A 144,179-nucleotide genomic window follows, 5' to 3' on the forward strand; every position below is an offset into this window, starting at 1 on the left:
AGACATTCAGGAAATGTTGGCAGGTGCAGGGCAGACAAATGAAAGTCCTTCTTCATGTGGCACATAGTTAAACTGTGAAACTCACTCTTGCAGGAGGAAGGGATGCTTTCTGCATTCTCGTGGAGGAGAGGGCTGTTGATGGCTCCTAGTCACAATGGTTATGTTCTGCTTCCATGGTCAGAGGCAGTAATGCTTCTGAATACCTGATACTGGAAGTTGCTAGTGACAGACAGTGCGGCGTAATGGTTAGCATATGACCTGGGAGACCAGGATTTGAGTAGTTTCCACTCAACCATGAAGCTCGCTGGTTGATCTTGGGCCAGTCACCATCTCTCTAGTCTATCCTACCTCATAGGCTTGTTGTGGGGATTAAATGGGGAGGAGGCCAACCATGTACACCACTTCGAGTGCCTTGTAAGGAAAGACGGTATATAGATATAACAAATAATAACAAACTGAAGGACAGGAGAGTGCTGTTGTGGGTTTTCCCCAGGCATCTAGGCAAGCACTGTGAGTATTGGATGCTGAACTAGATGGGAAAATAAGGAAGTCCCATTCCATAATAGCAACAGCAGCAACAATTTCATTATTTATACCCCACCCATCTGACTGGGTTGCCCCAGTCACTCTGGGCGGCTTCCAAAAGATATAAAAAACATAATAAAACATTAAACATTTAAAAAAAAACAACCTTCCCCATACAGGGCTACCTTCAGATGTCTTTTAAAGGTTGTATAGTTATTTATCTCCTTGGCTCAGGGTGCGCATAACTCCATGTCCTCCAACATTTCTTTGACGAAAATAAGGATATCCTAAGGAAAAGCAGGACATTCCAAGACCAAATCAGAAACCGGGATGGCTTCTGTAAATCTGGGGCTGTCCCAGGAAAACAGGGACACTTAGAGGGTCTATGATAAGTCACTGGTCTGATGCAGCAAACTTCTTCTTGCATTCTCATGAAGGGGAAGTTATGTTGCATAAGCAGAAGGAGAACTTCATTGGATCCAAACTTCTGTTGTTTTTTTCTTTTCTTTTTTTGCGGGGATAAAAGTGGGGAGTGGGAAACTACAATGTTGTGTAACCTCTGTGCAAATTTTATGGCAACAAATCAGGACAGTTGTTCAATGTGTGCTTTCTCTGGCAGCAACCACTGTCTTCCCCTAGGGCATAATTTGAGAACCTTTCTTTTGTTCGAGACAAAATAGCTATTATTAAGCACTGCCCTCATCTCGACAACAAAAGTTGTATTCAATTCAGCTGTTTCTAGAGCCCTGGCAACGCATTCCCAAGGGATACTCACCTTGTCACTTTCACTCAGTTGACAGGAAGAAACGTTCCTGGTTCCTTGGGATTTTCAGAACTGCCAATTTTAGCCCTTTTAAACATTAAGTGTATATGCATATTTAAAATAAAAAATAAACTACACTACTGTCTATTTGAATGTACCACTGCTGTCTTATTTTACTGTGTTGGTGTGACAATATTATTTGGAGGGTTTTTTCCCCTTGTCCCTCTCTCAGATCTTACCACTTCATTAGCCACCCTGGGAACATACTTTCCTTTTCTTTTTTTCTTTTTCTGTACAAAGTGACAGGTAGAAATTAGGTAAACAAACCATTTATTGGAATCTTTCCTTTAGTGCCCATCAGAACTCTGTGTTCTCAGCTGCCTTCTGTAGTACAGAAAGAGGTGGAAAAGTGCACCAGAAACTACATTCAGAGATGAAACGATGAGTGCCCTTTTCAAATATCTAAAGGGCTATCAAACAAATGATGGAATAAATGCGTTGCTCCAGATGGTAGGGTACGAGGCAATTGCTTCTATTCTTTTGGTGGGGGAGAGAGAGATTTAGTAAAACATTTTGGCAAACTTCCTAACAGCATGAGCAGAGTCTGGAAGGCCACTGCAATGGACGGTCCTTGAGTCAGTCTTAGAAACCAATCAGAGCTCCATGGAGTATCATCCAATCAGGAGACAGAATGGAGACTAGAAAGTCAAAATTTGGAACTTTGACATTGTTGGATAGGGATCAGTTTAGAGCCTGATTGGGGCTGAATTAGGAGTTAGCTGGACAGGGCAATGCAGATCCCCCCCCCCCCTTTAAGGAGAAAGTGTATAAAAGAATCATGGAATTGTAAAGCTGGATGGAATCCCAAAGGTCATGTAGACCAACCCTTTGCCATGCAGAAATCACAACTAAAGAATCTCTTACAGATGGGCCCCCCAACCTCAGTGGTGAAGCTGCATGCTCTGCTACTGGGGGCAGAGAGCAGACAGGGGCATGGCTGGTGCCCCCGGGGTGCATGGCAAGTGCCCGGGGGTGTGGCACGCATTCCAAGGGCATGGTATGTCACATGCGAGGGTGTGGCACGCCGGCCGCAGGGGCGTGGTGCACGTTCTGGGGGTGTGATGCACCACCTGTGGGGGCGTGGCGCCTGGGGGCACAGGGGTGTGCAACACGTGTCTGGGGGGCCGCCGCGCTGGCACCCTACCAGAATAGTGGTGCAAGGGGGGGCCGTCCGCTCCTTCCGTTCCCCTGTTCCTCTGCCAGTACCCAACCTCTGTCTTAAAACCTCAGATGGAAGAGTCCAATTCACTGTCCAAAGCTGTCCGCTCCTTTCTTGATATTTAAATCAATTTGTTCAGGCCCTACTACCCTATGGAGAAAACAAGCTTGCTCCATCTTCTGTGTGATAGCCTTTCACCAGGTTAAACATACCCAACTCCCTCCCATTTGATGGCTCCAATTGGTTTTCAGACCCACATGGAGGATTTAAAAAGTGTTTGTGGGCAGGGAGTAGTTGGTTTGCTTTATTATGTCTTTTGTGTTCTCATTCTATATTTTTATGTTGTGAAAGCACCCAAATCCCATCCATCTCCTCATTCCAATTGTTACCGAGGGAGGTTGTCACAGTCACCTATGACTGATGTCATAGCAGCGGGTATCTGGCGACAAGATGGAGTTGGGCTAGATTATATCTGGGGTCCCTTGCAACTCTGTTATTGTATGATTCTCTTAGCCCAGCTGGAAATAGGGATAGGGGAGAAATTTAATTCCTCTGGTGAATTGGAGTCAGTTAAAGCCAAATCTATCAAACTCGCACATTCTGAAACAACACACCAACAGAAACACACAAAATTTGCACTGGCCTGAATTTTGCAATGCAGCTCTCCAGCTAGTGAATGTATATCAGGAAAGTGTTCATAAAAAGGAACTATATTAGTGAAAACTGCATATAATATAATGCATAGCATGCAGGAAGCCGTTAGAGAACAAATATTAGGGAAAACGTCTTGCAAAATGAGTACATTAGTTGAAACACTCCCCTTAAAGAGCTACAGTTCCCTGAACAATTAAACCAGGTAACTCTGGGAGTGGTATATTTCTGAGAGGAACTGGGGTGGTGGTCCTACTAACAACTATCAGCACCCTTAACAAACCACAACTCCTAGATTTGGGGTGGAAAGCCATGATTGTGTATGGTAGGCACTTTCAATGTATGGTGTGAATGTGGCCTTCGAAACACTCGCCGGATACCTCAAAAGTAATGTATGCACAACAGAGAAAAACAAATCCCTGCCTCTGAACCATGAGAATTTCACCAAAGTTTTATCTCTCTAATTTTCAAATGCAATTCCTTTTTGCATTAATTGATGGAGAACAATTACAAAAAAGTAGGGAAATTTGGGAACAGAAAGGGATCGTCTCCAGACCCTTACACTCTCTCCCTCAGCCCCCTGCAAGATGACTTTCCCCCCTCCTCATAGCTCATCTGAACCGCTGAATCTTTGGACATGGACCAACTGAGACTCTAGGATTGCTTCACTACTCTCCCTTTTTACATCAGTGCAGCTGGTTGGAAATCAGAAAGCTTTTTCTTTTTTTTTCTTTTTTTGAATGGCTCTGATTGTGCAAATACTGGCAATGCTCCCCTTTCTGGTGCAATCTAAATTTAGGAGTTCCTTTTTGTGTGTGTAAAATTAGAAAATGCCTGTCGGGTAGCTTTTCCTTTTGGCAAGACTCTTGCGCCAAGCCAGGTATTTGTGGCGAGAGCAGCTGGACCCAAATCAAGACATCAAGTTTGGATGGTTTGCAACTCAGGTTCCCAAAGTGAGTTACACAAATTGGCAACTAAGGGCTTTGTCTGAAAGTACAGAGGAGCTGAACAACCAATCCAATCTCATTTTAGACTAGCTGGCACTCAATCATAGGTCTGTTCCATTTTGGGGGTGGGGGGGTTGCTTGGTTTTAAAGAACTCATTTGCATTGGATGCATTTTTACACACGCTCGATGTAAAATGGGCACTTCTAAAATGGAAAATGTGCACTTTGCAATGCTTTTTAAAACTTTCATCTGTAAAATATGCATCTCTTCCTATACACATAAAAATGTAATGCTGTCGTCATGCAGCCTCCTTTGGAGGTTTTGTAGGGCTGCATCACGATGGATATGCATGAAGAAATAGGGTTGGGAAGGTGAAAAATGAGCTAAGTAGTTACATGGGGTTGTAAGGGGAAGTCCTAGGGTGTTAATGTGGGAATAGTGGTTGGTTGGTTTGCTGGTTGGTTGGTGAATGTAGCAAGAAGGGGTGCAGCCCCTAGTTGCAGTGCTTTTTTTCCTGAGTGGATGCAGGGGTATGCATACCTCTAAACATTTTGTTAATCTTTGTACTTTTGTCCATTCGCTGTATTTATTTTTCCTGATTTGAACTATAAAATGGTGATTTTCTTGAGTCAAAATGAGAATACCCCTAAACTTTATTGATTGATTGATTGATTGATTGATTGGGGGGGCACTGCCTAGTTGTATGCATAATTGTGTAAAGCAGTATTTCTGCATACACATTTTGCATTCACCTTTGCCAAATTGGGAGAGCTGCATAATCTGACTGCCGGTTGCATTATAAAATGCACAGAATTTGGAAGGGGATGTCAAATTGGGTCAGTCTTCTGTAAGAAGGAGACCAAATGAATCCCTCTTCTAATTGCATCAGTTAGCTGGAAGCCTGTTTTTCATAGGCCACAACAGAAGATCAGATTCAAGTGGGACTGCCCTGACATCTAGAAGCTGGGGGCAGGGGATGTGTTTGGAGCAATTTCAAGAATAACAAAACTAAATGTTTCAGCATTTCCATGACTCGCTTTATTGAATTTATTCAATGTTCTGAAAAAATCCAACAGACATTAATTTCCCTTCTCTTCTTAGCAGCTCAAACAACTGCAGCAAAGTTTTGGAATGATTCTAATTTTTCAGACTGGTTCTGAAAGGTCTGGCTTTATTTGAAAAAACCGAACCATAAGTTAAGGGTACAAACTGATCAGAGAAAAAGAGAACCATATGCGGCAATTTGGCACTCACTTATTTAATACGTTAACTCAAAAGAACACAAAAGAACAGTTCAGGCCCAACACAAATCTGTCTGGTTATTTTAGATATTTCTTGTGCACTTGTGTTTGCTTGTTTGTTTTCATTTCCCCCTCTAATTTCTTTCATGCTCTTTAATGAAACCACATATAACCACAGAGTTTGGAATATGTTTGTCTTGTCTTCTCTTGCTTTGCAAAATGGGTCTGCAGTTTCTGCCTGCATCAGTCTCAGGAAGTGGCAGTGGAGTGGTTAAATGCAGCAGTGGCAGCAGTAAGGGAGGAGAAGTATTGTCCCTGCTGCAGTCATTCACCCTACTGCCACTTCCAGATCCCGATGCAAGCTGATCCAATCCAACCTTTAACTACTGTCTGCACCCATCTCTGTTTGCTTCCTTCTTCCTCTGTTCTGCCTTTGTCTCCTCCCCACTGCCACTTCCCCATGGATCGTGGCAGCTGAGGGACCTGGTTTGTTGCTCTGTATGTTCTCCCTAGACAGCATCTTAAAAAGCAGAGACATCACCTTGCCAACAAAGGTCCGTATAGTTAAAGCTATGGTTTTCCCAGTAGTAATGTATGGAAGTGAGAGCTGGACCATAAAGAAGACTGATTGCCAAAGAATTGATGGTTTTGAATTAAGGTGCTGGAGGAGACTCTTGAGAGTCCCATGGACTGCAAAAAGATCAAACGTATCCATCCTTAAAGAAATCAGCCCTGAGTGCTCACTGGAAGGACAGATCCTGAAGTTGAGGCTCCTGTACTTTGGCCACCTCATGAGAAGAGAAGACTCCCTAGAAAAGACCCTGATGTTGGGAAAGATGGAGGGCACAAGGAGAAGGGGACCACAGAGGATGAGATGGTTGGACAGTGTTTTCAAAGCGACTAGCATGAGTTTGGACAAACTGCGGGAGGCAATGAAAGATAGGCGTGCCTGGCGTGCTCTGGTCCATGGGGTCACGAAGAGTCGGACACGACTGAACGACTGAACAACAACAACAACAACAATGTTCTCCCTTCTCACCACGATCTCCAGGCTTGCCAACATTATGCACTACAAAGTTGTCTGCAAACATGACATGAGTGCTGGCAACATTAACCGCATGGAATGGGAATCCTTTGCAGATGAATGTCGTGCCTGGAGGCAATTTTTTTTAAAAAAATAAATCCTTCCAGTAAAACCTTAGAGACCAACTAAGTTTGTCATTGATATGAGCTTTCATGTGTATGCACACTTCAGTCAGCTTGTGTATCTGAGGTATTGGGGGGATTTGGGGGTCTGAAAGAGCCCCCTTTGAAGGAGACCAGGGGTACTCTTAAAAATCTCTTGGCTCACACAAGCTCCGTTTTGAGACATAAGAGACACAGAAGAGGCTCCTTTGCAGAGACACCTGGGTTCAGAGAAGATGAGAATGGCATTTGGGAGTGTACTTCTGAAGAGTAAATTTGTGGGAGTCTGGCCAACCCAGCTTACCACAAGGACAACTCACCCTTATGTAGGCTTGTTATCTATGTAAACATAAATCTCAGACTACAATTCTACCTTTTAGTATGTAGGCTTGTATCTATGTAGTGAGGGGCCCTCGAAGGGATGCCATGTCAAGGTGCAAATTGGACTTCACAGGGAATTGTATCCAATGAGTGTTTTGCCAGCTACCCTCTGCAAATGTCTGGAGCTTTTGATTGGATTTTATATGAATCCTTTGTCTGTAAACCCTATGAAAAGTTCCCTGTGGACAACACCTGGTGTTCAATCTTTGCAGAGCAATCCCACTGAAACACTTCTCCTGCAGTAAAATAAACTTTGGACTCTTCCTTCAACCCGATTCACGAGTAGTTAATGGTACTAGTGTGAATAGCAGATTTTCTCCTGCTTCATATCCACAGCGGTGACCAGAACAGGAGTGATTGCTGGGAGCAGCACAGAGGGAAGAAATGCCAAGGTGTGATAGTATGCATTAATGTATAGAGAAAGGGTCTTCTGGGTGTTTGCAAAAGACCAGAAGTCATGGAGGCCAGAGAGGACTATTCTTTGGTGGCAATGTCCTACAACCTTCACCAGCCTGTTACCTTCCCGATGTTTTGGACTACAACTCCCATGAGCCCCAGGAAGGCAGGAGTACATGTTTTGCATGCAGAAGGTCCCAGGTCTAATCCCTGGCATTTCCTGTATTTTAGAGTGCAGGAAAAACCTCCACCCAAGGTCCTGGAAATCCACTGACAATCAGAAGCAGTTTTAGAAAGAAAGAAAGAAAGAAAGAAAGAAAGAAAGAAAGAAAGAAAGAAAGAAAGAAAGAACCTCATTGATTTCTGAACACACACAAAAATGTAAATTGCTCATTCATTTCATTTTTAAGTGCCCACCCACTGTTCATTTCTATTGGTACACAAATCGAAACAATCTGGAGCAACCTGGGCAGGTCACAATGAGGTCACAGGGGATGAGAAAGACAGGTATAAAATGAGGTCTACAAATCAAAGGCTCTTCTGGTCCATCTATCTGGCATTTGGCACATCTGATCCTTTGAAAGGGTAACAGAAGGCCTGGGAATTTTATGCCTTTTGGATGGTAAATGCCAATGCTGTAAACATCAGAAGTCTTAAAACAAACATAAATGGGAGGGGAATGAAATGAATGGAATTCAAAGAAATGAAAAACAAAATTTAGTTCAGGCAAAGGTATTGCTAGGTACTTAAAGGATTCAGGGCACTGGCTCATCAAAACACAAATACACATAAAATTTGCATATGCTAATTTATATGTATAGATGCAAATGCAGGTTTCTGAGCAAATTAAGGTGATGGATGGCTGAGTGCTTACGAACATGCTCTTTGCCACTCAGCATACCTCCTGTCAAATACTACTCACATCCAAGGATTTTTTCCCCCCAATAAAAGCAGCTTTTTAAAAGGGTCAGGATATCTGTGGCCCAGTGCAAAAGGCTTGGGCCACTTCCTAATCATGTTCATGAGTTTAAGAATGAAAGTAGAGAACCTCAGCATTTTTCCTTGGCTTTCGTGTACTGCTCTTGGTAGTAGTGTATGATTTGGTCAGATCAGTCTGTGTTCTGACTCAGAGCAATTCTTCGTCCACGGGTTTCCTGTTTTACGGTTGTGTAGACTTTTCATCGTACTGTAGTCTCATTCTGAAGATCGAGTGGTGCCCATGGAAATTTTCCCTCCTACATAACTCTTACAGGAGTCTTCTTCTTAATTTTGTATTTATTGTTTATTACTTATGGAAAAGTGGTTCCCACCTTTCTGCAAAGCTGCTCAAGGCAGCTTACAAAAATTAAAATCAACAATACAATCAATAATAAACTACTGTATCTTAGAAACATTTTTAATAAAAAAAGAAAGAAACCCAGTAACAGCAGCCCAATAAAACAGTTTCAGCAGGAGTTTTTTTTTTAAAAAAAAAAGGAAAAAAGAAATAACACAGTGTTAAAAACACAGGGGAGGACACAAGGTGGACCTTATCTGGTGCCTAAGAGAGAGTGATGATGGCTCCAAGTGATAACTTGCCTAGGAGGGTTATTCCACAATCACAGAGCCACCATACAAAAAGACCCTCTCTCAGGTAAGTGAGCCACTTAACCTCTGTAGGACAAGGAGATCCTTATTTGATTATCTGAGCTGGTAGGCAGGTTCAAGTGGAAGGAGAAGACCTTCACCTATCCCAGCCCACCAAAAACAACTAGAGGCTTTGGAAGTCAACACAAGGACTTTGAATTGTCCTCAGAAACAAAAACCAGCAAACTGGTGAGGTAAGCACCCATCATGTTCTGGTCCAGTTGATGTTCTCAAACACCTTTCAAAGCCCCTCCTCCCCCATACAACACATTGGCTTATTTTCCTTTGCTTTTGGTCACCTGGCATACACTAGCCTTTCTCCACGAAGTTCTGGATGTGCAGATAGTCATGTAGTTTTCGAGCATCTTTTCCCACACTGGCTTGTCTGCCATGGATCTCTTGTGTGTTGACAGAAGGTTCTGAAGCAAGTGCAAAGACTTCACACATCAGATCTATTGGCCATTACCATTGCCTTCAGTGAACTTGAGGGGCTGTTCCTGAACCTGACCCTCATGCTCTCCTGTGGATGTGCATTGCAGGGGAAGATTTCTGTCTTTCAAGAATGTGGCGCCATCATTGTTGACCTTCTCATCAAGGGATCCTCAATAAGATTTAAAGGAACCCCAGGGAACACAGTCTGACAACCCTAACCATGTCTACTCAGAAGTACATCTCAGTAAAATCAATGTGACTTACTCCCTGTTAAGAATTTTTAGCGTTGCTTCCTGAAACCCATAGGCATGGAGAAATGTCATAGCCTGAATTGGTTCTTTCTGCACACCGAAACTCTCTGTGTTCACACCGGATCCACTGAGCTTCTTTTGTGAAATTCTAAGAGCTGTAATCAACATGGATTATTCAGAGAACGCTCAATTGCCTTTTCCCAACCCCAGGATTGTTGTTGTTGTTGTTAAATTAGTTCTCTTTGTAGAAATGGGCTTTGAAATGCAGGTGTCAGCATGTATGTTTGTGAAAACTAAATTTCTGAAGTAGAAAACATCCATTTATTTAAGTTCATATATACTAAGCGTGTCAAACGGAATCATATTTATAACCCACAACACCCATTTCTTTGATGGTATTATTTTTTTTATAGAAAAAAACAACAACCCAGAACATTTAAGTTTTTTTCCCCAAAAAATTTGCTACAGTACAAAAAGTGTTTGTGTTTATATATATATATATATATATATATATATATATTATATGTATAGTAACCAGAAATACTGACTTTATTAGAAGAGATATTCCCCACCCTTGCTTTCACTTTATATATATATATATATATTCTTTTTGACATGTATTCTGCTCTGCGTCACCTTCTGAAGACGTTTTCCCCAGGCAAATCATGGCACATTATGGTATTATTGGCACAGGTTCAAAAATAGAGTCACAGTCCACACATGTCCCAGACTGAAGCCATGGCTCTGTTTGGCTGGCTTCCATCTTCTTTCTTCCATCTTTGCTTGCAAGTTTATTCTCTCCCCACCCCAGACCCCACCCACAACCATCTTCTCCCATGAAAAATAATGCACTCCTCGAAAATTCAATCACTTGTAGGGGCAAATCCCTTTTTTATTATATAAAAATATATTTGGCTGTTCTTTGAGTCTTCCATCAGTAAACACAAATGGTAGGTATAGGTAACCCATTCCTTTTGTTTTTTTGTTTTTACAGGTTCACCAATGGAATCCTGTTAAGGACAAAAAGAAAATATTAAAATTAGCAGCATCCCACAATGATCTACAGTTGTTGTTTTTTTTTATAGTATTAGCCATGCATTGATTTTCAGTGGCTATCACCTTCCTTATAACTCATTTTCGCCTTTAATTAAATTGACCAAATTTAGAGAAAATCAACAAAAACTCAAATAAAACAGTAGCCATGCGCACAAGGACCCTCCACAGACCAAATATACAATCATCCAATGTAAAATGTAATTTTATTTCCTCTTTAAATAAAAAACAGAACATGAGAGAGAGAGTCTAACCAAGACATGCTGAAATCAGATCCTTTGGAACCAAAGTTACATAAATTAATTGATTCCATGGGGTTTAAATCTGAGCATGACTTAACATTAGATCACACCCAATGAAAATAATACTTTTTCTAGCCTGGTTAAGGTAGGTAACAATATGTACAGAAGCTTGAAAAAAATACTTTTCAAATTATGGTTGTGGTTGTGTTGGTTCTGTATCACCCCTTCCTGCCACAGGAGCCCAGAGAGACTCAAAGCATGCAAAAAAAAAAAAAAAAAACCCTATAGCAGCAGATGGAAATATTGGACTGTTTGGGACCCTTCACACAAATCTCGAAAGCCTGGACAAACAAACACATCTCTGATTGACGATGAAAAACTGTTACTGCGGAATGGGAGTTCCACAATTGGTGCACTGCCACCAAGAAGACCCCCGTTTAAAACATAAGAACTTATTTAAAGGCCCCCATTGAAAACGTGAGAGCCTCCTGGATCAGGCCACTATCCCATCTACTCCAGCTTCATGTTTTCACAGTGGCCAACAAGATGCCTCTTCTGGGAAACCCTCAGGCAAGAGCTGAGCACAAGAGCACTCTCTCTCCCTTCCTGTGGAGGCAGAGCATAGCCATCATGAGCCAATTCCTGGGAGCCGAGTTCCCTTTCCCCCACAAATAAAATATTTGAGAGGGCCAGGCATCCCCAAAGTTGATGGGCTGCGTCTTGTGGTCGATTATGCAGGATGGGGCTTACCTGCCCCTTCCCCAATATATTATTCAAGTTGGCACCCCTGGCTAGTTGCCTTTCATAGCCCTCTCCTCTTCAAGAGTTTATCTAATCCTCGTTTAGAGCCATCTGAGTTGCTGACCATCATTGCCTCGTGCAGGAGGTTAGTTCCACAGTTTATCTATGTGCTGTGTGAAGAAGGACTTTCTTTTCTCGGCCCTGCATCTTCCCACATTCAACTTCTTTGGATGCCATGAGTTCTGATGCTATGTGAGAGGGGCAAATTTTCGCCGTGACCCGCTTTCTCCATGCCTTGCATAATTTTATAATCTCCCATTGCATCACCTCTTACTTGCCTTCTCTCTGATTTAAGAAACCTCAAAATGCTGCAGCCTTTCTTCACAGGGAAGTCGCTCCACAATACATGTCGCCATGTGACCCACCCTCAGCAACAGACACACACCCCCAACTCCCCTGTATCACCTTCTCTCTTTGTAAGGTGACCGCCCTGAGTTGGGTTTCTGTGGGGTACATCTAACATTCCCTTTCTTCCTGTCCCCCCACAGATACTATACATCTGAATATTTCCCAGATCTAATGTAGCCATTCAAGAGGCATGTGGTGTAAGGCAATGATCTATTAGGGAAGAAATAATAAATATAGGTCTTTATGATCACATAGTGGACAGAAGCATATGATTTAAGTTTTGAGTTATCCTATTTGTTACTTTGTCTCATGTGGCTAATAAAAATGCAGACCCGATTCTATTGAAAACAACCCTGTTGCCATCCAAACTCTCTCCATCTCCAGCTTTAACTCCCACTCCAGCTACCACTCACTCCCAAACTCGGCTGGCTCCTTAAACTGTCTCCCACCAGCATTCAAACTCCCTTTCAAACTCTCATTCAATCACCATTCACTTCCAATATTCCACTCTTTCTCCCCCTTGCAACCTAACACATACTTTAAGTCACATATTATACTTACCTAAACATTTACTTTAATTACACTAGGAGCTGTTCTCCTACTCGCTATGTTCACCAACCTCTCCCCTCATTTCTCCTACATTAACCCCTAGAGCTTCCACTTGCCACTCCATGCAACTACTAAGCTTCCTTTTCACCTTCCTAACCCCATTTCCACATGCAAATCTAGGACTGTGATGTGGCACTAGTAATCCTCCAGTGGGGGGCTGTGTGATGACAGCCTTGCATTTTTATGTATATGGGAAGATATACACACAATACTGTTTACATAAACACCAGAACATCACAGTGATACCCATCAATGGAACTCCAAGCAGGGTCACCACAGCAGATCTCAGGGCACAGCTTGGCATAATAATAATAATAATAATAATAATAATAATAATAATAATAATAATAATAATTTATTTATACCCCACCCATCTGGCTGGGTTTCCCCAGCCACTCTGGGCGGCTTCCAACAAATGATTAAAAATACATTAAAACACCAGTCATTAAAAACTTCCCTAAACAGGGCTGCCTTCAGATGTCTTCTAAACGTCAGATAGTTGTTTATTTCTTTGACATATGATGGGAGGGTGTTCCACAGGGCAGGCACCACTACCAAGAAGGCCCTCTGCCTGGTTCCCTGTAACTTTGCTTCTCACAGTGAGGGAACCACCAGAAGGCCCTCAGCGCTGGACCTCAGTGTCCTGGTTGAACAATGGGGGTGGAGACGCTCCTAGCAGGTATTAGGGAGCAATGTCACCAGCCCACAGTCACTTAAGTCAACCAGTTATGGCCTATCAAAAAACAAAAAATGAATAACAACTACATACAAAGACAATCCCAAAACCAATTCTCTTCCGACACACGAAAGAGCTTCCCTAGACCAAATGAGACTACATGTTCCTCAATCACTCTCCTACAAGCCATGGGATCTGAGACCACACTTTCCCTCCCCACCAACCCTGTGCTAGTACCCCACCTCCAACACAGCTAGACATCCAAATGTCCATGAGGAATAATGTTCAATTGGGACATGCATGCATTCAACCCTACAGACTTACAAGCCATCTTGCCTAGTGAATTTCCTAGACAAAATCAAGAAACCAACATTGTGATTAGAACCTCTGCCCACTGGATTTTATGCCCTAATATCTAGTTCAGACTTGATGGGCTTGTGTGGCTATCTGATGGCAAGGTGATGGGGCTGGGTTGGCTGATGCTGGGGTTAGGCAATCAAGGATTATATCATTTCTTGTTATCTGGTCACCTGGGAAAGTTCATTTTCATCTTAGGCTACCAACAAGTGATATTATATAAGCTAACTAATTTTAGTGCCGCATTGAAACTTTTGCATTTTTGACTATTGGTCATCAATTAATGAGAAGAGAACATGTGTTTGTGTGTATACATATACAACACTTGATTGCAATGAAAAACAGCAAAACCTGAAAGCTGTTTGCAAACAGAATAAAGCAATGAAATTATTAATAAAAACTGTTAAAGGCCACTGTTTAAAACATTCCAAAATACTAATTAAAATCAACTAAAATAGATTGAAAGAACATGTCAACATTCTAGGTATCTTGGTTGTCTTGCCTAAAAAAATGTTTTGAGTAGGTGCTGAAAAAAGTACGGGGAGGTGCCTGCCTGATTTTAATGAATAGAACTGCATTCTATAATTATCAAAGCAGGTAGAACATTTCAATGACATTCTCATTGATGAGGTGCTGGGGTTTTGTGTCACTTACCTTATTTTTGAGGTGGTCGAGGGGTGTTTTGTGAAGGTCCTCCCATTTGTTCCACAAACCATATCATCAGCGCTCTGCAGTTTGCACCCTCCCTGGTTTCCCACGCTCAGCCTAGGGGAAGACATCATGAGGTCACTCCTCTGGCTGGGCTTTTTTTTTCAGATCGGGAAGTGTGGGCAGTCGGGGAAGCTGCAGAGTGCTGGAGAAATGTTGACTGCGGGATGGAGGGGAAGCCCCACATACCACTTTCAGCCACCTTGGAAAGCTAAGGTAAGCTCAAAACCCCATACCCTGGTAAATTCTTCAAACAGATCTAGAGCAGCGCAAGAACAAGATGGGGCTTAGCAACATATTGGAAGACAGATTCCCAAACAGGAGTATCACAGAATCATCAAATTGTAGTATTGGAAGGGACCGCAAGGGTCATCTAGCCCAACGCCCTGCAATGCAGGAATCCTTGGCAGGTGGGCAACCATCCTCTGTTTAGAAACCTCCAATGAAGGAGAGTTCACCACTATCCGAGGCAGTCTATTCTACTGTCAAGAAGAAGAAGAAGAAGAGTTTGGATTTGATATCCCGCTTTTCACTACCCGAAGGAGTCTCAAAGCGGCTAACATTCTCCTTTCCCTTCCTCCCCCACAACAAACACTCTGTGAGGTGAGTGGGGCTGAGAGACTTCAAAGAAGTGTGACTAGCCCAAGGTCACCCAGCAGCTGCATGTGGAGGAGCGGAGACACGAACCCGGTTCCCCAGATTACGAGACTACCGCTCTTAACCACTACACCACACTGGCTCTCTCAAACTGCTCTTACCATCTAAAAGTTCTTCCTAATGTTTAGTTGGAATCTTTTTTCTTGCAATTTGAATCCATTGGTTCGGGACCTACCCTCAGCAGCAGCAGAAAGCAAACTTGTTCCATCTTCCATGTGGCAGCCTTATAGATATTTGAAGATGGTCATCATATCACCTCTCAGTCTTCTCTTCCCCAGCCTAAACATACTCAACTCCCTCAACCATTCCCCAAAAGGCTTCATTTCCACAGCTCTTTAACATCTTGGTGCCTCTGGTTTAATTATTGCTTTGGTTTGAGTTGAGGTGTCAGCCTGGAAAGTATCTGTGGATCCCTTCCAAATCTGTGATCCTGCATATGTGGGGCCTAGTATCTGGCAGGAGAAACCTGCTGAGCCAACCCAATCAGTACCTTTGTTGTGGTAATGACTTTGGCTGGCCAGTTAAGTCCTGCCACTTACATGTCCAAAGAGGTTTCCATAGAGACACATGAGTGAGCCTTTTCCCATCTCACCTGGCTGGATGCCACATTATCTGGGGGCGCTCAGGTTGTATACATGTATACTGATTGTATACACGAGTAAGTAAAACTATATATATATATATATATATATATATATATATATATATATATATATATATATATATATTCACAGCCTCCTCTGACTTTCATTCCAAGGAAACCAAACCCTGGGGAAAGGGCTGGCATTTCTGGAGTCTCTTTCCACTTGGGGATTGGGATGTGTGCAGCATTATGATGGACAGGAAAAACAGAAGCTATACTCACTGAAGAGGTTGAGGCATAAAATGCATCTTGGCGGTTCTAGGTGTTTAAAGAAGGAAGGAGGGCAACATTTAAAATATGACATCCCTGCTTATTTGCACTGTGGCTTGGATGGGAAAAGGAGAGAGAGAAGGGGGAAGCACTGTGAACATTTTATAAATAGGGAAGAAGGGGCAGGAGGAAAAATAACAAATGCTGTCACCTTGCAGTGATGCAGAATTTAGATAGACAGGGGACTTACCATCGATGCATCAGGTCCTCCTGCTGTGAGAACAGGAGGTTGGACTAGATAATAAAGTAAGAAGAGCCTGCTAGATCTGGCCAGTGACCCATCTAGTCCAGCATCCTGTTCTCACAGTGGCCAGCCAGATGCACCAATAGGAAGTCTGAAAGCAGGACATGAGAATTATTATTATTATTATTATTATTATTATTATTATTATTATTATTATTAGACCGCTCATTCAGCTGGGTTTCACCAGCCACTCGGGGCAGCTCCCAAGAGATTAAAAACAAAACATCAAATATTAAACTTCCCTAAACAGGACTGCCTTCAGATGTCTTCTAAAAGTCAGATAGTTGTTTATTTCCTTGACATCTGATGGGAGGGTGTTCCACAGAGCAGGCGCCACCACCGAGAAGGCCCTCTGCCTGGTTCCTTGTAACCTCACTTCTCACAATGAGGGAACCGCCAGAAGGCCCTCGGAACTGGACCTCAGTGTCTGGGCTGAACGATGGGGGTGGAGACGTTCCTTCAGGCCAAGGCCGTTTAGGGCTTTAAAAGTCAGCACCAACACTTTGAATTGTAGCCTTCTCCCCTGCAGTGGTAGCCTTCTCCCCTGCAGTGGGGATTGTAGCCTTCTCCCCTGCAGTGGTTTCCTGCATCTCACATTCAGATGCATGACTTCCTATGAACGTGGAAAAAAAAAGCATAGCCACCTTTGCTAGTAGCCACCAATAGCCTTACCCTCCGTGGATCTCTCAAATCCTCTTTTAAAGCCATCCCTGCCTCCCGTGGGAGTAAGTGCCATGGTTTAACTATGTGCTGCATGAAGAATCATAGAACCATAGGATTGCAGAATCGTAAGGGGTCTCAAGGAACTAGTCCAACCCTCTGCAATACAGGAACCACAGCTAAAGAATCCCTGACACATGGCCACCCAACCTCAGCTTAAAAACCTCCAGTGAAGGAGAGTCCACCACCTTTCAAGGCCATCCATTCCACCATTGCTCCCGTTATCACCAGGTTGGGCCCTGTTTTCCTTTGAGGACTTCATTTGACGTGCCCTGAATCTTCCAACAGATGGCCTGATCCAGCAAGGCTAACTGCTTATGTTCTTATTGATGCAACTTAATGACATTACGTTATTATTTGACTCAGCTGAAAACTACAGTGATGGAGCTGCTCTGAAAGCTCAGCTTGTAGTGTTGTATTTGCGGTCAGGGCTGGCCCACCCATGAGGCAAGTTGAGGCAGTGGCCTCAGGGCAGCAAGCTCTGGACAGCTGGGAGGGACAGGAGATCCAGCCTCCAAGGAGAGCACCACTCGCTGCCTCCTGTGCTTGACAGCCACAGGCACCTCATCCACTGCACATCCATGCAGCACCAGGTGGCAGGGGATGCATGGCAGCAGAGGGCATGTACAGTAGTGGTGGTTACAGAAACAAGGGCAGCATTTTCTCTTTTGCTTCTAGCAACAAAATGTCCTGGGCATCCCTGTCTGCAGTGACCTCTTGCAATGCGCCAGTAAGCATCCTTTGACTCAAAATGTCCAAAGCATGAACCAGCCCTCATTAATGCGACCTCCTCACCAGAGGAAGGGAAGCAGCAGCACATGGCCCCGATCCTGTTCTGAGGTGTTCACCTCTCCTCCTCCTGACCACTTAGCCCACAAGTGTGCAATCTGGGTGCGGGTGAGAGAGAGAGAGGAGAGGTCTTTAGTATCACTACACATTTAATTTAGATTAAAGGATGCGTTAGCAAAACCGTAAATCATCATTAGAGTTACATCTATTGAGGATTAGCCGACATGCAGGAGATAAGTACCCTGTATTGCAGCTAAACTTTAATTACATTTAAAGTTAATTGCTGTTTGTGCAGTGGCTAGCAGGCTAGACTCAAAAGAGGCACACCCCTCTCTCCACACTGCCATTCATATCTCTTTTGTGAGTGGCAGGTTTAGAAAGAGCTCTGTTTATGGTTCTGCTGGAGGTCCTTTTCTCACAACCCACTTCGTGCCCTTTAATGAGAGCCAATAGGGTGTAGTGGTTAGGACCTGGGAGATCAAGGTCTGAAACCTCTCAGCCTAACCTACCTCATAGGGTTGTTGTGGGAAATAAATGAGGAGGGGGGAGGACCATGTATCCATCACATTGAGCTCCTGGGGGGGGGGAGGTGGGATAGAAATGCAACAATTAAATAAATAAACCAGGGAGCGATGACCTTGCCAGGCTACCAACCATAAAGCAAACATACAACAGGAAGCCAGACCCTGGAGCTAAAATGATTTAGAGAGAAGTGGATGAAGCAAAATTGTGCATTTCTCCATCTCAGCCTTTGCCATTCTGGTGGCCTCCAGATCTTCTGTGCTACAACCCCTTGGCTGAAAGGAGTTATAGTCTGGAACCTTGGGGGGGGGGGAGCAAAGGCTAGCCGATTGAAGCATATTTCATATATGACCAGAAAAGGCACTACAATAGACTTGTAGCTTGAAATCATGGAGAAGGGATGGATGGGTGAAAGGTCCCACAGATTGTCTCCAGGCTCACCTCTTATCCCCACCTCCATGCTAGTTCATCTCTCAGGATCTGATGGATTCCATCCTATCCCCATCCCCTTCAGAATAAAGATACATCATCAAGATGAAAACTCTAAGAACAAATGGCAACCACAAACTACTGGGATGGACACTGCTACCAGCAAGTTGAGGGGGGGGTGCTCCCCAACATTGAAAACAACTGAAAAGCTCCAGACTTGGGGAGGAGGGGTGTCTGAAGGAATTATAGAACCATAGAATTGTAGCACTGGAAGGGATCTCCAAGGATCCTCCAGTCCAACCTCCTGAAACGCAGGAATCACAACTAAATAATTTCTGACGGATGACCATCCAAACTCTGTTGAAAAGCCTCCAATGAAGGAGAGTCAACCAACTTCTGAGGGAATCTGTTCCACTGTTGAACAGCTCTTACCCCCAAAAGTCCTTCCTAATGTTTATCTGGAATCTCCTTTCTTATCATTTGAATCTGTTGGTTCAGGTCCCATCCTTTGGAACAGCGGAAAACAAGCCACCCCTGCTCCAGTGTGGACTCCCTTCCTACCTCACGTTGAGTTTCCAGTTCTCCAAATCATGCGGTGATCTGAAATCTTAATTAACAGCCTTCTTCCTGATACTTAATCTCTGGCCCCACCACCAGTGCAACACACTTCTCTGACTGCCCCCTGAGATGAGATGAGCTACTTTACGGGGACTTCTTAGCGCGTAACACTAATACTAAAAAAGGCTTTTGTTGGCATCAGGCAGAATCAGGCCAGGACAGCGGGTACCTCCAGCTTGCACAGTACAGTAACAAAGCTTGATGCTGCAGCTTATATCACTGTGCAATGCCAAATCGGAACCCCCTTGGAATATTCCCTGCCGCAAGCTGTACTGCACACACACACACACACACACACACACATGTAACAATTTGATCTTAGCTGAACCACCAGATCTGGTTTCTCAGCACTGTGCAGACACAAATAAGCGCTGCAGAGTGAAGCTACGGAGACAGAGACGTGTCAGTAGCAACTTGTATATTTATTACACTCTTAACAGCTTTTCTCCATGGCCTCAATTTGCAAACTAGGTCACTCCTTGATGTGGAATCTTCTGTGACCTCAATTTGGTGCCTTCTTAGTCAAAGGAAGAGGAGCAGGAGTCCCTGGGATAGCAGCCAAGCAGATATTCACAACTGGAGGCCCAAAGGACTTATGTGGGCTCTTTTATGCTTCTTGAGGATTTTTTTTTAATCACCTCTTCTCATCCAAATTACGGTTCTCAGGGATCACCTCCTCCCATAAGCACCTCTCTGTGTTTCCTTAGAAAGTGAAATGAGGTCTTTTTGTATGCTTCTTTGTCTGTCTCTTATTTCTTGGGGGCACGTACAGCCCATCTTTCCGGTTGAAAATTAAAACACCCAAGGCAGAGAAAACGGGTGGTAAAGTGGAGGGGGGGAGGTGCGTTGCTCTGGGACTTATTTCAGAGCAGGAATGATGATGTCATCGGCTGGGGAAAGAGAATGGGGGGGCGGAATCAAAGGCTGGAAACATCTTCCCTTTCCTTTGATGTGGTTCCTGCTTCATGCTGATAGTTGAAATGGTTGCATTTTTTGGGCAGGGTTGCTAGCATTCCTAATGAAAAGCTCTTGGTTGCCTTTCAGCTCACACTGAAACCTCAGTATGTTTTCTTGGAATTATGCTTGGTCCAGTGCATCGCTGAGAATGCAAAATGTCAGCCGAAGAAGAAGAAGAAGAAGAAGAAGAAGAAGAAGAAGAAGAAGAAGAAGAAGAAGAAACTTATGCAAAAGGAAATAGGTAATGCAACTATTATTTCTACTGGTGAGCTCCACCCAGAGAACCTGAATAAATTTAAGGAGTCTTTCCAATTTCTCTAGAGAATTCCAGGTTCTACATGGCTCTAATTCAGGGTTCAGGTACAAAGTTTAAATAAGAATAGAGTTAGTGCTTAATTGAACTGACTGTTTAGAGGAGGGATTTTTGGTGGGATTGAACAGCGAGCACAGAGCATGCCCATCGACTTTTGAAGGATGTAAGCAATACTCTGGGGTTGTTTTCTCTCCCCCCCCAAAAAAAAACCCTACATGGAGTAAGATTTTATAGGTCCAGAACTGTATTTGGTTTTTTGCTGTAAGATCTTGCCGATTTAGCCAGGGCTTTCTTCTCAGGTAGGATATTGGAGAGAATGTTAATAATTAACAACAGATGGACTACAGGGTTCCCACAGGGTTCAAAGTTCCAGGAGGATTTGATTGGCTGAATTGTTCTTCAGGATGCGGTGTTGATGGGCTAGTTATAATAATCTATAATAATTTACAGAATTTGTGGAGGTGCTTCTCAGGGTACAGAAGGGACTTCTGAACCAGATGCCTGCTACACACCTGTTTGTTTGTTTTTAATGTTCAGTTATGTAATGGTTTTTAGTACAAGGAAAGGGGCCTTTGGGACTTCTGCACCTTCCTGTTCAGGTGGGGCAACATTTGCTGTTGCAGCTCAGCAACAAAACATATTGTGCTGTCCCTGCTGGTAGTAGGAGAATGGCAGCTGGTTCAGCAAAAGTAAGGTCTGTTCCCCCCCCCATCCCTGCTCTGTCTTGGAGCCTTAAACCAAGCCAGCTCATTGGTTGATCTGGTGTACCTGACAGGCACCATGATGCCCTCAAAGGCCTTCTTTGATGTCCCCAGGATGAACCATCCTGCGCAGATTCCCAGCTTTCATTCTTTTCTTTTCTTTTCTTTTCTTTTCTTTTCTTAAAAAAAGGAGATTTCTAGCATTTTTTAGAACCGGCGATATGAGCCCAAATGTACAGACAGCATTTTGTGTGAGAAAATGGCCTGCTCCACCATTTCATTGTTTTACTTTGGCCCTCCACCCAAAAATATTGCCTCCCACTGGGGAAAAAAAAGAACATCTCTGGAAAAGATTCCTGCAGACACCGTAGCTGAAGATGCTTTCTGCATGCCAAACATGGCCCTCCCCCTAACAGGTGTACTGAGATAGATCTATTGATGGTCTGACTTGGTACAAGGCAGCTTTCTAGGCGCCATCCTCATCCTGAGCCTCTAACAATCTCATATTTCATCTCAGCAGCCCCCGGAATAGCTGTGTGGAGCAGCTTCAGCGAAGGCCGTTAACTTTTTATTCTCTTTTCTGTTCTAATCTAATTACCTTTTTGTAATGCTCAGTGGCTGGGCATGATGTTAAACGGGCAATTCCGAGCAAGTCACAGTTAGCGAAGGCTGGAAAATTTCATTTAGGGGAGATCCGTGATTCATTATGACGGTGCGGGGAGGGGGCAGATTTGAGACTGACCAATTAATTTGCTCGACTGCTTGGCTCAAAACTGGCCTGGCTACCCTACAGTGAAATGCCGGGTTATGTCTAATAGCTTTTCCCCTCCCGCTGCAGTCTACAAGGCCACCTTCAAAGGAACAACATGAAAGACACCACAGACACTAAAGGAGAGGGAGGGGGGATGGCTGTAACATTTCTGGTATCATCAGAACTCAGGCGGAATTCGGAATCATAAGAACATAAAAAACACCACAAGAACACAAGAAATGCCCTGCTGGATCAGGCCAATAGTCCATCTAGTTTCAGCATCTTGTTTTCACAGTGGCCCACCAGATGCCCAAATAGGAAACCTGAAAGCAGGACCTGAGCACAAGAGCCCTCTCTCCTCCTGTGAGTTCCACCAACTGGTTACACCTTGGTTTACGAACTTAATCCGTTCCAGAAGTCCATTCTTAAACCAAAGTGGGGGACTCAATTTACAAATGGAACACACCCAACAGGAAGCGGAACATGGTTCTGCTTCCAAGGCGAAGTTCACAAACCAAAACACCTACTTCTGGGTTTGCAGTGTTCTTAATCCAAGTTGCTCATAAACTAAGCTGTTCTTAAACCAAGGTACCACTGTATTCAGAAGCATTATTGCTTATGACACGTATTCAGAGGCAGAACAGAGCCATCCTGGCTGGTATCCACCTTCCTCCATGATTTTGTCTAATACTCTTTTAAAAAACCATCTAGGTTGGCAGCCGTTGCTTCCTCCTGCAGGAGTGAGTTCCATATTTTAACTATGTGCTGCATAGAGGAGCACGAATCTGTCCTGAATCTTCTGACGCTCAGCTTCCTTGGATGTCCACAAGTTGTAGTGTTGCTACCCACTTTCTCCATGCCATGCATCATTTTACAAATTTTGACCATGTCCCCTCTTACTCTCCTTTACTCAAAACTAACCTTCTAAGCCTCGCCCCTCCACCTCAACCAAGTCAGAACATCAGCACATCTGCCGCAGGATATACCTATGGAGGAGGAGTGTGCCCTAAGCAGTAGCAAAAAGGCCAAATGGAGATCGCGTGAGTGGAGGTAGACCACCATGGTGCCCACTACTGAAAGAGAACCCACAATGGTGAAGACACCACCTCCAGCACAACCTTTGCATCACCACACACACACACACACACACACACACACACTCATTCTCATGTAATCCTATGGTGGCTACACCCTGTGTGTCTCATTGACACTGACTGCCATGACCTCATTACTGCCATTCCCCAGGCATCTCCCCAGGCAGGTCTTCAAACCTTATGCTGCACACAGGGGCTGTTTTGTTTGAACCCAAGCGATGATCATAGAATCGTAGAATTGTATGCTTGGAAGGGACCCCAAGTGCCATCCAGTCCAACCCCCTGAAATGCAGGAATCACAGCTGAAGAATCCCTGAGAGCTGGCCATCCAAACTCTCCTTAAAAACCTCGGTTGAAGGACAGACCACTACCTTCCAAGGGAGTCTATTCCACTCTCAAACAGCTCTTACCGCCAGCAAGTTCTCCCCAATGTTTAGCTAGTACCTCGTTTCTTGCCATTTGAATCCATTGGTTGGGGTCTTTCCCTCTGGAGCAGCCCAAAATAAGCTCATACCACTTTCCATGTGAAAGTCCTTCAGATATGTGAAGGTGGTTATCAGAAGGGTGAGGGCACACAGCACAGCAACCATGCAGCCCCCTGGGCAGGATGCCTGCAGCGAACACTCACAGCCTTGCTGTGAGAAGACCCACCTAAGCTGTGTTTACCTTCTTCTGGAAGATGCAGCTGGTGATGCAGAGGTAGAGCCTGGATTTTTTTTGTGGGACTTCCCTGCCTGGCCTCCTGCCTTCCTGATGCCCTGCTCCCTGACAGTCATGGACCATTCATTCCAACCCTTGGAAATTCATGGCTGTCTGAACCCGACTCATCCAACACCCAAGTCCCTCTGCATAGACCTGATTTGTTGATTGAGCCCTCCTATATGCCCACCCAAAATGTCACTGGGTATGTGTGGATACACCCCACCAGGTCCATGCAGCACTTGTCTGAGGTCCAGGGTGGGAGTCGTGTTAGAATAAAGTTATAAACTCGAACAAAAAAGCAGCCAGTCCCTGGTGGGGACCTCCACCTGGCTTAGCCCTCCGAGGCCTGGGGCAAGTATACCCAGCTGCCCCCCCCCCAATCCCTGCATGGGCCTGCAACCCACCTCGCTAGGATCTCCTGCATCCAGTTACATTTGTCTTCAAATGGATATACAGTGGGGTGAGGCAGAATAAATTGCAATGAGCTTTTATTTTTAGAATGAAACCAGTTTCTCCAGAAGTGCTTTTCATGAGCAAAAAATAAAAATACACAGTAGGTTGAGATTGTGTTTGGGAGCGGGAAAGGACTCGGTTTCCATGGATTCTAGAATAAAATGTCATTTGTACACAGCCTGTGATTCCTTCCCTCTGAAATGATGCTCTTGAAGGCACATAAGGAATGGGAGGCAGCAAAAGTGGACTGTGGGTGGGTGAGAAGGGTATACGTATCCCTGGGTAATGGAACCACTGGAAGACCAGAGAAATTCTCCCACTTCTGTTGATGCTTCTGGGGCTTTAGCCAAGTTTATGTGCCTTCTCCTACTGTACTGTGCTGTGAAGCACAGCACGCAAAAACAGAATAGTTTTCTCACCTTGCCTAAGAAACCTTGCCTTGATTTTCTGTCTCTGGTTCACCACAAGACACCTGAACAACTGTCATTACGGATGGAGAAATGAATTTGAAGAAAAAGTTTAAGGGTTTGTTTCTTTGCTTGCTTGCTTGTTTGTTTTGTGGGCGGGGTAAACTTTGTACCCCCTAAACTCCAGTTTTGCTCCAAATGTCCTGCTGGATGATGCTGTGAACCGCCCTGAGATCTACAGATGAAGGGGGGTATGCAAATTAATTAATACTTTGGCTAATCGCAAAAAGAAGCTGAATTATTTGTGGAAGGTGATTTTGCAAAACGAAACAAAAACCAATGCCATTTTTCCCTTCTCTGACTCACCCCCCTCTTCCTCTCCATCCATCTAATTCAAGGACTGAGGACCTGTAGTCCTCCAGATTTTGCTGCAATACAGCTCTCATCATCCCTGAACATGGACCACGTTGGTTATCCAATGGAAGTAGGAGTTCCTCAACATCCTCCCACCATCCCTGTTTGAATTTAGACCATGTACTTTTGAGATACCTGTACAATATTGTTACCCATCCTAAGCCCCAAATAAGAAGGTGTGTGTGTGTTCTGTTACAGAAGTGGCAAAACACCAGACCCTATCCTTGTTTCTTCACCAGACATTTTTTGTAACTAAATGTTTAGGAATCCTGACTTGTAATCAATTATTACAAAACAATCTGAAGCAATAACATCAGGTAAGAAAATGAAAGCAACTCATTACAATAATTTAAATTCATCTGAAACATGCGTAACGTTAGTTGTTCCAATGCCACCTCTGCATGCAACCAATTTCAGCCCTGCTGTGATAAGCGCCTTGCGTAACTGCGATAATCTAAAACAGATTAAAAACAAAGGTTCGATAGATTAATGTAGCAGCAAATGTTTGGCGTTTGCAGAGCAAAAGCCGTGCTCGCTTTCTCTCTTTTTCTTTTTCTGAGTAAACTAGCAAGGCATTTTAATTAAAAGCATCGGGGAGCTCCCTTGGATCACAGAAGGGGTGCGATTGGAAAGTGTGGGCGGGATTTCACTGGTCGGAGAGATTGGTGATTTGGGAATAAAAATGGCGGAAGAGAAGGTACGTACCAGGAAATGGACACATGGCGTCTGCCCTGCCCCCAGGAAATAAAACAGACTTCGGCTGGTCAACAGGAGATTTCAAACCATTTCTCAGACACAAAGGCCACAGGGATTAGATGCCGATCGGAGGAGGAGGGTCTGCAGCAAGCAGAGAAATCGACTGGCACGTGGCAATGTGTGACACACAGCAAGTAAGTCTAGCTACGTCTGCAGCCCAAAATCAGCTTTTTCTTTTCATATTTTGAGTGGGGACAATAATTTCAAAACGATGCTTTGGATGGTTGTATTGGCTTCTGCGGGTGTTCCAAGAGGAAAGTGTAGGGTTTTGTTTTGTTTTGTTTTTGGAAGGTGTGGGGAAAACCCCACCGCAGATTAAAACAAACAAAATCCCCAGTCAGTATTGCTATCCCAACATGGGGCCTGAGTGGATGCTATATCACCCATGTTGAAGGATAAAGAGGCTCTAATAGTCATATTAATAACCATATAGGGATATTAATGGCAACTTAGATGACTCAGATACAGGGGAAAGAGTCATATTTGTATCTTATGTTCTGGTTTTGCGCTTTTCCAATGAGCTTTGCAGACACAGTCATAGGCTATTTAAGATGCCTGCTTGATACCAGGCCAATGGCTTTTGGCCATGCAAAAAATAAAAAGTTGTACCCTCTGATTTCCTCTGTAAAAAAATTGCAAGACCGGCAATTTTGCCAAATCTGAAAGAATTGAGCAGAGACCAATAATTCCCAACAAAGCACCACCTTTAGACAAAAATCATATTCTCCACCCCCCCCCCCCCGCTTTTTAAAAGATAGAAATAAATCGCAATGAACCCTTTCCAGCCAATGCACACCTGCCAGGTAAGAATACAGAAAGAGGAGCATAAAAATGGAAAGGCACCTGTATGAAACAGTTCACAGGTACAACAAGAAAACACACAGACACATGGGTAAGCCCTCCACCCCCCACTTCCCCAAAACTGCCACTCTATGGCTCCCCCCGCATTGGTTGGCTGGGGCTCATATTCCAGCATCACAAAGACAGGCACACAATGAAATGGTTGAAAAATCCTTGCCAATCTTCTGCCCACCAGGAAGCCCACATCTTGGCACTTCAGCCAGTGTCCACAGCACCCTCACGGATTTCCACAAGAGTATCCCCCCCCATAGATTACAACTACTCCCCCCCCCCATTCCTGGGGACCCTACAGAATTGGAGTGGTGTCCCCTTTCCCACTTTAAGTTCAGTTCTAAATTTGGACCAACAGGGATGAAGTAGTGGTGTGGAGATTTCTCTGAATCTTAATTGGGTTTAGTAGATGAAGTTCAAGCCTGCTTCAAGTATGCAGCAAATGTTTGATTGGAAATCTTCTAAAGCCAGACATTTTCGTGGTGAGTTCCCTCCCGCTCTTAAGCCTAATAAAATGATCGTAGCATCGTTGGATGTACGCAAATTGCGTCGGGACTTGTGGGATACTACACTACCTACATCTGTGGACAGGCAGGCAGGGTTGAACTTAAAATTGCCTTTGTGACATAGCCATCTGTTCCCAATGATCAGGTTACATCCATAACATCAAATTGCAGTGGACATTTTTTTGACTGGGAAGTAAGACGATTGAGAAACTTTTCCTATGTGAAATGAGAGTCGACCATAGAAGCATGGCAACAACATGACAAAGGTAACATGAAAATTGGGCAAAAAAAATCAAGGAGTGGCTGAACAACACAGGATCATGTTGGCTGGCTGTGGCCTTAGTGGGATGGAGGAGGAGCAAGGGCAACAGTCATCTGCCTGGAGTCCTCCACAAGTTGATCACTCCTGATCTTAAGTCTAACAACATTTGGATGGAATTGGGTTGGGAAGGGTGCTTTATATCTAAATATTGGGGGTGAGGACCCTGTGGTCCTCCAGATGTTGTAGGATGTAGGTCCCATTCAGCACCAAGAACATGGCCAATGTTCAGAGATTGTGGGGATTATAGCCCACCAACATATTGGGGGGGTGTGTGTGCAGGTTAGTCACTTGTGGTCTAGATATTTACAATTCTTAGAAAGTGCTCATGTTTATATAAGGATTGAACAGGAGTTCCATTCCTGCCCCCCCAAACTTGCTTTTGGTAGTAGCATCAACAACGATGGCATGGGACTGCCTTCCCTAGCCTAGGACCCTCCAGATGTTTTGGACTACAATTCCCATCATCCCAGACCATTGACTGTGCTAGCTGGGACTGGTGGGAGCTGGAGTCCAACCACTTCTGTAAACGCCAAGATGGGGAAGGCTGAGTTTATGCCTCTCCTAGCAATCATCCACGTCTCCTGTGGGAGGGAGGAGGGAGGGAGGGAGGGGATTCACAATGGATAGTCGTGATTCCAGTGTCAAACACACACACACACACACACACACACACATTGACAAAACCCTCAGAGTTGGATGCAATTGGCCCCTAAGCAACTGAGCATATATTTCATCATGGCTGCTTTGCTGGTCATTCAATCAGATGCACTCAACAGATTATAGGCTTCTGAGAAAATGCTTAACATTTCACACTTATGGAGCAGTATTCAACCAAGTCCTACACAGATTCAGCGAACCTAAATTAGTCATGCCCATTAACTTCAGTGAGTCTACTCTGAGCAGGATTAGTGTTGAATACTACGCTCGGTGTCTATCTTGCCCTCCCATATTCAGTGCGATGAAATCTCAAGATGGATGAAAGAATCCACATCCCACAATCTCACATTAGCCACAGTGCTTGCAAAACTTCACATCACATTAATTAGAATCAGTAGACCAAATACTGTGCATGGGAGACAGAGGAGGGGTTGTGTGTGTGGGGGGGGGTGTATTTGTGGATGTGTTGGGTTGTCCCAGAGATCCTTTTCAAACTGGGAAAAATATAGCTGCAGAGTCCCAAGTGAAGAATGTCCTGCAAACAGGACTATTTCAGACAATCAATCTTGATGTCAAGTTGGAGGAACACACCACGAGGTGCTTCCTCCACCCCTCAAACTTCAAACTGAAAAATTATCTTACTTTAGTTTCTCCAGGTTTCTTCTTCCCCTTCTCATCCCATCATAGGGGTTGGAATGTAGAGAAGTGGTTTAATAGATAAGGGGTGAATAGTGACTACCATCGCTTGGCATTCACTCAGAAAACTAGTCACCAAAGGGTTGTCAGTTGTTTGGATTCACCCTGAGTTACACTGAATGGAACATGAAGTTGGGAAGAGAGATCTATGATCAGCTTTCTGGATCAGTCCTGCGACAGACTAACGTAGGGCAACACTTCCTGGCAGACTGTGACACACAGATTGGTTGCCTTTCTGTTTTACAACGGGGGCATTGGGCTGTTGTCACATCTAATGCAGACACACATTAAAATCTTTGTTCTAGTGTTGAGAATTTTAACATGTGCCTGGCTCAGGGCATATAGGATAAAGCTGCTGGCTGGAAGTGTTGGGAGTTTTAGTCAGTGGAGACGGGAAATCGCTGGGACTGGGAGAGTGGAAGGCGGGAAGACCAACACTGGGAGGAACCAGAGCTAATGGCAGAACTAATGATAAATAGATAGCCACCAAGCTGTAGTGGTTACAGTGTCAAGATAGGACATTGAAACCAGGGTTCAAATCCTCACACTCAGCCATGGTGCTCACTGGGTGACCTGGGCCAGTCCCCGCCTCTCAGTTAACCTAATTCATAGGGTTGTTGGAGGATAAAAGGATAAAGGACACCTTGAGGTCCTTAGAAGAAAGGTGGGACACAAATGCAATAGTTAAATAATAACTACCATTCCTCCTCCTCCCTGCAGAGTTCTGCAAAGGCAATACTCAGACTTAGGAGGATAGAAATGGCAGCCGGTGCCCCCCCCCATGGAATGGATGCAGTTAAGAAGGCAGATGGTGAATGGCTGAGGGTAAGATGGGGTTGGTGGGGCAGTGCCCCATTCTCCTTAATGGGTCAACCTCTACTGGTTGAAGTCCAGCAAAAACTGGAGGGCTCCACATTGGCTACCACTGGTGTACACATAGATGTGTGTGGTCCCTTTCAGTCAAGGTATGGGTGTAAACATATAGGGGAACCATGCAATTCTATATGGACCCCTGCTTTTGCCAGTTTTTCTAAGTTTCCCTCCAGAGGGGAATGGGACGGTGTGGAAGGAGGCAGTTAACGGTTTTACCTTACTTGTGCTTGTGTGGGAGACACAGAAAGAAAGAAAGAAAGAAAGAAAGAAAGAAAGAAAGAAAGAAAGAAAGAAAGAAAGAGAGAGACTCTATTTTGCTCATGATGTCAACCACCAAATCCAATATCCACTAAATGCAAATGGGTGAGTCCAACCGAGCTTCTGCTTCCTTACCTATTTCCATTGAAGGATGTTTTATAATCCCCTGGGGGAAGTATTGTCTCCTCCGCGTAGACCGGCACTGGCGTCCTCACACATTCATGGGAACACTGTAGCGTCTCATTGTAGGCCGTGAATATATCCAGGTTGCTAGGGACTCTGGCTGGGGTGAAGTCCGTCAGATTCTGACAACTCTCTTCCTGCTGGTTGATTTTACGCTGGTGGCTGTTCCTCCTTGTGTTCCCACTCTGGGCACAACTGCAGGTAGAAGGGATGAGATTTTGAAAAAAAAAAAAAAGGAATGGGTGGTCTGCCAGGAATGCGGCTCTGACACATTTTACCACATCGTAACAACTAAGTTCAAGGGATGCGGGTGGTGCTGTGGGTTAAACCACAGAGCCTAGGGCTTGCTGATCAGAAGGTTGGGGGTTCGAATCCCCATGACGGGGTGAGCTCCCGGTGCTCCTGCCAACCTAGCAGTTTGAAAGCACAAAGTGCAAGTAGATAAATAGGTACCATTTGGGCGGGAAGGTAAACGGCATTTCTGTGCGCCGCTCTGGTTCGCCAGAAGTGGCTTAGTCATGCTGGCCACATGACCTGGAAGCTGTATGCCGGCTCCCACGGGCAGTAAAGCAAGGTGAGTGCCGCAACCCCAGAGTTGTCCACGACTGGACCTAACGGTCAGGGGTCCCTTTACCATTAACAACTAAGGTATTATATTCAAGAAAGTAAGCAGTGCTCCGTGTTTGGGTAGGCAGAAAAAGGACCAATCGCAATGTGACTCCCAATGGGTTCAAATTACAACAAAATAAGTTCCAACTAAGCATTAGGACAAACTTATTGATTGTAACAGATGTTTGACAGTGGAATGGACTCCCTTTCTGGTTGTTAGAGTAGTTCAACAGTGGAACCTTTTCTCTCAGAAGGTGGTGAACTCTCGTACATCAGATATTTTTAAAACAGAGGCTGGGTGGACATCTGACAGGGATTCTTTAGCTGAGATACATGCCTTGTAGGGGTTTGGACTAGATGACCCTTGGAGTGCCTCCCAACTTTACAGTCCTGTGATTCTATTACTAGGCAGCCATTGGCCTGATCCAGAATGCTTTCCTTATGTTCTCATAAGGAATTACTTATGTTACATGTTACAGGTGGGTAGCCGTGTTGGTCTGCCATAGTCGAAACAAAATAGGAAATAGGAAATTCTTTCCAGTAGCACCTTAGAGACCAACTGAGTTTGTTCTTGGTATGAGCTTTCGTGTGCATGCACACTTCTGCACACGAAAGCTCATACCAAGAACAAACTCAGTTGGTCTCTAAGGTGCTACTGGAAAGAATTTCCTATTTCCTATTATGTTACATGTTCAGTAAAGGACGCCCTCAGAACACCAGAACATTTGACTGAAAGGCAAATTCCCTTTAAGGTTGCCAAGGGAGTTCAGGACCTAGTCTGTCAACTGGCTCCTCCAATTAGAACCGTAACATTGTAGAGGTGGGAGGGGCTCTAGGGGTGATCCACTCCAATCCACTGCAATGCAGGAATCAAATCTCCAGACAGCCACAATGTTTAATAAGTGACCTTGGGCCAGTCATAATGCACTACTGTCAGTTTGTTGGAGGAAAAGGTGGATTAAAAACAAAATCTAAATAAATAAGGAAGAAAGATATCAGTTATGAAAGAACAGCAACTTGGATTCCTGAGAGAGAAAACTCTATTATCTCCTGCTAATTATACCTGCAATTTCAAATTTAATTATTATCCTCCAGTATCTGAGGAACGTCGGCCTCTACCAAGTGATCAGGTTTCAGAACTATTTTGTGCGTGTATGTATTTATCTAGCATAATCAAATCTGAATTTTAAAGGGAGGGCTTAATAAGGAAGAGAAAAATCACAGGCCTGAAGTGCACAGGGAAGAAAGCACCGTGGACTTGGTATTCACCGGGATCTTTCAGCATGCGGGATACATCTTGCTACTCTTGATAAACTCAAAGCCTGCCCCCTTTTAAAAACTTGGGAGGCAATTAACTCCCCTTTGTTATGATTCATTATGCTTTTCCCTGGCTTGCTTGGCATTGCATTTCCCTCTTCCTGTTTTCTGGTTTAAGTGGGAAAATATCTAAACATTTGGAAAAATCTAAAATTACTTCCACAGCATGCACCAGAGTTTGATTTCTTCCACTTATCTCCTTGCACCATGCTAGGGAAGCATCCCTAAAACAGTGTCAAAAAGCAGTCATTGTGCTCATGCATATACACAGGGATGGGATTTCCTGAAAATTTCAACGAATTAAATAATAATATTTTTGCATACATTTGAGTCACATCGTATGCTGGGGTTACATTCCAAGGATAGGGCGCATATGCAAAAAATGTATGCAGCCCAAATTACCCCTTTTCTGGCTGGCAGGTGTGGGGAAACCCCATGTGGAGACCTTTTCCGGTGTCTCTGCTGCTTCCCCTCACTCCTCTACCTGTGAGCGACTGGTGGAAGGGAGGAGGAGGAGGGAGGGAAGCAGAGAGAGGAAGGCAGACATGTCCCAAAAGGGCCAAAGAAAAAGGCTGGAATGGCTCCTGAAATGGAGTTGCAATGGAGTTTGCATAGTTGAAATTGCATAAGTTCAATATGCGTTAGATGTGACTTGACTGCACTGCTTTATTGCCAAAAGTGGTTTACAAGCATAAAACCAATTACTAAAATAAACAAGCAAGCAAACAAATAAACAAACAAACAAATTTAAATCCCCAATAAAACATGGATTTCTCCCCATTTCCTGTCTCACTCTTTGATTTGGCCAAGAAGAGAGTTGTTGTTACTAGCTTTGCTAAAAATGCAAACGATTCTTGCATGTTATCCACACTATTATATGCATTATCATTCCTAATATTCTGGCATATTTTTATATATATACACACCCACTCGCCAGATTTTCTAAGATAAACAACGCGTAAACAGATTCACAAAACAAACAATGCTAATTACTTTGCACAAATACCTCTGTGTATCCATAGCTGTAAAATCATGTTGCAGAATTAAAGTGACTTATGGGACTTAATCGCTTAATATATAGATATAAATATAGATATAGTTGCATATAATGTTGCATGTAATGTTCCATAAAATTGGATACATTACATAATCAGATACTACAGTACATAAAACCAGTTCCCGGTCAAACTGAAGCTTCTAACTGCATTCAGCTGACCTACTGCATTCCAAGCACTGATTCTTAAAAAAAAAAAAATCCACTCTCCCTCCATGAAGGCTTGCGCAGGGTGTGTGGAAATGGTTTTCCCTTTCCACATTTTGTCCTCCTAATGCTCCTGCAAGGTAGATTATTATGGGCTATTTGGTGGCCGCCAATCCTTTGTGAGTAGCCTTCCACTCATGCAGTGCACTTTACCCTTCTTGTTTTCTCCCCCATCCAGAATCTTCTCCAAAGAGATATCCAAACCTCTGGTGCAGAATATGAGATTGTAGGCAGGAGGCTGCATGGGAAAGGAGAGCAGACCCTCCAAGTCTCCCTATTTTCCAGGGACGTCTCTGATTTAGTGAAGCTGTCCGGTTTCTGGATAGTTTTATTGTGTTTTTATATAGGTTGTAAGCTGCTCAGAGTGGCTAGGGCAACCCAGTAAGATGCGTGGGGCATAAATAGTGAAATTATCATTATGGAATGGGATGTCCCTATTTTCATCAGAGAAATGCTGGAGGGCATGGGAGTGGAGTGGGGAGTTACACTTTGCAAGCAGGGGTCTGTTGCACGAGCAGAATGGCAGCATTGGATATGAGTCATGGTGACTGACCCAAGTTAGCTTCATGGCTGAGAAGGATTTGAACTGTAGAATCATAAAACTGTAGAGTTGGGCTGAATTCCAAAGGTCATCGAGCCCAACCCTCTGCGATGCAGGAATCACAGCTAAGGAATCCCTGATATATGGCCATCCAACCTCTCTTTACAAACTTCCAATGAAGGAGAGTCCACCACCTTTCAAGAGAGAACATCCCACTGCTGAACAGCTCTCATCAGCCAGAAAGTTCTTCCTAAAGTTTAGTCGGGATCGCCTTTGTTGTAATTTGAATCCCATAGTTCGGGTTCTAGTTCTACCCTCAGGGGCAGCAGAAAACGAGCTTGCTCCATCCTGCATATGGCAGCCCTTCAGATATGTGTAGATGGCTCTCATATCACCTCTCAGTCTTCTCTTCTCCAGGCTAAACATCCCCACCTCCTTCAACCATTCCTCATAAGGCCCGGTTTCCAGGCCCTTGTTCATCGCCCTCCTGCACACCTTTCAGCTTGTTCATATTCTTCTGAGACTGTGGGGCCCAAAATTCAGGCCCCAAGGAACTTATATGTGGTGATGTTCTAAGAACACAAAGCTACATTTTAATTCAGTTGTTTGGTTATTGTTTTTCCTGCTGCTGCTTTCCTTGTAACAAGTAGGATTTGAGCTCACAGATGCCTTTGATTTGGAAGAGGATTTTTGGAAAAACGCTGGCATGTTTCACCCCGGGAATTCTCCTTAATCCCTTTTGACAAGCCCAATGGGGGCAGATGGGGCAATGGAGAGCGATCTTCCTGGATGACGTTTCCAATTTACTTGCAGTCTCTTCATCTGATTCAGCCCCCATCACTTGAGATGAGTGTCAGAACAACCGGGGCAAATTATGCCATGGAATGGCACAGGTTTGAAGCTATTAGGGAACATATTTTTCAAGACGGGAAGAGGCCTGGGAGCAGCCTTCGAGAGAAGGAAAGCTGCACAACCTTCTAACTCCTTTGTTTCTCCCAGAGGTGCATCACATTATTAGAGTGAGTAAGGCTGACCTCAAAGTAGGTCAGATTGACTAGGAAAATAGGTAACGGCAGCAGTGCCTGGAGCTAAGACGTAACCCATTTTACTATATGCATAGTGGATGTCAGAGAAGAAAGGCCTGCAAATGAGGCTGGATGAAAACAAAAAAGCTTGGAGATGTGAGGCATGTAAAACAGTCTAGTCCTTGCAAGGTATTTAGGTGGGGGGGGGAGAGAAAGAAGGGGGCTCTCCGCTTGAGTCGGTCATTTCCATTAATTGACTAGGAAAATGCATAAATAAATTAATTTTTTAAAAACTGGATACATTTTCCCTGAACTCATTGGAAGCTCAGAGGAGATGGAATCTTGCAAAAGAAAGACAGGGCAATTGTAACAGAAATATAGGGCAAAGCAGCAAGGGAGGGAAGATAATCTGTCCTTGGAGGATGCTGCCCCCTGTGTCTCTGCATGAGTCACTGCTCTGGTCTTGTTTCTTCCCAAACAGTCAGGAAATGAGTCATTCTGCCTCCAGCATTGAATCAGGCACATATGGATATTTTGCTCAACCCCAGTGAGGAGGTGCCATAAAAAAAAAGATTGCTCTCAGGGAAGTAAGATTGACACACACCTTGTTCCCAACACAGGGCGTTGCCCTTTAAATCTCTAGCTTCTTTAGCTCCTCCATGGGTCCCATTGCCTGTCTGCATTCCTGACATTTGCCATCCTCCCTCATATTTTTTGTAATGATGAACAAGCCTCCTGGTGCAGCAGGGCTTTTGCCAGCGCTCCAAGACAAGGCCAGCTGTGTTACTATGTCTGCCCAAAATAATAGACCTCATAGAATCATAGAACTGTAGAGTTGGAAGAGTCACAAGGCAGGGTTTTTTTTGGGGGGGGGGCTTGGCTAGTCCAACACCCTGCAAGGCGGGAATCACAGCTTAGGAATCCCTGACAGATGTCCACCCAAACTCTGTTTAAAAACGTCCAATGAAGAGGAGGAGGAGGAGGAGGAGGAAGAGGAGAAATTTGGACTAGATATCCCGCCTTTCACTCCCCTTTAGCTTCAAAGCTGCTAACAATCTCCTTTCCCTTCCTCCCGCACAACAAACACTCTGTGAGGTAACTGAGGTTGAGAGACTTCAAAGAAGTGTGACTAGCCCAAGGTCACCCAGCAGCTGCATGTGGAGGAGCGGGGAAGCGAACCCGGTTCACCAGATTACGAGTCCACCACTCTTAACCACTACAACATGCTGGCTCTCAGCTGGTGGTGAAGGAGAGTTCACCACCTTTCCACTGCTAAACAGCTCTTACTATCAGAAAGTTCTTGCTAACACACATACAAACAGCCACCTCACCACCACAAACACCCACCCTTCCTCCCCACTCCTGCATGGCGGTAGGAAGAGTCCATCCTTCCCACCACTCTGCCCAGCATATCAGCTCTGGGAACAGTGGTCAAGGAGGAGGCATGCAGTGGGTTCTCAGTGTCTTAGTCTGTAACAATCTCCTCATCAGCTTCTCTGCCCAGTTAATTGGCACTGAGGACAGCTGAGGAGCATTCCCATCTGAGCACTTCAGCCAATCATCTGGGCAGTGGGAAGTGTAGAATGGGTTGTGGAGGCCACCCTGAAGTCAGTCAAGACCTACATGAGGTCTACATCCCTCAAATTGCCCATATGGGTCTTTAGGAAATCAAATCAAAGGGAAGAATGTGTTCTGGCCACCCAAACAGAGGAGGAGTCCACCCCACAATTCCATGCAGATTGATGCCAAAGGGTGGTCAAAGGCTAGGAGACTAGGAAGAAAATCAATGACTTAGCAGAGAAATAATGAAGAAACCATGGCTTGGTCCAGATTTTTGCATTGTCTCTTAAGAAAATAAGATGGGCCTGCTGGATCAGGTCAGTGTCCTGTCTAGTCCAGCATCCTGTTCTCACAGTGGCCAACCAGAGGCCTATAGGAAGTGCACCATCATGACCACAAGCACAAAAACACTCTCCCCTCCCACATTTTCCTGCAACTGCAATACAGAAGCATTCCTGCCTATGGCAGTGGAAGTAGGACATGACCATCATAGCTAGTAGCCTTTGATAGCTTTGTCTTCCATGAATTTGTCCAATCCTCTTTGAAAGCCTTCTTAGTTTTCTTCAAATTAAACAGTCCAAGACTCATCAAATTTTATTCACGGGACCTGCTTTCCATACCACTGGCTAAGGTTCAGGTTGCGACTGACTCGCCAATAGCCTTAGTAGCCCAGTATCCTCAGTTGCTACACAGTTCCCTCCTTTCAACCCACATACAGGCCAAACTCATGTGGTGGAAGGTCCTTACCAATTTTTTAAGACGAGCGTCGTTATCAGAGCAGCAATGACCATGATGAGGGAGACGGTGATGGTGATAATCTGATGGACGGCCAGACCTGTAGAGGAAATAAAAATAAAGGAAGAATGGAGATGTATACTGGAAGCAAAAGAAATCTTGGATATGCAGTGAGTGAACCAACCCTCCCCTCTACAAGCACCTAGACCCGAGTGGGATGGGATGTCCAAGCTTCTGCTTGGGCCATCAACAGTGGAAGCTGGTCCATTGTGGTGACATCAGCCTGTCTGTTCTCATGAAAATAGGGCATTTTAGATGTGGGAGAGGTTGGTTTTTGTCTATTGTTTTATTTTATAATGATAATTTTTTTAAAAAAATATTATTCTAATTTGTTCCCTACCATTCATCCTAAGGTCCCTAATTCAAAATACGTCATTGAAGTATACTTGTACTTATTTATGTAACATTCTTATCCTGCCTTTCTCCGAAGTTGGGCTTCCACCATTTATTTCCTGCTGCTAATGAGGGACAGCCAAGGGAGCTGGGTATGTTTAGCCTGGAGAAAAGAAGACTGGTAGGTGATGTGAGAGTCATCTTCAGATATCTAAAGGGCCGTACCATGGAAGATGGAGAAAGCTTCTTTTACTGCTGCTGCTGCTGCTGCAATGAACCAATGGAATCAAAAGAAATGAAATCACAGCTAAGCATTAAGAATAACTTTCTGGCAGTAAGAGCTGTTTGACAATGGAATAGATGACCTTGGAGGGTGCTGGGCTCTTCTTCATGAGAGGTATTTAAACAGGGGTTAGATAGCCATCTGACTGGAGCTGTGATTCCTGCAATGCTGTGGGCTGGGCTGGATGGCACTTGGGGTCCATTTGAACTCTGCAGGTCTATGATTCTATTTTAAAACATCATTATAAAATGCATATATATATATATATATATATATATATATATATATATATATATGTGTGTGTGTGTGTGTGTGTGTGTGTTTAAGTATTAGAAACAGCAGTTTAAAATCCAGTTTGCAATGATAGCAACCCAGCGATCAGCATAAGCTGCACATTCGTCTCCAAAGGCGTTTCTGAAAAGGAGGGTCTTAGCCTGCCAGTCGAAGAAAAAGCAAAGAAGACTTAATTTAAGTTTGATCCTGAGGGCCACCCCCCCCCCCAAGTGTTGCTTTGTGGCATAAACACAGCATCAGTGCTTCGGTTTGTAATGGACCCTGTGAGTTCAAACCCTGCATCCAGCCTTGCTGGGGCATATGGGGGTTGTAGGTGTGCTCTCTATGGGAGCCTAGACCTTGTCCTCTACAAATTGTCCCAAGAGGGATTCTTCATAGATGAGTCCCATGTTGTTGTTGTTTAGTCGTCTAGTTGTGTCCGACTCTTCGTGACCCCATGGACCAGAGCACGCCAGGCACTCCTTTCTTCCACTGCCTCCCGCAGTTTGGTCAGACTCATGCATTTTTAAAAACTTATGTATTGATATTAATTCATAGCTATACAAAAACACAAAACCATTACAAAGTATCTTTTTATACTATTCTAAGATAAAACAGCTGCTTACTCTAAAAAATAAGAAAGAAGAAAAGACAAGAAAGAAAGAGGGAGAAGGAGAGGGGGAGAGGAGAGAAAAGGAAATCCCTCCTTTGGCAGTGCATCCCAGACTTGATTCCCCCACATTTCGTAAGGAGAAATCCAAGAGACGGTGAGCTCAGAGGAAGCAGGTATCACACCAGTCACCCTCTGCAGCTGATGGCTGTTTTGACATGCCTTAACTTCCGAGGATATTTCCTGTGCCATTCAGGCAGAGAAGTGTCATAACAGAGAGCAGCTATTTTGCCACTTGTGTCTTCCTTTGTCTTGACGCAATTGGGCCGCCACCTTCAGCAAGAGTCATTCATGTTGATTAACTCCTCTCTGGGCCATCAGCAATACTATATGATCAGCTTAACACAGACAATTGGAGCAATCTCAGTCCCAGAGAGCCCTAGAGCTTTGTCCAATCTTCTACTGCTTAGGTTTTCAGGTAGAAGCTAGCCATTTCAGCTGGGTCAAATTGTTACTCACCCCTCAAAAATCTGTTCACTGTCATTATTTCCTCTCTTTTTTCCAGAGGATACTTATTTTATTTATTTACTGCATTTATATACCAACCCATTTCTCCAAGGAGCTCAAGGTGACGTCCATGGTTCTCCTGATCCCTCATTTAATTCCCACAACAATGCTGTGAGGTAGGTTAGGCTGAAAGGCAGTGAGTGGCCCCCAAGGTTAACCAGTGAGCTTCATGGATGAGTGGGGATTTGAACCCTGGTCTCTCCTAGTCCTCTCAAATCCCCGCGATGGGGTGAGCTCCCGTTGCTCGGTCCCAACTCCTGCCCACCTAGCAGTTCGAAAGCACATCAAAAGAGCAAGTAGATAAATAGGTACCGCTCCAGCGGGAAGGTAAACGGCGTTTCCGTGCGCTGCTCTGGTTCGCCAGAAGCAGCTTAGTCATGCTGGCCACATGACCCAGAAGCTGTACGCCGGCTCCCTTGGCCAGTAACGAGAGATGAGCGCCGCAACCCCAGAGTCGGACACGACAGGACCTAATGGTCAGGGGTTCCTTTACCTTTACCTTTACCTCTCCTAGTCCGACCTAGCCCAATGCACCACAACACTCAAAAATAAGACAGCTGCAAGCTGCCTTCTCTCAATCTCAAACTTGGGGCCTTCAGATTATGAGATTGATGCACTGCCTGCTGTGCACAACCTTTATGGCTGCTTCTTATGCCTTCTTGCATTAGTCACATTGATAGTTCCACCCACTTGGCCATCACAACACTATATAGTCAGCTGGAGTTGCCTGCATTATGACATACTGAAGGCGGCCCACAAAGGTTTTAAAATACATATAATTAGAAAATCTCTGTTTAAAGTATGGATGAAGTATAAAGATTTGTTAGAAAAGAAAACGCTCAGATGGTTGTCACCGTTAGAAGCAAAAGCCCACAAAAGAGCAAATACGGATAGACAATGGCCGAAATATAGTGACAGTTTAATACAAGAAGGAGAACATTTTAAGTTGAAATCATATGAGCAATTGAAAGGACATGTTACAGACTGGTTGCAATACTATCACATTAATGAGATATTTAAGTCAGATAGAAAAATTGGTTTTCAGTTAGAAAAATCCAAGTTGGAGACAGAATTGATAGAGCCGAAGATTAAAAATCTTTCCAGAATGTATAATTTATTGCTCGAGTGGCATACAAAAGATGAAATGGTTAAATCAACAATGATAGATTGGGCAAAGGATGTGGGGCACAACATCATGTTGGAGGACTGGGAAAAATTGTGGAAAACAGGTATAAAATTTTCAGCATGTAACTTGCTTAGAACATTATGAAGATGATGTATAGATGGTATTTGACACCTATTAAATTGGCAAAGATGTATCATGGACAAAGTAATAAGTGCTGGAAATGCAAACAAACAGAAGGAACTTTCTTCCATATGTGGTGGTTGTGCCCAAAGGAAAAAGACTTCTGGGAAAAGATTTATAATGTAATGAAAAAGTGTTGAAAAACACATTTAAAAAGAAACCAGAAGCCTTTTTACTGGGCATCCTAGGGCAAGAAATTCCAAAATGTGATAGAACTGTATTCATGTATGCCACAACAGCAGCTAGAATTTTGTTGGTTAAAACTGGAAGACAGAAGAAATACCAACGATTGAAGAATGGCAGATGAAAATGATGGACTATATGGAGCTTGCTGAGATGACCGGGAGTCTTCGTGACTGGAGGGACGACGCGGTGGAAGAAGAGTGGAAGAAATTTAAATTATACTTAAAAAATCATTGTATGATAGAAAATTAGATATAATTTGGAAGAAAAGAAAAGCTAGACTGCAGGTTTAGAGTTTGGTTTTGATGTAGAAATTGTGAAGGTATGAGTTGAGATAATAATAATAATAATAATAATAATAATAATAATAATAATAATAATAATAATAATATTTATTATTTGTACCCTGCCCATCTGGCTGGATTTCATTAAATAAGTTTAATGATTCTTTATAGTAAAGTAAGATATTTAAAGATGGTAAGAAATTACTAAAGATGATTCACAAGGAACGCAGGAAGTGGAAACAGGAGGAAGTCAAGATACAATGTTAAGGATAGATGTTAAGGATAGCATAGGTTTTTGTTTTTATTGTAGTTTTGTTTTTGTTTATTATAGTTGTATTGTTTTGTATTGGTGTGTTTGTATTGTTTATATAAAATTTAATAAATATTTTTTTTTAAAAAAAATGACATACTGAAGGCAAGTGAGGGCAATGGTTTAGCATAATTGAGGGCCATGGTCAGTGATGTCAATCTCAGTACCCCCCCCCCCTTACAATGTGTACTGGGAAAAAGTCATTGAAGAAATGAAGTGTTGTTTGCAACTGATGAAAAATTTCTTTTGGTTGAAACTGAAAGCTCCCTGTCCTGTTACACAGGTGCAGAAGAGAGTGTCAGGAAGGGTCAGCAGTGATTAATTGTGAGAAGCCCACAATCAGGACCCAAGCGCAAGAGCACTCTCCCTTCCTGTGTTTATCAGAAGTATGCAGCCTCCAACTCTTCCACCACCAGAAGTTAAGGGTGATGATGTCTCAGGAGAGATGTGTCTGGCACCTTAAAAAAAAAAATCCTTCCAGTAGCACCTTAGAGACCAACTAAGTTTGTCATTGGTATGAGTTTTCATGTGCATGCGTGTGGTATCTGAAGAAGTGTGCATGCATACAAAAGCTCATACCAATAACAAACTTAGTTGGTCTCTAAGGTGCTACTGGAAGGGGGGGGATTATTTTGTTTTGACTATGGCAGACCAACACAGCTACCTACCTGTAACTTGCACCTTTGTAATTCAGCTTTCAGCAAATGCTGAAGATGCACCTGAGATAGATATCTCTAGGACTCTTGGGAGGTGGTGGGTTCTCCTCCACAGGAAGTTTCTAAACAGAGGTTGAATAGCCATCTTTCAAAGCTCCTTTAGCTTTGGACTACAAGGGGGTTGGACTAAATGACCCTTGTGATCCCTTCCAACTCTACAATTCTATGACCCACCTTATTATTATTATTATTATTATTTTAAAAAATATTTTTTGTAACTGTTTTTAATATGGTATAATATTATGTTTTTATATTCGTGCTGTGTTTTAATTGCTGTAACCTGGGATCTTCGGGTGAAGGGTGGATGATAAATTGTAACAAGAAGAGGAAGAGGAAGAACCATAGAGTTGCCCGGATAGCTCAGTCAGTAGAGCATGAGACACATAATCTCAGAGTTGTGAGTTCGAGCCCCACGCAGGGGGTGGACTAGATGCCCTTTGTGGTCCCTTTCAACTATTATTCCATTATATGATACCTAATAATAACAGCCCTGGCACTGACTAATACCTACACCACCTAGGCAATTGAGTGTTGTGGGTACTAGTAGCTGAGATCCTTGCAAATGCCAGCAAGCAGAGATGGAAGCACCATGGTCCCTTCTGCCAAGACGCATCGCAAGTATCAATCAAAGGCTCAGAGATGCGGATGCTGGCAATCTCATATAATAAAAGCCAAGGTCACCTTTGTTAGCGTGAGTCACTAAGATGACTGCTGCCAAGCTGTTTGGGTAATGATAGCTGCAACGGACTCTTTATTTTCTTGCTCTCCTTCAAGTTGTTTTGTTAGGTCGGGTAGTCTGGAGGAATAACAGGCGACTCAGACACGTACAGAACATAACACTGATAGGAATGGGGCTCCAGAGAAGGTAACTACAGACAGGGGCTACGAGAGCAGAACCACTGGCCACCAGAGAATTTGCCAAGGCCATCAGAGCTCCCTGGATATCAAGGAAAAAAATAATAAACATTTGGAAAAAAGTAGGATTTTCAAGGGGGTTGCCAGGACTATTTTCAGCAAAAAGTTCTGGATTCGGACCTCTGATCCATATTAGGGAACATTACACTTCTCTCAGTTTTTCATCTCTACAACCTTAAATTTACTTCTTCATATTTCTGCAGCGATTTGTGAAATTTCTTTAAAAAAAAAACCCTCTTGAAAATTCATTGCCTTTTCGGTGCAAATTTCTCCTAATGAACAGATTTTTTTATCTGAATTTTGTTTTGACAAACTGGCAAAATTTTGCAAGTGATATAGTGCATTTTGAAAGTTGTTTTTCACAGGTCTCTCCGTTGGTATGCATGCTTTCCCTTAATATATGCATTTTTTTCAGACATTATTTGGTTGGAACACGGCATGGCAAAATCAAGATACACGGAGGTTTGGGAGGATGGCTGTGTTTCGGTTCTCAAGCTGTTTTGGAAAGCAAAAAGTTGATAAAAATTTGCTTTCGATGCAAACTGGATAGCTCAGAAGCAGAGGCAGTAATGCTTCTGAATCCCAGTTGCTGGAAGCCACAGGAGGGGAAGAGTGCTCTTGTGTTCAAATCCTGCTTGCAGGCTTCCCAACACAGAGTGGCGACTAGATGCTAAACTAGATGGGCTACTGGCTTGATCCAGAAAGTTCTTCCTATGCTCTTATGGGTTATGCTCTTAGTCATGACACCGCTCCCTGAGCCCACCCAGTTACCACATTTTTAAAAATATTGTTATGATGATTTATTGATAGTTCCTTTTTAAAAGTTCTTTAAAAACTTAGTTGTAAATCACCTAGAGCAGGCACATCCAACTCCCAAGAGACTGTGATCTACTCCCAGTATAAAAACACTGTTGCTGAGAGCTTTTTTTTAGGGGGAAGAAAGCCTATATTTTTTTGGGGGGGGGAGCCAAAGTTGTTGAGCTTTTTTTAATGGGGGGTGGGAGTCACTCACCTAATTCAGCATCGCTACCGTAAATGCAGTAACAGAACTCGCCACCACAAAAAAAATAATATAACGCCCATTTGACGCAACACTGAAACGCAGAGAGAGTGCCGGGGGCGGAGCCTTTCACTGCTTTTCTTTCCTTTCTTTTCACAGCAGTCGCTGTTGAGCATCCCTGACCTAGAGATTGCCCTATATAAAGCAACTATATAACTAGCACTAATACAAAATTCTACTCAGAGCAGAATCATTTCAATAAATGGAATTCACTAACATGCCCAGTAACATTCACTAGCATTCTGTCATTCTACGATTCTATGAACATGTCCATTAATTTCAATTATTCTACTCCGATTCAAACTTGGTTGGATAGAACACAACAACAACAACAACAACAACAACAACAACAACAACAACAACACTTCCATAAACAGGAGCAGTATACCAGATGCTGCGGGTAAGCAAAGGTGATGACTTCCGTCTTCATATTCTACTTGTGAGCTTCCTAGGCACATCTGCTGCCCACTGTTGGGAGCAGGTTGCTAGGACTGAATGACAAGATGTGCCAGATTGACTGGGGTCCCGCTATCAAATATAATTGTTGGTCTCTCATCAACATTTTGATAGCCTCTCCTCTCTTCCTCTCCCTTCTGGAAACACATACATTATTTATTTATTTTTTTACAGCAGCACACTTTGCCTTTTTATCGCTTTAATTGAACATAATGCCAGGCGCAGCCAGCCAGATCAGCAACTGTCCATAAAATCCTCTATTTGTTTCCAAAGCTGAGGGAGGAATGACACGTTCCATCTCAGCCTCATGCCTTTAAAGTCTGGCTGCTGCCTATGCCAGTCTCAGCCAGGAGGGAACGATTTGCAAGATTGGAGTTTTGAGCAAAAGGAAAGTATTTAACTCTATCTTCCGCAGCTCCCTCCAGACTTGTATTTCCACTGCAAATCCCTTCTGGGTGGAAAGCATTTGGAAGGTGGGGGGTGGGATTTGCAGAAGGGGTAATGGCAGACAGGAGAAGGGTCTCTTCACTGCAAACTGCACCCTCCTTGCTCAGTTTTCTCAGATGGTTTTAAAAGCACAAAGCAGAAATCAAAGGTGTGGTTTTGCGCTACTGCAGGGCACAGGGACTCCCAACTCCCATCAGCTCTTGCCAGCATGGTGATTGATTAGGGAATGATGGGAAATGTAGTCCAAAAGCATCTGGTAGTCCAACTTGTGGAAGACCACAGGGCTCCCACTCCTGTCCAAATGTAAGAACAACAAGCTGAGTACCTTACCAGTAGTAGTTACTCTCCTGCAATAGGCATCTGGTTGTCCATTGTGAGAACAGGATGCTGGGCTGGATAAGCCTTGCTCGGCCTCCGTGCTTGGAGACAGTAACGCTTCTGAATACCAATTTCTGGAAACAGCAGGAGGGGAGAGGGCTCTTGTGCTCGAATCCTGCTTCTAGGTTACCCACAGGGGGCATATGGTTGGCCACTGTGAGAACAGGATGCTGGACTAAATGGGTCATTGGCCTGATCCAGCAGGCTCTTCTTACATTCTTTCATGGCCATGCCTTTGGCTGCTTGGGATAATTGTTGTTTTAATGCTCTCCCTTTAATGAGATATGGCATTTGCCGCTGTTCCACCAAAAGACCTTCCCCCTGGGATCTGCTGCCCAGGAACTTGAAAGAGTCACAGTGGGGAAGATATTGCCTTTCAGCTTCCAAACGGGTGTCCATTTTCCTTCCAGCTCTCAAAGCAACCTAGCAATTTCCTCAAACTTTCCTCAGTCCATGGAGACTTTAATGAACCACTGAGATAACCACTCTCCTCCCGCTGCCAGGCTGCATTAAAACCCCAGTCGGCTAGCAGCTGGACCCTAACTTAGCTTGGAGGTGTTTCCCTGTTTACAGATGAGGCTCTTCCGCTCTTGCACTCCTGGGAGTAAATTAAACCAGGAGATTTGACACAGCTTTCAGGCTGGTATGTACCGCGAAGGGCTGCATAAAAAGCAAAAAGGTGTTTCAGAAGTTCTGAGCATTAACAAGATTTACCTTGAGACATTACTCGTCACTTTGAGAGCTGGAAGCATAACTGCAGCATCAATTTACCTGCTCTGGAGTTCCAGGGACATCCCACCAGCACCAGCACCTGTATTAAGAACACAAGAAGGGGTCTGCTGGAACAGGTCAGTGGCTCATCTAGCCCAGTATCCTGTTCTCACAGCAGCCAACCAGATCGCTGTAGGAAGGGTTGCCATATTTCAAAAAGCGAAAGTAAAGTTCCTGACACCCGCAAAGGTGTCGAGCTGTTTTTTAGGAAGATACCAAGATGGTTGAGCTCTCCCCATCACCCCACCACCCCCAAATAGTGATGTTAAGCTTTTGGAGCTGCTTTCGCTGCTTTTTCCATTGTTTTGCCACACATCCGGGTTTTCCCTGACATTTTGCAGATTCAGCAAATTCCCCCTGATGCCGTTTTCACACCCGAAAACCAGGACATGTCAAAACCAGGACGTATGGCAAGCCCAGCTGTAGGAAACACGCAAACAGCACCTGTGTACAAGGGCACTCTCCCCTCCTGTGGTTTCCAGCAACTGAAATTCAGAAGCATTCCTGTCTCCGACCATGGAGGCAGAGCATAGCCATCATGGCCAGTAGCCATCAATAGAATTCTCCTCCATGAATGAATTTGTCCAATCCTCTTTTGAAGGCATTCAATTTGTACCCACCCAGTTCTACACCATGACCCCAAGCAGTGGGCCAAACTTTCTGCTGAGCTCTCAATCTGACTCCTCCTAATCAGAAGCAGTTATGGAAAACAAACCCCCCTGCTTGTGTTTCCATCACACACCCCTGACTTCTACCTCTCCCACCAGCAATATCCAGTGACTGCGCTGTATTAGGACAGTGAGGTGCTGCAATGGAATGACCTGCTGCCAAAACTAAGCCTCTAGTTTAGCTTTTGAAGAACCGCTACATTTACAGGATGTTGGTGTCTTGTTCAGTTAGGTGCTGTCAACACTGGGTTAGACAGGGACTACTTAAGAATAGATTCTACCCCTGGTATCTCCAGGTAGACCTGGGAAAGACTCAGGACTCCAGGTAGACCTGGGAAAGAATCTAGGAGAGCTACTGCCACTCAGTGCAGGCAGCAATAAGCTCAATGGACAGATGGTCTGACTTATTAGTCTGCTGTTTCCACCTCTTGGGAAGTTCCATCCCATTAACACTATTGGTTGGTGTAATGAGTTTGTGATTTGCATTACAATGATGACTTATCCACACTTACTGTACCTTCCCTCTGCTCTTGCTAGGCATGGTCCGTGCTTTAAAGCTCCATGTCTGAGCACCCTCCCCCCCTGCGCCCCCCCCTTTTTTTGCTCCAGAGCTTTCCCTGCAAAAAAGATACTCTTTAAAGCTCAATTGGAGCAAACAGCAATCCATGGACACTGAGCTTTTAAGCACAGACTTGTGCCTGGGAAGAGTGGGGGCAAAGGGTAAGTGTGAATAAGCCCTTAGTCAGATTACTGGTCCTTTTAGCTCTTTTCCTGCACTATATTATCCACACTAATTTGCAGTGGCTCCTCTGGCTTTTGGACAAGAGACCTTCTCAGCCCTACCTGGAGACATAGAATCATAGAATTGTAGAGTTGGGAGGGATCCTGAGGATCATCTAGTCCAAACCCCTGCAATGGAGGAACATGCAGTTGTCTCATACAAGGATCCAACCTGCAGCCTTGGCATTATCAGCATCATGCTCTAACCAGCTGAGTTGTCCAGGCTGAGTGATGGAACCTGGGATCTTCTGCATGCAAGGCAGATGCTCCATCACTAAGCTATGGGTGCTCCTAACAAGACACAGGAGGCTATTTTGCACCAAGTAATGTCTGCACTGACAGGCAGCAGCTCTCCAGGATTCTAACTAGCTGCCTTTTCCTGGCCCCTGCTTGGAGATGTCAGGAGTAGAACATGATGCCGTCTGTATGCAAAGCATGGGCTCTATCACTCAGTAACAGCCCTTCCTGTTGCTGCTCCAAGCTCTAAAAGAGAAGAGGCTGAAGGTATCCATGATCTTCAATTATGGGAGTTAAAAATATTCCTTCTTCTTACTCTTAGGTCAATGTTCTGAACCCAGAAATAGGTTATTGAGAATTTCCAATAAAATGAAACAACATCACACAACTTGTAGCAATTCAGCCTATTGGGCGATGGATGTATGGCTTCAAACTCCAGGTGAGACATCACAGTTCTGAGTCATAGAGAGAGAGAGGCAGTAAAAGAGAAGAATGGTTCACAAATACCTGCTAACCTTAATGATCAGTGTGAGAAGCCTTGCTTGTGATTTCCCCACCAGCGATAGTTCATCATATTCTCTTCTAATGCCTGAGATAGGAATGTCTCAGTGGGTGTTCAGATAGGAAACTCCCTCCCTTGGGAAGTGTGACTGAACCCCCCCACCTTGATGGTCTTTAGAAAGCAGTTAAGAACATCTATCTTCAACCAGGGGTGTGTGTGTGTGTGTGTGTGTGTGTGTGCGCGTGTGTGCGTGTGTGTGTTTAAAAAATGTTGAGTTTCATTGTATTATAGTATGTTGGGAATTACTGGTACTCTGGGTTCCACTGAGATCAGACTCATCATTATCATGAAGAGTTCAGGGAGGAAAGTTCTGATATACTCCTTTTCTTATGCTATTTTCACACCGTGCATTTTAATGTGCTACAATACCACTTTAAACTACATGGCTTCCCCCAAAGAATTATGGGAGCTGTGGTTAGTTAAGGGTGCTGAGAACTTTTAGGATATCCCAGGCATAGGCAAACTCGGCCATCCAGATGTTTTGGGACTACAACTCCCATCAGCCTTAGCTAACAGGACCAGTGGTAAGGGATGATGGGAGTTGTAGTCCCAAAACATCTGGAGGGCCGAGTTTGCCTATGCCTGGGATATACCCATTCCCTTCCAAGAGCAGCAATCACATACCCTCCAATATTCCTACGAGGGAAAATAGGAACATTTGTCACTCTCCCCTCCACTGACCCTCCTTGACCTTCTGTTTTTGGTGTTCCCCTCTGCCCCATGGAGTGAGTGCCATCACCACTACCCCAACGGTACACAGCACACACACCCTCCACCATCCTGGGGGGGGGAACCCTTAATCCTTATTGTATTGTATTGTAGATTTACCAAAAGAAAAATACACACCAATACATAACTTTTATAAAGGGGCAAGATTAGACACAGATGCACAAAGCATTTTAAAAAAAAACAAGACTGTTTTGTGCTCGGCTCCACTCCCCCTTTCTTTCTGCCCAGGGCGGCCTTGCCCTCTGCCTGCCCCTCAAAACTGGTGCGTCACGTGAGGCTGGGCCTTGGCAGCAGCAGCCTCTCCTATTCCTCTCCCACTGTTCAGCAGTCAATATCAAATTTCTCTTTTACAGGCAGAACATTCAAACAGGAAATCGTCCCAGGTGAAGAGATAGCTTTGCTGGACATTTAGCTTGGTTCTCTCACCAGGGCACCACAAATCCCCTTATCTCTTCCTACACTTATCTATCTTCTGGGTGATGCTTCCATTGAAAATCCACACATACCCCAATATCCCAATCAGTTATGGGATTTGCTGTCCAAAGGTCTTCAGAGCGATGGAGGCAGCAATCTATTAGGGGCTGGTCTAAGTCGGCAGCATTAAATGGTCTCCATGTCCACTGTGAAGCAGTGTTAGTCAAACTCTAATGATTTACTGTCACTCTCAGTCATGACCCTGGCACCATAATAAAACATCCCGCCATATGTCCCCTGAGCTTCGCTACTTAACAGCCTAACACTGTAGCACAGGGGTCAGGCCCAGGGGCTTAGTGTGGCCCTCCAGGCATTTTTATCTGACCCTCAGCAACCTCTACAGGCCACACCCTACCTCCCAAGACTATGCCTTTCCTCTGTGCGCTCCTCAGATGCTTTGATCTGACTGTTGTGTGCCCTCAAAGTGTGGCAATTCCCCCATGTGTTTTAGGGGGTGCCATCAGCTGGGCACATATCAACACATGGGGTGGGGTTGTCTAGGGGTCCAGCGCTTTTGGGAGAGAGTATTCATAGGAATCTCTTAAATCGTGTAACCTCTAGCTTATAAGAATCATAGAATTACAAAGTTAGAAGGAACCCCAATGGCCACATAGTCCTACAGTGCAGGAATCACAGCTAAATAGTCCCTAATATATGGCAATTCAACCTCTACTTAAAAACCTCCAACAAAGGAGAGCCCAAGACCTTCCAAGGGAGTCCATTCCAATGTCAAATAAGTTCTAACTGTCAGAAAGTTCATCCTTACTGTATGTTCCTAATGCTTGGTACTATTGAATCTGTTTGATGGTGCAAATGGGATTTTAAAGAACAAGGAACTTATCCATCTTCTTATTGTGGCCCGGCTAGCAACAGCAAGATTTTGGAAGAATTTCACATCTACATATCTGAATCATCAGTAGGTTAAAATTTGACATATAGCCTTGCTGGAGATCTTCTCCCACAAGTGACAGGTGATCATGGACAATGGAAAAAGACCCATTTGGGGGCATTTGGTTTCCCTTCATTGAATACACGCAGGTCTTACTTGCCAAACACAATGTGTTCCCTGGAAATGGTTCATTAGGCAAGCATTCGCATAAAGAGTCAATGATTTCCATTGATTTCTATGGCAACATTTCTAATCCATTTTTTAAAAATCTTTCTTCCCCCCCCCCCACCACCAGTGGTTTCTACCTGAAACGGCTGCAGCCAACCAGAAAAAGTGAGACAAAGGTAAAACTGATTTGTCCAATCTCTCCTGTTCTTGGATTTATCCAATCTCTTTCCCCATTCCCTCCCATGAATGGCTGCCACCAACCAGCAAAGCACACATAAGTAAGGAAGTAACGAAGAGGACAGACATTGGCTGTTCAAAAGGATTCCTGCATCAAATTGACAAGGGTGATAAAAGTAATGGAGACTTTGGAGCAACTTTTACAAGGCATTTCTTTCCCCTCTTAAAAAGGACAATCAAACTCACAATTTAGTATCTCAGCCAAGGGAGGGATTTTTGTGCAGGTTTTTGTTTTTTGTTTTCCCCGAATCCACTAAGAATGAGGAGGCTCCCTGCCTCTAGGGGAAAAAATGGTTATTTCAAGTCCTCTACTAAAAATCATGATGTGAAGTTCAGATGGAAAATAGCTTTCTTGAGTTGGGGTTATTCAGATGGTCATTAGCTGAAGGGAGGGGGGGAACACCTCACAGCATCCTTCCCAAAGCTAGTGCTTTTCGGATGTTTTGGACTATGACTCCCATCATCTGCAGCCATCATGGGCATTTTGGACTACAGCTCTCATCAGCAAGGCGAATAACTAGGGCACTTGTTTTAGAAGAGATGCCCCACACCCTCTCTGGGGCTGTGTACGCATGACACTTTCCCGTAATGTATGAATTTTTGGTTATATGACTGTATTACAACATTTGGAGGAGGACACACTTAGAAAGACAGCTGTGTTTTACTCTGTCCAGGAAGTGTGAATCATAGAATTGTAGAGTTGGAAGGGACCCCAAGGGTCATCTAGTCCAGTCTGAAGATGGTCACCATTGTCTTCCCTATAAACTAAATGAATTACTCTCCCATCCATAATCTCGAGTCATCAGTGTCTCCACCAGTATGAAACAGGGATAGACAAAGCATATTCTTTCCACTTGATGTCACTTTTGCAAGCATGCATTCTTATGACCATTTCATCTCATTTCTTCATTCATCTGCAATTTAAAACCAAAAACCACCAAACGTGTATTTAAATTGTGAAGTTCAGTTGCAAGCTGACCTGAATTTAAATACACATTTTATAACACATTCTAATCTCTCTCTCTCTCTTTCAGATCAGCCTGCAGGAGAATGAACAATGGTTGAATTCCTCACAAAGCTCTATGTACAAATATTTTTTTTTAATGAAAATGAAAAAGAAAGAAAATGCTATGCAGTATTTTTTTATGAGCAATGACAGAACATCCCTCACTGGTAATTGTCCCAGGAAGTGTAGATTGGATTAGTTTGTATCAGAACTCACAAGGACTAAATTCATCCAAAAAAAATCACACCCCCAACCCCTGATGTACAAATGCATTTTTAAAAAGGAAGACAAATTTAGACATTATTTTTATTGCCAACTACTGGACACCCCTCACTCACAATTGACTTAGTAATTAATTGCTTTCTCTTCTAGAGTTCAGGGCAAAAAAAGTCTACTTTTTTTTTAGAGATGTCTTCCCGCTAAGGGAGTATACACTGATGGTGTAGCAGCTGTGGACTTTATTGTATTTCCACCACAACCGCAATTGGAATTCCCACCACTGCCTGTAAGAGATGTCCACTTGGAAATGCCCCCACTATTATCTTATCTAACGGAATGTGTATTTCCTGCAGCCTCCCCCAAATCTGTGCCCTCTGGATTTTATGAATGGCAAATCCCATTATCCCTGACCATTGGCGATATCTGCTGGTACAGTCGTCCAAAACATTTGGATGGCACCAGATTGAGAAAAGCTGCTTTAGAATGCAACTTCATAACTTCATGCCACAAGGGTGTTTCTGTCCTTAAAAGCTCAGCTTTGTTTATTTAATCTTTTTTTCCCCTCTGAATCAAAATCTGTCAGAATGAGTTTCAACAAGGCAAAGCTTCAACCACTGAGTTGGAAATGGCATTACATTCTTCCATATGTTGCCCTCTTGAGTTGAGACATCTACAGGCTAAAGTCTGATACATCAGCAAGCATTATTGCAGAAGCAATCAGATACATATACTGCATGGGCCTTCGGATAGGATTAAACCTCCACCATGGGAGCAGAACAGGGTAGGCCCTTGTAGCTACACAACAAAACAGATCACTTGGCTCATAGCTCGTGGTGTTGCTAGGTATTTAAAAGATTTAGGCCATGGGCCCATCCAGTTAAGACTTGAATTGGTAATTCTGCTCCTACTCAGAATAGACCCATTGAAATTCATGGGCATGACTAATGTAGGTCCACTATGCGTAGAACTTGCAAAAATAAATGTAATAGAATGAATGCCAGATAATTCCCCATACAAATTATGCCAGAGAAACTTGTCGTTATTTGCACCCCACCCAGGATCACCCTAAATCAATCCTATTCAAACCATTTAGCTCTAATTAATTTCCCAACAGAACCTGGTCCAAATTAATTTAATCCCATTACTCCCCAATCATCCCCAGATAAAGCTGCTTTAAATTAATTTAATCTCCTAAATTAGTACCCTGTTCAGTCACCCAGATAACCCTCCCAATTCAACTTTCCCCAAACCCTTTCCCAGAAAAACTTGGGAAATTATTCCTGGCCCATGCCCCATAATCCCACCCTGGCAATATCCCAAAGGTCCACAGATGGTGGAATGGAGAATGGAACATCCTCCAAGAATACAGAAGTCACCCATTACTGGTTTGGACAATTGAGGTTAATGGTGTGAGCTGGTGGAAAGAGGGATAATTAAGTAACTAATTCTGAGGGGCTTAGTAATGGGAGAGAGTGCTTAATTGCATGTTAATTACCCAGGCAGCCAATTGCCTCAGGAAATTACACAGACCAAAGTGTATCATCACCAGTACACCACAAGGATGAAACTGCTAAACTGAGGTTCACACAGATTTGGATTTGAGGAAGTGCTGTCAACATTGCCCTGATAATCACAGAGGGAGAAGAGGAACACTCTCCATCTACCTGTCAAACCTGATGGAGCTCATGCAATTTTAGGGTGATGGCAGGATGTGGGGGCTAAAAGATTAATTCAAGAGTTAAAGACTTCCCATGCAACAGTGAGCAACTGTACTTTAAAAACAACAACAACTGGAAACAGTCTCCTGCGGTTTACGCTATATCATGACATATTTACAGCAGCAGTATGTAAGAAAGAAAGTGAGAGTGATGTATGAATGGAATGGGATGGGAGATGCATTATTATAGAATCATAGAATTGTAGAGTTGGAAGGGGCCCCAAGGACCATTTCGTCCAATCCCCTGCAATGCAGAAATCACAGCTACAAAATCCAGAAGTAAGAGCCATTCAAACTTTGTTGAACAACCTCCAATGAAAGAGAGTCCAGCACCTTCTGAGTGAGTCTGTTCCAGTGCTGAACTTTTCTTACTATCCAAAAGTTCTTCTTAATGTTTAGCCAGAACATCTCTCTTGTCAACTGAATACATTGATTTCAATCAGGGTTTCCGGCTGGGTTTTTTTTTGGACTACAATTCCCATCATCCCTAGCTAGCAGGACCAGTGGTCATGGACAAAGGGAACTGTAGTCCAAAAACAGCTGGAGACCCAAGTTTGGGAAACCCTGGTTCAGATCCTACCCTCTGGAGCAGCAGAAAACAAGCTTGCTCCATCTTCCTTACAAATCAACATGCAGGAAACAGAGAGAAAGAGGGGAATTTGGTCCATATTTGGACCATGTTTTCATGAAAACCAATATAATCCACACTTGTTGATAAAGATGTGTATATGCTGATAGGAACATAAGGAGAGTCTTGCTGGATCAGACCAAGGATGGCCCATCCAGTCCAGCATCTGGTTCTCACAGTGGCCAAGCAAATGTTTGTGGAAAACCAGCAAGCTGGAACTGAGCAACAGAGCAACTCACTCTCCCTGTGGTTTCCAGCAACTTCAGAAGCATTACTGCCTCTAACCATGGGGGCAGAGCATAGCCATCATGGCCAGTAGCCACTGTTATCCTCCATGAATCTGTGTGATCTTCTTTCAAAGCCATTGACATTGGTGGCCATCACTGCCTCTCATGGCATGTAGTTGCAAAGTTTAACAATGTGCTGCGTAAAGAAGGAATTTCTTTTATGTGTCCTGAATCACACAACATTCAGCTTCATTGGATGTCCACAAGTAGAGGGAAAAAAGCTTTTCTTTATCCACTTTCTCCATACCATGTCTCATTTTGTAAACTTGTATCGCATCAGCTATTGCTTGTCTTGTCTCTAAACTAAAATGCTGCAACTGTTCCTCATAGGGAAATCACTCCATCCTCTTGACCATATTGACTGCTCTTTTTTGAACCTTTACTAACTCACAGTGACCGACCAGATGCCTCTGGGAAGCCCCCAAGCAGAGCACGAGGGCAACAGCAGACTCACCACTTACAATCCTCAGCAGCCAAGTATTCAGAGTTAGAGTTAGCAGCCATTGGTATGCTGATCCTCCATGGATTTATTTAAACCCCTTTGATATCTGCATCCCATGTGGAATTGCCAGTTTTTGATAACACTCCCCAAAAGGCTGGTCTGAATCTGGAATGGTTGGGTCTGGGTCAGGGATAATTGAATAGGTTGAAATAAAAGCAAATATTCACACCGTCCAGCGCTGTTGTTTTTTCCAGGAAAGATATCCAGATCAATGAAATGGTTAATTTCCACCTGAAAATCAAAACCCTGAGAATTTTTAAGCACCGCTCCATTTCCTACCCTTCAGGGCATCTCAGCTCCATTGACTTTGAAGCCTACATTGATATTGGAGGGGAGAGGGGCATGATCACCACTGGCATGATTAATTTCTGATGAAAATTGATTTGGGACCGAGTTTTTCGCTGAGCTGTGGCCATAAAATCTGATGTTGCAACTGCAGGAAGCAGAATTTCCTAATTAAAAACAAAGAAAACCTCTGTTCCCTCAAGGGCCTCTCTTGCAAAAGTGTTGGGTTAGGAAAACTGTATTTTGGTCTTTTCCCCCCACAATAAAATGATGCGAGCTCCAAAGCTTTCATCCTTAAGTTTTACATGGAGCAGAATCTCTCTTAAAAAGATCCACTGCTCACCGGTTAGGGATACAGAAGAAATTGGATTCATTTTGCATTTAAAAGCAAATGTTCCTAATTTGTACCTTCTGAAACAAGGCATATACTGAAAGACATCCATCATCACATTTCTGCAGAAGTGCAAAAACAAAATTCTTTAGCAGGAGAAGAGGAGGGAGCTTAACAAATCTTGCTATTCAATGTGAGGTTGAATAAACCTAAGATTATTTGGGTTCCAGAGGCAGCTGTCAGCCCTTGCAAACTATGTACCTGGGGAGATTAATGGTGCATATGGATGCTTTCCGTCTTCCTGCCCAAACTCCCTTCCTCCTATTCTCCTTTCCCCTTCCTGGATGCCCAAAACATATTAACCAAGCTCCGAATGAGAGAGTAAAAGTTCATCTCTGCCAGAGCAGAGTCCAGGTCTCTGACTGCCTCCAGAAGAGTGTAATTGACTCTAACAGAAGATGTCAAAATAATCAGAAAGGTTGCAATTGAAAGAGCAGGTGCTTCAGGGACCTCAGAGCTTTGCAATGTTTGAACAAATTCATTGTGTGTTCGACAGAGTCTCTCCAGGCCTCTCTTCCTTCTTCACCCAAGCTCTTTTCCTACATTTTACTTGCTTTAGACAAGTCATTTTCAAGCTATCTTACAGAGAACCTCCGTTAGAAGTTCCTTGGTCATATAAGCAGGGGCGTAGGAAGGGAGGTGCGGAGGGGGCAGTCCGCCCCGGGTCCCACTCTGGGAGGGGTGACAAGATGGCGCCTGCCTCCCCCCAGCTGTAGAGCAGCCGAGGGTGCGTGCTCGCTTGGCGTCCGTACAGGTATCCATATGGGATGCCACTCACAAGGCAGCCTGTATGGTCGCTGTGCAAGCAGCAGTCCACACGAACTGTGCATGTGCTGCATTCCGTATGGAGTGTGCATGCTCGGGATGCCGCACATATGCATTCCATACAGGCTGCCGCACAGGTGCAGTCCATACGGGCTGCACCGCCATGGGTGCCAGAGATGGTTCCACCGCCACTGTATAAGGTGGTGTTGGACAACCATTCCTGGCAATGCTAAACTTGCATGTTACATAGGAGGATGAGGAAGCTGTCTTACATGGAGTCAGACTGTTAGTATTCTCTACCCAGACAGCCAGGAGCTCTCCAGCTTTTCAGCTAGAGAGGTCATGCCCCAGTCCTACCTGGAGATACCAGATGCCTTCTGCTTGCAAAGAATGTGCTCCACCACTGAGCTATTGTCTTTCATCTAAACATAAATTAAGATTCCAGTCCTCATTGTATATTTGTTGGATATGGCTAGGTTGAGCATTGCCCCGGGATGGGGAAATCTGTCAGACTTTTCCATTCTCATTTGGTTTCAGAAGGTCCTGCATATTGCAATTTCAGGAAAAGTTGACTCATTTGATGCATGTTTCATGACTCACAGCCAAGCCAATGGACTACACCATCGCACAGTGGGTGTTGTGGTGTGTTAATATTCGGCTTTATTTGGTACTGATATCCACTTTTAATAGCCCTCACTGTTCCTGTGCAAACAATAATTCTACTTTCTTTTCTGGCTTTAGATTAAACCTCTTCATATTTTGATGCCATAGCCAACCATGTACTATTGCTCTATTACAGCAAGTCACCACCTGGCTCTGTTTTTGTTTTGTTTTGTTTGTTTTGTTTTGTTGTAGTCCAGCATCCTGTTCCCACAATGCCTGTGAGAAACCATCAAGCAGGACCTGAGCACAAGAGACCTCTCCCCTCCAGTGGTTTCCATCAGCTGGCCTATAGAACCATCACTGCGTCCAACTGTGGAGCCAGAGCACAGCCATCATGAAAGCAGCCATCAGTAGTCCTCTCCTCCATGAATTTATCTGAGCCGTCCAAACTGGTGGCCATCCCTGGTTCCTGTGGCCGTGAGTTCCATATTTTAACTAAGCTGTTGCATGAATAAATTCTTTTATCCATATTGAATTGTTAACAGGTAGCAGATCAAAGAATTGTAGTGCTGGATGGGACCCAAAAGACCATCTAATCTACCGCACTGCAATGCAGAAATAAATGGTTAGATTAAATTACTTGTAAAGTGATGCATGTTGGAGCTAAAACTCTTAATTTCACATACACACTCATGGGGTCTATTAACATAAATCAGCATTTCAGCTCATGAGTGGGTGGGTGAAGCTGCTCTTGCAAAAAAAAAAAAAAAAAAGAATTGGCTTTTCTCTTCAGAGGTGCGAGCATGCCGGTGAAATTTGCTAGTTTGCAAATAAGCAGGTGCCTTCCCAGAGCTTTCCTCTCCCATAGCAAGGTGACCCTGTCAAGGCTCCCTCCACCCGATTTCCCACAACTTAAGGATGGGGGGGGGGCTCACGAAGCAATGCAATGCCCCCTTCTCTCAACTGACATGGTCAAGCCCCACTGGGCACCCTGTCATGCGGCAAAGACCTCGACATATAGATCCTCAGGAGAAAAAGTCCCTACCTGGAGGTAAATCAAGGGGAAAATGAGTCAGTTGACCAGTCAATAAAAGACCCGCTCTTTTACAGCTAACTCAAGCATGAAAAGAGCTATCTTAAGCCTCTGATGGAGGTTTCAATCAGTGCAGAATGAAGCCTCTTAAAACTAGAAGAATCAATAGGCTTTTTCTAGCCAGCATGGAAAAGGGAGTTTGTCTTCCTCTCCTCTTTTTTTCTTCTTCTTTTCTGCTGCTCAAGTATTGATGGGCGAGAGCAAACGAACAAGCTTTTGCTTGTCACTTTTAATACACGCAACAGTTTAAGGGAGTGCCACAGAGGTGACTTCGAAGAGCCATGTGTCAACAACCCACCCACCCCCAATAGAGTTAAGCCTTGGGGATGCAGATTGCATTTAAAGTAAACCTGCAAAGCTTACAGCTCCCCCCATCACCACCTCAGGCTTTACTTCTTCTTTCTTGTTCTTCAGAATTTTAAGTGCTGGAGCTTCCTTTTTCTTAACTTCGAGACTCTGTGATGGCTAAACATACGTTCATACTCAGAACGGCTCTGTCTGCCAGCAGCAGTAAACCTTGTGTTTCTATTTTTTTCCAACAAGACTGTTGTTGCACTCTGCTGCTACACACACAACACACACACACCAAACTCCAACACACTCAGCCTAGGGGTGGAGGATAAATTTGTACAGGTTGCAATTTACTGCAAACATATCTAAGGCACACTTCAAAAACTAAGTGAACCAAAGCACAGCTCTCCTTCAAAATTCACATTTCTCTGAATTTTTGATACAGTTCTCCAACCCAAAAGTTCTTCCAGGGACTGCTGCTCAACAGTCCCGGGTGTCATCAGCAGTCAGCTTTAAGCCATGAAACTGACCAGCTTGTATTCTGCTCCTCCAGAGGAGAAGCCTTGAACCAATGGATTCAAGTTACAAGAAAGGAAATTCCAGCTAAATATTAGGAAGAGCTTTCTGATGGGAAGAGCTGTTTGACAGTGGAATGGACCCCCTTAGTGTTCTCTCCTTCACTGGTGTTTTTTAAACAGAGGTTGTATGGCTATCTGTCAGGGATTCCACAGGTGTAATTCCTGCACCACGTTTTGTTTGTTTTTTGGCTAGATGGGCCCCCTCCAACTCTACAATATTATTATTATTATTATTATTATTATTATTATTATTATTATTATTATTATTATTATTAGAATTTTTATATCGCCCTATACCCAGAGGTCTCAGGGCATTTCACGGAACATTATTCTACCTGGTAATCTGTTTTCTTCTATGGCAGAAATGAGGCACCTGCATCCAGATATTTGACTCCAACTCCTAATCGTCACTGACCCATGACTATGCTGGCCAGGACCGATGGGACTTGGGAGTCCATTATCTAGAGCTGGGGTGGGAAACTCTTCATCCATCCAGATATTCCTGAACCACAACACTCACCATAAATTCAATAAACAACAACAACAACCATTACTAACTATTGGCCATGCTGGCTGATGGGACTTGGAGCCTGACAATATCTGGGGGGCCACAGATGTTCTCCATTCCTTGGCTAGGGTTTCCTCTCAAGGGATGATCCTTTCTGTGATCCCACCTTCACTTCTGTTCCTCTCTCCTCTAGCCAGCTCCTGATTTCAGCACATTTCAGGACTGATTATGTCAATTAGCAGCAACACCTGTGCTGGCTTCTACCAAGCCTAATCAGCCCAGGCAGACGGTCTTCACATGCCTGACCATTATTTTTCCCTTTGCCCAACGGGTGTGTGCGAGAAACAGATGACTCCCTGCTGCTCTTATTAATAGCAATAATCATACCAGGACACCAAGAGATCACTCCTGACCTGATTCTCCCCTCCCCTCTCTCCACCATTCCAAGGGAGCAGATCTTAAGCAGATCATTTGCTGTATGCAGACCAGATTTTGCAAGAAATCCACAAATAGGTTCCAAAAACCACAGAACATCCTTCTTCTCTGACAACACAGGGGAATGTTCATTAGTTCTCTCACACACTGTAAAGCACACATGCGCGCACGCACACACACACACAAACAAACAACTGAATAAAGTTATATACCTGAATGATCTTTATACCTGAATGATCTTGCGGATGATGTCATTAGCACACCAGGTGGTCACAACATGACAGGGGAGGCAAGCTATGCACCTGGTCTTGGGGGGTTGTTTTGGTTTATTGAGAAATGAAATGTACAAACCTGCACCTGCATCTATCCTACCAACCCTCTACAATTAGTCACCATGGACTGCTATCCATCAGCACCATTAGTCCAGGAAAGGGAAAGTGATGGAAACAAGTGTTCACCTCTAGCTTCCACTGCATACAGTATGCCTGCCTGTATTCCCACCTTTAGACCCTAAGATTGGTCCTGCAACTGGTGCCCACCTAGACCAGCATCCTGTTCTCACGGTGGCCAACCAGATCCCCCAAGTTCAAAAGCAGGACCTGAGCACAAGAGCATAAGAATATAAAAGAGCCTGCTGGATCAGGCTAAAGTGGGAGGCATCTAGTCCAGCATCCTGTTTTCAGAATGGCCAATCTGATGCCCCAGCAGGAAGCTTGTGAGAGGTGCTTGAAAGTAAGTTTGATGCTGAGCTGGCACTTCCATTGACAAGGACACAGAGACACACCAGTGCCAACAGGAGCAAACCTCACACATGCCCAACCCATTGGTGGAAGTGCCTGTTTGCTTGCCCAGAACAGAGATATCTCTCAATGGTTATACTAAGGTTTGTGCCTGCCCTACTCATCAAAGAAAGAGGCAGGAGGGGTGGAGCTTGCTGGTTCAACATCTCATCTCATGCTTAAACATGAAATTCATCAGCATTTCTTCAACTAGTTGCAAATTTCTTTTTAAATAATCCTTGTTATAATTATTCAGCGTCAAATTGCTCCTAATAAACCCTTTTTCTGTGGAGTTTGACTAATCTATACATTTCTGCAGTAAATGTCCTCATTATATAATGCATTTTTGTACATTGTTTTCACTAATAGCTTGGTTTTTATGCACGTTTCTCCCTAATATAGCTGCATCTTTAAAAGCTTTCTTCGGTTGAATAACTGCATTGAAAAATTCAGATATGTGCAGATTTTGAAGGATGGCTGTGTTTCAGTTCTCATTTTGTTTCAGGAAGTGTGACTTGGCTTTGAGTGCAAAATGCATCAAATTCCTCCCCTCTCCTCTCCCTCTCCCTCTCCCTCTCCCTAAGGCAAAGTGTTGACTCCTGGCAGGTTCATGCTGGCAAATTGTGCAAACAGAAATGGGGATGTTGCTCCATTCCATGTGAGCTTTGCCTCTTGCCCCAGTTATCCTTGCAGAAATTGCCCAGTTATCCTTGCAGAAATTGCTCAATTTCTTGACTACCCCTCCTCTGGTATCGGTGCCTTTCTCAGACACCCTGCTGCAGAATTTCCTAACCTGGTGCTCTCTGTATGTTGTTGGACTTCAACTCCCACAATCCATATCCCATGGCCATGTTGTCTGGGCCTGATGGGAGCTCGGGGGGGGGGTACGAGGTTGGGGGAAGCTGCCCTACTCTTCCCAGTTACCAGCACACCTATCACAGCCCAAAGCTAAATCCACCCACCACTTCCCCAAAGAAACATATTTAATATTCTACTACGCCATACTGCTCAGAAAACCCTTTTATCTTTGAGATGTTAAAATAAGAAAAAATAAAGAATCATTCCATCATTGCACATGTTAAAAGATCAATATCCTAATAGAGGGGTGAGGCAGCTTTTTTCAGCTTCACAAGCAAGCTTCTGGGGGCCAAAGGCCAATAGTAGGTGGGGCCATAGGCAACAAAGGGAGTGGACCCAGAGTCAAAAGTAGGCCGAGCAATCAATGCAACTTTTGCTGTTACACAGCAAGCCAGATTTCAGCTACTGGAGGCCAGAGATTTACACCCATACCCACACACCTTTCTATCTTCCAGGGACACTTTCCAGCCAGGAAAAAGCACTTGCAGGGAGTGCAATGCAAGGCATTATGGGTATGGCCTGGGGCAAGAGGTGTAGCCTTAGAGAGAATCCCAGAGGCCAAGGAGAGAAGATTGGAGGGTTGCATTTGGCCCTTGCGATTCATGTTCCCTTCCGCGCATTTCAAAACAGCAAAAATACATGTCCTAAATAAGCACAGTTCTCTTTAAATTTAACAGGATGAACACAACAAATCACACTATTCAGCCAACCAGATTAAGAGGGACCGACAAGTCTCCATTTCCGAGCATCTGGTGTCTCCACGCAGAATGCAAAGCCTCCTGCACCAAATGAGAGCATCTTCCGGGATGCTCACAGCTGTCACCTCACACTTAGAGCCTCGAGATCAGCAGTCTGAGATTCGCCCTGCAACTTCGGATCAACTTAATGTGAAGCTGGCTAAACGGCCTTCAGAAATTGCAGGACTAGTGGTATAATGGGTGTCATCTCTCTTTGCTTTTTAATTTTTTAATTATTATTATTATTATTTTTGCAAATTATTGAGCACACTCTGCTTTGCAGCACCTTGCCTTTTGTGATTCGATGCTTTTTTGCAGGATTTCGTAAGTGTTCACAGAAACTTTCACCTGTGTCTTGCATCATGAATTCGGGCCACATAACCATTGGCATCTTTTGATTTATGTAATTTTACATCATTTTACTATGCAGTAGGTCCACAACTGATATGGGGATTATGCTCCGGGGATTGCACCTAAAGTCAAAATCATGTAAAGTCAAAACTCAATGGGTTCAGTGGTGGGTGGAAATGCCAGACCTTTTTCCTGGAACCCCACTCCTTTTTTTTTTTTTAAGTCATACTTACAAAGCTGAATGTGCATAAGTTAAATGCATTGCGGGCTTATTGTACACAAGTAAGTTGCGGGCTTATTGTACACAAACGATAGATGTGTATGCAGAATGGAGATTACTTGTGCAAAGTGAAGCTAACATAGAAAGATTTATTATTGCCTAAAAGGGGGTTAAAAATAACATTAAATAATATGGTCCAGGGCATCATAATCCTGCAAATGCTCATGGAATTTTGCTCTATGTGCATTTGCTTTGTTGAGGACCTGAAATGACAAATTATGTAACATTTTGCAGGTACTCAAATAATTCAGATTTTGCTCACATCCCTAGATGGGATTATCCATGGAAATACTAGGAACATAAAGATGGTCTGTTTAACTGGGTGGGTTACATTCAGATTCAACCTCCCATGCCAGTGTCTGTTCTTAGACTAGAATCAAAATTACTCACTTTTTTGGGGGGAAGGGGGGCTACAGCAGGAACAATTAGGAATGGGAGGATCTGTCAATTTCAGATTTGTGTTTTCCCCTCACTCATCACTTCTTCATATTTCCATATCAGTTTGCAATTTTATATTATTATTATTATTATTATTATTATTATTATTATTATTATTATTACTACTACTACTACTACTACTACAAAACAAGTCCTCATGAAAGTTAATCAGCACTTTTGTGTGGCGTTCAGTGACTTTTGATCCCAGTTGACCATGGCATCTTTCTGGAGTGGCTGTCTGAGTTGCAGGTGGGTAGCACTGCCTTGCCATGGCTCTGGTCCTACTCAGGTGGTTGTTTTCAGAGGGTGATGTTTGGGTAGCATGATTCCACCCCATGGAGCCTTCCATGCAGGGTTCCTCATGGTTCAATTTTATCCCCCATGCTGCTTAGCATATACATGAAACTGCTGAGTTGGTCCATACAGAGTTTTGGAGTACATTGTCAGAAATATGTTGATGACACACAGCTCTGCTTATTCTTTACATCTGCAGGTGTGGCAGGTGTAGCACTGGACCATCGCAATGGACTGGATGAGAGCCAATCAACTGAAGCTCAGTCCAAATAAGACAGAGGGACTATTAGTGGATGGTTCCTTAGGCCAGATGGATAGGAGGTGGCCTGATCTTGATGGGGTTATATTCCCTCTGAAGGAGTGGGTGCACAACTTGGGGGTCCGTTACTGTCACTTGAGGCTCGGCTGGTCTCAAGGGTGTGGAGCAATTTCCATTTGGCTGGCAGCCCAGCTGCACCCCTATCTAGACAGGGGGGCCCTAACTTCTGCTGCCAAGCCTCTGATAACCTCTAGGTTAATTATTGCAATGTGTTCTGTGTGTGGCTGCCTCTGAAGACAGTTTGGAAACTTCAGCTGGTGCAGAATTCAGTGGCTAGGTTGCTCACTGGGGCAAGATGGTTTGGGCCAATAACACTGATCCTGGCCCAACTGCACTGAAGAAGAAGAAGAATTTGGATTTGATATCCCGCTTTTCACTACCCGAAGGAGTGTCAAAGCGGCTAACATTCTCCTTTCCCTTCCTCCCCCACAACAAACACTCTGTGAGGTGAGTGGGGTTGAGAGACTTCAGAGAAGTGTGACTAGCCCAAGGTGACCCAGCAGCTGCATGTGGAGGAGCGGAGACACGAACCCAGTTCACCAGATTATGAGTCTACCTCTCTTAACCGCTACACCACACTGACCACAGGAGCCAACTCCTAGGGGCCAAGGGGACTCCCCCCCCCAAAAATTGAGGGGGCCAGGCTACCCCAAAGTTGATGGGCATTGCCATTCACATGGTGTGTGTGCACTGCATCATGTGACTGATTATGAAGGGTAGAGCTTACCTGGGCTTCCCCAATATTTTATTCAAATTGGCACCCCTGGCACTGACTGCTGATTAGTTTCAGGATCCAAATGTGCTTTATAGAGTGTAAAGGAAGTGTTTCAGAGAAAGGATCAAAAGGAAAAGTCTTTGTCCTTCCCTGGCACCTGAAATTTCCCCTTTAACAGGTTTTCTTTGACTTTGATTTTAATTAGATGTGCCACGCTCCCCGCTCCATCTCTGGTGCCATAGTGGCACCAATGTCATCAACCAGCTCTCGGTGGAATTTTGTGAATGTCAGCAACTGAATGCACCAAAGGTTCAGTCTTGACAAGGACGAAAGAGGCAGGAGAGGCGTCCTTGGGAGCAGTGTCTAGGCAACGTGGCAATGCACAAAGCCAGCCTCCATCCAGTTCTGCTTTGTAGGTTTTATTCAATGGCATGTAGGGAGAAAACTATGGATTACTGTGAAGATCAAAAGGCATGCATAAGAACATGATAAAAGCCCACTGGATCAGGCCAATGACCCATCTAGTACAGCATCCTGTTCTCCCAGTGGACAAGCTGATGCCTCTTCTGGGAAACCTGAAAGAGCAACTATTCCCTCCTGTAGCTTCTTCAGAGGTATTGCTGCCTTCAACTGTTGAGACAGAGCACAGCTGTCATGACTAGCAGCCATCAATAGCCCATCCCTCCATGAATTTGTCCAGTCCTCTTTTGTACACCCAAGCTGGTGGTCTTCACTACCTCCTGTCCATTTGAAGACAAGAACACTCTTAGTTGTCCAGAATATCAAACAACAGGATCACCAACACTGCTTGAAAATAGAACAGTTCTGTACCTGGAGATGAAGGACCATCTCTCAGCTCAGCCATGAAGCTAACTGGCTGATTTTGGACAGGTTATTTTCACCCACCCCTACCTACCTCACAGGACTGTTGTGAGGAAAGTATGCATTAAACCCTACATAGCCCACTCCTCTGAAGAAAGGGGATGTATACTTTCTTGAGATCTTAAGCGCATTCATGTGTTATTATTTCCCCCTGACCTGTCACGGTCTGGGCTGTTAGTGAACAAAGTCCCAGCAAGGAACGTCAGGACTGGGGGCAAGATGGCAGGAACAAAAGTCCAAAGAGCAGGGGTCCGAGGGTCGAGAAGCAGAGGTACAAAGTCACAGTCCGAGGGTCAACATACAAGAGGCACGAAGTCACAGTCAAGAAGCAAGGAGGCACGCAGTGAGGCAGGGAATGTGTTGCTGTGGCAAAGAGCCAAGGCGAAACACTGGCCTTATATCCCCTGCCAGCTCTTGCCACCAGGTGCAGCGAGTTACCAAACAGCCTCACCTGTGTGGCCGCGCCCTGCCTCTCCAGAACAAGCTGAAGAGGGCTCCAGTCCTGCGAAGCCTTGCTGGTCACGGGGCCTGGCTCCTTCACGAACTCCTGACATGACCATAAACAATGATACTGGTCAATACTGGCCAGTTGATACTGGCCTACTGCCCACATGCTGAAAATCAATAACTGCTGGGATCTGTGAACAGCTGCCCGTTGTGGCGAATATAATGCCATGACAAACCTTAGTTTCAGATATTTGCTTATGAGGTCTGAGCTGGCAGTGAATGAGCCGGAATGAGACCTTGCGGTTGCAGCGGATAACCCGATGAAGATGTCAACCCAGTGTGCAGCAACTGTGAAAACGGCAAATTCCATGCAAGGGAGCACTAGGAAAGGAATAAGACTGCTGATATCACCATACCATTAAAATGATCCATGATGCAATCTCACCTGGAATACCAGGTAGAGCTCTGGCCTCGAAAAGGATATTGTAGAGTTGGAAAAGGTTCAGGAAAAAGCAGCCAAAGTGATCAAGGGGATGGAGAGACTCCCAGGTAAGGTTGCAGTGTTTTGGGAGTTTTTAGTTTAGAGAAAAGGTGAGTAAGAGGCGACACGATTGAAGTTTATCAAATGATGCATGGCATCGAGAAAGTAGATAGGGGAAAGTTTATTTTATCCCTCTCTCATAACAATAGAGTCAGAGATGACTTACACAGTGCGGGAGAGGAATGAGAATCTGAGAAATTCAGCATGACTCTTCCCCATCTGAAATCCGGCAAATTAACTCTGATCATCTCCTTCTGATGTCATCAAGCGGGAAAGGAGTCTGCTCCGGGCCAATCTGCATGCCACTGCAATTAATCGCCATCAGTCGATGATGGTTTGAGCATTGTCATGTGTGTGTCCCGCCCCATGACTCAGACCTGTCAGATGTTGGTATGGAACAGCAGGATTATCCTTTGTCCAAAACTTAACCCTTGGGTAAAACATCAATTAGCTTAGAAAACACAAGCAGAAGCAGGGGGGCGGGGGAGATCTGGAGATGCTGAGCGCATCGTTTTGGTTGCAGAGAAGATTAGAGAAACAGCATTTCCAGGCCTTTGAAAGAGCTGGGGGGGGGGGGTTGGGGGGGCAGAGAATGATGCTTGTTTTTCCTGGCTGGAGAAAAGAAGAGATCTTTTGGTGAAACACAAACGGTCCATACCAGCCAATATTTCACAGGAGGCAAAAAGGGAAAGCTTTCAAGGATGTGTAACACTTGCAGTCCCACACCAGGATGAGTCCTGGGCACCCAATTTACATGTGGCTGGGGGGGGGGTGTCTAAGTGCCGCCTTCATTCACCCCCACAATCCATGGGCTGCACCAGTTTGCAAGCAAATAAAGCACCCGGGCCTTAGGCAGACATGAGCATCCCATGACACATTGTTAATAGCTCAAAATGAATATTGTCAACCACAGGCAGTGGCATGGTAGGTTACACATAACACCTCAGGCTCAATTTGCATAGCCCTATAAAAGAATGCAAGTAAATATGTGAGGGACTTTGCCTGTGGAGAAGGGAGCATGCAAGATTTACTCCCCACATGTCCACACTCCACTCTAACTCCAACAGAACCCCCCCCCTCCCCGAAGAAGAGTCAGCATGCATAGAAATGATTGCAGTGTGTGGGGCTCACATGCATTCTCACCATTTGTCACCCCATTTTAAGCCTTCACTTAAACTCTGTCTAAATATGGGGCAGTGCTATGGCGGCTCCACCTTTAGAGTCGTAGGAACTTGCATGGAAGCAGTTTTATTTGACATAGTCAACCAAGGGAGTGGCTAATGTCGAGCCTGTAGCTTTATGGCATCAACTGTTTTACTAGACCTCGGAAGTCTATAAAGCTCTGTACAACTTAGACCCCGTCTATCTGAAAGACCGTTTCCCCTCATATGAACATGCCCAGGCTCTGAGCTCTTCAATGGAGGCCCTTCTCCCAGTCCTGCCACCTTCAAAGGCATGCTTGGTGGAGATGCAAGAGAGGGCCTTCTTGGTGTCTGGCCCCAGACTTTGGAACGCCCTTCCTCGAGAAAACAGACTGGCTCCTCCTCATTCTCCCACCAGTAGGTGAAGATTTTCTTGTTGCAATAAAATCACTGATTTTAAGGAAAGTGCTGGGGCTATGATGTTTTTACTTTATGTGTGCGCGTTCTATTCTATTAATGTTTAATTGTTTTTTTAAAGATTTTTTTTCCTCCCACACCTGTTTTATCTGTAAGCCACCTTGAGTTCCTGTCAGAACACAAGGCAGGATATAAATAATAAGAATAATACATGAAAGCCTGGTCAACAAAAAAGAGTAGAATTTGGTTGCAGAATGGCCTATAAAGTGAACCTAAGAACATAGGAAGATCCTGCAGCTGGTTCAGTCCAAAAGTTCTTCTAGCCCAGCATCCTATTCTCACAGGATGTCCAAGCAGGAGCCAAATGCTACAGTCTCTCTCTCCCAGCAAACTGGCATTCAGATGCATCTACTGCCTCTGACAATGGAGGTAGAACAGGCATAGGCAAACTTGGCCCTCCAGCTGTTTTTGGAGTACAACTCCCATCATCCCTAGCTAACAGGACCACTGGTCAGGGATGATGGGAGCTGTAGCCCCAAAACATCTGGATGGCCGAGTCTGCCTATGCCTGAGGTAAAGGTAAAGGGACCCCTGAACATTAGATCCAGTTGCGAACGATTCTGGGGTTGTGGCGCTCATCTCACTTTATTGGACGAGGGAGCCAGCGTTCAGCTTCCAGGTCATGTGGCCAGCATGACTAAGCTGCTCTGGCGAATCAGAGCACCACATGGAAATGCTGTTCACCTTCCCGCTGGAGCAGTACCTATTTATCTACTTGCACTTTGACATGCTTTCAAACTGCTAGGTTGGCAGGAGCAGGGACCGAGCAACGGGAGCTCACCCCGCCACAGGGATTTGAATCGCCGGCCTTCTGATCGGCAAGCCCTAGGCTCTGTGCCTAGACCACAGCGCCACCCAGGTCCCTATGCCTGAGGTAGAACATAGCTAATGTGGCTCGTGGTGAGTTACTAGCTTTATCCCCTGTGGCCAGATGGGGAGGCTAAGGGTCAAAACAAACTGAGGGGTTGCCCTAACCCCCACGCCTCCCATCTTATTCCTGATGAATTCGCATGTATCCCCCAAGCTGTTTTTATTTCCAGTTGCAAAGGAGAAGGTATGAGGAAGACTTCGAGCTCACCTCACCTTCTTTGAGGAAGGGTTTTTAAAGCCCTTAAAAGTTGGTTTCTGAGCATCGCTGGGGACCACTTTGCCAGCACTTTCGATTCAGAGGAATTCCACCCACCCCCTCAGTGCTGAGCAAAAAGTACCAGAGGGTGCAACTTCATTCCAGCTTGAGCATCCTGTACACTGTCCATCCCATCCCCACCACTAAAAATGTATGGTTCAGCTTATTTCCATTCCATCTCACTTTCATTTTATTGTAGGCTTATTTCCAAATTTTGCGCCCTACAAATAAAACGGCAACAAAAGAAAATGCATTCAATTTGCACACATTTTACAGATGCATAAGAACATAAGAAGACTGCTGGATCAGGCCAGTGGCCTATCTCGACCAGCATCCTCTTCTCATAGTAAACCAGCAACTCATGCAGAGATGCAAGAGGCAGCCTCATCTAAGGGATGAGCCCACCCTACCAGTTGAAGAGATAGGACACTACTTTATTCTTTTATTTACGTGTGGCATTTATAGACCAGCTTTTTTTTCTCCAATGAGTTCAAGGCTGCATGCACGGTTCTCCTCCCTCTCCATTCAATCCCTCACAACAACCCTGTGAGGTAGGTTAGACTGAGATGCAGCAACTGTGAATCCAGGTCACCCAGTGGAGCTTCATTGCCAAGTCGGGAGATTTGCACTCTGGTCTCCCAGGTCGCAGACCGACACCCTAGCCGCTATATCACACTGGCTCACAATTTACTGCCCACAACAGAGGCTGAGTGTAAGGAAGTTTGCCCAGAACACTGACTCAGCCAGGGACACAGTGGAAAGCTTCCTCTCTACATTATTGCTTTGGGTTTCTAAGAGTGTCCGATTGTGTGCTTCTATGAGGCATCAGCCTTCTTTTATGGCACTCAAGTGCGCTGTAACACGATATAATGTCTAACAAGATGTAACATTGTGTACTGAAGCCAAGATTATATACATCATGTATTATTGATCAAGAGGAACTGTCCTAAAGTTTTATAAAAAAGAAAGAAAGTTGTTATTGGGTTTTTTAAAAGAAAAGAAAAGAAGGAGGGGAAAAAACCTTGCAATTTTCTCAAAGTCAGGGATAATGCCTAGCAACACTCTCCCTCCAGGGGAAGATCCTGAAATACATGCCCTTTCCTGTTCATTCCCCACAACAGAGCGCTGCTCTCTCAGTATCGGCGTGTGGGGGCGGAACTTGCTCCACTTCAAACACATGTCGAACTCTGTTGCCAATAGCAACAGAGCTCCAGAAAGCCTGCTTCACATCCTCGGAAATGGAGGCACCTCCCGGAGGGTGTCGGGGCAGGAGCAACAACTGAATCAGTAAGTGATTGGAATTGGTAGCAAGATGTCTGTTGGGAGGGTGAATGGGCACACGTTCCCTCCGTCCCTCCTCACCTAATCTCCAGGTTTCAGCTACAAATAGCATAAGAGGCGGTGGCCTCCCAGTCTGCGACCCCCTGCCCTTTTTGTAGCAAACCACTCTAAGTAAGTTGATTATCCTGTAAGGTCCAGGTAGTGAATGAGATAGAAATTAGTTCATAATTTAAGGCAAAGCTACCTAATTTGCATTTTCTGAGCCACCATATGAACAATAAAAAATGAACCTCCTACAGCAGTGAGTTCCATAGTTTAACTATGCACAGCACCCTTCAAAATTCACACTTCTTCATATCTGCAATTATTATTACCCACCTGTCACCAGCAGGTTGAAGGGTGGGATACAACAATTAAAAACTGAGAATTAAAAACAATTGAAGCATATTACATTCACAAAGACAGGGCGTGTCCTCGAAAAACACATCTCAGGTGCCGAAGGCCAGAGTTAGGGTTAGGATTTAGCTCCCGCTTCTGCACAGTCCTCCTCCTTAAAAAGTACATATAACAATCTGTACTGTGAAAAGAAATGGTGTACATTACAGAATATAAATGTGCAGGAATGGATTATATAATGCAAAATGCATACATCAGGAGAAGAGCATGTGCAAAATGCATGTGAGTTTTCAGACAGGATGCAAGAGAGAGAGGGTGTGTGTGCGTGTAGTGGTTAGAGTACAGAACTAGGACCCAAGAGACCCAGGTTCAATTTTACACTTGGCCATGAAGCTCACTGAGTGACATTGGGCTAGTCACTGCCTCTCAACCTAACCTACCTCACAGGGTTGTTGTGAGAATTAAATGAAAAGGTGGGGGACATTGAGGCTGAGAAGTGGTGACTGGCTGGCTCAAGATTGCTGGGTGATCTTCGCAGCTGAGCTGGGATTTGAACCCAGGTCTCCCAGGTTCTATTCCATCTACAACACACTGGTTCTTCAATACCCAAGCAAGCACTGCACAGAAGTCCATCCATATAATATTGGAATCAATCATTATGTGTAGCAGCACCTATCCACCAAAACTCTCTCCCCCCCCCCCCTTAACAGGCTTTGTAGTCTTTCCAGTGCCGATTGAAAGTGTTCCTTTTTCAACCAGGCTCTCAAGTAGAGAGGTATTTGGTTTTTTTAAAAAAATAAAATATAAAACCCCCCAGTCTGTAAGAAATTTGAAATTGTTTTCATCCATGGAATTGCTTTTCCACATGTGAAATTGGTTTAATTGCTTTTATGTATGAAGTTCTTTTGTGTAGGTTTTTATTTCTGCTGTTTTTGTTGTTAAATCGGGTAGGAAGCAATTCATAAATGAAAACCAACCAGTGGATAAAATCCCAAAGATTGATTGCTACCTCCTCCTGCCTGCCTCAAGCTGGAACAAGACATTATTCACCTTGGAGCCACAAGGCTGCTATCAGGAGACGCGGCAAGCAAAATTATGTACTTTAGAGTTCCCGAGTCTAGAAATAAATTTGGATAAATTTCTGATGCATCCTTAACCATGTTGCCATCATGCATTTAGAATAATAGAATGGTAGAATCGCAGAATTGTGGTGCTGGAAGGTAGCCCCAAGGGCCATCTAGTCTGACCCCGAGCAATGAATGAATCACAGCTAAAGAACCTCTGTTTGCAAACCTCCAGTGTAGGAGAGGCCACCACTTCCTGAAGGAGTCTGTTCCACTGTCGAATGGCTCTCGCCGTCAGGAAGTTCTTCCTCATGTTTAGTCGGGATCTCTTTTCCTGTCATTTGAATCCATTGGTTTGGGTCTTAACCTCCAGAGCAGCAGAAAATAAACTTGCACCACGATCTACCATGTGATGGTGTCAGGGAGTGGCAGGCCCTGAAGGGTGTGTGGCACAGGCAGAGGACCAGCAGAGCGACCCTGAAGAGGGGAGCAGTGATTTGTGGCATGTGACGTTGCCTGCAAGGCAGGAGTCAGGGGAGAGAGAGTCAGGGCAGACCGAGAGAGAGGAAGGTGTGCCAGATGTGGCAGAAGAAGAAGAAGAGGCTGTTTAGCCAACAGATGGGTCAGTAGGCTCCCCTCCTTCCCCTGCCCTGCGTCTCCTAAAACCAGGAGAGGCTTGAAGTGGGAAGGGCAGCGGCACCTTCCATGCAGGAAAAGTCACAGCTTGCGGGTGGACGACCTGTCAGGGAAAGCAGGTCCTCCATGAAAGAGGACCTGGCCACCTGACCCAGTGTTGTGGGTGGGTAATCCTGGAACAGCCACAAGCCCTGATAGGTAGGTCCCGCATTGTTTGGGCGCAATCTGACCAATGGGGTGCTGTAGAAAAGGAGCAACGTGGGACCTATATAACCCATGCGAGGCTTACGAGCTTCCTCTTTGGGGCTTTCGCATCAGAACACCTGCCCTTGTTGCTGTTCAGTCGTTCAGTCGTGTCTGACTCTTCATGACCCCATGGACCAGAGCACGCCAGGCACCCCTATCCTCCACTGCCTCCCGCAGTTTGGCCAAACTCATGCCAGTCGCTTTGAGAACACTGTCCAACCATCTCATCCTCTGGCGTCCCCTTCTCCTTGTGCCCTCCATCTTTCCCAATATCAGGGTCTTTTCCAGGGAGTCTTCTCTTCTCATGAGGTGGCCAAAGTATTGGAGCCTCAACACCCGCCCGCCCTCCCTATATTTAGGGCTTGCGCTTGACCTTGCTATGCCATCGTGTGTTGCCTGCTTTTGGGGCAGGGGGACGGTAGGAATTTTCCCAATTGGCTGATTGGCTGGTGCCATTTGGGTTTTACCTGCTGCATAGCAAATCGTCACAACTTGTAAGTTGCGGATAGGCTCTGGTTCAGATGATAGGCGTGGCAGGTGACGTGGCCACACCTATGCAATGACAGGATATTCCGGTAGAGGAATCCAGAGACTCAATGGTTTGGTGATCCCCGAAAGGGGTTCGGCCCACGCCCGAGTTCAGGGGACATCAGGGTGGCTGTTTGGTGCTCCTTCCATCAGCTGTCCCTGGTGTTCATCCTTGAGCTGTCCTATGAACATGGCTCTGGGACAGCGCTGCCTGCATGGGTGCAGGGAGATAGTCGAACCAGAACCTATGCAACCACTCACTTGATTGTAATCAATAAAGTTGTGGCCTAAATTCTGCCAAAAACCAAACCAAATATCTGACTCTTGTGTGAATTTATTTTGGGGAAAGGTAAAAGGTCTAAACACGCAACTGTATATTAGCCAGCAAAGGGGAAGGGTTTCCCTGTTGCTGCAACTGCTCCATAGGGCTCAGATTTGTGGACAGCTACCTAGAAGCATGTGTACATGTGTGCATACATATCCGGAGCATGAAGGAAGCTGCTGTCAGTGTTTCTCTTGCCAATAAAGAGGTAACTAACAAGCGTGTGCCTTCCTTATCTGGGACAGGCTGTGACAGACAGCCCTCTGAGTATTTGAAGATGGCGATCACATCTTCTCTCCTCCAAACTGAGCATACCCAACTCCCTCAGCCATTCTTCATAGCCGTTCTTGAACAAGCTGGTCACCCTCCTCTGAACACCTTCCAGCTTGTCACAGAATCACATAATTGGAAGGGACCACATGAGTCATCTAGGCCAACCCCCTTGCAATGCAGAATTCTTTGCCCAAGGTGAGGCTTGAACCCACAACCGTGAGATTAAGAGTCTCATGCTCTACCGACTGAGCTGTCCCAATATCATTTGGACTGTGGTGCCCAGAACTGGACATAGCACTCCAGGCTGATGGTGCCACAACACGAGTAGTCAACACAGCGACCTTCTGATATTGTGGTGTACAGCTCCCATTGTCTCTGATCCTTAACTTATGCTGGCTAGGCCTGATGGGAATTGTAGTCTAAATCTCGAGGTGGCTGCACTGGCTAAAGAGCAGATGCAAGACTGCTGCTTTTCCTTTTCGTTTCAGCAGTCCACAAACACTCCTTTTAATGCCTAGTTCAGTATTCAGGGAAATGAATAAGTTAATATCTATTTCTCCCAAGAAGATGGGTCTATTAGAGAAATTAATCTGGGTATGGATTATACTGTAAATTCCAACAATTCCTCTCTTTCCCTTTTATTAAAGAGAAGCATCTTTCTGGGCTCTACGAGTCACAACCAACATTCTCTGCGATTTAATTTACTTCATGTGTGGCAAAGGGCCTTCCAGTCTAAACTTCCATAATAGCAAACATAATTTGCAATAAATGGAAAGTCCACTTCCAGCTGCTGAGCGAATGGAATCGGTGCGTTGCGCTATGAGGAATGAGCATGGCGCTTAGATTCGATTACAGGGCTCCCACATGTGGATTTACTGAGCTTACGGACAAACCCCCTTTAAACCCCCAATGAGTACCACACATAAAAATGAAGGATCAGAGGGAGGGAGGGAGTTCCAGTTTGCTCAGTGGCTGAACATTTTCCTTGAAACTTATTTCATTCCATTTTCAACTGCAATCCTTTTGTTCGTTTGTTTCTTTACTAGAAAACTACTCCCAAGAAGGGGTCCATGAAAGAAGTTTATAAAAGCATCGTGCATGCACGGCATGGAAAAATTGAAAAGAGAAAGGGGGTGGATCTTTCCCCACTTCTCTCATAAGACATTAGAACTCGTGGACATCCAGTGGAACTAAATGTTGAAAGAGCGGAGGCAGACAAAAGCAAACCCTTCTTCGCACAACACATAGTTAAACTATGGAACTCGCTGCCACAGGACACAGTGGTGGCTACCAATTTAGATGGCTTAAAAGGGGGATTAGACAAATTAATGGAGGAGAGGGCTATCAGTGGCTACTAACCTTGATGACAATGCTCTGCCTCCACCATCAGAAACAGTAATCCTGAAGCCACAGGATGGGGAGAGTGATCTTATGCTTGAAACCTGCTTGCAGGCTTCCTATCATAGGTATCTGAGTGGCCACTGTGTACTAGATGGGCCATTGTCCTGATCCAGCAGGCTCTTATTATGCTCTTATGTCCAGGTCATTAGAGGGCACAGGGGAAAGACTAATGTCTTTTTGCCGATTGAAAGAAAAAGAGGAAGAAGAGTTTGGATTTGATATCCCGCTTTATCACTACCAGAAGGAGTCTCAAAGCGGCCAACATTCTCCTTTCCCTTCCTCCCCCACAACAAACACTCTGTGAGGTGAGTGGGGCTGAGAGACTTCAAAGAAGTGTGACTAGTCCAAGGTCACCCAGCAGCTGCATGTGGAGGAGCGGAGACGCAAACCCGGTTCCCCAGATTACGAGTCTACCGCTCTTAACCACTACACCACACTGGCTCTCTTTCTAGCTTGAAACAAAAGGCTAGAGAGTGCCTCCTTCACCTCAGGTGCAAAAGCTGACCAGACTGGGAGCTGAATCCTCCTTCAACACTGCCAACATGATGGTGTCCTCCACCACACTGGAAGTCAACAAGGAAGTTTAGAGGGAGCAGGGGTTGGTCAACTGGCACATGGGCACCTTTCTTCCACCATCTCTCCGCCACTGCCCCCTGCACCCCTGCCCCCAGTATCTGCCATCTGAGGCAACTGCCCAATGATAGGACAGTCCTAAGTAACTTACCAGCATGCAACTATGTTCAAGAAAATTATTTTGGCATTAAGGAAAGCACACTGTGCGTTTTCTATAATGGGTTACAAAATGGCAGAGGGGTGATGAGAATCAGGTGGGCTACAAAGATGGGCTAAGCAATTAATTCTGTCCCATTTCAGTCTCAATACTAACAACAAGAAATCGAGCCTTTAGAGTCATTGGCCCAGTATGGTGTAATGTTCTGCGAACAGAGGATTCAGAAAGCTCCTTCTGTGCCAACTTTTAAATACTTGCTGAAAACCTTTCTATTCTATCAGACTGCATACAGGCAATTGATAATACAGCTTTCCACAATAGTTTCCTAATTCCAGATTTTAACTTTTTTAATATGGCTTTTATTGCATGGTTTTATATAAAATTGTTGTGAACCACTCTGATAACATGTTCTATGAATTAGTGGTGTGTGTGTTGCATTTCTGTTACATAGTATGCCCCTTCATCCAATCACAATTGACACCCAGTGCATTTGTTTGTTTTCCTGCTTGGGTCAACAACTGGAAATGAAATGCAACATTTGCACACATGCAAGCAAATACATACAGATCTAAAAACAATCTATAAATATACCTGAAGTGTCTCCTGGGATCTTGGGTGGAGGGGCACCAACCTCTTTTCTGTTCCCATCAGAAGTGGCAGGTGGTACCATTGTGCTAACCACACCGGGGTTGTTTTTGGGTGTGCCAATCCCAGGGCCAGGTCCTTCTGGCTGAACCGTCGTGGAAGCCGCAGTTGTGGTGGTGATCGTGGTGGTGGTGGTGGTGGAGATGGTGGTGGTCTTGTGTCGCAAAACAGAGATGGTGGTGGCACTGCCATAAATTCCCGAGAAGCTCTCCAGGGTTTCCAAAGGGCTTGTGGACCCCCAGACAATCACCTCGGTCTCCGGAGTGGGCTTGCCAATCGCCCGGAGGTACCGTTTCCTCCTCCTCAAGTAAGTCTGGTATGCTGTACTCCCGTCTGCCAGAGAAGGGTCTGATCTGGGGGGCGCAAAGTGCTCGGGGTGCCCATTTTCCCAGAGGAGGTCCGTGGCTTTGTGTAGACGTTTGGAATGATACGTACTGGCCAGCTGTCCGTTAGACCGTTCCAAGTAGGGGGAAGCATGGTTCCCCGGAAGCCCATAACTCCTGGCCTGCTGCCCGGATCTAAGACTCCACAAAGGACTATGCCAGAATCCATATCGGTCACGGTGACCCGGTCTTTGCAAGGGCCTATGACCGTGGCCCAAAGATTCACAAGAGGTGAAATCCATGGCAAGTCGGAACATGGCTATTAAAATCCAAGCATGGCTTCGTACAGGATAACCTGACCTGCAGATAGACACAGAGCTGTGTTAGAAAGAAGCAAACAAACAGAAAAATCAACAGAGTTCATTCAAGGGGAGTGTTGCAGGATGATGCACTAAAACTCTCCAGACTGTTGCTCATGGATCCGGCAGTTCTGCTTGTCTCTGAAACCTTGTCCCACATGAGTGGCTAACAAACCAAAGAGTGGGCTAGCTCTGAAATTCCTTCCCCGGCACTCAAACCTTTGGATGGTGAAGATTTGTTGGATTTCAACACAGGTTGCCCTTTAAATGTGGCATTTTACATGGTTGAGTCAGCAAGAGTGGAGTCCAAGCAGGACTGGACCATCCTGTTATCCCAAATGTGCAAATTGGCTCAACGTTTTGGGTTAATGAGCACTTTGGTTTCCAGAGCTGGAACGCCTCCTCAAATACCTTAAAGGTCTCCCTACCCACATTTGCCAAAATATTTTCCCAAAATATATCTAGTTGATGCCCAACAATATTGAACATTTCTCCCCCCCCCCCGCTCTCTCTCTCTATATATATCTAAATGTAAGGCTGTCATCAGGCTGCGTCATAATCCTGGATTTGCATGAAGTCAGAGGGCAGCCTCTGATGGAGGATTTGTAGTGCCTCATCACAGTCTTGGGAGTTGCATGGCCAAGGTATGGCGGGGGAGCAAAGGAGAAGTCAGGATATAAAACTGGGCTTTAAACAACAGCAGAGGTTTGGTTAGAGCAGGGTTGGAGATACACAGAGTAGCTGTAATGGGATATGGGGGAGTGCCTGAAGGAGTTCTGAGGGAAATTGAGATTTTGGTGTAAAGAGAGAGGTGGGGGTTGGCAACGGGGTTGGTGGGTTGGTGGTGGGTAGGTGAAGTTGGCAAGCACTATGAGAAGGGGTGGTAACCCCTAATGAATTCCCTACTGTATTTGCTATTTGACAGTTGAATTGCAGTAGCATTGATGGATGACATACACAAGCATTTTGCAGTTTTCAAATGTCACATTCATAATTGGATATTTGGGCAAAATCTGAATATCGGTGAATCTAACCCGGTTTCCCATTACCCTGGAAGCCACAGGAGGGGACAGTGCTCTTTGTCCTCGGGCCCTGCTTGCAGACTTCCCACAGGCATCTGGCTGGCCACTGTGAGAACAGGATGCTGGACTAGATGGTCCCCCTTTGGCCTGATCCAGCAAGGGCTCTTGTTTTCTCCTGAAAAACACTGGACTATGGGAAGGCAGGGAAAGTCACTTTGCCATTGCCACCCACAAACAGCCTTGCTTTGTGGGCCCACAGCATTTACTGCTCAGAGATATACTGCCCTTCAATGCAGAGGTTCGATTTACATCTAATAGCCATCAATCCCTTCCATTGTTTCTCTCAGCAATAACCAGGTTGACTCACTGCCCAGGATTGCAATTCAGCAGCCCTGAGATAAGCCCTTGTATTTTTCCTTCCATCCGGCACATCCAATAGGCTATAAAACTTACTTTTTTAATGAAATGAAATAGAGATGGAAGAAAGAAGGGAGAGAATGGCTGCATTATGTCTTGCTGACTGGGCATGATGCACAATCAGATCTGGCATGATCACGCAAACTATTCGGAATGGCTCTGGGACCTCAAGGGCCTGACATAGCTCTGTGAGACTGCAAAATCCTATTGTGGAAACTCAGCCAGTCTTGGCCACATCTGCTGGGCAGTGAAAGGTCAACAAGATCCAGCTAGTCTCTCTGCAGAAGTATGAACATGAGAATGCAAGAAGAAGCAACCCATCCACTCCAGCATCCTATTGTCCCAGTGGCCAACCAGATGCCCCAATGGGAAACCCAGATGCAGGATTTGAGCACAACTGCACTTCCCCCAGCTGTGATTCTCATGCTAGGGGTCTTTAGGGAGGGACTGAACCTAAAACTGCCAGTATCATAATACTGTTATACAATTCTGCGGTGCAGCCACATTTGGAATTCTGTGTGCAGTTCTTGTTGCCTTACCTCAAAAAAAGGATATTATAGAGTTGGAAAAGGTTCAGAAAAAGGCAACCCAAAATCATCAGGGGGGTGGAGTGAATCTCCTATGAGGAAAAGTTGCAGCATTCACGACTTTTTAGTTTAGAGAAAAGGCGAGTAAGAGGTGACATGATAAGAGGTTTATAAAATGATGCATGGCATCAAGAAAGTGGATAGAGAAATATTTTTTCCCTATTTTCTCCCTCTGTCGTAACACTGGAACTTGTGGACATTCTGTGCAACTTAATGTTGGGAGATTCAAGACATGTCAGGCGTCAGAGGACCCAACCCCCCACAGTAGGTTGCTAGGAATGGATAAGACAAGGAAAGTTCTTACCAGTGCTTTTTATTCAATATTCACAGAGAGAGGCTTAGAAATGCAGTTTCTTGGAGTAATGGTGTTGCTCCCAGTGAAACCCCACCACCTCCATCTCTCCCATTTCCTCATGAGTCATCGATACCAGTGCTGGAAAGGGCCTTTTGCCTTTGAGCTCTTTGCTCTCCTACTTTCAAGGCCTGCCGTGTTCTGGGAAAGGAGAGGGGTCTGGGATGAGTCCATCAGCTGTCTCTCCCCTGGTGCTTCTTCCTCCTCTTCCATTATTTCCCAGTTTCCCTCCTCGACTGCCTCTGAGCTGTAACCTCCCTCAAACCCTGTTGTAATTCTGAACTGTCTCCTTCTTCTCAGGAAGGGTCAGGCTGGGGAGGCGGTCTCCGCCATTCCTCCTCTGCCAAGAAAAAGGAAGTATTTCTTCACATGACACATAGTTAAGCTAGGGGACTCCCTCCCCCAGGAGCTAGTGATGGCCACCAACTTGCTTGGATTTAAAAGAGGCTTGGAGAAATTCATGGAGGAGAAGTCTATCAATGGCTACTAGTTACAGTGGTTATGTTCTTTATTCAGAGTTACAGGCAGCGATGTTTTTGAATACCAGCTGTTGGAAATGAGTTATAGTGGCTGTGGGGGAGAGAGAGAAATGTTTCTCTATCCACTTTCTGTATGCCATGCATAGTTTTATAAACTTCTATCATGTTGCCCCAAAAAGAGCACTTTGCTGGGGCACCCACCCAACATTCGCCCAAGTCCTGCAACTAAACACTATTTGGTTCAGTGATGGCGGGGAGCACTTCAAGGTGATAACAACCTCAAGCCAGAAATTCTGGCATGCTCTGCAGAGGAGGGAACTATTGGGTCTTCAGCACCACCACTGATGATAGCCAGTGGGCATTATTGCAGCTACTGTCCTTAGGTGTGCTAGGAAGAATGCTTCTTTTTTAGAGGCGGAGATGGTTCATCTGGTTAAATGGCATTGATAGAGGAGTTAGGGATTGCTTTGGAACTCCCACACACACACCTCCAAATGGACCCAACGAATCTCCCCACTACATTTGCCACCACTTTTCTGGTGTCTGGGAAACAGTAATTGAAAGACAAAAGAGGGAATCATTCTCCTCTGCTGCAGATCAGCAAGGAATCTCCCAGGCATTGCTGTGGGTAAGTCAAGAGTGCAAGTTTCCAGAGAGAGCATTAAAGCAAGGCTCTTCCTTAATAAAAATGCCCAGCCTTGCTGTCATTTATAATGGCCCGTCAGACTCAGACTTGAGCCCCGGCTAACACTGTTAATGTGATTTGAAATTTCTCCTTGCAGGAAAGGAAGACAGCCAGGGCACAGGGTTGCCTGACAGGGCATCCATCTCCAGGCTCACAATCACCACAGCCCCAAGTATATAACTTCATTCTGTTCCCTCATGGTGTTTTAACCTTTGTGTCTGCAGACTGGGCAGTCTGTATCCTGTCCACACTACGTAAGCAATTCCTTTTACAACTGAGCACCAACTTACATTTTGGCCTGGGTTTATGGGGTAGCTAGGGAGGCTCTAAGACTTTGTTCGGTCCACAGTTTTACATGGAACAACCCCAATCACACTTCCTGGACTAATGCACATATCGGAATGCAGAGATCCCTTCTATTTATTGCACTCCTCCAAATTTTGAAATACAGCTTTCAGCTCAAACAATGGACCAAAATGCATGTTTTGCATTAAAATGCATGCTGGAGAATGACGGAAATCTGCAAAGCATCCACCCACAATGTTCTATACAAAATCCAGACATTTAAACAACAGAGACCCAAACCAATGGATTCAAAAGGCAAGAAAGGAGATTCTGACTAAATATCAGAAAGAACTTTCTGAGGGTAAAAGCTGTTTGACAGTGGAAAGGACTCCAGAAGGTGGTGGACTCTCGTTCATTGGAGTTTGTAAGCAGAGATTGGATGGCCACTCTCAGTTGTGACTACTGCATTGCGGAGGGCTGGACTAGATGATCCTTTGGGCTTCCTTCCAAGCCTACAATTCTACGATTCTATGTTTATTTGAGGGCATCAAAAAGTGCCAAATGCACCTGTTTTCAAAATCAAATTCCAAGGAGAGATTTGAGTGAGGAAAATTCCGGATGCCTCTGCCATGCTCTGATGCTTCCCTCATAAGTGCATGAACTAAGGCTCACTCTCTGTACGTGAGGGTCCATCGGACATCTGTGGCCATCTCAGTCAAGGGGAAAGGACATCCTTTCCTTAAGGTGGCTGGAGAAATCAGCTCATTGGGAACTCAAGATTTCCTATCGCTGTCACCAAATAGTTTAGTGGTGTGTTGCCTAGACAACCAGAAAACTCCCACACATAGCTATTTTATTCAGGAAGACATCCTGTCAACACACACAATCTTTCTTTCTCTCGTGTGTTCACACACACACACACACACACACACGCACGCAAACAGGTTTGTGTGTCACATGGGATCTTCTGCAACAGATAACTGTGGGGTTTTCAATCCTTCTCAACCCAAATTCCACCTTACCAGGAAATAGGAACGGTTTGGGCTAGCTACAATCTTGAGACTCATTCTCCCCTGCCTGATTCTGCACAAGGGGAACATGAACTGTGATGTTAATGGAGATGAGTGAGCAACCTCGATATGGTGTCTTGAAGGAGGAAACTCATTTCTACTTCATGTCAGTAGAATTGCTTTGGGCAACATGGAAAGGCTATAATAAGCTGGCCGCTGGACATACATTATCATGGGTGATAGTCTGGAGTAAGGATGGAAGGGTGTGCTTCTCCACACCCTGGAAAGGATCTACCATTTGTGAGAGTTCCAAGTAAACCCTTGCAAGGCCCATCCAGAAGAACCTAAGAAAAGCATGATGGGTCAGGCCAATGGCCCATCTAGTCCAGCATCCTGTGTCCAATTCTGGGTGCCATAATTTAAGAAGGATGTTGAGAAGCTGGAACGTGTGCAGAGGAGGGTGACCAAGATGGCCAAGGTTCTGGAAACCAAGCCTTATGAGGAACTATGTTTAGCCTAGAAAAGAGGAGACTAAGAGCATATATGATAGCCATCTTCAAATACCTGAATGAATGTCACATGGGAGTAAACTTGTTTTCTCCTGCTATGGATGGTGGGGCCCAAACCAGTGGTTTCAAATTACAAGAAACACTCAACACCAGGAGGAACTTTCTGGTATTAAGATCTGTTCAGCAGTGGAATGTTCTCCCTTGTAGGTGTTGGATTCTCCTTCACTGGATGTTTAAAAGCAGAAGTTGAATGGCCATCTGTCATGGAGGCTTTAGTTGAGACTCCTGCATTGCAGGAGGTTGAACTAGATGACCGTCAGGATCCCTTCCAGCTCTACAGTTCTATGATTCTATACTTTCTTTTACCTGTCCTTAATCTCCAAACCTGATGTTGGGAAAGATGGGGGGCACAAGGAGAAGGGGACGACAGAGGATGAGATGGTTGGACAGTGTTCTCGAAGCTACTAACATGAGTTTGGCCAAACTGCGGGAGGCAGTGAAGGATAGGCGTGCCTGGCGTGCTCTGGTCCATGGGGTCACGAAGAGTCGGACACGACTGAACAACTGAACAACAACAACAACAACAATCTCCAAACGTTCGGCTTCATTGTATCACCCTTAGTTCTAGTGTGATAAGAGAGAGAAAAAAGCTTTTCACTACCCACTTCCTCCATCCCAGGCATCATTTTACAAACCTCTGTCATGTCACCTCTTTCTCGCCTTTTTTTTCTAAACTAAAAAGTCCTGAAAGCTGCAACTTTCCCTCATAGGGGATTTCCTCCATCCCCTTGATCATTTCTGGTTATACCTTTTCTGAACCTTTTCCAACTCTACAACATCCTTTTTCTGAAGCAAGGCAACAAGAACTGCGCACAGTATTCAAAATGTGGCTGCACCATAGCATTGTATAATGCTATTATGATACTGGCAGACTTATTTTCAATTCCTTTCCTAATGATTCCTAGCATGGGATCCCTAGCACAGTTGCCGCAAGCTGGGTTCGCATCTCCACGGAGCTATCCACTATGTCCCCAGGGTCTCATATATACAAAGAGTGGACTCAGTTTTCCAGCTAGGGATGCTGGGAGTTGCAGTCCAGCAACATCTGGAGGTTGCAGGTCCATCACCCGCAATATACAGTCAGCAGTTTGAAAGGCGCAAGACACATAAAACAATGAATAGGAACAGCAATTTAAAAAAACAAAAAAAAACACCTCAGCCAAATGCTTTTCTTTCTTTCTTTATCGCTGATGCCTTCTTCTGTTAAGTGAGCATTAATCTTCCTTGCTTCATTTCATTCTTAAACAAACCTAGGAAATGAGGTGAGGCCAAAAGAGGCAAGTCTACCTTCACAGTGAGTTCTGCCTGCTACAACCCATCCAGTCCCCACCCATTCCAAGTCCCCAGTAGGGGGGCAATAATTGCTGCAATCAAATCATAAGGACTAGAAACTTAAAAAGGGGAAAGTGAAGCTGAACTGTGTTACATGATGAATTCCAGATGAATACTAGGGATGGACAACTATGTGATTATTATCTTTCTCATTTCCCCCCTTCCCAGTCTTTCAACATGCCCCATTTCCACTTCAGTTTATATTACTTTAAATGAAGAAGAAGAAGAAGAAGAAGAAGAAGAAGAAGAAGAAGAAGAAGAAGAAGAAGAAGAAGAAGAAGAAGAAGGCTGTAGGAAATGCACACACATTTTTCAGTCTGGGTTTCTGACATACACATTGTTGTCTGCAATATTGCTACACAGAGACATGTCTCCAAGGAACCTCTGATTTGGTGCAGGGCCCGTTTTGTCAATCCTGATTAGGTCCTAAGAACCTGCATAGTCTTGCTTGCATCTTCTCTCCCCCGACCCCAGCTTGCCAACTAACCACAGACTTAATATTTCCCCCCTATGTAACATTACACATTTTTAGAAGAATAGCCAAATTGAATATAAAGGAATATTTATTTAAAAGGAAAGAAAAAGAAAGAATTTAAAACAAAAAGTTAAGCCATGCTAAAAGAACTCAGCCCTCCTCTCTTCTGCGCATAAGCATTTTTAGCAACTTGTACGATGGAGAGAGAGAGAGAGAAAGAGAGAAAAGATTTTCACCCTTGGCTGCTAAACAAGAAAATAGGTATTTTCCATGTAACAAATTAGGACGGGCAATCAGGCAAACTTATTCGGGCAAAAGAGCTTTCTGGCAATTGCTGTAATCAGCAGGATTCAGACGGGCTTATTGTGAGGTTAGCTTTACTTAGAGTGCTTTGCATTTCTCTCATTTGAAAATGAACATGGTCCCTCCTTTTAGAAGAGGGAGGACCCCCCCCCCAAAAAAGGAGAGCCGACAGGGAGAGGCACCCCCATCTCCCATTTTTTTCCCCACACAAAGTTTTTATTTAAAATGCCGATGGCAAAAACAGAAATCTCTGTTTTGCCTTTCTGATCCCAGCTCAAGGATGCTTTGAGTGGAGCTGTTGTGCCAGTAATGGATCTCCCTACCATTAAGTCATTTTTTTTTTCTCTTCAAGAGTGGCTTTGGAGGGTCATCAAAAAGTTTGCCTGAACCAAAACAATTTATTTCATTTTGTGCTCAGATTTGTCTACATCAAAGAAAACCTACAGAGATTCCACCCCCCTCTCCCCCAAACAGAAATAGTTAGCAGCTTATGGACAGTATTTTGCTTCTTGCCAACATTTAGGCTCATTTTCCTTCCTCCTGTGTCTTTATTGTCCTTGCCCTCTGCCCTTCATGCTATTGGCTGTGGTGAAGGGTGAGATTTTGGCTGCTGATGTTGCCATGCTTCATTTGGCATGATGACATCATGGCTACTTGTCGTTGGCAAAGCGTTGCCATCCAGATGTAGTTGAACTACAGCTCTCATTGTGTTTGACCATTGGCCATGCTGGCTGGGGCCAGTAGGAGTTGTGGCCCAGTAACATCTGGAAAGGAACACATCAGCTACTCCTGGCCAACACTATCAGGCAGCATGCCCCTGAGAGTCAGAGAGGAGGGGTTCCTAGTCCTACCTGGAGATGTTTCGGGTGGTTCAGGAAGGTTCCAAAAAAGGCCAACAAAATTATCAAGGAGATGGAGCAACTCCCCTATGAAGAAAGGTTGTGGCATTAGGGACTTTAGAGAAAAGGCAAGTAAGAGGCAATAGGATAGGATTTTTATAACATTACACATGGCATAGAGAAAGTAGATAGAGAAAAGCTTTTCTCCCTCTCTCCTAATAGTAGCTGAATGTTGGAAGATTCAGGATGGATAAAACAAAGTCCTTCTTCATGCAGTGCATAGTTAGACAGTGGAACTCACTGCCACAAGAGGCAGTAATAGACTCCAACTTGGATGGCTTTGAAAGAGACTGGAGAAATTCATGGAGGATAAGACTGTCAATGGCTTCCAGCCATGATGACTATGTTCTCCCTCCATGGAGGCAACAATGCTTGTGAATACCAGTTGGAGACCACAGTGGGGAGAGATTCTTCCTGTGCTCAAATTCTGCTTGCAGTTGGCCACTGTGAGAACAGGATGCTGGACTAAGTGGGTCATTGGCCTGATCCAGCAGGCTCCTCTTACTTCCTTGTGGAATCTAGGCCTTGTACATGCAAACTATTTCCTAAACACCATGATTGAAAACTGTTCCACACCCTTCCACTGTGTGCCTCTGTGAAATGATTTGTGGAGGGCCAAAAGATGCCCTCTCTCTCTGGCTTCAGTTGAACTTTTTAAAAAAATGTTCTCAATAAATGCTTTGTCTGTGTGAAACGTTGATTGACACTGTCCTTATTAAAACAGCCAGGCACACAGTTCTAACAGTGCAATTTTGCTGTGCATTAGCTGGGCACCCAGGCATAGTAGACTGAAGCATCTGCTGTTCCCTGGTGCTGACCCCAGCACTCCAGCCCTGAGAGCTTCTGGACCTCAACATCCTGAAGGAAGGCTGCCAAAACCACAAGGTTTTAAAGAAAGCGGGGGAGATCAGCACAGTGTCCCCTGAATCTTGTGCTCTCAAGTTTTCTCTAGTTGCTGAGATGTATGCTTTGCTGAACCAGGGCAGAGGGTCAAAGCGGCTGGATACTGCCTTGGCTGAGCCAGGGAGAACAGCTTTCTCTCTCCCCCCCACTTCCTTCTAGAAAGGCTGTCATTCTGGTGACATGCCTGGATTTTAATTCACTCAGCAACACACTTCAAACACTGCAAAAGCCCACGAACCCAGAAAGACTGGGAAGTGTTCCATTTCATTTCAGCCAGTCCAAGCGCCGGCTTCGCAGTCAAACACACAGCAAGGGAGCAGGCGGCATGTCAGTCTGTCTAGGCAGATCTGTGTGCATCAAGGTGGATCTGGCTAACACCCACAGGCAGGGAGCTAAATTCCACCATGTGGTTGTCCTTGCAAGTACACAGCCCACGCTGAGAAAAAGTTCGTGGAAGCCCAAGCTGCAACCAGTCTTTCTGATTCCAAATTCTGTGGGGGGGGATGAGGGCTACCTCAGCTGGATCATCTCTAAGGGACCATGTGTGTCCACATCCCACTCTGCTGCTCCAGAGGGTAGGAGTCAAGTCAATGGGTTCAAATGACAAGAAGGGGGAATCCAACTAAACTTTAGGAAGACCTTTCTGATGGTGAGAACTGTTCAGCAGCGGAACAGACTCCCTTGGAAGGTGGTAGACTCTCCATCACTGGATGTTTTCAACAGAGATAAGATGGCAATCTGTCAGGGATTTTTGAGCTGTGATTCCTACATTGCAGGGGGTTGGACTAGATGACCCTTGAGGTCCCTTCTGACTCTACAACTCTATCACTCTTTGCTTCTATTAAGCAGCAAACTAGGTTTTCAACGGCTTATCCTTATATGCCCCAAAAGAAGCATGCTGAATGTTGAAGGTTTGCGGATCTAAAAATAAAGTATGTTTAGAGGTGGGTAACTGAAAGGGGTTAACCTTCCACAATGCAACCCAATGAAGACCGAGCATGCTCATTGGGGATGGAATGCTGACTAAATGTGGAATGACAGAGGGCATGGCTGTCTGGATCCCTGAAGAGAATCCTTGTAAACTGCAAAACTGTGTTGAAGGTTCCCACTTGTATATGCATCTTATACACATTCAGATGCTGTGGTTTGGGGAGGGTGCGGTATGAATTGGGTGAACTAAAAAAAAAAACAGGAACAATAAACTCAACTGAGAAATTCTGTTTGGCTGGGTCAGGGAGGCGATGATGTAATCAAGAAGACAGAGTGCATATGGTGAGCAGCAGGATGGAAATGAGGACAGCAGGGGGGGCAGGTCTTACTGGGGATCCTGCAATCTGCCTTAAATCTGAACACAGGCATCCGTGGGAATGCAGATGTGAATGCAAAATTTGGATCTCAGTATATACAGAGGCAGGGGTGGTCACACTGGGAACAGTGGGAAAGGGTGTGTGGCTTTAGCGGAATCAGGAGACAAGGCCAAATTATCACCAAATGTTGGTTGATGTGCCTCTCACCTCCAAAAGGGGGGGGGGTAAGTAAGTATCACCAGTCCCACCTAAACGTACCGTTGCCTTTTTTCAGTGCCATTAAAAAAAAAGGTGCTGTAACTCCCTTTTTTTCTTATAATAGCAATGACACCCACCTGAGAGGTGCCAGATCTGAGCTACGGCTGAAAAACAGCCCTGTTTTTGTTTTTTTGTTTTTGTTTTAAGCCTCTGTTGAGATACAGCTTCATCTGATTGAATCATACCAAATGCATACAGAAATTCACAGTAAAAGAAATTCAGTGGTAGCTCTTATGGAGTCAGAGGGGGGGAGTAGGGGTGCCAACTTGAATAAAATATTGGGGGGGCAAGGTGAACCCTACCCCACATAATCAATCACAAGACATGGTGCACACACAACATTTGAATGGCAATACCCATCAACTTGGGGGGTGCCTCAAATGTTTTTTTTTGGGGGGGGGGCAAAGGAACCTCAACCCCTAGTTGGCTCCTTTGGGAGAGATGGAGGGGGCACACATCTGCTGATCTAATTGAAATGTTGCCTTGTTCATTTCCTTCCAAATTCCAAAATACCTTCCTATCTCGGTGCCCCAGCTTATAGAAGCATGTTGGGTCAGATCTGATTTAGGACAAACTACAATCTTCCCCCAAACAATAGACACGAATGTACATCTTTCCATATCCTATTTGTGGGACATACAAGCCTTGTCTGGCAGTGATTCAAAAGGGTTTCAGGAAGGGGCCATTCCCAGCCTGCCCTGGAGATGCCGGGGATCGAACCCATGGTCTTCTTGCCTGTCATGCATGTGCTCTGCCATTGATCTACTTCAGGAGCATCAGCTGAGAAATAGGGTGGGAGCTGAATAAATGAATGAATGATTGATTTATGGCCCAGGCTGGTCTCTCCAAATTGGTTCACATTTCACTTTAGTTTAAAAAAAACACGGGGGGGGGGGGCAAAACATCTTAGCAATATATTTCATCTAAAGGTAAAACAAAGCAAAATGAAATGGCCAAAAACCTTCTCAAATGTTGAGGAGGAATTCGGGGGGGGGGAACCCTGGGTGAAAAAGGTTTGTGCCACCTTTCTGGACCTCACTCAAATGAAATGAAAGTCTTGGACATAATCATGTATTTTATTTTATTTAACTACTGAGACCAATGTCATAGTGTTCTGATGTCAGGATGCTTGCCAGCAGCTCCCAGCTGGTTGACCAGGAAAAGATAGTGAGAAGTTTCTTTCTGTCCTTTTTTATTTCAATATTACAGAGAGAGGCTATAGAACCCAGACTCTTGGATAATGGTGTTGTCCTGAGTGAATCTCCACCTGCCTCATCTCTCCCACTTTCTCACTTGTCACTTCTATGGGTGCTGCTATGTGCCCTCTGTCTTTCTTTGCTCTCCTACTTTTAAAGCTTGCCGGGTTCTGGGGAGGGGGTCTGGAATGCTTTCTAAAGACACTGGGTCAGTCAGCTGCCATTCCGGTCCTGCCTTCTCCTCTCCCATTAGTTCCCAACTTTCCCCCTCATTTGCCTCTGAACTGTGACCTCCCTCAAACCCCTGTTGTAAATCTATACAGTCTTCCTCTTCCTCCTCCCTGGAGGGGTCAGGATGGGGAGGCAGTCTCCACCATTCCTCCTCTGCCCAGTCTCTGACATCTGATCAGGTGAGGAGAGCAAAGGAGCAAATTCCATTGCACTTCCCCCAAATTTTAGAGTTGTTCCATAACCCATGCTTTCACAAAGATGCTAGACCCCCTTGCACAAGCTGTAAGTAGTGGTGTGGCAAGGGCTGGGCCTTGAGACTGCACTCTGAGGGTCTCCAAATGACCACCCACAGGCAGTGGAGAAGATAGTCAGGGGACACCCAACTAAACATGTACATGGTTATAAATGTTTGTTTTATTGGGTTCACTATAAAAGTATATTGAGGAACAAAGTCTACTGAGAATGGAAGATCAGGCTTTCCATGAGTAGTAGCCATGATGGCCAGGTTCTCTCTTCACTCTCTGGGGCAGCAATGCTTCTGAATACCAGTTGCTGGAAACTACAGGAGGGGAGAGTGCTATTGCACTCAGGTTCTGCTTGTGGGGCATCTGGTTGGCCACTGTGAGAACAGGATACTGGTCTAGATAGGCCTTTGTCCTGATACACCAGGGCTCTCCTCATTTTCTTACTATATAGGCAAAGCTTCTGAACACTTGGTGAAATGTGATGGATGGGGACCAGGTGGTGCACAAAAATGTGACAGAATTGCTATGATTCAGTGGGTCAAGTTTTGGTGTGCAGCTGGGGAGAGATAGGTTCAGATCTCTCCTTAACCATGAAACTCCCTCAAAAGAGAGTCTTGGGTAGGCCGCTTGCCAGAAGCCCAGTTTAGCTTGTTCCACATAGTGGCATCAAAAAAAGAAAAGGCACTTCAACTGAACAGACCACTCAAATCCTGGCCAAGAGACATCAGAATGGATGTGGGGTACCTGATATGTCACCAGAAGCCTCCCACAGGGATAAGTGGGTCAATGGGTTAGCAGAAACCCTTGTAGGCAATTAAGTTTTGTGGATCGATGTGCAAGGCTGCCAACCTGTTTACGACGACAGCATCAGAAGCATCTCATATAAATTTTGCTAGGGAAAAAATTATTAAAGAAAAGTCATTAAGGAACTCTTCTATTTTCTTTTCCCATCATTTTCCTTTCTCCCTCCTCCTCCTCCTACCTTCCATTTAATCTGCAAGGCTCACTGGCCCGCAGTTGATAGGTTTGAATGTGGGGAGCTAACAGACGGTGAAATAGCTTCATCTCCAGTGCCGCTGAAAGTGGGGAGAGAGCTGGCCTTCACTTCATTCTCAGGTGAGGGGAGTCAAGGTGAGGGGAGGGAGCACGCAGGGCCAGTAGCCACCTGGTCTCAGGTTAAGGATGGGGTATTCAGAGGACCGTCAGCTTACTGGGACCTGATGTAGTTTTTAAAAGGCACTCTATCCCACATTTGTAAGAACTCAGTCTTTTAGTGTGGCAGCAGCTACACTTTGGAACTCCCAGCTGATTGATATCAAGCAGGCTCCTTCACTGTACTGTTCCTGGCACCTGCTAAAAATATGTTTGTTTAGGTGCACCTACCTAGCAGTTCAAAAGCAGGTTCTCCCTCCCTGGCTTGAGACGTGCTGCGCCAGCATTGGAGGGAGGTGGCAACATTTGGGAAATAAAGGCAAGTGTTTCATACCCACCGGAGAAGATATTAACTTGCTAGCCTAACCCAGCGGGCCTCAGGTTTACCAAAGCCACCTTCACAATCAGACTAGGAAAATGTGTCACGCCGGAACGCCAGGGAGCTTATAGAAGGCCACAGCCTGAAATATACAAAGCCAGGGGGGTTGTTGCCTCCCCGCTCCCACAGACTGATCCGACTGTTATTATTTGGCAGCTGTTCTGATCTGCCGCTGCGGCAGAGGATTGTCTACACCACGCTATCAGAGGACCCTTGCTGATCGGCCCGTCTCCCCCACAAACATCAATAGCCTGACAGTCGCATCCTCTGGAAATCGCCGAGTAGGAACAGACCGGCTTTAGAGCTCTGCTCTCGCCGCCTCATCGCCTCTTTTATTTCTCTCCTTGCAGCAAGAGAGGCAGGGGAGAGCAATTTGGCGACAGTCCCCTGCTGAGCCGGGAACACTGAAAAGATATCTGGGAGAGGAAGGGAGGGAGATGCCTTCCTTCAAGAAATAACAACGAGCGTCTAGAACTGGCAACTGGCAAATCCTATTAGTTGTTTGCAGTGGTACTGGGCTCAAAAGGTTCCTTTTTCCATTTTTCTGCCCCTGCCCCCCCTATAGGTTGCATCTAATGTTAGTCCTGCTCAGAACAGACACACTGAAATCCTAAAATGATAGAATTCATTTTTTTAAAAAAAATCATAATAGCATAGGGGCTAGTTAACTACAATAACATGTTTCCCCCTTTTTTGCAATGTATCATTTTGTTGTTGTTCTGTTTTGTTTTTTACATGGGTACTACTTCTTGTTTCTTATTTCTTGTGTCTTATCGTACTCCGTGCACTTGTAATTTTGTAATTTTATTTTTCAATACAGAATATATATTTTTTTTTAAAGGTAGAGTTGTAAAGGACCCAAAGGGTCATCTAATCTAAGCTCTGCAATCACAGCCAAATGTTCTTAACAAGGGTCCCTTAATTTAGCTGTGATTCCTGCATCAGAATAGCCAGCTGGATCATCCCAGTTGGCTCACCTGGTTCACCTTTCTCTTCTCACAGTGGCCACCCGGATGCCCAGAGGAAAGAAGCAAGCAGGATTCAAGCACAAGACATACACACACACCTGCCCTCTTGTGGCTTCTGGCAACCGATATTCAGAAGACGTGTTATCTATGTGGCTGTTCCTTTAAGACAAACTCACAGAGGACCTCTAGCCAGCGGATGTGGCTGGTGCCTGGGAGGTTAGTTTGGTGCAATCTGAGTGAGAGGTGCTAATACTGGCCGGGCAGCTGGTCTTCTAATCAATACATAAATTTTGTTCATCCAATTGCCTCTGCAACGTTGCAAGATTCAAGATAGATAAAGGAAAGCACTCCTTCACACGGGACTTAAACTATGGAAGTCGCTCCCACAGGAAGCAGTGGTGGCCAAGCAACCTGGGTGGCTTTAAAAGAGGATGCGGCAAATTCATGGAGGAGGACAAGGCTATCAATGCCTACATGCCACGATCACGATGCCTATGCTCTGCCTCCATACTCAGAGGCAGCAATGCTTCTGAATGCCAGCTGCTGGAATCTGCAGGAGCAACGGGGCCCCCTGTGCTCACACCCTGCTTTCCTTTCATTATTTTTCAAATGCAATTCTTTTCTTCATTAATAATGGTTTCCTCAAGCTGCAGGAGAAATTTGAATTCAGTAGGAATTACTTATGAGTAGAGGTTTTAGGGATTTGTGCTGCTAAACAACATTCTCCATATTCCAAAGGATAAAACACCTTCCTGGCTTTTAACCCAGAAATGGAAGAGTATGGCTGTAGAAAAGAATGCATCATGCAAAAAGCAAGGAATAAAACTTATTCACTGATTCCTTGGTATGGCATGTCACAAGGATGTCTCTATTTCCATGTGTGACACAGGGCACCTAGGTTTGCCACAATTTCTCCCACCACCTGGGCTTAGAAACAAGCCCAGCTTCTGGAAACATCCACCCAAACACTGTGTGCATTTATTGCAGTGTGGACCAGGCCATTGGGTTTTTCATCGCACTGATGGCAACCTCCCCCTTCTCCCACCGTTGAGACTTTGGCTTAAACAAAGGGTTTTTGTGTCCGCTGAAATCCGCACCTGCCTCCTGGATTGAATTAGCTCTGCTCCCCCCCCCCACCTCCTCTCTCTCTCTCTCCATCCCTGGCATACACAACACATGCCAAACTGGCACCAGTTGCATAAGAGGGAGAGTGGCAGACCCTCCCCTTGTTGTGCGGTTTGGCGCAGTAATATATTTCCGAATCCCTCTGGCATGCGCTCTTGCTGTCCCGATTTACGAGGGCGTGTTTATTTGCCGAGGACTGCCCATGACAAATCACTGTCCCCATGCTGTCTGTAACAGTTGCCTTTTAGGGATATCTTGTAAGGGTCTGAGTGGCCTGGGTAGCTTGTCCAGAAGCAGAGGCCTCTATCTATAGTCTCAAAAAGTTAACGCTCTAAGGTCCCATCCGCACTATACATTTAAAGCAGTATACTACCACTTTTAAACAGTCATGGCTTCTTCCAAAGAATCATGAGACCTGTGGTTTGTTAAGGATGCCAATGGTTGTTAGGAGAACCACCTAGTCCCCTCACAGAACTACAATTCCCAGAGTGCTTTAGCAATCAATCCCTTTTCCCTGGGAACTCTGGGAATTGTAGCTCTGTGAGGAGAAACAGGGGGTCTCTCTTAGCAACCCCTGGCACCCTTACAAACTGCAGCTTCCACAATTATTAACTGTTTAAAATGGTAGGATATACTGCTTTAAATGTAGTTATCATTTCTCCCCTCTTTATTTTTTTTAAAGGCCTATCTAAATTATTTCATCTCTATCAAGTCATAGCCCTCTTATTTCTGTAGCCAGGCATCTGTGGTAGATTAAGTCATAAAATCAGATCATGCAGTGAGATTTTACTCTTGGCACAACACTCTATGGAAGATCACTGGGCAGTGACCCTAAAATGAGCATTTTCTGCTGTTGCCCATAAACTGTGCAATGCCCTCTGCCATACATGATGCAGCATGCATCAGTTGCTTCAGAGGTCTTGCAAAGACATCTCTTTTTGCCTGGGCTTTCCCTGACCTATAAGATTAGTCCTTGTTATTACAGGATTCCTGTTATTGTATAGACTCATAGAATTGTAGAGTTGAAAGGGACCTCAAGGGCCATCTAGCTCAACCTCCCTGCAATGCAGGAATCACAACTATCCTTGACAGATCGCCATCAAACCTCTCTTTAAAAACCTGGAATGAAGGAGAGTCCACAGCTTTCATGATGCTGTTTAGTTGTAGCATTTAGTTGTATCCTTGTGTGATATTTTTTGTTAGCAATTTTCTTAATTATGACAGTAAATGAAATGCCTTTGAACAATCAATAAATATTATAAACAAAGTGTTGCATCCAATGTTAGTCCTACTTAGAGCAGACCCACTGAAATTAGTGGGCACAACTAACTTAGGTCCATAATTCTCAATGGGTTTAGTCTGAGTAGGACTTAGTGGACTTCAAAGGCACATTAAGGTGATTGTTCCACCAATGTGAGCCAGTTTGTTGTAGTGGTTAAGAGCTGTAGACTCGTAATCTGGGGAACCGGGTTTGTGTCTCCACTCCTCCACATGCAGCTGCTGGGTGACCTTGGGCTAGTCACACTTCTTTGAAGTCTCTCAGCCCCACTCACCACACAGAGTGTTTGTTGTGGGGGAGGAAGGGAAAGGAGAATGTTAGCCGCTTTGAGACTCCTTCGGGTAGTGAAAAGCGGGATATCAAATCCAAACTCCTCCTCCTCCTCCTCCTCCTCCTCCTCCTCCTCTTCTTCTTCTTCTTCTTCTTCTTCTTCTTCTTCTTCTTCTATGTGAGTATTTCTGCTTGCCCGATGGAGCCAGTGTGGTGTAGCGGTTAGAGTGCTGGACCACTAGGAGCTGTGAGGCCAGGTTTCAAATCCTCCCACTTGGTCTTAAAGCCCTTTGGGTGACCAGTCACTGCCTCTCAACCTAACCTACCTCACTGGGTTGTTAGGAGGATAAAATGGGGGTAGAGAAGCACATGCACCACCATGAGCTCCATGCACACAAGAACTTAGTTGCATCCCACCCTGTATGTTTCAGGAATGTATAAAGATAAAGGTAAAGGGACCCCTGACCATTAGGTCCAGTCGCGGATGACTCTGGGGTTGTGGCGCTCATCTTACTTTACTGGCCAATGGAGCCGGCATACAGCTTCCGGCTCATGTGGCCAGCATGACTAAGCCACTTCTGGTGAACCAGAGCAGCACATGGAAATGTCATTTACCTTCCCGCCGGAGCGGTACCTATTTATCTACTTGCACTGGTGTGCTTTCAAACTGTTAGTTTGGCAGGAGCTGTGACTGAACAATGGGAGCTCACCCCGTCGCGGTGATTCGAACTGCCGACCTTCTGATCTGCAAGCCCTAGGCTCTGTGATTTAACCCACAGTTACACCCATGTCCTCAATGTATAACTAGAGCCTAAAGAACAACTCCCCCCCCCAAAAAAAAAAATCATCAAAATTCTCCTCTGGGAATATTTCAGAAGGGGAGAATTGCTTAAGCGCCCCACTCTTGTTCATAAAACTCTGAATTCATACATCCCTTTGTCTCAGTGATGCTACACCTGGAAATCTGCATATTTGCCTGCTTAATTTTACTGGACATGTTAAAACAATGCCATTTTAACAAGGCCATGACACCCTCTGCATCAAAAGTCACGCAGAATTTTGCATCTATGTCCTCACGAGGGCTCCTGGAGGAGTCTAAGTAGATGGCTCTCCATCTCTGATCTCCCTGCTCTTGGATCATCCGCCTTGGAGGCCTCAAGTGCAATGGGGGAAGTCCCAGACAAAAGAGTTACTTTCAGAAAAGAGGCTGCAGAAAGCTTCTCACTCACCCTTGGCTGCCTTACCAGTCTTACATAATCACTTTGCTTTTAAAGAGGGAGAGATGAAATCTAAAGAGGTATTATTATTATTATTATTATTATATATATATATATATATATATATATATATATATATATATATATATACACACACACACACACACACACACACACACACACACCAAACAAACATGGCTTCTAATCGTCACAAAACATGAGACAAGGCATTAAAATAGTAGGACCTTGGAGGGCTTTCAGAACATGCAGATAATCACACATCTGCAGAGCCTGGTGCTTTTTGTAGAGGGGAGGAAGACAGAGATTAGAACTGAAATTGCCCCAGATGTGGGCAAAGTACACTGAATTTTAGGAGAGAAATAAAAAAGGGGGGGTTGCATGAACCACCCATATCGGGCCCCTGCAGTATAAGAGAAGTATTGCAGTCCAGGTGTAAAACATCTGTTTTGCATGCTAAAGGTCCCAGGTTCAAATCTTGGAAAGTCCCCTGTCTGAATCCCTGAAAATCCCTGCAGATTGAGAGGTTCTTTCATTCCTGATACAAACCCTGTAGACAGTTCTCACCAACTGTGGCCTTTACCTCAAAATCCTGATACATCTCTTTTGCATTTTAAGGATTTGGGAGTGTCTGGTCTTGTTTTGCCATCTCTGTAAGGAGTTTCCGTTTTCTCTCGACTACACAAAACCCCAATTCAGCTGGCAGCATGAACCTTCCTTGGCAGGAGTCTGCAATTATGCTTGGCTTTGCAAACTGGCATTGGCTCACTCTTTTGCTTGGGGACGGGCAGCAGAAACTTGCTTGTCCACGGGTGGAAGTCACTTTCCTTAGATCAGTTTCACAAGATGAGGAGAGAGACCACCTACTTGTGAGCTGCTCTGGATCTGGCCTTCTCTGGCCCCACTCCCATCTCGATTGAGGCAGGTCAGGGACCTGACCGACTCCAGCTGCAAAGGTTGGTTCTACTGAGCAGGGGGTTGAACTAGATGAGCTTTGGGTCCCTCCCAGCTATACAATTCCATGGTTCTATGATCAAGATGCTGATCACCCAGGCAGAAGGGTAGTGAGTCTCTCTGTGTGGCCCAGCTCTTTTGGAACTGTGGGTGATAAGGCAAGAAATGAACGTACTGTATAACCAACAAATGGGCTCATTGCAGTGTGGGGAGATCTCTTTCAACCCAATGACCACCTTCCCTTCTGGGTCAATGATCAGAGTTCAGTGACACAGGCCTCATCAGAGCCACACTTTTAAAGCAGTATCACTCCACTGTAAATGGACATGACTTCCCCCAAAGAATCCTGGGAACTGTAGTTTTTTTAAAAAAGTGCACTGAGAGTTGCTAGGAGTTCTGCTAGTCTCCTCCCAGAACTACAATTCCCAGAGTGGTTCAACGGTTAAGCCTTCCTTCCCAGGGAAATATGAGAATTGTAGTTCTTTGATGGGGCCTCCTAACAACTCTCAGCACCCTTAACGAACTGCAGCTCCCAGAATTATTTGAGGCAAGCCATGGCTATTTAAAGTTGCAGCATGGTGCTTTAAATATATGGCCTTTGCATTACCCACCCTGTGACTTTGAGGTAGACGATGGGATGCAAAAGCTAATAATAACAAAATGGTGGTGGTGGTGGTGATTTAATACCCCCTTCCAAAATTTTGATTGTAAGCTCTTTGGGGGAAGAGAGCTGCCCTTTATTATTGCTATTGTTCTACTTTTGCTACTTCATAATGCCTACTGATGAGCAGGAGGAATGGAGCTGGGTTCTGCCCTGTGCTCTGACACCTCTTTTGTGGCATCTTCCTGCCCACATTCTCCATGACTCCAGTTGTTACCAATGCAGTGTAGGAGCCAACCACAGGAGAGTGCCAACCACCGCATCAAGGGAGCATTTCAATTGGCTGGTATTCAAGCATGATCTCAGTGGCCCTCTGAGACTTGCTCTCTCTCTCTTTCCCCCTCTCTTGAATCAGGTTCCTTAAGCAGCCTCGCCACTCAAGTTCATTGCTATATTGATCTGGCTGACCTAACTCCGAGGCATTTTCTTTCCCAAGTGACAGGGGTGTTAATTACAGATTACTGACCAACAGCAGCTTTGACAGCCGCTGAGTTCCAGCCCTCACCTTGGACGCCAAAATTAATCCATTGCCACAGTGCATTATTTCAAGCTGGAATGGAAACCTCAGGTTTGCTTCGGAAAGCCATTTCCTCTTTCCTCAAACGTGTGTGGTTAGTAGATATACTGTATACACCCATCATGTGTTCAGAAGCAGCCTTGCTCTGAATATAGGAGAGGCCTATTCCCTCGAGGCTCTGCTTATGGGCTTCCCATTGGCTTCTGATAGACCAATGTGATAAGCAAGATGCTGGGCTTCTCAGCCATTGGTCAGATCCAGCAGGGCTCTTCTTGTGTTCTTACTAACAGTGATAGGAGTTGAACTTCCATGTACAAGTTACAGGTAGGTAACCATGTTGGTCTGCCATAGTCAAAACAAAATAAAAATTCCTTCCAGTCGCACCTTAGAGACCAACTAAGTTTGTTCTTGGTATGAGCTTTCGTGTGCATGTATCTGAAGAAGTGTGCATGCACATGAAAGTACATACCAAGAACAAACTTAGTTGGTCTCTAAGGTGCTACTGGAAGGATTTTTTTTCCATGTACAAGAGCAGGATGCATCTGATTGCCAGGTACTGGGAACCAAAAAAGGGGAAGGACTGCTTCCTTCATGACCCACTGTAAGCTGCCCAGAAGTATCTAGCTAGCCCTGTTGGAACCCAGCCATGGTCCAAGGCATTTTTCTGCCTTTGCCAAGATGAGACCTTTCCTCCATTCTATGTGGCACTTGAATCTGACTTCAGCACCAGCCACTGGACAGCTCCCTCCACCCCATTCAAGGACAACAATCTAGCTTAGCACTGCATTGTGGCAGCTCCCTGGCTGCACACGAGCTCCATTCAGCAACACCTCACAGCCACTTCACTCACCACCCTGTCTGGTGCCTGCCCATACCCCTCTCAAACAAATGTTGCAATGCAGCACCTCCTTCTCCTCCTCCTACCCCACAATAGTCTTCCCAGATGTGACCTGGAAGATGGAGCAATCTTGTTTTCTGCTGCTACAGAGGACAGGACCCAAACCAATGGATTCAAAGTGCAAAAAAGGAAAGTCCGACTAAACATTAGGAAGAACTTTCTGATGGTAGGAGCTGTTCAACAATGGAATGGACTCTATTGGAATTTGGTGGCCTCTCCTTCATTGGAGGCTTTTAAACAGAGGTTGGATGGCCATCTGTCAGGGATTCTTTGGTTGTGATTCCTGCATTGCAGGAGGTTGGATTAGATGACCCTTTGGGTTCTTTCCAACTTTATAAGTCTTGGATTCTGTGAGTGGTGATGCTAAGTCCTCTGTTCTCATGCTCATAGTCTCCATTGACCTTCAAACCCAAGGTATGAACTGGCATTCCAGAAATCTCTCACAACTCAGTATTTGTGGTGTGCGTAACATTATTGATATGCTTTATGGGTTGCTTGTTGTGTGCTATTGCTGGTACAGATTTATTTTTCTATCGATTTTGCACTTGCTATTGCTTGCTGTTATATGATTGCTGTTATCATGAAATTGTTATTGCAGGGGTAGATTCTGTGATGTCTTGATGTTCTCCTGGCTGCTTTAAGATTTTCTTTTTGTAGAGGGGGAGCAAGCAAATAAATTGTGGGTGATAGAGTCACTGGGAGTGCACCCTGAAAACATGGCAGGGATCTATTCACTTGGCAAGCAAAGGAAATGGCTTCCTGAAAGCAGAGCTGAGTGGGAAGTAGATCAGGAGCTGCTGGTGGATCTCTAGGTGAACTGCAATAGATCAGCAAGTGTCTCAGACTTCTGAGTCTTTAACAGCAGCAGCAGCAGCAGCAACAACAACAACAACAACACTACACTCCAATGCAAACTACTTGCCCAATCCATGCTGAAAAAATGGGACTTTGTGATTATGAGTGCATGTTATTGTGCAATTTTGCAAAATATGCACATTTTTGCAAAGCAATTTGGCCAAACATAATGCACATTTCTATGTTATTTTCTCTAAGATATGCATATTAGAGACACTATATACAAATTCTACACATTTTGTACACATTACTTGCCCTGCATAATTCAAAGAAGTGTGAATTCCAAAGGATGGCTGTGTTGGCATATTGTTTCAGAAAGCAAGAATTGGGTAGGTTTACCTTTAAATGCAAGCTGAATCAAATTTCTCCCCCATCCCTTGTTAAGACTACCCGGCACAACATGCTATTTCATAAAATTGCATTTTTCTGAATTTTGTTTGCTTTTGAATGCTGTCATTCTAAGGTTGATCTGTCATTGCAGGTGATCACAACCAATGTGGTATGTAATGGACTCTCACTCTGTGGGCCACCATTTTGTCACTGACTCTACCCCTGCCATGATTTTTCACTCAGCTTTGGTTAGTGGGTGTCCATGATCTCAAAGGGATGTGTGTGAGCAGATCCCATGAGCCTGAGGACTGCCTGAGCTAAATGATACACAGTTTGTAAACCACGGCCCTAAATCCCTCTTTAATTCTCCTGAGAGATGCATCAGCATCCTTCCCTCCAATATTTATTTCTACAATTTGGAAAATGCTTTCCTTTCCTCCTTTGAAATGTCTTGTCCAATGCTGAATAATGCAGTATTAATTAGGCAGGTCTTTATTCCCCCTCCGCTTACTTCTTGATGAACAAAAAAAGGAGGGGGGGAATGTGGGGAGATTTAGTGCTTTCGCAATCTCAAGGCTGACGGTGATAGATATGGCTTGCTTGAGGAACGTGCCATTTCCCTGGAGCCAGACGATGAAAAATGAGCCAGCGTTCTCTGACAGGTTGCTCTGCCCTGCCTGAGAAGTCCCCGGCCTTCTCTCACATGTTTATTGTCTGTCTAATCAATTCAGAAGCCAGTCTAATTTTTCTACCCAGCCATCAAGCTCTATCTCTCTGTACCAAAAGCAAACAAATCAGCATTTAAGGTTGGGGGGGGAGGTGAATACCGAAAGCAATTTGACCCACGAGGCAGCAATGCTTCTCAGTACCAGTTGCTGGGAACCACAGGAGGATGGAGAGCCTTTGTGCTCAGGTCCTGTTTGTGAAATTTCCATAGAGGCATTTGGTTGGTCACTGTAAGAACAAGAAGCTGGAGTATACTGTATGCGTGATTGGCCTGATCCAGCAAGCTCTCGTTATGTTCTTATGTTCATGGCAGCTTGCTTTCCCTAGGACAGAAACTCAACAGTAGGAGGGACAGATCAATTCTCCTATATTTTACCTGCTCCCATATTTTGGCTAGAAGAAAAATTACGAGGTGAAAGTAGCAATATTGCAAATATTAACAATGTAAGAATGTAAGACGAGCCTACTGGATCAAGGCAATGGCCCATCTTGTCCAGTATCCTGTTCTCACAGTGGTCAACTAGGTACCTCTTCTGGGAAACCTTCAATCAAGATCCAAGCATGAGAGCACTATCACCTCCTGTGTTTTCCAGCAACTTTGGAAAGAACTACCACCGGAGGTAGTGGATTCCCCTTCATTAGAGGTTTTTAAACAGAGGTTGGACAACCATATGTCCACGTTTCTTTAGTTCTGATTCCTGCTTTGCAGGGGATTGGACTGGATGATCCTTGGGGTCCTTTTCAACTTTATAATTCTATGATTCTACTTCTTTAAAGAAATATATTGAACAAATATGGTTGACATTGGATCTAAATCCAAAGGGCAGCATATAAATGTTTTGAAAGAATGGGCTAACCCTAGAAAATGAGACATAAGACCAAGACTACCTGTCAAGAGTATGTGCAACAAAAATCATGCAAATTGTGAAAAGTAGAACAAAACTGCTCTTGAGACCAGTGGTGTCATCTGGTAAAAATATGGCAGGACTCTCTCCCAAGTCAGCACTTGAGCTTTCCTCATGCCCAAACCTTTGGTTCTTCCTCCTCTGGCAGATCTTGCCATTGCCATGCCATCCTGGCACCGGGGGACCCAGGCAAAGACTGCCTTAGATGGACTTTGCAAAATCCTACTAGCACTAATTTAGGTCCACTGCCCAGAGTCAATTTTCCAGTCCATGACTTTCTCAGAGAAAATTCTGCTAAGGAAATCCAGAAAGAGAAACCCCAACACATTGCAGAATACTGTCCACTCAACAAAGGCAGTTGTGTGGCGATCTTTGCCTATGGGTCACATCCGCTAATTAGTCTTCCGAACCATGCATGGAAGTCGAGCAGGTGCCATTATCCTCTCTCTTTTTCTAGAGCAAGTGGGTGAGTCACTGGGATTACAGGCTGCCCCCAAGGCATGACAACTGAATCAATTTCAGAGCCAGAAGCAGAAAACTGGTAGGCTTGGAAGTGTAAGTGTGTGTGTGTGTGTGTGTGTGTGTGTGTGTGTGTGTGTGTAGGGAGGGAAGGAGGGAGGGAGGGAGGGAAGGAGGAAATCAAGAAGGAAGAAGACAGGTTTTGCTGGTTTTAAGAGGACTGTGAACTGCTGTTAACCTGCTTGAACATACAATCTTGCACCAAGATCTTGCAGTTCCTATTTTAAACTATGTAATATCATGAGCCCTGTCTTCTTTTGTGTCTGGTGACCAACATTTCATGCCAGGGCACCCTAGGGGCTATCGTGAATCACAGAATTATAGAAGTTGGAAGGTATACCAAGGGTCATCTAGTCCAAGCTCCTGTATGGCAGGACATGGGTGGCGCTGTGGTCTAAACCATGAGACTCTTGGGCTTGCCGATCAGAAGGTCACCAGTTCGAATCTGTGTGATGGGATGAACTCTTGTTCCTCAGACCCAGTTTCTGCCAACCTAGCAGTTCAAAAGCATACCAGAGCAAGTAGATAAACAGGTACCACTGTGGCAGGAAGGTAAGTGGCATTTCCACACACTCTGGCACTTGTCACGGTGTCCCATTGCACCAGAAGCAGTTTAGTCATGCTGGCCACAAGACCCGGAAAGCTGTCTGTGGACAAACGCTGGCTCCCTCGGCCTGAAAAACAAAATGAGTGCCACACCCCATAGTCACCTTTGACTGGACCTAACCACCCAGAGGTCCTTTACCTTACCTTACCTTACCTTACCTTACCTTACCTTACCTTTACCTAAGGGAGGAATCACAGCTCAAGAATCCCTGATAGATGGCGATTCAAACTTTGTTTAAAAACATCCAATTAAGGAAAGTCCACCGCCTTCCGAGTGAGTCCATTGTTGAATAGTTCTTACCATCAGAAAATTCTTCCTAGTGTTTAGTCAGAATCTCTTTTCTTGTCATTGGAATCCATTGGTTCAGGGCCTGCCCTTTGGAGCAGCAGAAACAAATTTGCTCCATCTTCCATGTGATAGCCCTTCAAATATTTGAAGATGGCTCTCATATCATTTCTCTTCTCCAGACTAGATATACTCAGCTACTTTTACCATTCTTCATAAGGCATGGTTTCCAGACTGTTGGTAGTGAATTATTTCAGTGATTAAATCTGGGCTGACTAACTTGTGGCTTTTCAATTGTTTTGGTGATAAAAAATCCCACCACCCCTATCCATTGTCAATGTTGACTGGGACTGGTAGGATCCCTGACAACACTTGGAGAACCCCAACCCTAGTTAAAAATATTATGTGAACACAATGGACAGACTTCCTGCTGCTTCTCTGATGGGTGCCGTGCTCTGATTGTATCTCCTCCAATTAGAGGTATGATAGGAGGTAACTAGAGAAAAGGACCTTCTTTGCATTGCCCCTCTCCACCATTGTGGAATCTCTCCATGGCACTTATACTGATGTCAAGGTGGTGCTACACTAGAGCCTTTTCATCCTTCTAGAACCAGGATAGCCAAAGTGGTGTCCTCACATGATGTTGGACTACAACTTTTGTCTTTCATGACCATTGGTCATTGTCCATAAATCATCCATTATCTAGTCACCAAATGCAGTCAAAACCATTACCAGTGGAAGCACTGATTTGTGAGGATACCACATTTCTACACAAAGGCTCAAGGCATGTGCCTGCCTGGGCAAACTGGCAATTTTGTGCACAGAGACAGTCTTGTGTACCCAACAATACATTCACTTTTAAACCAAGGACCACCGATTTAACTCTTTCCCCACCAATGCAAAAACCCACTATTCTCTCATACACAAAGAAGTGAGCTCAGAAATTCATCTCCTCTAAGCTGTCTTGTTCCAGGCAGTGTTTTTCAAGCAAGGATGATCTCTGTTACAGCAGCAGGAGAAAAGGTGAACATGAGTCACCATGGCTGTTCCTTCATCTTTCCTTGGCTTTTTTTTTTTGTCTATTTGTCAAAAGACTCAAAAATATTGTACCGGTTTGTTGGGCACACAACTTTAGGGGGATCTAATTGCTTTGTGAGTCAGAATTGCTGGCATTATTTGCATCTCATTAACAGTCAAAGAAAAAAAGAAATTAAAATTAAAGCTAATGTGTTCCCAGAAAAAAAAGAACGAAATGGAAGCATTTATTTCATTAAAAAAATCTTTTGCAGATCCTGATGGGTCTTATGGACCCCTTCCCTTGCTTTAACTTTACCAATTCATCCCTTTTCCACTCCTGGAATTGTGAAGCCTACAGAAAGTCATAAGAACATAAGAAGAGACTGCTGGATTAGGTCAATGGCCCATTGAGTCCATCATCCTCTTTCCACAGTGACCAACCAGATGCCTATGGGAAACCAGCAGGTAAGATTTGAGTAGAAAGCAGTGTCCCCTCCTGTGGTTTCCAGCAGCTGGTTCTCAGAAACATTACTGCTACTGATAGTGGAGGTAGAACATAGCCATCATGACTGGTTACAGCTGATATCCCCTATGAATTTGTCCTATCCTCTTTTAAAGCTGTCTAGACTGGTGGCCACCACTGCATCCCTCAGGTGGTGCAAGCAGTGACCTGTCCATGGTCCTGAAAATGTTGTCTCCCATAGTCCTTGTTATCCGGGACTCTGTCCCATCTATTATCATCACCCTCATGGGATTCTCAGCACTTGCTTGGACTATATCTACCTCTGCTGCTGTTCTTACCATCTGCTCACTGGACATTCAACCCCTCTGGCAGTATTTGGGACTTCTTACTTTAGTATGAGGTGACGTGAGAGAAGTTTATAAAATGATGCCTGGCATGGATAAAGTGGATACGGTTTTGCTCCTCTCATAACATGAAAACTCCAATGAAGCTGAGTGGTGGAAGATTCAGGACAGACAAAAGGAGGTACTACTAGACAAGAAAGCTTTGCTCTGCCTCTATGGTTGGAGGATGCAATGCTTCTGAATACTAGTGGTTGGAAACCATGGGGGTGCCAGGTGCTCTTGAACTTGGGTCCTGTTTGAGGATTTCCCATTGGAGCATCTGGGTGGCCACTGTGAGAACAGGATGCTGGCCTAGCTGGGCCATTAACTTGATCCACCTCTTCTGATGTTCAGATGTCCCTATAAGTTCTCTAGAGAGAGCTAGGATTGGACATTGGTACTAGAAACCACTCTAAGGGAACGTTAACAAGCATTTCCCCCCAAAGGATAAAAGAGGAGCTGCCCTGGTTAAACTCAGGCAATTGGAACATACGTGCTCTAGCATGGAACTTCTCAGTTAACACCAATGCTCTTCAGTTTCCATTTATAGAGATATAAAGCAGTGCCTGAGAGCAAGTTCTAGCTGCTCTCTTCCTTAAATCCCACTTCCACGGCAGCAATGGATTCGTTTGCTAAAAGCACTTGGCTGATGTCAACAGCTGATTGCTGAGAGACTGGGGCTAAATTCCATAAAACTCTGTTGTTGTTTTTATTTGCTTATAATAAAAAGCCCTCAGAAATGGTTGCAGCAGTTACAGCCTGGCTGGGATTGCCTGGAACGCCAGAGAGAGAGAGAGAGAGACTCAGCAACACTCATTCTGTTTTCAACCCTTGGGTTGTTGTGGTGACTGGTGAGAAATAATGGCTGCATTTACTAGGGACTGGAGTATCTTCCCCCCCCCCGTACATTCTGCTGTCGTGGCATGTTCAGGGCCCCTGGGGGAATCTTATCTACCTCTTAGATTGACTAGAGAGCTGGCTATCCATCCATTGGATTATCAGGCAAAAAAAAAAAAAACACCAATACATGCATCTGTTGCAATCAGCACTAATTGAAGAGGCAAAAAGTGAGGGACAGTCCATTTTCTTGGATGCAGCAACTGGCTGCACTGTCCTGCTTGCTGTGCCTGAGGAGCTTGGGGGGGGGGGAAGCACTGGTGCAGGAAGGGAGAGAGACAGACCTGAGGTTGAGAGTGGAGAGGCTGAGCCCTGAACAACAAGCCTCGTGCTCTTCTCTCATTCTGCAGCAGAAGATTAGGAGAGCAGTAGGGCCATGCAGAAAAGAAGAAGTCAGCCTCATCAAACTTATCCCTCTATCAACTGTCACCTGGCAGCAGGCTTCCCATCTGGCTACAGCACAGGGGAGAAGAGAAGGGAAGTGGGACCACTCCATCAGTCCTGCTAAGAGACAATCTCCTATCCCTGAGTTGTTTCCACTCCAGCTTAGAACTTTAGGAACAAGTGTCAGAGCTTGCTTTTTCTCCCCTCCCTCCTCTTTCCTTTTGTCATGGTAAGCATGAGAACATGGGTCCCCCAGTTCATCAGCTATCTATAAACCATTCTGTCTGTCCTTTTTCAGCTAAGAGTGCAGTAAAAATACCGTAGATAAATAATGGTTTCTTGAAAGAAGTTGGCTTCATAGGTGATGGTTTAAAGTTTTAAACAAACCATAGTTTAGATTAACCTCGGCTTGCTGGATGAAATGGGAAGATTGATACTAAAGCGAGGTCACAAACTGGTATTACTTGCCATTTAAAAAGTTCTGGGGATGCTTCTATGCCTCCCCTTTTGGCTCCTAGAGCCCTTTCTCCCTGCTTGCCTCCCAGATCTATTGTGGGTGAACACATATGTCTTATTCTGCAGTCTTGTGTGAATGGGGGCAGGGGTGGGAATTAGACCACATTTTAATGTGTCTCTCCCTAATTCATTCTTCCAGAGACAATATCTGAACCAGAATGTAGGTATCCTTCAAAATTCTCACCACTTCAAATGTTGTGGTGCAGTTTCTCCAAGCCCCCAAGCCCCAAATCTAAATTAGTGTGACTTAAAATGCATTCTTGGTGAAAATAACTTACAAAAATGCATTTTTATTATGGGGAATTACATACGAAAACTGTATATTAAGCAGAACAGCGTAGCAAAAACAATTGTGTGTATTAGGAGAAATATGCACGGGTGAAATGCTGTTGAATTTTCCTGCAGCTTTTAAAGATGAATAAATAACAAAGAGATGTGGAAATGTGGTGAACAACGGAGATGAAATGAGAAACGAAGAAAAACTGAAATTGACAGGTTTTTCCACCCCTAGTGACGTTACTGTAAAGCCTGCAGGATGCCTGAACATGTCCAGAGGGCATTCCTGATAAATTAAGTGGACCCAAATTCTTTAATTCTGGGAATGGAGGCGGGGAAAGGATTCTAGGATTTGCTGGAGCCTGGCAAACCTTTTTCAAAAATATAAGAAATGGTCTCCTGGAAGGAATGCTGAGAAATTGCCTCCCCCAAGCCCTCCCCCTGCACACACACACTTCCAGCAACAATTAAATGTCCTGGACGCCTGCCTGCAAAGTGCATTGTGTCAGTAATGCCTGGTGGAGTTGCTCTTCAGAATTGATCGGCAGCTCCCTTCTCAAGACAATGCAGTTGGCAATGCGATATGAGCCTTCCATAAAATTTCAGGTTTTGTTTTTTTTTTTAAAGAAGCTCTGCATGTTGGCCAGCACAAGCTGCGGCTTCCTGCCTTCCCTCGAGCTCTGTAAGGTTATGGTACCTTGCAGATCTACACAGAAAATAAACAGTCCACTTTAAAAGCACAGAGGGCCGTGTCTTTGTGGGCCTTGTTTAGAGGCTTTCCTGAATTTTAAGATATGAGATGAGGACAGTTTGTCAGCGAAAGGAGGATTAAGCCTCCATCTGGTTTTACCTCCTCCCTGAGGTCGCCCTCAACTTTGAGAGGAGGCAGTTTCTGCCCCAGCTTCCCTTATTGGTAAGTAAAAAGCCCAGCAGTGGCTCTCAAAGTTCATTTCCTCAAACAGATCCACGTACCCCATAGAATCACAGAACTGAAGGTCATCTGGTGCAACACCCTGCAATGCAGGAATCGCGAATAAAGAATCCATGACCATCTCTGTTTATGAACCTCCAAGGAAGGGGATCCCAACATGCCCCGAAGGTTGTCTATCTGTTCCACTGTCGAACATCTCTTATCATCAGGATGTGCTTCCTGATGTTTAATTGGAATCTCCACCCTTGTCATTTGAAATCCATTGAAATGAAACCCAAGCTTGCTCCATGAAATGAAACCCAAGCTTGCTCCAAATGAAACCCAAGCTTGCTCCATCTTCCATGTGACAGCCCTTCAGATATTTGGATTAAAAACACCACCTGAGGGATGCAGTGGGGGTCACCAGTCTTTTGTTGTTGTTCAGTCGTTCAGTCGTGTCTGACTCTTCGTGACCCCATGGACCAGAGAACGCCAGGCACGCCTATCTTTCACTGCCTCCCACAGTTTGGCCAAACTCATGCTAGTCACTTCGAGAACACTGTCCAACCATCTCATGCTCTGTCGTCCCCTTCTACTCTCAAAACACAGCTATACAGATAAAAGGGCAGAGCTTACAGGTACCACTCCACTGAAAGAATCCACAATGCCACCTAGCAAATTAAAGGCCAAAAGCCCAGGTAAAGATAAAATATTTACCTAGTGCCCAAAAGTAGAGGGGGCTGGGAATGATTGCACCAGGCACAAGCATTCCACAATTCCACTTTCTAACACTGAAAAGGCTTGATCTAGTGTCACCACCCCCACCCCGAACCTCCTGTGAAGAGGGCACGTGAAGAAAGGCCCTAAATGGTGATGATATTTATATATTTATATTCTACCTTTTCCCCCAGATTGGGACTCAAGATGGCTTTTTAAAAAAAATTGAAACAACACAGATAAAATGCAGGAAGCTCAATACATAGAAAAAAAATAGGAAGTAATTAGACCATAATCAAATTAGAATGATGTAAAAACAAATGCCGATGGTTGAAAGTAGCACCGCACTATGAAAATCCCTTTCTTTCTTTATAAAAAAAAAGTCTTCTCCCAAAGGACTGTTGGAATAAAACCATGTTCACCTGCAGGTGGGAGGACAACAAGGAGGGAGCCAGTCTGGCTTCTCTAGGAAGGGAATTCCAAAGCCTGGGAGCAGCCACAGAGAATGCCCTCTCCTGCATCCCCACCAAGTGTGCCCATGATGGTGGCAGGACTGAGACAAGAGCATCCCCTGAAGATCTCAGAGCCCAGAAAGGTCCATATGGGGGAATACTGTCCTTCAGATAGCCTGGGCCTAAGATGTTTAGGGCTTTATAGTTCATAAACAGCACTTGGAATTGTGCCCAGAAACAAACAAATAACCAGTGGAGCTATAACCAGACCCCAGTCCCAGTCCACAGTCTGGCTGCAGCTCTTTGGAACTAGTTGGGGGTTTGGGGTCAGTTCATGTGAGGAGAGGCAGTCCTTGGGGTCTTAGGGTCCTGAACTGTGTAGGTCAAACCCAGCACTTTGAATTGATTTGAAAGCAAAGTAACTTAACAGTGTCAATGGGTCTACTCTGAGTATGACCCAGCTGGGTAATTCCCCTAAATTTTCCTCCCCCCATTTATACTATATACTTATAGAATTGTAGAGTCTGATGGAATCCCAAGGGTCATCTAGTCCAACCCCCTGGAATGCAGGAATTACAGCTAAAGAATCCCTGGCCATGCAGACTCTGCCCCAAAACCTCCAAGTCTCTAATGGATCCTGCAGCCACCGATTGTATGTCGTGGGGCCTTCTTAGCTGTGTCACCCATAATGTAGAAGTCTCTATGCAAATGTATCCATTTGTCCGCCCACCCCTCTGATGGCACTTTGCTGACAGTCATTATTGGCTTCAGAATCTCTTGCTAAAATCTTCCCTATGTGTTAGACGGTACTGTTGCTAAGCTACCCCTTATGTTCTAAGGAGCCTCCATAAGATCGGCAGAGCGAGGTTTTTGTGTGTTTATATCTTTATGATTTGTTTAATTTGAAAATATAATTAAAAATAAAAAAAAATTAAAAAAAGATTTGGCATACTCTGGACTCTGATAAAGTGAATCCAGAGCTTGTTATAATCCCCACCCACCCCTAGAGCTGGGTCCTTTTCTGTAGGACTTAAAACATGCACACCCCAAGCATGTTTGGGGTCTGGCATGACTCATGGCAGCCTATCAGGATCCTTTTAGGGGAAACACTTGGGGGCGCAGGGGGAGGACCCATTCATCATAAAGCCTTTCTTATGAATGACAACTGCATTTGTGTTCTCCCTCCTTTGAGAGCCAGCTGTCGTACTGTTTAACTGCTGTGTTAACACATTTTGGTGTGAATTTCTGATTCTTTATAGTTCTTTCCCCCCCAATTTGATTTCTTAGCTACTTTGAGGCACATCGATGGGACGGAAAGCAAGAGAAATGAACATACAAGTAAACAAACACATTCACTGACTTCCCTCTAAATATCACCATATGCTGCTGTAGCAGGTAAATGATGGAAGTCCCTCCTGCAGAAGGCAGTGGTGGTCACCAACAGTGGGTGACTTTAAAAGAGGATTGGGCAAGATGATGGGGGAGGAGAAGGCTATCAATGTCTAGTAGCCATGGTCTCCACAGTAAGAGGCAGTCATGCTCCTGAACACCAGCTGCTGAAAGCACAGGAGGAGAGAATGCTGCTCTTGTGCTTGGGTCCTGCTTGCTGGTTTCACACAGGCATCTCAGCAGCCGCCACTGTGAGAACAGGATACTGGACTAGATGGGCCACTGGCCTGATCCAGCAGGCTTATCTTACGTTCTTATGTAGGTAGTTATTTCCACATGGGGGCAGCCAGTCTTTCTGCATCCCAACCCTTGGAAGATAGCAACACATGCATCACTGCTCGTATTCTGCAGGGAATCAGCAGGGGAAAAAATGAGTTGTGCAGAAACCAAGATGGCAGCTGCTGCTGTTTCGACAGCAGAAATTGGGTAAAATCACATGCCACTGCTTCCCCCCCCACACACACACACAGTCAATGATAATGAAGGGCTGAATGCATTGTACCAGGGGTAGTCAATGATGTGCATTCCAGATAGCTTGGACTACAGTTCTCATTCTCCCTAACCATTGACCATGCTAGCTGGAGATGATGAAATTTAATAAATGAGAGCCAGTATGGTGCAGCTGTTAGAGCATTGCACTAGGAATTGGGAGACCCAAGTTCAAATCTCCACTCAGGCATGAAACTTCCTGGGTGACCTGGGGACCAGTCCCTGCCTCTCAGCCTAATCTACCTCACAGGATTGTTGTGGGGGATTACATTAGAGAGGGAGGCAAATTGTGCATGCCAGCTTGAGCTCCTTGAAGGAAAGGTGGAACACAGATGTAACAAATAACCCTCCTTGGGTGGTTTAAAAAACAACAACAACCAGAGGTTGCATGGCAATCTGTCAGGAATTCTTTAGCTCTGATTCCTGCATTGCAGGGAGTTTGACTAGCTGACCCCTCCAGTCCCTTCCAACTCTACAATACTATGCTTCTATGAAATAACGTCTGGAGGGCTCCACATTGGCTACCTATGCACCATATTGTGGTGCTGCATTGGTGTCACTCTGCCCAGCCTGCTGCCCTTACTAAGCCTCTGGAGCAGCTGAAAGGGTATTTCACATAAGAAACCTTAATGTCACACAACCTAGGCTTTACTAGGGAAGAGAAGAAGAACAGAAACAAAGCTATATATATTTTCAGGTGGTAGCCAGACATCCCACTCCACATCTCCATCCAGGAATTCTCTCATGTCACCGAGGCTCCTCTGCTTCATTCACCCACTCTCCATTTCTTAAGCCGAGGTAGTGTCATTCCTGGCTAAGGGAAGATGCAGCCATAATCTTTTCTGCAGCAGCTTATGTGTCCCCCGCCAGCCGCCCCTCCCATCCTCCTTGGGAGAAACTGTAGCAATTACCTATTTTAATCAGATGGTGGTTACATAAGACTCGCCACGGCCCCCAAGCAGATGGGCAGACGGGCACTGGAGCCAGCGTCGCCGTGTATACAGACGCACAACTATTGGAGGTGTAATTGTTATTGACACGCATGAGTAAGGAACGCGTTCTTCCCCAAAGGCCGTCGCTGGATGTCTCCGAATTGCTGGGCTATAACGGAGAGCACATGTTACAAGGTTTGGATGCCAATTTGGTGGGGGGAGCAGGGAGAGAGAGAGAGAGAGCATCAGATGGACAGCAGGGTTTTAAACACACACACACACACACACACACACACACACCCTTCCTGCATGCATAATGCACAACCGCTTGACCGCTGGAGGATAGAAGCGAAAACTGCCAAAACAGCGCTTCTCTGGAGATCGAGAAAGGGGAATCTCTCTCTGTGTGTGTGTGTCGCTGTTTCAGCTTTTCCTTCTCCTCCAGCCCAAGGCCCGGGATCTTCTGAATAAAAGACAGCAAGGGGGATGCTGTCTGCTAAGCAACTGAGTCAGCTCCTCATTCCTCACTTCACTCTGTGTGTGTGTGTGTGCGTGCGCACACAACACAAAGGAACACTGTGCTGATTCCAAACATTATTGCTGCAATTATTCAGAGGCTTGGGGGAGGGAGGAATGGCTCCCTGTTCAAAGAGCAAAGAGACAGGATCTCCAGCAGGGAAAAGTTATTCCGTTGTTATTGGATCCTCCAAAGGGCGGCAAGTAGAATGTGCGTGTCAATTAGAGAAGTGTGTGCCATGCAAAATTCCGCCAGCCTTATCGGAATGGTTTTCAGTTCCCAAATTGGCAAACTGGTCTCCTTTTCCCAACCTGCATGCGCTCATCTATCAGTCTGCTCCATCCCATTTGCCATGGACATTCGCATTTAAATACACATTTTATAAAGAATGGCCTGGGAAATGTATTCATAGAATAGTAGAGTTGTAAGGAAGCCCAAATGTCATCTAGTTCCCCCCCCCCCCGCACAAATGTAGGAATCACAGCTAAAACAGAGGGCCATCCAACCTCTGCTTGAAAACCTTAATGAAGAAGAGCCCACCACCACCCCGCTGGTAATCTGGGAAAAAAGATGTACTGAGCCTTTTACAGAGACAGAAGGCCAGAAAAGCTCCAGGCGCAGACGGTGTGACTCCTCGTTGCTTGAAAGTGTGTGCAGCACAACTGGCTCCGATCCTCACACAGATATTTAAGCGTTCTTTGGAGTTGTGTAGAGTCCCTTCATGCTTTAAACAGTCTATCATCATTCCTGTACCTAAGAAACCTTCCATCAGTGTGATGAACAATTATAGACCGGTTGCTTTAACATCTGTGGTAATGAAAGTATTTGAGAGACTAGTGCTGGCCTACTTGAAAGACGTTACTGATCCCTTGCTGGATCCTTTGCAATTTGCTTATCGAGCTAATAGGTCAGTAGATGATACAATCAACATGGCATTGCACTACATCCTGCAACACCTGGATTCCTTGCGGACCTATGTGCGAGTTCTGTTTGTGGACTTTAGCTCAGCTTTTAATACTATTGTACCATCTAAATTGTTTTCTAAATTAATTCATCTCAATGTACCTGCCCCTGTTTGCCGATGGATATACAGCTTTTTAACGGACAGGAGGCAGCAGGTGAGGTTGGGGAAAATTATATCGAGCAACTATACCATCAATACAGGTGCTCCCCAGGGGTGTGTTCTTTCCCCACTTCTTTTCTCTCTATACACAAATGAATGTAGCTCAACTGATCCATCGGTTAAGATCTTGAAATTTGCTGATGACACAACAGTTATTGGGCTTATCCAGGAGGACGATGAATCTGTGTATAGACGGGAAGTAGACCATCTTGTTTCATGGTGCACCAAAAATAATTTGGTACTAAATTCCCAAAAGACAGTAGAAATGGTACCGTAATTGATTTCAGAAGGCACTCTTCCGTTCTGCCACCACTTTCCATTCTTGGTAACATGGTTGTAGTAGTAGAGTCCTTTAAGTTCCTGGGCTCTATAATTTATTATAACTTAAATTGGTCAAGCAACATCAATAGTATTATTAAAAAGGTCCACCAGAGGCTGTATTTCCTGTGTCAACTAAGAAAATTTAAATTGCCCCAGGAAGTGTTGATCCAATTCTACAGAGGCATCATTGAAACTGTTCTCTGTAATTCTATAACAGCTTGGTACGGTACAGCCTCCAAGAGAGAGAGAGAAGAAAAGGCTCCAACGAGCTGTAAGAATTGCAGAAAGGGTAACTGGTGTTAGCTTGCCTTCAATAGAGACAATGTATGCTACCCAAGTTAGGAAGAGAGCAGAGAGAATTGTAGCAGATCCTTTACATCCCGGTCATCATCTGCTTGATTTACTTCCATCTGGACGTTGCTACTGGACTTCATATACAAAATCAGGCAGGCACAAGAATAGTTTTTTCCCCCTTGTACCATTAAATTGTTAAATTCGTAGTTGTATAGCTGAAGGGGAGGTAAATTATGGGTGGGGTTTCTTTGCTTCTTTGTATTGTGAGAGGAACAGTGTCTGTATGTTTTACATTGCAATGTAGCCGAAACAAATCCCAAGTATGTTGGAAAATGTACCTGGCCAATAATAAATTATTCTTATTGTTCTCTTATTCTTCTGAGGGAGTCCGTCCCAGTGCTGAACAGCTGTTACCATCAGAAAGTTATTCCTAATGTTCTTCCGAATGTATTGAATCCCAGTTTGCTTGAACAGGTGGGCTCTACCCTGCATTTCCTTGAACCTGACCATTAACTAAGCATGACTTTGCCCTAAAATGAACTTCTTGGATTTTTCTTATTTAATTTATTTAGGTGATAATATTTATATACCTCTTGATTGTAAGAAGAAGAAAACCCCGAGTGATTTAAAAGATAAATGGACACTTTTACGCTTTCTTAGATTCAATTCTGCCCACTGTGCAGTTACCAGGTGAGATTCTACAAAGGCCACCTTCACAGCATGCACAACACACTCTATAGGCTGAGGGAGCCGGCGTTTGTCCACAGACAGCTTCCGGGTCATGTTGCCAGCATGACTAAGCCGCTTCTGGCGAACCAGAGCAGCTCACAGAAATGCCATTTACCTTCCTGCCGGAGCAGTACCTATTTATCTACTTGCACTTTGTGCTTTCGAACTGCTAGGTTGGCAGGAGCAGGGACCAAGCAATGGAAGCTCACCCCGTCACGGGGATTCGAACCGCCAACATTCTGATCGCCAAGCCCTAGGTTCAGTGGTTTAACCCACAGCACCATCCGTGTTGATAGGGTAAGCAATACTGAATTAGATGGACCACTGATCTGACTTGGTATAAAGCATTATTCCTGTTTTCCTAAGACACATTAGCTGGAGAAAGCCTTTTTGGAGCCTTCGAGAAAATATTGCTGGTAATACTCGACACTGGAGAGGAGAGAGAGAGACAGACAGAATATTCCCTTATTCCTTGTGGCGTGGAGGCATTTCAGAATTGAGTTTCCCTGGCTTATTACAAGCAATTCCAAGCCCCCCGCACAGCTGGCACAGAACAAGCCCCCTGATGAAACTTGTTAGGAACAACAGAACACACACAAAATGAAGTACCCAAAATATTATTCATTATTGTAGAGCTAATGGGATGGTAGCTTGGGGCTAGTTTTCTGATCTTGAACGTTTGTTTGGTGCTGTAAAGAATGCGTTATGGAAACGGCAGGAGAGAGAAAGAAATTCTTCCCCTTGGTCATTTTTTATCGCCCTTTTCTTTATCTCCTGCAGAAACACAACATGACCCAGAAGCTGTACGCCGGCTCCCTCGGCCAGTAAAGTGAGATGAGCACCGCAGCCCCAAAATCGTCCACGACTGGACCTAATGGTCAGGGATACTTTTACCTTTACCCTATTGGCAGCTTTCCAGGGTTTCAGGGAGTGGGCTGTACTCGTTCTACTTGGAGATGCCATTGAGGAACGATACCTCACCTTTCCCATCCTATGGACTCAAGATTGCATACATGGTTCTACCTGCTCTTTATGTAACCCCAACAACAACCATGTGAGGTATGCTAGGCTGAGAGGCAATGACTAGCCCAAGGTCACTCAGCTTCATGGCTGAGGAAGAATTCCAACATGGGTCTCCTGGGTTTTAGTCCTACACTCTAAACATTAAACCACACTGGCTCTCGCTATGACACTTCCTCCACAGAGATGGTGTTCCAGCCTGTCGATCAATTGGGTTACACTTTTCTGCACCTTTCCAGCTCTACAATACCCCCCTAGAGAGGGCACTGCATGCATGGGCAGGTTCTTCTGAGCACAATCCCCTCAGTGGTTGGCACAGAACCCCTTGTAAAAGTCCAAAGGCCAGCAATTAGCCGTGGTGACCTGATTCAGACCCACTTTTCCCATTGAAAACTTAACTGGAGAGAGCTTTCCAGATGCTCTCCATTCATTGATGGAGCTCGCTCCCACAGGAGGTGATGAGGACCACCAACTTGGACGGCTTTAAAAGAGTATTGGATAAATTCATGGAGGAGAAGGCTATCGATGGCAACTTGCCACAGTGGCTCTGCTCTGTCTCCATGGTCAGACGTAGTCATGTTTCTGAATAGCAGTTACTGGAATCCTTGAATCCTGTTTGTGGGTTCCTCCACAAGCATCTGCTTGGCCCCTGAGAGAACAGGATGCTGGACTAGATGGGCCATTGGTCTAATGCAGCAGTCTATCCTTATGTTTGCATGTTCTTATGGATCGGAGGCAGAACGTCTTCTGGTGTCCTCCTGGTCTCCACACCATGGTGGAACTCCTATTAATTTCACCACGGCGGTGCATTGTCATTTCAACATCCTCATCATCAAAAGGGACAGCCAGCTTCTGATCCAATAACCCCCCCCCCAAAAGCACTTGCAGTATTGTGTCTGCAGTGATCTCTGGACCTTGCTATAACCACCAAAGATCAAGCAAATCGCACACATGCAACAGCACTGCTTCATACAGTGTCCCTAGTTCAGTAAGGGCATTTGCTTTAAACGGACTGATTTGCAGAAGAACAGGAGGGTTTAAAATGCACGAGGGCCAACAAATATAACAATAAATTTAAAAATAGGGGCATATTTTCCCGCAACACCACCCTCACTATATGATTGCTTCTCATATTCTTTCCATTGCAGTGGTTTGGGGTTCATCACCCTGTAGCTGTAGAAATACTTTGCTCGCCTTCACAGTTTGACAGAGTCTTTATTTTGGAAAAGAAGAAATGTGGTTTCTTCCTCCACTTGCAACTCATTGTTAGAAAGGATTGCTGTCCTAAACATGCCCACTGATGCTGTCCGTGTCTCAAAAAATAAGGCACGAAGCGGGGAAATGAAACAGACCTTTCCTAATGTAAAAGATTTGGGGAAAGCTCATTCCCCAATTTGCATTCCCTTCGAATGCAAAGGGGGGGGGGGGAATAGGCACAAATACCAGTTTATACCTTTCTTGCAACAGCAACAAAATATGTGTTATATAACATTTCCACACCAGTGCTCTTGAACTGAGGGCCCAATTAACTCCTGCGTCCGTAGGAGTTTATTTGCCTGCCCACTGCACAAATCCATGAGCAGATTGTGAAATATTGTCCACAGGATAAAGGACTATTGGAGCAAAATAAGACGGCAACAGGCAACAGATCCCACCCTCACCACGCTATCTGGAGACTCTGCAGCTGAATGCGCAACACATGTGGGCAAAATGATCACAGCAGGTCAGTGTGACTGGCTGGACTGGATGAGAGTGAAGGACCATCTACTGTAGTCCACTGCTTTCACCCTTCCATAACACACAGGTGCTTTCTTACATTAGAGGACACCACCAGACTGTACATCAACCCCTTGCTCACCAGGCAACCCATTTCACCCAGTCGGATTTAAATGTGCCATGGAAAGAAAGCAAGGGTGCCTACACCAAATCCATTTGACAGAGGAACCTTAACAGAAACCATCACATTTAACATCCAGGGTGACCATGTCTTGTGTTGGGTGCAGGAAGGTCCAAGGTTCGATCGCTGGCAATTTCTCCTAAAGGGATGAAAGCCTTGGACAGTTGCTGACCTCAGTGTAGAGAGATGGACCAAGTGAGATAGACCAAGGAACTGACTTGGCATGAAACAGTCTCTCCAGTTTATTGTAGATAGGGAGAAGACACGAGATGTTAGGTGGTGCAAATTTGAATGAATTGACCCATCTCATGGTAGAAGTCAGTAGAAATAAAGGAGTCTCGCTGGTCCCACCATTGGTGGAGGAAGGTTATAGCATATCATTGGCCCTGCGTGTCAGATCTAATGAGCCAGGGTCTCGGTCCACCTGATTCGAGAACAATTCTGTAATTCTCTAGGAAATGACAATAGGTACTGATTCACCATCAAATCAGTACCTGGCTCATCTTTTGATCTCATCAAGGACGATGAGAAAGCTATACAACCCTGGTCAGGGTACAGGGCATGAAAGCTCACGCTTATTCAACAGCACCCAAACAATACCTTTTGTACTGTTCAAATGTAAAGAGTTAAAAATTACTGAAGGGGGGGGAGTATAATTTTTGCATCCCTTTGCCTGAAGAAATAACATTTTCACCAAGATTGCAAAACTAAGCACACCAAGCAATTGCTTCAAAGAAGACGCAAACCTATTGTGAGGTGCCCATCTCCTTCCGCACATAAACGGGAGTAGCATTCCCCCCCCTCACCAAACCTCTCAGGTAGAAGTCTGTGTGCAAAACCAAGCCTCTTCCTTTGCCCTCTTTCTCCCCAATCCAGGAGTCTGCTGCATCCCAGTGGACAGACACACGAAGAACAATTTTGCTTTCACAAACTCCTTGCCACACACACCCTTCACTCTACAGAGACATCAGAGCTCCCAGGAATGGCAAGCACTTTCACCTTCAGATCGTGCCATCAAACTTGAGAGTGTGTGATTGCAGTTCCTTGGTGGAATTTGCACACCCGTCCTTGCAAAAGGCAGTCATTTAATCTATTGCAGGAGGACTGAAGGCTGTTCCATTCCCACACCTATGCATTTAAATAATAATAATAATAATAATAATAATAATAATAATAATAATACACGACTGATCTCAAGCTGATGCTACAGCCGGTTAGAAAAATGCAACTTCTTTGCCGAGGAACTCTTGCCTGAGTCTTGCCAAGACTAACAAAGATGCCCATGTCAATTGGAGGTGCTTGGGCACATGTTCCGGTGTGTGCGTGGCGTCTGTTGCATAAACACCCATGCAATTTATGGCTCCAACTCACGCATGTCTCTGCATGTAGATCCATTAGCCAATGGATAACAAGTTCCTACAAGAGGAACAGGGACAAAGGGACACATACACACATTGCCACATCACTTCACTGCACATATTCCATTCCTCAGCAGTCTTCTGGGAGCTGAACACTGTAACTGGCTGAAATTTGTGTTTGTTCTCTCTCTCTCTCTCTCTCTCTCTCTCTCTCTCTCTCTCCTTTGCTTCTACTAAGCAGGTGACCCTGAGAACGGTAACCCTGTGCCCACTTACTTGGGAGCCAGTCCCATGGACCAGGCAATCGAAAAGCTTCAGATGCTGCTCGGAGCCTCCCCCAGCTGAGATGTGCAGGGGGGATAATGCCCTCGCCTTGGGACTGTCTCAGCCCACATAAATACACACGTTTGTCCAACTGCGCAATGTGCTTGACCCCAATATATACAGTGAGGATGAGGGAGAGGAGGGGGAAGATAGACAGCTTAAATTTCCCACTCGTAGGATTCCTGCTGGCTAGATCTGGGGGCTCTAACTGTGTCAGGGAGGCTAGCCCGCCTCCCCAGCTCTGAAGGTCCCTGGGCATGAGCTGCTGGCAAAGGTCCCTTCTCCATCAAGGAGCACCTCCGCTTCCAGAACCAGGGAAGCAAATCCCAATCTCCAAAATCACACACAAGACACCCCCAGAAAAGTCTGGGCATAACTGGGGAAAGAGAGTCTTTGACTAACTGGCCAGCTTCATCGTCCCTTTGGCTGGGTAGAAGTTAAGCAGAAGGTCACCACCACATCCTTCCACCAACCCAAATAACTCTTTTTAACATGGAGATATATATTGAAGCCCTTCCAATAACCTATATCCATATTTCCAAGTTCATTCCTCCCCCCCCCACACACACACCCTGCCCCAGATTTTACGAGATGGAAGCATTTGTGTCACAAACACCCATATACCACCTTCCCTTCTCCAACCACCCCCCACCGCCGTTGAAATCTCTTACCTGGTAGCTAAAAACCGATGTATCCACATTGTCACGTCTGGTAACCCAGAAAAAAGGGGGGATCAAATTTTCACAGCCCCAGCCATCTGTGCTTGGTTGGGGGGGGGCGTTACTGGATAAGAGGGGAGGGAAAGGGTTTTCAGGTTTGGATCAAGGGTGAGGGAGGCGATCAATAGAGAGAGAGGAAGAGTTTCCAAAAAGAGAGGGGGGTGGTTTTTCGGGGGGGGGGAGTGCCGGCGGTTCCCCCTATTTCAACCCCTAAGGATTAAACGGGGGTCGGTTGCTTATTTCAGACCCCGCATCGCGCCTTCCCCCCTCAAAAGTGTGCACCCAAGTTTGTTTGGGTTTGTTTTTTTCTCCGGGGAGGGAAGAGATGAGGTTGAAGGGGGGGTGTCGTTTGGGGGGGTTCTACAAGGGGGGCAGTCCGTCCAACTCCTCCCCCAGCTGGGGGGAGAGAGCCTCGAGGGAGCCCCCCAGACCCATGGAAAGATGGGGGGGACGCCGATGTCCTTCTTGGATGGATGGGGAGGGAGGGGGGAGGAAGTGGTCAGCCTTGTCGAGGTGGGGAGGGGGTCGTCTGGGTTCAGTGGGGACGGCCGGGTCGCCGCAGCGTGGTCCTCAGCGGGGCAAGCTCAGCCCCGGCGGGCTCAGCGGCATCCGGGCAGCGCTGGCGGGGCTCCCGGAGTCCGTCCGCCCGTCCGCCAGCTCGGCTCAGCTGCTGCTGCTGCTGCTACTGCTGCTGCTGCTGCTGCTGCCGCCGCCGCCGCCTCCGCTGCAGCGCGTTGCCTTCTCCGATATCTCTCGCTCGCTCCGCCGCCGCCGCCGTCGCGTGGTCCAGCCCCGCCTGACGTCACCCCAGGAGCTAATAGGGGGGTTGAACCCCGTTATCAGTACGCAACCCCCCTTGCTCCGGCAACGATGCCGGTGAGGTTGGGGAGTCGTTCAAGGAGCCGCGGGAGGAGGCGCCTTCGCGCAGCAGGGCGGAGGATGGTCGCGTTCCACGAAGTCTGGTAGACTGCTTCTGAGCGAGGAGGACCTACGGCAGCTGGCAGATGGCCGGCTTGATCTCCATTGCAAACAAACCTGATAAATTTGGCGTGCTTCTTTGGAGTAGCCTACATCAAGATGGGCTATTGGAAAATTGAGTCCAGTATACGATCAGTGGATATAACTCGATGAAGATGTCGACGCATCGATGTCGATGCAGTGTGAGGCAAGGTGTGGAAAAATGCAAATCCCGTGCTAGGGATCGTTAGGAAAGAAACTGAAAATAAAACTGCCAGTAGCATAAGGCCGTTGGTCAAATCTCTCGTGCGGCCGCATTTGGAGTAAATGCTGTGTACAGTTCTGGTCGCCTCAAATCAAAAAGGAGATTGTAGAGTTGGAGAAGGTCCAAAAAGCAACCACCAATATGACCAAGGTTATGGAGCGACTCCACTGAGAGGGAAAGTTGCAGTGTTTGGGACTTTTTTGTTTTGAGAAAGGGTAAGAGGTGAAATGGCAGAAATATATCGTAATTATGCATGGCATGCATATAGAAAAGTTTTCCTCCCTCTCTCATAATTCTAAAACTCGTGGACATCTAATGAAGCTGAACGTTGGAAGATTCAGGACAGATAAAAGGAAGCCCTTCTTCATGCAGCACACCATTAAACTGCGGAACTCACTGCCACAGGAGGCAGCAACAGCCACCAACTTGGAGGGGCTTTGAAAGAGGATTGGACAAAATCACGGAGGGTAAAGCTATCAGTGCCTACAAGCCAGAATAGCTATGCTCTTTGCCTCCACTTTCGGAAGCAATGAATGCTCACGAATGCCAGTTGCTAGAAACCACAGAAAGGGGAGAGTGCTCTTGTGCTCAGGTCCTGCTTGTGGGCTCCCCAGAAGAGCAGAGACAGATTTGGGGGAGCGCAACTGTTTCTCCCACACTGGGCGTTGAGCTGAGAGGGCACTGCAGGGGGCGCCGCGACAACGACTTAGAACAGAAGGCAAGATGCGGGGGAGGGGGGTTGTGTGTCCCAAATTTTGGCATCGCACAGGGTGTTGCTGGAATTTGAAAGACCAAAGTCTGCCGCTGCAGAAGAGGCATAGCTGGTAGTCCCCATCGCCTTTATTATTTGTAATGGGAAACTTTGTATGAGTTAATGCTTCATCATTCCTTTGCAGCTGCACCGTATCTTGGTACTTTTGTCTTTCCAGGCTGATACACTTTATGGTTAAACTTTTAGATCCCCTCCCCCTTTTTCGTTAGATTTCCACTTGACTATTGTTGTTCATCGATAAAATAAAATAACCCAACAGCCCTCTCTCCTCCATGAATTTGCCCAATTCACTTTTAAAGCCATCTGAGTTGGTGGCCATCACTGCCCCCTGTGGGAGAGAGTTCCATAGTTTAATTGGGGTGCTGCATGAAGAAGGAGTTCTTTGCTACTTCACAAAGATGCCCGCAGGAACCCGAGAGGCAGGCCACAGAGGCAACAATCCACTCTTATTTATCGTCTCCAGTCTTGGTTTTTAGAGCTAAAATACAACTGAACCTGCAAGGTCTGTTGTCCTCTAATACCTGTCCATACCATAGCTGTCAACTCCCCCCCCCCCCCTTTTAAGGGAAATTCCCTTATTCTGAATAGGATTCCTCGCAAGAAAAGGGAAAAGTTGACAGCTATGGTCGATACACCTTGTGTTCCCAGGGCATTGGTTTCACTCTTTAGACCAGGAATGAGTAACTTGCGGCACCTCAGATGTTATTGGACCACAGCTACCCTGAATTTTTGTTTAGTGTCTCTGTGTTTGAGAGAGATGGAAGGAATAGTTCCTAATCACTCTGCAGTGAGTATGTCAAAAAGTCAGGACCACCCCTTTCCCCACCACAAAAGTCTTGCATATTAGCTGTGATTCTTGCATTGCAGGAGGGGCTGGACTAGATCAGCCTTTAGGATTACTTCTGCATTTCTAAGATACGGCAAAATTTTATTCAATATATTGCTGCATGTCAATTGTTTAAAATTGGAATGAACCAACACAATAATAAATAAAATACGGTGTGGACTGAAAGCAGAACGTATCACTAAGCAACCTGATGTGACTAATACTGCGCTATAAGTTGTCAAACACATTTCAACCATATGGTTGTCTTTGGTGGGAAATGTTGATAAGAAGATGAGCTGCTTGGGTGTGCGCACTGTTTCATATGTACATTCATATCAGGGCTGGTGCCATTGCAAAAATGAGATTGCAGAATTAATTTATTATCTCACTTACACTCCCCCCCCCCAATATAAAAACAGGTACATGCATTGTGCGATTGTTTATCACCCTTTTTGGGTTGCATGTAGAAAAAGTTGCTAATAATGCATCACTCCGTGTTGCCACAGAGGTTAATTAAAGGCTTAATCAGCCTTCCCCAACTTGCTGCCCTGCAGAGGTTGAGGGACTCCCAAGTCCCATCAGCCCTGACTAGGATGGCCAATGGTCCGGGGAACTGGGAGTTGTAGTACTGCAACTTCTGGGTGTCATCAGGTTGCTCATCCCTGCGTTGAAAGAAATCAACTGATGGGAGTTGAGCAACATCTGGAGTATCCAAGGTTCTCCTATAGAATCATAGAACTGTCAAGTTATGAGGGATCCCAAGGGTCATCTAGTCCAAACCGCAGTTGTGCAGGAATAACAGCTAAAGAATTGCTGACATGCAGCCTCTGTTTGAAAACCGCAAATGAAGGAGAGTTTGTGTGACAAAAATCCTGCAAAGTTTGTTACAAAGCATGAAAAGTGGAGAAAGACTGCTCTAAAATCAGCCGCTTTTCTGAGTGGGGAGGTGCCATTTTATAGCACAACCCTATGCATATTTACTCAGAAGTAAATCCCGTTGACTCTCAGTTTGGAGATCCTGAGCCCTTAAGCTTCATTATATTCAAGAACAGGACTTCAGGGCTCATAAGTCTTCACACCAGCACATGTATATAGGAATCTCCTTTGACCTTTCCTTCTTACATTTATCATCCTTCTGACATTATCCCATCACACACACCCCAACCCCACTATGTTTGGTTAAAAAACAAAACAAAAAATCTTTAACAACTTTTTAAAAACACACCAAAACTAACCATACTTTTAGCCCACCCTTCCTTCAAGATGGTTTTGATCCTCACAACAACCCTGTAAAGTAGGCGATATGGAGAGAACGTGGCTGGTGGGTAGTAGACCTCATGCTTGTCATTTCTAAACTCTCAAGTTTCTTCCCATCCATGTCCTGTTAAGACAGGATGGGAAACCTGCAGCCCTCCAGATGTTGGGGAACTGCAACTCTCACCAATCCCAGCAAGCATGGCCAATGGCCAGGGATGATAGGAGTCACAGTTCACCAACAAGTGGCAGGGCATGGGTTGCCCACTCCTGCATTCAAGAAACCAAGTGAGGGTGGGGGTGACACTGGCCACCTCCAATGGGCTGGAGGGACTTTAACTTCACTGGGTGGTGCTTGCACAGGGCAGGGCAGAGCGGCAGTGCCTGGAAGGATATTTTTCAAAGGTTGGCCAGGAGGCTGCAATAGAATATCACTGTGTGGAACAGTGTCCTAACACTGGGCACATGGGTAGCTCGCAGGCCACTGCATTTTTGACAGTATTGCTGAGAAGATGCATGTTGAGACCTGCCAGTAGGACCAGCCTTCTGAAAACAGATAACCTTGGAGCAAAGACAGATAAGCTTGAAGACAGATAACCTTGGAGAGAAGACAGGTAACTTTTAAGTGAAGACAGATAAACTTGGAGCGAAGACAAATAAACTTGGAAATAAGACAGATAACCTTGACGTGAAGACTGATAACCTTGAAGTGAACATGGATAAACTTGGAGCAGAGACAGGTGACCTTCGAGTGGCTGGAACTGAGGGCAGTAATCATATGAGAAATCTGATTCCAATAATGTCTAATCCTGAATATATACATATATATATATATATATATATATATATATATATATATATATATATATATATATCAGTTGATTCTCATGTATCAAAAGCCTGCAGTATTATGAATTTGATATCTCATGTCTCATATCAACTACACTAAACATTTAATTACTTTGTTGTGTAATATGAATCTCATGACTCACTTTTGTATCACTGCCTACAGTTGTGGGCAAATACCTTTGGTTAAAGTTGCCTGGCTCATCTGCCTGTCACCCAGTTGCCTGTCTTCTTGAGCGATTGCCTGGGAAAGCTTTGGGTTGTGCAACAAAGGATGAGCCTGAATGCACATTGAGGTCATTTTAAAAAGAAAAAAAAATGAGAGTGAGCTTGGACAACTGAGTGTAGAGCTCAGTGTGAGATGTACCAAGCCCTGCAACACAGAAAAGTGTCATGGAATTGCATGCCACTGAACATGTGCAGAGTGTCAAAGCTCATCACTTCCTGCAGAGTTAGTATCTATTAGCCACTCACAACTGTGTCTAAAGTGTCGAAATAAGGGAGGACTGTAGTTCTGTAGTACAGCATCTGCCTTGCATGTAAAAGGTCTCAATTTCAATCCCCAAAGGCATCTCCACGTAGGGCTGGGAGAGATTCCTGCCTGAAACCCTGGATCTCCAGTTGCTGCCAGTCTGAGTAGACAACACTGAGCAAGGTGGACCATTGACCTGACTTAGGATAGGGCAGCTTCCTATGGCCCTATATCCCAGCTGAGATAGAACTTGTCACATCTAGATAACATTATTATAAAAGTTTAGGCATTGCTTTCCTGGGAACCCTAAGAGTTTCATTTTGTCTAGCACTTTGGCCCTAGTCTCAACCAGCAGGATTGCCAGCTCAGCCCCATGATCATGGGTGCCCGGGGCCGTGGGTGCCATGCAGCATGCATGGCCCCAGTGCCGAAGTCTGGGGGTGCCCAGCCCCTTCATTGGGAATTTTGTGGATGTTTGGACCCCCAGCACCTATGTCAACTAGCCAGGTGTGCCTGGGTAAGCTGCAAGCCACCCATGATGGGAAATAGCCACCACCTGTTGTTTGGCTGCAATAGCCAGCCCTCTCAGATATCCTGCTCTTGAACATGGAGGCTTCACTTAATTAAGACTTCTAACAGCCACCGGGGGCAGCAGCTTCAGACAGTAGCAGTGGCCTCTCAGCAGCTGCCCAGACATGCCACCTGCATAACTGTCAACTTTCCCTTTTTTGCGGGAAATTCCCTTATTCCAGCGCCATTTCCCACTGCAAAAAAGGGAAGGTTGACAGCTATGGCCGTTTCCCAATGCAAGAAAAAGGAAAGTTGACAGCTATGCTTGCACTCAAGTGATGGTTATGTGTTGTAGGAAAACAAGTGGTGGGTGTTGGAGGGGCAGGAGAGTGCTGAGACGCCTTAGAAAGCCAAGCTATGGACTGGACTGTGGGAGAGCGGAGGGTATCAAGAAAGGAAATCCACCAGCCATGTACTTCTCTTCCATTGCATGTTAAGAGCCATCCTCTGTTCAGTCATCTAAGAGCACAAGGGGGTGGGAGAGAGAGAGAGAGAGAAAGAGAGAAATTGGGATCGGGCCGAATGGTGGAGTTTCCATGGCAACTGGGAGGAATGTTCTCACCCGGATCCCCAGAGAAGAGGAGGCAGCAAGGGACAGGGGCAAAATAGAGCAGGAGGAAGGCATTCAGGATGGGTCATGCTTCAGAGGGGCACAATATGCCCCCCTTTAAAAAAAAAAAAAAGCAAACCCAGGGGGCAGTGGCACAGAGGCTCCGGAAGGCTGGTGCTTGAGTCAGGAGGAAGGTGTTACATTCACGAGTTCTGACACAAGCGTTAAGGAAATGTACTTAAATAATAATACCAAGCATCTCTCTCTCTCTCTCTCTCTCTCTCTCTCTCTCTCTCTCTCTCTCTCTTTCTCTCTCTCTTTCCTTTCTTGGGGGAAGGGTGTTGAAAATGCAGCAAAAACTGGAAGCAGAGTGGAGGGAGCCATAGAGCAAGCCATCCTCAGGTCACCTTAACTCACCTAAGTCATAAGATCTGGGCTGTATCTATTGGAAACCTTTTGCAAGCCTAGTCTTGGAGTCTTTACCCTGCAAGATAGTCAAACACCGTACCCATATCGCAGATAGCCAGGTGATGCTAAGACAGCTTGGACAGGATAAGGCCGAGTTGATCTGTTGACTAGCAGGCACAGCCAGTGATTCTTTCAGACCAAAATGTTCAAGGTGATGGAGAGACTCTCATACGAGGAAGGTTTCCAGCTTTTGGGGACTTTTTAGTTTAGAAAACAGACAAATAAGAGGTGACATGATAGAAGTTTATAAAACAGTGCAAGGCATGGAGCAAGATTTTCTCCCTCTCTTACAGCACTAGAACTTCACGGACATCTAATGAAGTAGAATGTTGGAAAATTCAAGACCAGTAAAAGGAAATACTCTTTTACAAATCATAGTTAAACTATGGGACTCGCTCCCACAGGAGGCAGTGGGGGGCCACCAACTTGAATGGCTTTGAAAGAGGAATAGACAAAGTCATGGAGGAGAGGGCTACTAGCCAGGATGGCTATGTTCTGTAGCCACAGATAGAGGCAGCAATGCTTCTGAATACCAGTCACTGAAAACCACAGTAGGGTAGAACATTTTTGCACTTGAATCCCACTTGCGGGTTTCCCACTGGGGCACCTGGCTGGTCCGCTGCCAGAGCAGGATGCTGGACTAGATGGGCCACTGGCCTGATTCAGCCAGGGCCGGCCCACTCATGAGGCAAGTTGAGGCAACTGCCTCTGGCAGCAGAATCCCAGAAACAACAGATCTGGCCTCCAATGAATGCATCATCTGCTGTTGCTGCCACTGCTGGAGTGGCAGCGATGGCAATGGAACCTTTGAGGCAGGATCTGCCACTTCCTCACCAACCAACCCTCCCTCCATGTTGCCTCTACAGTGGAAGCTGCTCTCCCATGGTGTGGACCTACCCAGTGTCCCTTTCTTCCACACGGCAGCCTTTGATTCCCACTTCAACCATTGGGTAAGGTTGATATTCTTCCCCTTGTTCTGGATGTAGATCTTCACTCACCCCTCCTTCCCTGGTTGGGAGTGGGCACCAGATTGTGGTTTGCCTCATAGGTGTCAAAATGTCTTGAGCCAGCCCTGGATTCAGCTGCAGGGCTCTTCTTATGTTCTTATAGGAAGCTCACACCTTCAGAAGTTTCACGATTCTCTGTTTCTATAATCAGTGAATGTCTTGTTGCTTCCTGCTAAAATCATGCAACTCTTCTTACCGCAAATGTTCTGGTTCATTTTTCTTTGTTTCCCCTACTTTTGTTGTGCTTAAGTGGTTGCGGTTTTCCTACATTGTACATTGGTGTTATACTCCATTTTATTGCATTTGCATTGTTGTTCATCATCTGGAACACCATTTGATCGGATGGCAGGCCACTAATTTAATAAATAAATGAAAGCGACAATTTGGTTGCACGGGGGAAAAAACACAGACAGCAATTGCATTGTAGGAAAAGTCTCTCCAGATGGATTTCAGCCTCCTAGATGGATGTTAAAGGCATGGATGAATGTATGGCAAAAGAAAACATTGTAGCACTTTAAAGACTAATAAATTTATTATGTTATAGGTTTCCATAGACCACAGTTCTCTTGAGCCCTGTATCTGATGAAGTGGACTGTACTCCATAAAAGTGTATGGCACAGTTAATCTCTAAGGTGCCAGAAGACTGGGGGGGGGGGGAGAGAGAGAGAGAGAGAAATGGGAAGCTCAAATGCATCCCTAAAACTGAGGATGGACAAATTTTGGCTTGTTCCAATTTTGCATCTGTTTATTCATGTTAGACTTTGTGAAAATGGTCCTAGTCTGGCCCTTACGCAGAGTAGAAATGAATAAACTCTCTACCACAAGAAAAAGTTTCAAAGCTTTACTGCAAACAGTCTTAAACTAGTTACAAAATAAATGTTGCAAAATACAAAATAACACATTGCTCTTAAACAAACTAGCAATGCGGTCCAGCCTTCTTTTGGTCCTTAATACAGTGTAGAACTATCCTCTCTCTGGTCCTAGAGAGAGATCCTATACAAGCAACTTGCTTGTACCAACAGTGCTGAGCAGAAATGCTGACTCCAAGGAATGACCAGAACACTGAGTTCTCATGTTTCATCTCTTCCTGTTAGAGATCCCAGCCTGGATTTCCAGGATGAGACATCAATCCGCCCAAATGCCCAAATGGAAATATCCACCCTCTTTCTTGCCTCATGTGTTACAGTTAAACCTCCTGCCTAATGCAAACCTCTGCATAGCATTTTAAAGACAATGTATACACATTAAACATATATCCTTAACAATTCATACAATTTCTGCATTAATCTGTTTCATATCAAAACAATATTTTGGGTTATTTGTTTAAACAGAGCACACACACACACCCCACACAAATAATAGTACTGGTTGGATTGTATCAGGAATAAGAAAATAAAGATTATTCCTGGTATATAGGAACAGCTGGAGCATAACATAGACTTTTCTGTGAAAACCTGATGCTCAAAATTGGAGAAATAGTAATTGAATTCTAGGCCAGTCCCATTAGCCCTTGTTAAACAGGATGCCTCTGCCCTTAATACCTTTTTTGGGGGAACTGCTCTTCGGCTTAATAAAGTAATAAAGATTTAGAAACTCGCCCTTCACTAAGTGGTCCCAGGGTGGGATGCGTATATCATTAAAATGATATTAAATCCAAGGAAACAATCAGCAAAGCATAAAATAATCAGGTTCATAATAATCTGGTCCACTAGATCCTGTGTTGCCAGGCACAGGGTACAAGTTGTAAGACTGATTGATGGGCAGATACCTTTCCCTTCTATTCTCACCTTAGCTAAGAACCCAGCACCCGACCTCAGGCAAGGCAGGACCATAGAATCATGGAATTGGAAAACTGGAAGGGACCCTGAGGGTCATCTAGTCCAACCCCCTGCAATGTAGGAATCTCAACTAAATAATCCATGACAGATGCCCATCCAACCTCTGCTTTAAAACTTCCATTGAAGGAGAGTCCACTGCCTTCTGGGGGAGACCATTCCACTGTCAAACAGTTCTTTCTGATGTTTAGTCAGAATCTTCTTTTTTGTAATTTGATGCCATTGGTTTGAATCCTACCTTCCTGAGCGGGTGAAAGCAAGCTTGCTCCATCTTTCATGTGACAGCCCTTTAGATGGTTTGAAGATGGCCATCATATCTCCTCTCAGTCTCCTCTTTTCCATGCTAAACATACCCAGCTCTCTCAACCATTCCTCATAAACCTTGGTTTCCAGATTCTTGACTATCTTGGCCACCCTCCCCTGCACGCGTTCCAGCTTGTCGATACCCTCCTTAAAATGTGGTACCCAAAATTGGACACCAGATGTGGTCTGACCAAGGCAGAATAGAGTGGTTCTATTACTTCCCTTGATCAGGACACAATGCTTCTGTTGATGCAACCTAGAAGAACATTAGAATTTTGTTGCTGCTGCTGCTGCTGCACCACCTTGTTGACTTATGTTAAGGTTGTGGTCTACTAAGACCCCTAGATCCTTTTCACATGTACTGCTAGTAAGCCAGGTGTCCACCATATCATATTTGTGCAGCTGGGTCTTCCTGTCTTAGTGCAGAACCTTACATTTGTCTCTATTGAAATTCATTGGGTTAGTTTTGGTCCAGTCCTCCAATCTATTAAGGTCATCTTCCAACACTGTTCTTTCTTCTGTGGCATTAGCTAACCCTCCCAGAAGCTAACGACCTAAATTCTTGACAGAGGGATAAGTTGCCGAAGAAGAATGTGCAAATGAAGTTATGTTTTGGTTGGGCTTAAAAGGCAAAGGGTTCATAGAAAAGGAGGATTTAGATAAGGAGAGAGGTGGCATCCCAAAGGAACCAACCTAGGGGGGAAAACTAATGCAATTCTAGGCTGCATCCACAGAATTCTAGTGTCTGGATCAAGGAATGGAATAGTAATGGTGCTAGGGACTGAGATGCCTCTGAAGTTCTCCTCCTCCAGATTTCTTCCAAGGTTTTGATCTGATCTAATGAGGGGGGCAATGCATTAGAAATAGTTCTCTCTTGGAAAAGAGCAGGAAAGGAGGATACTGCAGAAGGAAATGAGTCTATTATTCTATGAAATGGTTCAAGTAAACAGATGAGCATGCATTGCTAAACGCATTCAAGAGGCAGGGTGAAGTTAAGTTTGGCAAGTGGGGACATGGGTGGCGCTGTGGTCTACACCACAGAGCTTAGGGCTTGCCGATCAGAAGGTCGGCAGACTCGAATCCTGCAACGGGGTGAGCTCCCATTGCTCGGTCCCAGCTCCTGCCAATCTAGCAGTTCGAAAGCACGTCAAAAGTGCAAGTAGATAAATAGGTACCGCTCTGGTGGGAATGTAAACGGTGTTTCCGTGCGCTGCTCTGGTTTGCCAGAAGCGGCTTAGTCATGCTGGCCACATGACCCGGAAGCTGTACGCTGGCTCCCTCAGCCACTAAAGCGAGATGAGCGCCGCAACAACAGAGTCGTCCGCGACTGGACCTAGTGGTCAGGGGTACATTTACATTTAACTGTCAAGTCTGGCAAAAGCTGAAGAACTTTGCTGCTTTTACTGATGCCTGTCTGGAAGAGATCTTGTCGTGCTGGAACCAGGCCCTGTTCATTTATTGCGACGCTGGGCATGAGCTGAGAAGCCTTTGACAAGTATCTCATGGCTAATTTCTGTCCCTACATGTAAATATCAGGGGAATGTAGGTCTTATTTACACATACCAGCTTGATGCTCATAGTGCAAATGAATCACCCCCACTTCAACACTATAATCCAGTGGGGTGTGTGTGTGTAGTTGTCACTGGAGAGATGGTTCTGCTCCCTCACCTATTTTATTATTCATCAGAGATGTCAAGAAAATGACAGTGTTGGTCCCTAGCAACCTGATGGTTCCTTTGAATCCTGTCTGTCTGAGAAACAGTCACCTAGACATGTATATATATCCCCTTTTCTTGGAAAGGAACAACTTTTGTCTTATAAGGAAGGTACCAGTGATGGGGAAAATTCAGACAAGCAGGGTCTGAAACATTCTCAAATGGAGTGTGGATTGGAACGGATTGTTCTGCTACAGCCACAAAACATCAGAAGAGCCTGCTGCATCAGGCCAGGGGCCCATCTAGTCCAGCATCCACAGGGGCCAACCAGGTAGGAAACCAGAAAGCAGGACCCAAGCACAGGTTCCAGCAAATGGTATTCAGAAGCTTGACTGCCTCCAACCATGGACATGGCAGAACATGGACATTATGGCTAGTAAATACTGGCATCCTCCATGAGCAGCCTGTTGGATCTGACCAATGGTCCATCTAGTCCAGCATTTTATTAATGTTTATTTATTTTAGAGACTCTTGAGAGTCCCATGGACTGCAAGAAGATCAAACCTATCCATTCTTAAAGAAATCATCCCTGAGTGCTCACTAGAAGGACAGATCCTGAAGTTGAGGCTCCAGTACTTTGGCCACCTCATGAGAAGAGAAGACTCCCTGGAAAAGACCCTGATGTTGGGAAAGATGGAGGGCACAAGGAGAAGGGGACGACAGAGGATGAGATGGTTGGACAGTGTTCTCGAAGCTACTAACATGAGTTTGGCCAAACTGCGAGAGGCAGTGAAGGATAGGCGTGCCTGGCGTGCTCTGGTCCATGGGGTCACGAAGAGTCGGACACGACTGAACGACTGAACAACAACAATTTTAGGGTGGGTTTTGTTTTTGTTTTTTACTTTTTTATACTTTCATCTGAGGATCACAGGGCAGTTTACAATATAAAAACACAAGGATAAATAACAAACAGACAAAAACAATTTAAAAGGCCATGGATTGTTTCATTAGCCAAAAGCCTGGGAGAAAAGCTATGTTTTTGCCTAGTGCAGTAAAGATGTGCAACGAAGGCACCAGGTGAGCCTCCCTTGGGAGAGCATTCCAAAAGTGGGGAGCCACCACTGAAAAGCCCCACTCTCGTGTTGCTGCCCTCCACACCTCTTGTGGTGGGAGCACACAAAGAACGGCCTCAGAGGATGATTTCAGTGCTCAGGTCAGTTCATATAGGGAGAAGTAGTCGTTGAGGTTTTTAAGGCTTTACAGGTCAAAACCAGCACTTTCAATTCAGCCCAGAAATTAATCGGCAGCCAGTGCAGTTGGGCCAGGATAGGAGTTATGTACATCCTGTTCACACAGTGGACAACCGGATGACAGTAGAAAACCAGCAAACCAGAACCTCAGAACAGCAACCCTCTCCTCCACCCCTTGGTTTCCAGCAACTTGGATTCACTGAGAACTGGAAGTTTCCATCTCCAGTAAATAGAGTTGTCGGGTTAATCTAGGGTTTTTAAGCACTTACACACACACACACACACACACACACACTGAAAATGCATCAAAACTCCGGATTAAACCACACACACAAAAACACAAACACATACTCACGCCACTTTTCGCTTATGAGGCACCAAATGGGTGTGCAAATGATAAAATAACAACACTGTAAAATTACATCAAACTGCTTAATAAATACATGATAAAACAATGAGCAGAAGATAATTAAGCCCACATTAATTGCCAGCTAATGCGTGCGTGAATAAATATGTTTTTAACTGCCAGTGGAAACATAACACCAAAAGCGCCTGCGGTATCTCTGAGGGGAGAGAAATTAAATCTGACTAATTGAATCAGTTTGCCCCAGATCATTTTCCAGAGCAGATGCGGACGTGTTTGTCTGGACTTTGAATTTCTAAGGAACCTCTAGAATTTAGATACGAGGCATGGGGCGCTCCAGATTCCATCCTGCCAGTCAAAGTGAGAAGCCTCTTCATCGGCATCACAGCCACTCTTACAGAATGCTTAACCCACATGATCTCTATGAAAAATAATAAATGTATACAGATCTGATATCAGAAATGGCAAACTTAAAAGGCACTGGAGAAAAACATCCCAGGACACTTGATAACTGACCTTAAGGTGACCGTATTAGAAGAAAGGAACTTCAAATAGCTCAACAATGCCAGGATGTGTTTGTTATCAACCACTGTTGTTGTTGTTGTTGTTGTGTTTATGAATGGCGACTGCTAATAGCACACATATTACTGTCTGTACTTTTATGCATTTCATTTCCTTCTGACCTTAGAATTTACAATCGCTCCCTACCAGATGTGACTGAAGCAAAGGAGAACTTCTGACCATAAGAGCTCTTTGACAGAGCACCTTGGGGTGTCTTCCAAATCTACAATTCTCTGCTTCTATGAGAAGATCACACAGAGACCCATTCCAATTATAGATACTGACTGGACAGGCCGCTGCGTATTATTTCAATACTGGTCATGGGACAGTGCCCTCAACCATTCTTGTGAGCAGCATACTAGGTTAAGTGGAGCAGGGTGACATGGGATAGTTCTGGCCAGCAGTCATGGGAAGATGGATGCTGTGACCCAGCAACATCTAAATGACAACTCATTGACCACCCTTGGAGTACCATAAACCACAGACAGGTCAATGCCCTCAAAGACCCTACAATCCCATGAGCCAGGCTATGTAGAGGTTCCAAAGAGAGGGAACACAAGAGCATAAGGAAAGCCTGCTGGATCAGGTCAATGATCCATCTAGTCCAGCATCCTGTTCTCACAGTGGACAACCAGATGCCCCACTGGGAAACAGGCAAGCAGGACTCAAGAATGAGAGCACTCTCCCCTCCTGTGACTTCCAGTAACTGGTATTCAGAAGCATTTACTGTCTTTGACCATAGAGGCGGTGCATAGCCATAATTGCTAATAGCCATCGATAGCCATCTCCGCCATGAATTTTTTCTAATCCTCTTTTAAAGCCACAGCAAGGCTGGTGGCTACCACTGCTTCCGGTGGGAACGAGGTCCATACTTTATCCAGGCACTGCATGGAGAAGTCATTCCTGAGAAACAGTCCTGAGAAACAAAGGCAAATCCATAAACAAACATTCCTGGACTCTCATCAGAACCAGGAGTTAACAAGTCGCCCAGTCCAGTCCCCAGCACAACTCCAAGCCACTTTTCAGCTGATGATCTCGGGGAAGTGTGAAAGCAGGAATCTTCCAGCTCAAGAGGCAGAGTTCTCATTTCCAACTGTAAAGCTGGTTTCACACCCCAGATCCATCAGCAGATGCTGTCCCCCCTCCACCACCGTCCCCCATCAGCTCCTCACTACTTTGCTTTCTCTTGCCAAGTCTGCAAGGCTTCCTTCTGTTGGAGTTCCTGGCACAGAGCTACACCTCATCCTCCAGCTTGAGTGCAGCTCCCAGACAGCTCATCAGTCCCAGCTGTTACTCTTAATTGCCTAGGGTGCTCTTCTTCCTCAGCAGGTGGGCTTCTTTAGGCCTTCAAAGACCTCCACCCTCATATCAAGCTGCTGAGCCGTGGGTTTGTTTGGTGTGTTTTTTTTTCCTCCACTTCCCCATCATGGCTCTTGAGAAGCTCAATTCCACCCCTTTGATATGTTGCTGGATCTCAGTCAGTGATACCTTCAGTTCTGTTTTGTGCAGGTTATTTGGCAGGATGCAGAAAAATTCCGCATTTAAATCATATGCATTTTGTGGACTCTTTTTAACATAAAATATGCACACACACACACACACACACACACACACACACACACAATGTTTAAGCATTTTGTATGCACTTTTCACCTACAGTATCCAGCTAGGTTTTTGAACTGAGTAGACCCATTAAAATCAACAAGGCCAAGTTAGTTGTGCTGATGACTTTCAGTGGGTTTACTCTGAGCAGGACTAACATTGGCTTCAACCCCAAACACTATTTCTAAATATAGAGCATAATTTGACTAGGAGTTGTGTTGTGATCCACATGGGATCTGGTCAGTTTTCTGCAAAGGAGGAGGAGGAGGAGGAGATGATAATGGAAACCAGAGGAATTGTTCTTACATCCCTACCTCACCCTGTACTCTAGGACTCACTACATGCTTGTGGGATTCAGAACAATCTGCCCTCAGAGGCATGCTTAACTGAAAAGAAGCAATCCCAGGGCAGTGGATCATGCAGAGATGCAATAAACACCCTCCGCTGACTGCTGGTCATTCTTTACTGGCATCTTGCACCTGGAATGAATTGATGATGGACTCACACCTTGAACAGGTACAAAGTAAAACTATCCATTTCTAGGGATGTATATTGGAGGGAGGCCAGAGCAGTGAGTTACACAGAGACACAACAGAGAGTGTAATATGTGAATGGGTACATATGGCTCACTAGAGCCTTAAGATTAAATGCTTCATGAAGAGTTGGCTGAGAGCTTATGTAAGAATGACTCTGAAACTTGCTTCTACTGTGGGACAACTCTCTCTTCACTGGCAGTCTGGAGGAGAAATGTGCAGAGGAGGGCAACCAAGATGGCCGAGGATCTGGAAACCAAGCCTTATGAGGAATGCTTGAGGGAGCTGGGTATATTTAGCCTAGAGAAGTTAAGACTGAGAGGTGATGTGAGAGTCATCTTCAAACCATCTGAAGAGTTGCTACAAGGAAGATGGAGCAAGCTGGTTTTCTGTGGCTCCAGAGGGCAGGAACCGACAGATTCAAATTACCAGGAAGGAGATGCTGACTAAACATTAGGAAGAACTTTCTGGTACCTGGCTGTGGAAGGGGCTACTTCAGAAGGTGGTGGACTCTCCTTCATTGGAGGTTTTCCAACAGAGGTTGGGTGGCCATCTGTCCAGGATTCTTTAGCTGCATTGCAGGGGGTTTGATTAGAGGACCTTTGGGGTTGCCTCCAACTTTACAATTCGTTGATTCTATTCCCTGAGCATGTGAAGAATGCTTCTCCCTTCTGCTAAAGCACGTGCAGAACCTTTCAGTTGGCTCATGAAGAACTGGAGTCCCCTGCAAAGATGCTGCTGTTATGTTTGGCTTCCCCACCACCACCTCATAAATGCCTCATGAAAAATGTGACTTTAAATAGCCATCCTACACAGTATTATGGAGCCCACATCTGCCCAGAGAGCCAAGTTTCCTCTGGTGATTTTTTTTTTTAAGGAACAACTCTCTTTTTTCTGCCATGAATACCCAGCACTGTGCTGCCCCACTCCCTTTCTGAAACCTTTTGTTCCCCCCAGTGAATGTGGGGGCTCAGGAAAATTGCCAGCCAGGCGGTACAATCCCTAGATCATGCCCTTGACGGAAGCATCTGCTAATTCGCCTGTGGGTGGAAAGAAAGATGCTGTCGTGGTTACGGTTACCAAGGAGTATCTCCGGATTGCATTGGCAATCGGAAAGGAGGCAAGGCTTAACCCTTTCCTTTCTGCCTCAGGCGGAGTTGAGCACATCATTACTTGGGGGGGGGGGACTCACGCAAGGGGGCATAAGGTTTTCAAAACGAGGTCCATATATGCAAGCCTCAAATAGCTTTGCAGCATTTATGGAGGGTGAATTGTCTCTTCCATGAAGGTGGGAGGCACAGACATGGTTGGTCACAGAGATTGGGGGGCCTCAGGTCCCTATTGGGCAGTGTGATGTAGTGGTTACAGTGTTGGGCTAGGACCTTGGAGAGACCTGCCACGAAAAGCTCACTTAGTGCATGGGTAGGCAAACTAAGGCCCGGGGCTGGATCTGGCCCAATCGCCTTCTAAATCCGGCCCATGGACGGTCAGGGAATCAGCGCATTTTTACATGAGTAGAAGGTGTCCTTTTATTTAAAATGCATCTCAAGGTTATTTGTGGGGCATAGCTCTCTTTTCTTGGTCTCGTTGGTTTTTCTTCATGAAAATCCAGTATTGTAATGCAGCACTACAACTCCTCCAATGGGGGCTATGTGATAACAGTCTTACATTTGTGTGTGTGTTTGTGTGTGTGTGTACATTATACAGACAGACAGACCAACAGACTGATAGATACAGTGCTTTTTTTCTTTAAAAAGAGTTTGGGGTACTCTCAGTAGACTCGTAATCTGGTGAACCGGGTTCGATTCCCCACTCCTCCACATGCAGCTGCTGGGTGACCTTGGGCTAGCCACACTTCTTTGAAGTCTCTCAGCCCCACTCACCTCACAGAGTGTTTGTTGTGGGGGAGGATGGAAAGGAGATTGTTAGCCACTTTGAGACTCTTTAGGATAGTGATAAGGCGGGATATCAAATATTCTTCTTCTTCTTCTTCTTCTTCTTCTTCTTCTTCTTCTTCTTCTTCTTCTTCTTCTTCTCATATTAAAATACTGCCCCTCAATGAGACCAAACTTAGATTCACAAAATGTTTAGGGACATGCATACCCCTGCGAACCCCCAAGAAAAGGCACGAGAGAGAGAGAGAGAGAGAGAGAGAGAGAGAGAGGATAGATAGATAGATAGATAGATAGATAGATAGATAGATAGATAGATAGATAGATATAGCAGCATCCCAACCTGCTCAATAGTCACGGTCCAGGGAGGTGCGGATCAGGTTAATTTGTACAAGAAATAGGAAATAACAAAATCCCCAAGGATCCCTAACTTGGTGCCTATGCTTTTTATTGTTCGATGTTAGTGCAGAAGACCCATTTATTTCCCTCTGCCTTCCCTGGCTGAGTTGTGCTGCTGGCCTCTAACATGTTTATTGCTTCACTCTCCCTGTTGCTGATTTTTCTCTTGCTGTAATGTACAATGTTTTGATTGTTTCATAGGTGTTAGGCTTCAGTGTAAGACCAGTGGGATGGAGGTGGGTTGCTTATCTATTTATAAGATTTGTGGATCACTTTTCTTTGTAGCATTACCAGGTTGATTTACACAATAAAACAACAAGATCATAAATAGCACGCCACCAACCCTTAAAAAAAAAAAAATCAGAATAGAAGCAGCAATGCAAGGAACCAGGTGTTAAAGGAAACTCAGTTGGGGAAATCCTATGAAAATACTCTGAGTAGAAGTATTCAGATGAAACCCATTGATATAACTGGATCTAAGTTAGCAATGCCCAGTAATGTCAACAGATCTATTATAAATATGGCTAATCTTGGATAAATCCAGTCTATATATTGTACACACACACACACACTGAATTAAGCACTAGGCAAGGAGAGAGTTCCAGAAATGGGGTGCCACAAAGGATGCTCTTTCCCTGTGTAACTTCAGCAGAAAGATGTGTTGAAGAGGCTGTTCTGAAGATCATCACTGAGCCTGGTTCACCCATTTTCTCATTTCCCCCAGCCTTAAATTTGGTTATCAGTATTTCTATTGGAATCTGAGAAGTTTCCTCATGAAAATTCTTCAGCATTTTAAAGCAAATTTCTCCCAACATCATTTTTTAAGCATGCAGTTTTGACTAATATACACATTTTCTCGAGAAATTTCTCCGAATGCAACACTTTTACCACTACATTCATTTTTATGCATAACTAAATAACAAATTTCAAATGAGTGTGGATATTATTAGGATGGTTATGTTTTGCCTCTCGTCTTGTTTTGGAATGCTCGAAATTGATCAACTTGGCTTTAAATGAGAAGTCAGTCCAATTTCTCCCCTATCTCTATCCCTAACATGGAATTCATGCACAGGGTCGGCACCATCAGGGAGCCATTCATCACAAACCCAAGATCTTCCTGGTGAGTCACTGCCAGGTCAGACCCCATTTGCATGCATGCAAATTTAGGATGTATTCCTCTGCATCACTTCATACTTCTTCGCACTAAATCGCATGTGCTTTTTAAGTGCCCATTTATTGACCCAGTATACAGAAATCCTTCTGGTGTTCCTCACAATCCCTTTTTGCTATCAGCAAATCTGGCCACATCCCTGCTCACTGGTAATACTTAAGAGACCAGCATTGGTGACCAATCTGTTACTGGGCCAAGCTCAAGGTGTTACTATTGGTATAAAAAGGTAAAGGTAAAGGACCCCTGACAGTTAAGTCCAGTCGCAGACAACTCTGGGGTTGCAGTGCTCATCTCACTTTACAGGCTGAGGGAGCCGGCATTTGTCTGCTCCGCAAACAGTTTTTCCGGGTCATGTGGCTAGAATGACTAAGCCACTTCTGGCGAAACCAGAGCAGCGCACAGAAATGCCAATTACCTTCCCGCCGGAGCAGTACCTATTTATCTACTTGTGCTTTTTTGGCGTGCTTTCGAACTGCTAGGTTGGCAGGAGCAGGGACCGAGCAATGGGAGCTCACCCTGTTGCGGGGATTCGAACCGCCAACCTTCTGATCGGCAAGCCCAAGAGGCTCAGTGGTTTAGACCACAAAAGCCTTTAACAACTTGGGGAAAGGCTTTTCTTATCTCCTATATGCCCACTTGCCCACTTCAATCAGAGGAACTGACACTGCTATGTGGTGACGCATAATATCAGTTATGCATTTGTAAGAACTCAATCTTTTAGTGTGGCAATACCTACTTATTAATATCAGGCAGGTACCCTCACTGAATTCTTTTCACCACCTGCTAAAAACATTTTTTGGTTTAAATGTTCACATGTGTTTTAATCTGTTTTTAGCTAATCTTTATTTTTTGATGTTTTAAACAGTTGTTTTTCAATGCTCTTGACTGATGATTTTATTGCTTTATTCTTTTTATCAAGTGGCACATAAAGTTTCTGAACTAATAAACAAACAAACAAACAAACAAACATAAGAAGAGTCTTGTGGCTGTATCTGACTGAAGGCCTATCTAGTTCAGTATTCTGAGCCCACATTGGCCCAGCCGACAAAGATGACTCACTGGACCACCAAAACAGGACCCAAGAGAGCAATAGTAAATTCACACTCAGACTCACATGGTATTTGATACATAATTCAGATGTATTTATTTATTTAAAATGCTTCTGTGCTATATGTCCTGAGACCTTAAAATAATTTTTATTCTTCCTTCAAGAGCTCAGGATGGTGTGCCTTGTGTTTCTCTCACACACCTCACAGCAGTTAAACAGGTCTGTGAGATGGTGACTGGTCCAAGGCCATCAAATGAGGTTCTAGGCTGAGAAGGGACTTGAACTCAGGACTCCTAGTCTGACACTGGGGGTGATATCCATACACTAGTGAAATGGATCTTCCAGTTGCACAGTGGGATTTCCCCTTCTTCTTCCCACTGCAGCAGCCCACCTATGCTTTAGATGGTGGAGGGAATTCTCTGGAGCAGTTTTTTTGTGTGTGGGGGGGGGTGCAGGGTTCTCCAACAGGGAGGAAAAGAAAGAGAACACTACCCCAACAATGCTGGATATCACTCCTTAACCGCTGCAGAGAAACTCCTTAATTGCTGCAGAGAAGCACTCTCATAAAAAAACCTGGAATGATACTGCATAAGCCATAAAAGAGTGCGGTTTTGATTCTAGAGATTGCTGAGCAGTTAGCATTGTCAGTTGGAGAAAAGCAAGTACATTTCCTTCTCTTGAGTTTCTTATTTAAAACATGTATTCATTTAAACTACCAGAGCGCATTGTTTGTGTTTGTTTATTAATCTAGCCAGCTCTCTTTTGTAGCTCTAGGTTGACTCCACCCCTAAAAGCTGATCCATTTTGTTTGTTGTTCTCTCCTGACAAGATGTCTCCCACTTTCTCTTTCTCATCTCCACTTATACTGTAAATAGTTCATGCATGAATAGATCCTTTGAACTCCAGAAATTGTAAGTGGCTACTTCAAAATATTTCACCCAAGCTGCAAGGTCTCCTAACACTGTCCAGTTTCGGTCTTGCTGGTGTTTGGCCACAGGCCTCTTCCCCTCCATTGTGAGTTATTACATTTCATTCAGTCCTGTTGCACACATTGCTGCATACATTTTAAAAGTAAAATGCACTTTTCAATGCATTTGTCGGTTAAAGATGCATCTTGTATGTATCTTTTATGTGATATACTTATTTTTATGTACCCTTTTGGCACACCGAGAATACACTGCAAAATCTTGAAACGTGTGTAATCTAATTGGGAGTTGCATTCTGATCCACGAGCAAGGATGGGGACATTGGATAGTGTCAGCCTGCTGAGAAGAGCAGGCAAAATTAATTCTCCTCCCCTACTGCAGGGGGCTGGAGTAGATGGTCCTTGGGGTCCCTTCCATCTCTAGAATTCTGCGATTCTATTATTCTGTTCCTAGTTGATTCCGTTTTGAAAGTCACATGAAGTTATTTCAGAACTCCAAAATCTGCTGGGAAGAACTTGTGTTCCAGGAAGTGAGGGCTTCCCCCGCCCTGCCCAGTTTGATTAGTAACAACCTGCCTTTCAGTGGTGCACTTTTGCTGCCAGTAGCCAACAGCTGCGCTTGCCCTTTATTAGAAAAGTCTTGACATATAAAAGCAGAAGCCTGTTGTGGCTCCTCCATGACCCTGAGGGCTAGTAACATGCAAGTCCCTTTGCTTTTTAAAAGCTAAACCATCACTCACCAACTCCTACGGGTGAACACCGCACAGGGAGATTATTTTTAGAAGATCCTTGTTAGCAGCAACCTCCCACTAACACCTCCCCAGTACAGAACCTTAAGGTCAACCACTTGGGAAGACTGAGGGTAAAGGTGCAAAAAGTAATCTATGTGAAAAAGAGAGAATGGCCATAGCTGGTAGGGCACCTGCGTGGGCTGCAGGATATCTCAGCATCAGTCCCCAGCATCTCAAGGTAAGATTCAAAGAGACCACTGTCTGGAAATCCTGGGGAGCTGCTGCCAGTCAGTGTAAATAATACTATTTTTACTACATTATTAAATATTATTTGTACCCTGCCCATCTGACTGAGTTGCACCAGCCACTCTGGGTGGCTTCCAACAAAAATAGAAGCATAATAAAACATCAAGCACTAAAAACTTCCCCATACATTGCTCCCTTCGGATGTCTTCTAATGGTTGCGTAGTTATTTATCTCCTTTCCATCTAGCGGGAGAACGTTCCTCAGGAAGGCCCTCTGCCTGGCGGGAGAACTGCCAAGAAGGCCCTCTGCCTGGTTCCCTGTAACTTCAGTTCCCGCAGTGAGGGAACTGTCAGAAGCTGGATCTCAGTGTCCAGGTATACAGGTATGAGACCATTAAGGGCTTTCAATGTTAGCACCAACACTTTGAAT

At 44.9% G+C, this 144,179-nt stretch overlaps 1 protein-coding gene across 3 annotated transcripts; it reads right to left on the reverse strand.

The window, feature by feature from the left end:
* Positions 1–8,778: 8,778 nt before the first annotated feature.
* On the reverse strand, positions 8,779–121,405 carry AJAP1 (adherens junctions associated protein 1). Of its 3 annotated transcripts, none has more exons than XM_033156573.1 (6): positions 121,201–121,405; positions 77,106–77,842; positions 37,260–37,347; positions 30,152–30,394; positions 25,802–25,933; positions 8,779–10,628 (listed from the first exon to the last, which is right to left on the reverse strand). In XM_033156573.1, exons 1-5 carry the CDS (start codon positions 121,227–121,229, stop codon positions 25,861–25,863), a joined length of 1,170 nt encoding a protein of 389 aa, XP_033012464.1. In that variant the 5' UTR covers positions 121,230–121,405; the 3' UTR covers positions 8,779–10,628; positions 25,802–25,860. The 3 variants fall into 3 exon arrangements, with proteins under 3 accessions (XP_033012464.1, XP_033012466.1, XP_033012467.1); XM_033156575.1 differs by lacking the exon at positions 121,201–121,405 and adding an exon at positions 120,482–120,561; XM_033156576.1 differs by lacking the exon at positions 25,802–25,933.
* Between the last annotated feature and the right edge of the window lie 22,774 nt (positions 121,406–144,179).

The sequence above is a fragment of the Lacerta agilis genome, chromosome 8 (assembly GCF_009819535.1).
Source record: "Lacerta agilis isolate rLacAgi1 chromosome 8, rLacAgi1.pri, whole genome shotgun sequence".
NCBI classification, from domain to species: Eukaryota; Metazoa; Chordata; class Lepidosauria; order Squamata; family Lacertidae; genus Lacerta; species Lacerta agilis.

What these genes read in the sequence shown, in the direction of transcription:
- AJAP1 (XM_033156573.1), bottom strand. Translation starts at nt 121,229, where the DNA reads ATGTGGATACATCGGTTTTTAGCTACCAG. An exon ending in ACGCTCGTCTTAAAAAATTG is followed by an intron (nt 30,395 to 37,259) that starts GTAAGGACCTTC and finishes TTCTACCTGCAG; the next exon opens with TTGTGCCCAGAGTGGGAACA. An exon ending in ACATCCTTCAATGGAAATAG is followed by an intron (nt 25,934 to 30,151) that starts GTAAGGAAGCAG and finishes TGCTTGCTGCAG; the next exon opens with ACCCTCCTCCTCCGATCGGC.